General features: G+C 37.8%; 1 protein-coding gene and 1 long non-coding RNA gene across 5 annotated transcripts; one reads left to right on the top strand and one right to left on the bottom strand.

Moving 5' to 3' along the window:
* Nucleotides 1-7,996: 7,996 nt before the first annotated feature.
* LOC134664354 (calcium-activated potassium channel slowpoke) lies at nt 7,997-98,156 on the top strand. 4 transcript variants are annotated; one of them, XM_063520932.1, is made up of 28 exons: nt 7,997-8,425; nt 64,779-64,840; nt 67,397-67,493; nt 68,621-68,732; nt 69,193-69,344; nt 71,202-71,369; nt 72,385-72,476; nt 76,146-76,256; nt 77,153-77,258; nt 78,560-78,712; nt 79,240-79,395; nt 81,042-81,154; nt 82,673-82,828; nt 84,672-84,748; nt 86,090-86,155; nt 86,765-86,815; nt 87,880-87,942; nt 88,620-88,655; nt 88,739-88,868; nt 89,788-89,853; nt 90,992-91,163; nt 91,558-91,782; nt 92,126-92,420; nt 92,686-92,822; nt 92,977-93,113; nt 93,478-93,703; nt 94,392-95,698; nt 96,249-98,156. In XM_063520932.1, exons 1-27 carry the CDS (start codon nt 8,099-8,101, stop codon nt 94,488-94,490), a joined length of 3,585 nt encoding a protein of 1,194 aa, XP_063377002.1. In that variant the 5' UTR covers nt 7,997-8,098; the 3' UTR covers nt 94,491-95,698; nt 96,249-98,156. The 4 variants fall into 4 exon arrangements, with proteins under 4 accessions (XP_063377002.1, XP_063376999.1, XP_063377000.1 ...); XM_063520929.1 differs by lacking the exon at nt 86,765-86,815 and adding an exon at nt 85,106-85,141 and having other exon boundaries at nt 7,998-8,425; XM_063520930.1 differs by lacking the exon at nt 86,090-86,155 and having other exon boundaries at nt 7,999-8,425.
* A 486-nt stretch (nt 98,157-98,642) lies between these two features.
* Nucleotides 98,643-103,809, bottom strand: LOC134664363 (uncharacterized). Its single transcript, XR_010098242.1, has 2 exons — nt 103,205-103,809; nt 98,643-99,919 (listed from the first exon to the last, which is right to left on the bottom strand). It is a non-coding gene; the product is annotated as an uncharacterized LOC134664363 (long non-coding RNA).
* Nucleotides 103,810-104,108: the final 299 nt, after the last annotated feature.

The following is a 104,108-nucleotide window of genomic DNA, read 5'->3' as shown; positions in this document are numbered from 1 at the left end:
TACTATTTTAAACTATGCCAAGTGTGTACGTTAAGGTAGCCAGTACTAACTATTAAGCCACCAATATTTATTACGCATAAAATAATATTTTTGTGAATGATGTGATAATAAAGCCGATTAATTGTTCCGTAAATCTACAATATACTTTTACTTACAATCTGCTTATATAAATATATTACTTAAATAATGTCTACCATTTTTCATATTCTAAACCTTGTAGTTGTCGCTATAATAAATACATTACTTTGAGCAATAATTAACTAGTCTTAATTAAATACTGCCTTACATCCTTATTTCCTATTTTATCAACGATAATACTAAAGTAAATCTGACACATATATAAACAAAAAATTAAAAAAATTACAAGGTCGAAATGTCACGGAGCTTTTGTGAGTTATATGTGAAAAATAAAAACTTTTATGACAAGAAAATCTGGACACAATTTAAGAATTATCCAATTGCGTCGAGGAATCATCAGTATTTTTGCTTGTTTCATTACCTCCTTGCTTCTTTTTTTGTCCTTTGTATTCTGTAGCAATTGGTTAGATCTGAAAATAAAGATAACTTGCGTCGTCACGGATGTCGATTTATAGGTTTTAGGGAGTGCAGAATTCGAAAATGATGACCATTTTATAATCCAAGATGGCGGCTACGCATTTTGTCATAAAAGTCGTCATGAATATCGTTTTATAGGTTTTAGGACGTGACAGGTCCAACAATTGTCTACATCACTGTAATTGACGTCACAGGCCTCCATGGGCTACGGTAATCGCTTACCATCAGACGGGCGGTGTGGTTGTTTGCCACCATCATGTTAATTTAAAAAAAAACTCCACTATATCGCCAGTTAATAAGTACTTATTTTGCGAAGCTAATGACATTTGTCACAAGAAATACGACAAAAATTCCGACACAGAACTCAAGAATTACCGAAAGTTCTTTGAAATCTTGTGACAATTTTCATCATTATCATCATAAACATCGCAAAAGAAATACCTGTTTTTGCCGATATAATAAAGTTTTTAAAAATAATACTATGATGGTGACAAACAGGAATACGGCCCGCCCGATGGTAAGCGATAACCGTAGCCCATGGATGCCTGTGACGTCAGCAACAATGAGACTTGTCGAAATGTCGCACCTGTCACGTTACGTCACATTGTCACGCCAGGGAGTACATCTGAAAATTGTGTGTTCCCATTTGTCCCCATCCCGATAAGGTGGGAAAAAATGGGAAATATTTACATGAAAATCCTATTCCATCTGTTCCCTACGGAGATAAATGGGAATACATCCGAAAGTTGTGTGTTCCCATTTGTCCCCACCCCGATAAGGTGGAAAAAATGGGAAATATTTACATGCAAATCCTATTCCATCTGTTCCCTGCGAGGATAAATGGGATTACATCCGAAAATTGTGTGTTCCCATTTGTCCCCACCCCGATAAGGTGGGAAAAAATGGGAAATATTTACATGCAAATACTATTCCATCTGTTCCCTGCGGGGATAAATGGAATTACATCTGACAATTGTGTGTTCCCATTTGTCCCCACCCCGATAAGGTGGGAAAAATGGGAAATATTTACATGCAAATTCTATTCCATCTGTTCCCTGCGGGGATAAATGGGATTACATCCGAAAATTGTGTGTTCCCATTTGTCCCCACCCCGATAAGGTGGGAAAAAATGGGAAATATTTACTTTCAAATCCTATTCCATCTGTTCCCTGCGGGAATAAATGGGAATACATCCAAAATTTGTCCCCGCCCCGAAAAGGTGGGAAATATTTACATGCAAATCCTATTCCATTTACGTACAAAAATGTCCCCCTGTCAACTTTCAATCGAGATTTAATCGATAATTTATTCGATTAATATTCAGATTAATTCAATTTCAATCTATGTTAGGTCGACTAAACTAATCGCGATTAAAATGTGAGGGTTAACTTTTTTTATTCCATTAATTAGTCGAATAAACAGTTAATCTATTAGTCCCATCTCTGACCACGGCATTTTTACACTTTGAGAATATCTGAAAACAAATGAACACAAGGAGCCATTTTGCAAATCCAGTAACTTTGTTATTACTTTTGACAGCGCGTGTCATGTGTCTACACAGAGTCGACACAAAGTCGAAACATTTGCGACTACTCTGTGACTGCAATATTTCTCAGCCTTAAACCATATTTATACATCATAATTAACAAGTTTCGTAGTATGTAAAGCGTTATTTCTGTTATTTAAGTATACAGGGTGATTCATGAGACGTGAGCAGGACTAATCCTGCATACTCAGTAACTGATAATTGACCGATCACCGTCGTATTTAGGTGAAACAACCACACTTTTTCCTATTTTTTTTACTTTTTGGCGAAGGCAAATTTAATTCTCTACAATCATGGTCACCCTACAAGACCTAATTAATAAACATAAAACCTCTTTAACCGTAATGACAGCATTATGATTACGAAGAAAATAAACTGTCAAACTTGAGTGAGATACGAGTTTTCAAAAGTAACCAGACCGTGATGACATTAAATTTGACACAGAATATCGATAGTTTACTATTCTGATTGTAGGGTGACCATGCATGTCGTAAATAAATTAATAACTTTTTTTTTTCAACACGACTAGAAAATTAACGTTAACCTCACTAATACTGATACGAAACAGTTGGTTATAATTTACGAAATGCGCAGTGTTAGTCCTGCTCACGTCTCCTGAATCACCCTGTAGTATACGCATCGAAGTACTAAAAATGCATCAAATAATATATTTATGAACACAGGCACTGAGAAGTAAACAATTTCATTTCCGGCTAAACTAAAACAATGTGGTGGCGCGTTGATTATATTACACTTAGTTTATCAAATCACTCGAGCAGTTTAATTCCCCATAATAATTTAAGTCCTATTGTAATATAAATGCAAACAATATATAATTACGTCTTGTAATCCGTTTTAGGGATGGCGTATTAATGTCACTTATTTTTAGTTAAGTATTTTTCCATCTGACAGTTTCCATTTGACAAGAACAAAATGAACGAATGAACGAATGATTTTGGCATAAAGTAGTCGCAAACCCGAAACAATGTGTGCACACGGCGACCACACTTTATGTCACTTTGTGTCATGTGTCGACACTTCCCCATTTCTGGTAACTGTGTCGACACGGCGACGACTCTGCGACTGGAATTGTGACCGAAACAGACGGTGTCGACTAGAGATGCAACGGATAGTTGTTTGGCCGGATACCGGATACCGGATATCCGGCCTGGACACTGGCCGAATATCCGGTATCCGGCCGCCGGATATTCGGCCGGCGGAACTATACCTACATTTCGGTTTTTCAGGTGCGCATTCTGCAAGTTTGACCTGTTTTCTAGTAAACGTTCGCGCGGACTCATTTCTAGGTTGGAAATTAGTTCGCGTGCAAGTCAGAGGAATTATTAAATTGATTTAAAATAATAAACAAGTACGATTATGACCGTGTCTGTTTCTTAAATCCAATTTGTTTACTCCGAAATCAAGCAATGTTACTATCCGGTATCCGGCCGGATAGCATGTCACTATCCGGTATCCGGCCGGATAGTAAAATAATGGCCGGATAGGCCGGATACCGGATAGTAACCGGATATCCGGTGCATCTCTAGTGTCGACACAAGATGTGTCTACACCGCGTCGTAACGGCGACTGGAAATGGTTGTATGGGTAAGGGCAGGGGAAAGAAGAATGATTAATAATACGCCATGGGGTAACTTCGAAAGCGGGGTAATTATGAAAATGGAAATATCTAAAAAACCTAAAAGCACTTTCTACTGCAATGCAACAACAGTAAGTGAGATGCCTTGGTAAGCATTGCAGTAGCGTGAATATGAAGTGCTTCTGGTTTTATAGATAAGTATATGTGGCGTCCCACGGGTAAAAGTACCTTATGGCGGCTGGCGCTTACGTCGTATAGCGCCGCAATAATATTGGAGCGGCGTTAATAATAGCGTAAGCGCCAACCGCCATAAGGTACCTTTACCCGTGGGACGCCACATATATGCCATTCCAACCAAACTACCCCGCTACCGATTTTATTCCAGTGCACTTTATTAATCTTCTGTGGGAATGATAATGTTTATTATATTAAAGGAATAAATATCTGCCTTCCAACTAGATCCCGCAATAAAAGCATACCCTATTGAAATTATGCGGTTAATGTGGACGCCCCTACCTACTTGTACATAATATATACCTACACTCGCACGGTGTAAATCAATTGGAAGTTGAATAGGTACCTAGGTAGGGGAGACCGAGGTGAGTTGTGACAGAGGAAATTTGTGACATCGTCGATTTTTTGGAATCTAATAACTCGCAACAGTGTGCGTTTGTTAGCTCGCAACTTGAACTAACAAACGCGCGCTATTGCGACCTATTTTCTAGTTAATAGATTCCAAAAAATCGACAATGTCACAATTCTCCTCTGTCACAACTCACCTCGGTCTCCCCTAAGGTAAACTAACATTATCTTGGCACCGCTCCAATCAAGTATCTTTCACGCACGTTTGACATTGGGGTGTAGTAGGTATTCAGAAAAGCGAACGTAACGTATGATATCAATCGATATTGATTCATATTCGCGCTCTTTAAGACAGTTCTTGACACAAAATATACCTAACTAATAGGTATGGAAATTAATTACAGTTTTATCAATATTAACTTCTAAGCAGTAAGCAAGGATAGCAAATGTCACGTAAACATTTATATGTCTTTCTCATCACGGAACAAGGTATTCTGGATACTTATTTGGGAGGATACCTTTTGACACTAATGAAATGTACCTACTCGTAAGGGGTACAGTACACCGAGCGGATTCTGCCCTTGCGCGTGTCATTGTCGCGGGCTATTGAGAGATCTAGATCTAGGCATCTAAATAGCTGACAGTGATGGACTAAATACTGGGCTATGGGACATAAAACCGGACGCTTGCATAATCAAATGGTATACAATTTTATTCTGACAGACGGTGACTCGCCCCCACAATATGGGCCGCCACAAAAAGCGACATCTAAGGCGGCTCTAGGTCAACGTCGGTGTGAGGGCTGAGGGCCTACCGCGAACCACGTTCGACGTGTTGCCTCTCTGTCGCACTTGTAAATTCGTACGTATGTGTGACAGGGAGACAACACGTCGAACGTGGTTCGCGGTAGACCCTCTGAAGATACAGAGAAAGAGAGAGAGAGGTGTCACTAAACTTTAAACATAATGATAGTCTATTCGACATTTAGGGGTCATCCATTAATTACATCACACGAATTTCTAGGTTTTTTGACCCCTCCCCCCCTCCTTGTCACTTGACTTGGTCATATTTGGCAAACCCCTCCCCCCTAGTGTGACGTCACCTTTTTTCAACGAAATCGCCAAATCGAATTAAGTAAGTACCTAAGTATTATTAATATTTTATCAAAATATTTTTGACGATATAAATATTAGTAATTTTATAACCCAAAACTGCTTAGGAAAGAAAATTAAACAAATAAAAACGATTACCGTTTTAAAAACTTGTTATTTACTTAAATGTACAGCGAATAAAATAATTTAAATAAATTTTCGGTTACTGATGAAGTTAAAGTGACGTCACAAAGTTTGTGTCTCCCCCCTCCCCCATGTCACAATATGTCACATTTTCTTGACCCCCTCCCTCCCCCTAAACGTGTGATGTAATTAATGGATGACCCCTTACCTACATTCCACAAGAACGCAGCTCTCGCGACTCCAGCCTGGACGGCCGGCTAAGGGCCGATACAGACGAACTGACACCCGACTGAAATTTGTATGGGAACTGCACGCTAACTGCAATGTCGGTGTGCAGTTCCCATACACGTTGCAGTCGGGTTGCAGTCCATCTGTGCCGGCCCTAAGGCAAGCCAAATTGTCCCGTAATCGTTTATAAAATTATAATTATTAATATAGTTTTCTGTATGTATCATACGTTCTCCTCATGAAATATAAAACCCAATAAGTGGAAATTGAATGGATATTGGATACGTTTGATATGCTAATGAGGTTTTCCGAAGTTGGTCGGTTACTTCAGTCGCTAGAAGACTCGGAAGGGCTCTTGATTGCATAATGCGATGCATGATAAAACTGGGAGTACCTACTTAATACAACACACACTAATAATACATATGTATGTTAGTCTGTAAGGTATTTGTAATATGGGCCTTGTTGCCTGTATTAAATTTCTAAATAAATAAATAAATAACAATAATTATAAACTGAAATAAATGTCATATACTAAGAAAAAGTGACCAAGGCCTCCAGTGCCCCAGGCTGGAATCGAACCAGCGTCCTATGCCGCTGTGGCCCGGTGGCCGAGTGGTTCAGGCACCTGCCGCGATAGCAGAGGACGCTGGTTCGATTCCAGCCTGGGGCACTGGAGGCCTTGGTCACTTTTTCTTAGTATATGACATTTATTTCAGTTTATAATTTATATAGTAGTGTTTCTACTTGATAAAAACAAATTAAAATATTTTCTGAAAATAATTTAATTTGTTCAAATACTTCATAGTAACAATAATTATAACGAAAATGAACTTGATCGCGTTACTTTTTAGTCCATTTTTAGTGTTCCGTACAAAACTTAGTTCACACTTACGGGATCACTGCGTTTTTTGCAAATTACTTAAATGCGTTTTTCTCAGAGACCGTTTGACGTAGATACCAAAAATTTGGAACAATTGTAGCAATTATTTCTTCATGGGAAATCATTTTAATATTAAATATATAAATAAAATTTTATCGACTTCGCTAATATTTGCTATTGTTTGTAAGAAGTGTGTTTATACAATACGAGTAAAAGTTAGATACAAAAAACAATATTGAATTCTCTTGTTCCGTATCGGATACATGATTGTGTTCCTGAGGGCCTTGCCAAGGTGACAATCGTTGATTGAAAACATAAATAATGTTCATAAGGAAATAGTCGCGTGACTTTTCGTAGCATCCGCGAAGTTGTGAAAATAGAAAATGTATCGGCATGACAGACGTATGAAAACTATGAAAAGTCACGAGTATTTTCACGACCGGTCTACTAGGCCAGACCTCTGGGAGACCGAGCTTTTTTCGGAAAACCGGATAAGACTTAGCTAGATCGATCGCCCCCGAAAACCCCAAATAGCAAACTGAATCGAAATCGTTATGAGCCGTTTCCGAGATCCCTGAAATATATAAATATATACTAATACTTAAAGGAAGGCAACAAAAGGCAGACCCTGCAAAAACTAAATGATAATGATTTTTAATATCACCACTGTTTTCTTAGGACTTTATAATTTCAAACTTTCAAACTAATTTAGAATAAAACCTCCCTCACAAAAATTTATATCGATATCAGTTCAGAAAGGAACCTCAAGTACACAAAGATAGCTACAACCACATTCGAAAGTTGCGTTCGCTTTCCTCCGTCAATCTTTCTGCGTTCTCCAAAGAGTTGTAAATTTTATCGAGTTTCATAATCACATACGGCTTTTCAACTTTGAAAGCCAGGATCGCGGCGTAGCGGCTGTCTACGACCCGTAGCAGTGACGCAGTCTCCGTAGCGCTACGGAGGCTACAGGCTACGGCTCCGGATTCAACGACCTTTGTTTAAACCTCCGCATTCCCCATTGACAAATTTCTATCTTAGATTTTTTTAACGGTTCTTCGTGTGAAACGTTGGAATGAATACGTGTTAATAAAATTATCATAAACAGTCTTAAGTTTAATTTGAATCGTGATATGGCCGTAGTGAACACGAAAACCTCTGCAGTCATAAAAATCTGGCGTAAATCGTGTGGAGGATCGATGAGAATGTTCGTGTGAGTTGCACAACGTGTCACATGGTGTGGTGAGGAGCGTGGAGCGTGGATGATGGCGGGTGTCGGCAGCAGGGCCCGGTAGTGGCGCGCGTGCGCGGATCGATCGCGCGGCATCGACCGACGCAGCGCGTAGGCTCGGCGCGCGACCGGCGCGGCGCGGGCTCGGCGCGCTCTCAGTCGCGCGCGGTCACGGCGTGCGAGCGCGCGCATCTAGACACGTGCATGGCGCGCCGATCCGCATGCCTCGCGCCCTCGGGGAATGGCTTCGTCCGAGGCAGATGCGACTACCGCGTCGATCCTTGAAGTCGAAGTCGAAGATGACTGCCTCAGTGTTCGAAAATGGTGGTGTTTTCTGCTCTCGTCGATATTCACGTTCCTCGCGGGGTTGCTCATCGTGGTGCTATGGCGGGCCTGTGCGTTCGTCTGCTGCCGGAAGGAGCCGGAGCTGGCCCCGAACGATCCGAAGCAGAAGGAGCAGAAGGCGGCGCGGCAGGGCAAGCAGGAGTTCGAGGGCACCTTCATGACCGAGGCCAAGGATTGGGCCGGCGAGCTCATCTCCGGGCAGACCACCACCGGACGAATACTGGTAAGTCTATCTCTCCGTTATCCTGGGCTACGTCTCGTCACCTCCACATTCGCGCATATGAGTCCTTTAAAACGACATCCATAAATAAATAAACCCAGTTCCGCGCCCTAGTTTCGGAGGTTTCCGTTAGCGGGACCGCGGCGGACCTTGTCGATTTTCACAGCCTATCTATCAATTAAAGATGCCCTAGTTCCGAAAAATGAGGGTTGGAGGCATTAAATGGTTAGGTTAGGCTTCATACAGATGGCAGCTCTCGCCATGGGAGTCAATGTCTCGATTAACCACATAACTATGTACTTACCTATATCAGATATCGCGGTATCGAACTTTCCACTTAATGTCATGCAAAATTGAGTTCAATTTGTGGTGCGTTAGGGTGTTGATCAGATAACGAAGGGGTAATTTTCGGAGGATATCCAATAATGATTACCTAACCAAGGCCGGGTAAACATGACGTCAGAGGGTAACTTGACCCAACAACAAGCACAGGTTTGCCAATTTCCTTGCTTTTTGCCATCCATCAGTTATGAAGGCACAGGGCCGTCCGTAGTGGTATATTCTCATTCACACATATTCGTTCCGACCCCCACGCTTGAATTTATTTTCTTCAGCAGTTTGTAAAACGTGGGTAGTATGAATCACATTATATCAAATTATTACGAGGGTACGTTACATTACAGGTCATTATAGTTCGTTTTTTTAGCATTAGAAATAAGGTAAACAATCTTGATGTGTTTTTTAATTGAAAAACACATTTTAAAAATAACTTACGGCAAATATATAACAATTATGAATCTACTTAATACGATCATTTATATTCTTCTGCTTTCATAAGTAATCGCTTTTAATTTTTAAAAAGCGTTTTTCAATTAAAAGACCTGTTAAGATCGTTTACCTTCTTGTAAGTTCTTTCTAATGCTAAAAAAAACGAACTATAGTTCGATACACCAAATCTGTATCATATCAACAAATGAAATAATTAGATATTTTGGATGTGGATATGAATTGAATGAAAAATGAAATAACTAGATATTTTAGATGTAGGTATGCATTGAATGAAAAGTTAATTAAGACACCTTTAATAAATTCCAAATATATCTTGTTATTCCTACTGCGACAACATTTATTTAATAATAAACCGTATGTTATTATTCCTTGTAAGAAATCAAGCCCTAGGTATGTACAATAATAATGTAAATTATGTAACAAACAACACAAAATATTATAACAAAGAACAACCAGAATTATCTTACTACTTTACAAAACTAAATTTTATTAAACTTAAACTAATAAGTCTAAATTAGTTGAAAATTTACTACGATGAATGCTTGGGTTTACGGTCGATTATTATTGAATATTTATTTCAAAATTGGTACCTACGTCGGGGCAAGTTGATAACCTCTTTTATCGTAAAAAATGTTGTTGTTAAATATGTAGCTGCTATTAGTCTATCACAGTTCACAAGGACAGTAATATTTATCATTTTACTTTTATTTATAAACACAAATTGCAATATTGTCACTACCAAGGTCATAGATACGTAGGGTTAGGTACCTACCCAATATCATAATATATCTGGGAGGCCGAGCTTTGCTTGGAAAACAAATAAAAACTCAAAAAATTCGCGTTTTCCCAGAGATAAGACCTAGTTAGATTGATTTATCGCCCCCGAGAACCCATATACAGCAAATTTCATCGAAATCGTTAGAGCCGTGTCTGAGATCCCCGAAATATACAGGGTGATTCAGGAGACGTGAGCAGGACTAACACAGCGCATTTCGTAAATTATAAGCAACTGTTTCGTATCAGTATTTGTGAGATTAACGTTAATTTTCTAGTCGTGTTGAAAAAAAAAGTTATTAATTTATTTACGACATGCATGGTCACCCTAAAATTACAATACTAAACTACCGATACTCTGTGTCAAATTTAATGTCATCACTGTCATCACGGTCTGGTTACTTTTGAAAACTCCTATCTCACTCAAGTTTGACAGTTATTTTCTTCGTAATCAAAGCGCTGTCATTACGGTTAAAGAGGTTTTATGTTTAGTGATTAGGTCTTGTAGGGTGACCATGATTGTAGAGAATTAAACTAGCCCTGACCAAAAAGTTAAAAAATAGGAAAAAGTGTGGTTGTTTCGCCTAAATACGACGGTGATCGATCAATTATCAGTTACTGAGTGTGCAGGATTAGTCCTGCTCACGTCTCATGAATCACCCTGTATACGAGTATATATGAATAATTGAATAAACAAGAATTGCTCGTTTAAATGTATTTGATTAGCAATATGTACAATTATTAAATAGTGACGGCTAAGGTAGCCAAATATATCGAAACACACCCTTATTTATTTGCTAACAAAGGTGTTACGATTTTAATATATATAAATGTTACGATATATTTAGCCACTTTGGCCGTCAGTATATACACGGTGTAACATGAGTAAACCGAATAATTTTAACAGCGTATTCCGGATCATATTTAGAGACAAAAATGTCCTAAGTATAAACTTTTTTGATATTCGCCTAGTTTCAGAGATATTATTAATTTTAAAAAAAAACAAGTTTTTATGGTAACATAGTGTAAAAGGCCTTTTTGATGGTGATGTTGGTGCTATGGGACGTAGTTTAAATATCCTTATTGATAGATGTCAAAAAGTGACAAGTAACACTTTGCAAAAAGTAGGTTCTACGAAAAAAAATGTAAAAATCAATTTAAAGTGACAAGTTTACCAATAACATTATTTTTTTATGTACAAATACATTTAAAAAAATTTAAAAAAACAAAACAAAAAAATTTTTTTTTTTGGCGAGTTTGACCTAAACTCATATTACATTTTTTACTTCTTTTGACCTCAGAAATGCGTGGTTAAAATTATTCGGTTTCCTCATGTTACACCGTGTATTTGATGCTGACCATAGAGTATAGGTAGGTAAGTCCATAAAGTACCTATTGATCTTAGCCAATTCGAAATGTATCCCATACTAAAAGTTGTATCTACGAGTATATTTTCGCGCGATTTTCTTGTATACAGGATGGCCAAAAAACAAGTGCATTCCCGTTGCCAGGAAGGTTTTGGGATTATACTGAGCAACTTTTACTACAGAACCAACCCCGAAATAGCAAAAAAAAATTTAGCCTTCCATAAAAAAAACCAGCCAAAATGTACGAAACAGTAAAATTTTTTTTCGCGATTTCAGTGTCCGTCCCATAGTAAAAGTGGCTCAGTGTAATCCTAAAATCTCCCTGGCAACGGGAATACACTAATTTTTTGACCATCCTGTATATGTAATATAACTAACTACCTACTTTACAAATTTGAGTTGAGAGCCATTGAGAGAAACCAAATATTATCGAAAAATGAACTCCATTTCCCTTCGCCATAGCCTACATTCGGCTATTAGCCGTTAATCCTAACCTTAATAACTTAATTGCGTGCGAGACATAAGACGTCCACTGCTGAACATAGGCCTCCCCCTTCACACACACACACACACAATTCACAGATTATCTAACCTTTACATTTCTTCTCCTCTTCCAGTGCCATCTCCTACCGGAGGTCGGCTATCATGAGGGCTATACGAACTTTAGACACAGCTGCGCGGAAAAATGAGCGTGTGCTCTGCTTGAACCATGTTCGGAGATTTTTGAGCCATGAGTTACGTCTTCGTCCGGATGATCTTTTCCCTTGGATCTTTCCTTGTATAATGAGTTGAAGGAGTTCATACTTCTCGTTTCGCATGATATAACCAAGGTACTGTAGCTTGCGTTTTTTGACGGTCTTTAAAACCTTGACCTCTTTATTTACTAACTGCAGGACTCTTTCGTTAACTATTCTATCCGTCCACGATATTTTCAGGATTCTTCCTTACATTTACAATTTACCAACCTACCCATGACGCCTTAAATATCTGGGAGACCGAAATTTCATCGAAATCGTTAGAGCCGTTTCAGAGTTCCCCGAAATATATAAGTACAAGAATTGCTCATTTAAACGTATAAGATTATAGAATTTATACAAACTCCCTACCCGAACTTTAACGGAATCAATAGAAGCCTGCAATATGAAACCATTTATTATTTAGACATAATAAAGTGTTCCGGGCGGGTTCTGCAATAAACCTATTGTATTCCAGCTAGAATTGTTAGGTTAAGTAGAACACGAATCTACTAACAAATTAGATTCCGAGAGAGTAGGTACTTTAGGTGGAGATTTTATTGGGTTCAGCTGAATATTAGATAGGCACCTAGGTATATTTGAAAGCTACACACTATACCATCACGCTCCGCGATTGTTGACCCATTTAGAGTCTCAGCTAAATTGGTTGTTCAATGCTTACGCTATAGAATTTCCAATTTAGCAAGAACCCTAAATGGCGTAACAATCCCGCGTAGTGACTGTACCTTGTTAACTACTACCTTTATTCTGATTGTACTTGCAGTTTGTGAATTTGATCTGCACGGATATGATGGTGATTTTTGTCTACGTGACAGCGTGATAAAACGCTGGTATCCGTCACTTTCTATCCCGCGGGGCGCAAAGTTATAAAGCGACAGTTATTTTATCACGTGGATAAAGCCATGAATACGCCTGCTAGATAAATTTTGGATATAATCTGTCAGTGTAAAGAGTGACGGTTACTTAACCAGGAACCAACTCTTAATCAGCCTGAATGGAGAAGCACCTTCGCAGAATAAATGCTACTTCTTATATGCATTGTGTTGTTATTTTCTATGAGAACGCCTTTAGCTACTTTTGCAATTTTTAAAAATTGACCAGACGACTGACAAAAGCTGATCCAACGTTTCAGAATGCAATTTTCAAGAGGCACGTTTTCCTTTTCTTTAATTCAATGCCTGTTATGATTTCTTCACGTGCCAGCGAGAAGCTATGTTCTTGAACTAGCACGCCGCAACTGGGTCACGGACGATCCGATTGCTGGCAGATCGAAGCGTGCTAGGGATTCACTTCGAAGGTGTTCTATGGCTTTTACTACTTGCAGTTTGCATTGATAAATATCAAGAGTTGTTGACACTTCTTAGATCGGAATAATGTCGATAATAATGACCACTTTTGCGATAATTGTAAAGAATGCATAGCTAAATTTGGAGTGATATTATCATAGCAGGGAAAATAAATTGAAGGAGAGGGGGGGGGGGGGGGAAAGACTAAGAAAAAGTTACATGAGCTAAGTAAAGGAGCAAGTGTCGTGTCGTGCCAAGACGCTAAAGGGCTGGCTTCGGATCGACCAAGGTGGAGACAACTTCACTACGCTGCACCGACAAGAGCCCAGCTATTACATTGAAAGATGATGATTGCCGGTCAATGGCCAGTGGAGAAAGATCCAGGCGCCAGCCGCTATAGCTGAAGACGACGGTTTCTATCCGGTCTAGACCACTGGAGGGCTTGGTCACTTTCTTCTTTAGTATAATGTGATATATACACCGTGTTTTTTTTGATTTCCGTTAATTTCAAGGGTGCATTCCTGAGCTTAAATTAAGTATCTTTCTCAAAGATACCGATGTTCTAATTAACTCCATTTCGGAGGTAATCAATAATTTATTTTTTGGCTATAAGGCCTCTACAAGCGTGTACACTTGCCTTAGGGCTGGTTTACATATTGGTTAGTGTTAAGAATGAGTTCATACATTTGCTATTAAACTTAAGTAAAATCTCGGTCGATCGATGTTCGAAATGACATTGATATGTCACAGTTTTGAATTGTTTGGTTGAGTTAAATGTAATGCCCGTGTTACAACAACGCTATATGCTACATTTAATTACTTTTTAAACTTCATTTTTTCTTTAAAAAAAAGCAAAAAAAATATTTTTTTTTTGAAAATTAACTATGCCAATTAGTTCACTTAAACGTTCTTAACCATACCCCGAAGTTAACGGAATTCAATAAAAACACGGTGTATACATCTGAGTTTATAATGATGATAAATCTTTCAAAAATTGGGCAGATTATATTAGATTTTTTGCGACTTACCCAAATCTACAATTTTCTGGCATCATAATATAAGCTCAAACCCTCGCCTAGGAAAAACGAGCGAAGCTTGTTTATGACGATAGAATATCGTAGCTCGTTAACGCCAAGGGTAATAAAATAGCACTTCATTAATAAAGGATTTTATCTCGATCCCACAATAGCCGTTAATAGACCGTATAAAGTTCCGCATCTTAAAATTGCAAACGTTGTAAATGCGCAATATATTATGCGGTGCACAAATATACGCAAATATATGGATGCGTATTTTGCATACAAGTAAACTTCTGTGTGGATAGGTCAATGTGATGCTTCTAAAACAATTGCTTATGGTAACATTCAATTTCTAACCGCAGCTGCACTACCAGTACTGAACGCGTCGCTGTCATTGTCAATTTCCATAGTAAAATTGACAGTAGTGCAGTGCAGCTGTCGTTGGAAATGGAATGTTACCCTTATTGTGATGGTTATTCGAAGTTTTACATTCGTAATCGGACTTGTGTATCTAATATATAATATATTCTGTAATATATACATATAATTGTATGTAATATATAATATTTTTTTATAATCACGTCAATCATAATGTATTGAGCGAGTCGGAGTAATAAAACCATTTTTTCTTGAATGAGAGTGTCTTAAATTAGACAAGCTGGTGAAAATTGAGTTCTATGGCGCTCCGCCACTACTATTTACGTAATTTATTCAACACTGTCTACAGTAATTTGAAGCAACCCCATGTATCTTGTAAACTGAAGGCCATTTCACACATACTGTGTCTATTTGCTCCCCTTGTTGTATAAACACCTTACACTTCCATAAACACCGTATGTCATCTAGTACATATTTTTTAATTGTTCCACTGAGAATTGCGTGACTACAGCTCCTAGCTAAAAACGACAAAATTATATTTGCCGATGTCAGACATAGAATTAATGCGGTCGCCGTTGTAGTGTCAAACTTTTGCCCCAGAGGGTATCTTGGGTTAATGTTCTTATATATAAACGAAATACCTAACAGAATATGGTATTAACCACAATAGTAATTTGTTTTACAAGGGGGCAAAATTGTTGTTTAACCTCTCGTGCTAATATCGATACCCGAGCAAGTGAAACATTCCAAAATTGGACCATGAGCGTAGTGAGTGGTTCTAAAAGTGGATTCTTGAGCGTAGCGAGGGTTTCAATGCGCGAGGGTCAAAAAAATATTGCCACTGAGTGAAACACAAAATTTTTCACCACACCAAGGAAAATACTAACTCTAAAATATCGGACAGAATCAATTCATAATGAATGTTTATTAAATATTTATCATTCAAAAACATAGGCATATATTTTGTTATAAGGACTGTATCGTTTATTATAAATACAGATAAAACCTGGTCTAACTGTTGACGTGTGTATTATTTTGTATTACTATGTTCTTAAGGTATAATCTGGGGGTATTTTTAAGACATATCTGATATAAGAATGTTTTACATTTATTTTATTTTAGGGACTTTATGATGATTTTAATACCTTCTAGCAAATGTAATTCGGACAAGCCTATCGAGCTTAATTTGAGACTATTTCACCGATTCCTTAGTACGATTTAAAGAAACAAAAGGTTAATATGCTGCCAAAATATGCCATCTAAGTGTCCTTTTCATGATTGCTCAATTGAACATCCACAGAATAAATGTGGTGTATTTTATCTTTACATGAAAACGACTTTTTATGCAACATTTTGGATTCCCGTCAATTTCTGACGCCAGGGAAATGACGGAAACAGCTAAAAGAATCTACCGAAATCCAAAGCCTAACGGACATTCATGGCGTTGAACCATGGCTAGAACTGGGGGCCTAGCCAAAACGCATTTCGAAAAAAGATATCGCTAACGAATCGATAAAAAATGTATGGGAATGACAGGTACCGTAGATGAGTTTGTCGAAAAATATTAACGAATACAAAAATGTTAGCCAAGTTGCAATGTTGTAACGAAACGCAAAACTTTCGTTACTGGAATTCGATATCTGTCATACATTGCCTAGCCGAGTGACACTTTTGACATGCGAAATCGAATCGTTATCGCCTCCTAGGTGTCGATACGTAGCGAGAGCTATCCCCTTGCAGATAACTTATCGAAGCACAAGAAAATGCCGTATAATAGTGTTTGTAAATTAGAATTTGTAGTAAAAAGCATACTTTAACATTATTGTGGGCGGCGAACAACGCGGAAGTCTCGCTTAGACGCAGGCGCCGTCTGAAAAATCGCTTATTGAAACTGCTTAGGAAAGGACTGCCCTTAGCTGGTGGCTGGTGACTTTATGCTACGGGGTCAGATCAAAGGATAGTGGGCCGTACGCAGCATTTCACCCAAAGGATCCAATGTGACCGAGGCGCTGAATATCTACCTATCTATATTGACAGTGTCATGGAAAAATGGATTATGCACCCACAAATGCAACACGACACAACGTCCCTACAAAGGTAAGAGTGAGCCAATAACTTATCCCCACATACCTAATAAGTATATAAAATATGTAATTGATGCTAAAATAACTTCTTATGTGTTCCTGTTACGTCTTCAAATATAAACCGATGAACGGTGTAGATTAAATTTGGTACCCATATGCACACAGGCAAGCACTTGTTTCTCAATAGGAAAGTGAATTGAATGTGTAAAGGCAAAGGTATATAGGTAAAGGCTTTACAAATATAGATAAAGACTCGGGAACAAATGTTCTTCACACAAATAAATGCCCTTCCCGGGAAGCAAAACCATAACCTACATAGGCAAGGTCACTAACGACTAGCAATATTGTAGTGTCATCCCATTTTCTTAAATTGATTTGAAAGAGACGAGACTACAGTGTTGTAACTTTTTGATTTCTAAAATTTCTTGTCGAACTGTACAGTAAGCTAAAGAAGACTTGTGTTGTGGGTACTTAGGGTACTTAGATAACTATATATAGATGGTCAAACCAATTTGTCACTCAGTAAGAACCAGGAAAACTATACTCATACTTTTGGGTGCTAGTACTAGTATATGACAAAGCTAGTATGATTTGAAATGAGACAGTCCTTTGACAAACTATACTTAAATACATAGACAACACCCATGACTCAGGTACAAAATATCTGTGCTCATTACACAAACAAATTTCCTTACCGGGGATTCAAACTCAGGATTAATATCAGATTAACCGGCAGGGTCACTAGTCACTACCCACTAGGCCAGACCGGCTGTTGTTATGCATATAAATTATCAACCATATTAATGAAACTTTTTCATATTATCAAACATATTGTATATGACTTCTTTTGGCAGGCGCAGGTACAGTCAGCTGCAGAGAAATGGTACCACTCCTGCATACAAACTTCTATGTAGCGGTGGTACCTTTTCTCTGCAGCTGACTGTACCTACACACTATATAAAAATATATGTACTTACACAAAATATTTAGTTTTTTTTGTCATATGACTGGTAGAGAATAGATAAATATTATACCCAAATGTTACAGAGTTTTTTGAAAAACTAAGCATTCATTTTGTTTCAGGTGACTTGGATATTCATTGCAGCCTTGACATATTTATGGTGCTCCAAAGCCAGGGTCAAGGGAAGAAACTATGACACATGTACAACCACAAAAATATATTGAGTGTTGTTTTACTATTTTAAAACACTACATAATATATGTACAAACAAGAAAAGAATGCTTGGCTACTGATTTCATGCTGCCGGCAAAAAATACCTGCTGTATCTTACATTAATAGATTTCCAATAAAATAAATTAACTTTTTAACCCAATCATTGTTTCATTTATTTATGGTGGTTACCACCTTAACCTTTGGTATGCTTAGGAGCAGATCTGCTCCCATGTACTTACCTATATTCAACTTTTTTGACGACCGGTCTGACCTAGTGGGTAGTGACCCTGCCTGCTAAGCCGATGGTCCTGGGTTCGAATCCCAGTAAGGGCATTTATTTGTGTGGTGAACACTAATATTTGTTCCTGAGTCATGGGTGTTTTCTATGTATATAAGTATGTATTTATCTATATAAGTATGTGTCGTTGCCTAGCACCCATAGTACAAGCTTTGCTTAGTTTGGGGCTAGGTTGATCTGTGTAAGATGTCCCCAATATTTATTTATTTATTTTATTTTATTTAATTATGATTGATATATAAATTACAAATTGTTGACAGGAGCATACAAAAGGTTAAATATGAATAGCCAGGAGCTTAGCGGGTGAGATTCCCTTCCCAAATTTCCATTCAAAGCAAAGATGGTAGGTAATTAAAAAATAATATTAAGTAATAATATGATTTATTAGTTTTGGTTTCACAGGCAGCTTTTATCTTATCTAATGCATAACATCTATGTATTCAATGTTCGCTTGACTTTTGTTAATTTCGAAAATGTTTGAAGTCTATGAAGTAAATGAGTTCACTGAGGTTACACTGATTCGGGCAAACCTGTTCACAATTTCACTTCACGGTTTGAATCATTACTAACACTTAAAGTATTGTCTCTTCTGGTCAAGTAAGCCAGCAGTGCACGTCCTTAGCACTGGTAACTGCCATGAAGGCGTCATTGCAGCGGCAGCTTTGACTGTTCGTGCTAACTTGGCGAGGACTTCTCAGCGTGGAAGAAGAGCCCGCGGAGCCCGCTCTTGCCCGCTCTGGCTGCGCCGCCGCCTTGATTGGGGCTGCGGTGACGACGGCTGTCTGAAACTGTTAAACTTAGGTCAAAATTATATGCAATTAACAACGCACTCTTCAAATATTACACTATATAGAGTTATTTTATCACGAAATTGTAATTAACTAAGTTAAACAAATGCCAAAATATTTCATTTGCTTACCGATAAAACAATTATTTTCTCCAAAATTAGATTCGCTGTTCACTTGACACTCTTGACAGCTGACAGATGACGTTTCTTGACGGTTTTGAACGAGAACCACAGACTAAAATTAATTTTTATCGACTTGGCCCGTCGAATATGCGATAACTAAAAAGATTGCCTCTTGGCTAGGTTATTATAAACATTATCGACCAGTCGCTCGCGAACGTAGAGATCGAATCGATACGGAGCGAATGTAATTTGGCTACGGGCCCAGGTCGATAGAAACGCTCCATGATGGTTATATTGTATACCAAAGTCGGGGTTGTCGTAAGTAACATGCCATATTTTCAAAAAGGCCACCAAGCACAGATCCAAAACTTTTTTTCCAACTAAAAGAAATGATTAGACTATGCCCAGATGTTTCGCTTTACGAATCATATGTAATTGCTGTTTACATAGTACGATTTTTTTTGTGTAATACTTATCTTGTTCGCAAACCGTAAATTTTCTTGTAGTATTTGTCCGAAATCGTTGTAGTTACTCGGGAGGATTGGGTAAATATTGTCCAAACCATATGCTTTACGTGATCTCCCAGGACGAAATGTTACTTATTATTAAAGCACTAATTAAATTATATGTGTAATTTTTTAATAAAAACATAATACCAGAAAAAACGGCTAAGTAAAGTTGTATTTATAATAAACGATACAGTCCTTATATTATATATGTAACAAACTATTCGTTTACATTGAACAAGTAAAGTTACTGATAACTAATTTTAAACAGCTGACAATGTTCCCGCCGCGTTGTCGCAATTGTCATCATTTTCTTTTCATTTAGGAAAATGCCTTGCAGTGCTATAAAATAGGGATGTTGTCGACTGCAAACGTAAGTTTGTTCTGGTTCGGCGCTATATTTGCTGTGTGGCGTGTTTACCACACATACCCTAGCTTTTAATTACTTAACCGGTACTAGCACTAAAAGGCGTCAGAATCAAGCGATAGTAGACCCTTTTGCCATGAACTTAGAGTGCAGTTTATATTTACCGTAGCTAACTTGTAAATTACACAATTAAAATACAACAAATACAAACAAACAAACAATTAACCTTCAAATCAAGAGTGAACAGGCACCTTCTGGGCGAGCTCGCTCCATCGTAGGCCACGTCTACGCCTCGGCTAGTCTGTGGCCATGAGTAAACCCATGCATAATAAAAAAAAAAAAAAAAAAATTATACAGTTGATGTATTTACATATAACATAACACGACCACTCTGGCCTAGTGGGTATGAACCCTGCCTATGAAGCCGATGGTCCCGGGTTCGAATCCTGGTAAGGGCATTTATTTGTATGATGATACAGATATTTGTTCCTGAGTCATGGTTGTTTTCTATGTATTTAAGTATTTATATATTATATATATCGTTGTCTGAGTACCCACAACACAAGCCTTTTTGAGCTTACCGTGGGGCTTAGTCAATTTGTGTAAAAAATGTCCTATAATATTTATTTATTTATTTTATGAATAAAGTTATTAGCAGAGCTCGGATAGGGTGAACTATTTGCCTTATAATTTGACATGTCTTATGTCATATATAAGGCAAATAGCTCACCCTATCCGAGCTCTGGTTATTAGACAACATTAGGGCCAGTAACTATGGTATGCAACATTACTTGTTTTTTCACGAATTTACCATTATATATTTTCGCAACCCGACAAAATAGACACATAAATTCACCAATCAAATTTCTGCCGACAGCTGATCCAATATCTGATGCCATTGATACTTTATTAAAATATAAAATGTTGCCTGTTCAACATGTTACCAGCAAACTTGATGTATTTGTATATCGTATGAGTGCTTGTATGTTATGTACCTAACTTATGTATTAACCTGACCATGATATTGCTAGGGCTACGGTATATTTGCACATTTAGGTAGGTATACATTATTATACGAATATTTAACGTGTTTGCAAAAAACACGTCGAAAAATAGGTATAAGTGACAACTATCAGGTGGGTACTTTGATATTGTTTTGTCTTCTTTTTTTACGTCGACTGAAGGTCTAGTTTCATCAAAACAGAAATCTAATAAAAACCGAAATTCTACGGAATACAGTGGGCAAGCTCACTTAAAACGGGCTTAAGTAGTTGACACACGTAAATAATTACATGTTAGGTACAGTCAAGGAATTTAAATTCCGACCCATTTCGTACTTTGTCACAGTGACAACCGTATGAGGTCTCTAGCGGCTTTCATATTGATTGTCACTGTGACAAAGTACGAAATGGGTCGGAATTTAAATTCCTTGACTGTACGTACTGGTAAAAGTGTTCTTACTACAAAACCACAACTGAACAACTAATATGCACGTACAGACCTATATGTACAAGGTATAAAGATCCTGAAAAACAATAAATAAAAATAAATAAGTAGTTTATTGTATCCATAATACATTACTGCAGTAAGGATAGTCTACAGGTGTGGCCTCATTGGAATTTTATACCGCGCCGAGAAACGTGCCGCATTGCATGCATTGTGTTTCCCTACAAAATAAATAGAAAGAAGGAAATAAATATGTCGAGAACTTAGACATGCATAGAGCTCTTGGACTGACGTTTATTTTTCGTGTAAGCTTTATCGCATACCTACATACACAACCGCATACCTACGTACTACCATCTGCCTTTCGCGTCGGTACGTTTACTTGTGCATAGTAGGTTCTGCCATCTTGTGGGCTATATCGGAAGCTAAACGACACATTCACGCGGAATTCTGTGACAGGTTAGGGAGTACAATAACCGTGAGGTCTGTTCTAATTGTACAATCTAATCATATGTTAAACACGAGCTTATTCGCGCTTCAATGTTCTATTTGAGTTTATACGCTCAAAAAACTAGTTTTAAAAGTGGGTAGTATTTATTTTTATTTGCATTGCATATTTATGTACTCATTCAAAAGTAAATTACTGTATAGTTCGTTTTTTTAGCATTAGAAATAAGGTAAACAATCTTGATATGTCTTTTAATTGAAAAACACATTTTAAAAATAAGTTACGGCAAATATGTAACAATTATGAATGTCATACGATCTTTTATAGTCTTCTGCTTTCATAAGTAATAGTTATTGATTTTTTATAAGCGTTTTTCAATTAAAAGACATGTTAAGATCGCTTACCTTCTTTCAAGTTCTTTCTAATGCTAAAAAACTATAGAAAATGTTTCATTCAAATACTTTGAGGGCTCAAATGATACCTAATTGGCTAAATGATAATGAGAGTCATTGTTGAGAAATTCTGTATAATATCTACATTCTCTCTTAGATAATTTCAACCCGTTTCCAAATATAAATCCCTACAATGGAGTATGGAGTGCACTATTAGCCCATTATCTCACTAATGGCATTCTTTGTTTAAACGCATTATGCGCGGTATCCTGTCCTAATTCCTTATGAGACAAACTGCCATAGCGTTTCGACAAACTAAACAAATAAACTCCACAAATTCTAAGACAGGGGCTTAAGAACGCAGTAACATTGGTTTAAATTTGGACTATCGATAGTAAGGTAACTTAGGAAACGGGGTAGTTATGAAAATAATAAATATCTACTATAGGTACAACATCTAGCATTTTCTGCTACACAAACTGTACCTAATCAAAATGCCTTGTGTTGCAGTAGTTTCAAAGTTACCAAAATGCACCTTAGTGCTAAATGGATGTTGTTTACTATATTGACTGGCCGGTCACACAGTTTCAGATTTTCCATTTCACTTCCCTATTAAGGATTAAGATCATGTGGGTATTTATAAGGGTTCCTCCATATATGTCAACGCGGAATCGGCCCAATCCGATAGAAAAAAGGACATAAAGCTTTTTAAAGATATATCTGGGGAGACCCTAATACGAGTAATAAAATAAATACGAGTCTCAATATTTCTTAGGCCCACTTGCACCATTCCACTAACCCGGGGTTAACCGGTTAAACCTGCAGTTACCATGGTTACCAGTACATTTCACACTGGGTTGACGGTTAACCCTGGGTTAGTAGGATAGTGTAAGTGGGCCTTATTATCAGAAGGCCCATGAGATTGCACATTCCATTCCCCCAATCCTCTCCACAGACACCTTTCGACCTATAAACTTTAAAACTATCGACCTCCACATCATATTTATGAATTTGGCCAAAATAGCCGGGTCTGACCTTTCGAACTAGGTCCCGTTATTCCCAAACTGTCGCGCTGGCAACTATTCCGCCGGTGAATATTGGAATGAATAATATATTCAATATTTGGCCCATTAAGTTATTACTAATTCAATAGGCCAAATCAGCTATGATTATGAAACGTTAAAACAATTTGCAAATGTGAATTAAGCAGCACGAAAAAGCTTTTATAGAATAATTATTAATTAAGCATTACTATTTTTTTGAATATTGAAATAATATCTGTTAAACATATAGGTACCTACTTATGCGGGAAACATCTTTCAAAACCCCTTTGTCCACAAATAAACTACATAAATACACTTAATCCAAAATGTTCTAACATCGTGAACCGCGACAGAGTTCAAAGGGGTGACTTAAGAACTATAAAAGCCTAATTCATCGTGAACGTTTACGCAATTCTGTGATGTAATCTCCTAGCACTAAGTGTCAAAATTGTGTGTAGAAATGACAGACTTGAGTCCTTTAGAGGCTAAATACATGTAAGTATTCGGTAGCTATTCCTGTCAAACCAAAATTAGTGGAATAACTTGGTGCTGCCATTTGTCACTGTGGAAAATACCTTCACCAAAATAACTTTTTCTAGAGTCCGGAAATACTTGTAGGTGCATCCTGGTAGAGATTGTTGATGATTTCTCCTCAAAAAAAGAAGATATCTGTTAAACATTATACGTATATGCAGGTAGGTAGGTGTAAAAAAAATCACAGGGTAGAAGGTAATATTTTAATTTATTTAAATACAGTGAACTTAAAGTATACCTATACTTACCTAATTATTGTCTTTTACGTTTGGAAATACGGCTTTTCAACCGTATTTAAAAAAAAAAACCTCGCAAACCATAAATAAGCACACAAGAATTGAGTTACCGAATGGTACCTAATATTGGGATATTATTAATGATACCTAATTTAGGGTAAGGTAGGCCTTACCGACACTTATTCAATTTTTCTAAGGGCGGTATTAGATACCGAAGCCCTAATTCGTAGGCAAATTGCCCTGGCGGCCAAACTCGCAGGCTTTATTAGATTAATGGCGCCGCGGCAGCGAATAAAGATAATAAAGTTTGGCTTCAAATTATACGTCTTGACTTATTTTGCACCTGCAGATTTAATATAATTTTTCCTCGCACTTTTAATGGTGTGTGTTTTTAGAGTAGAGATATTTGTGTGTATACATTACGGACATTTGTACGTATACATGCGGTGACTGCTCTCTTAGTATTTTGGAAAATAAATAAAAATAGAGACTTCAATAACTGGAAAAAACAAATACATTTGTGTTATGTACCTACTTTTCTTCATAACTTATAGTGAGATCACTTATTTTGTGTCACGTTACGAACTTAATTTTCCAAGGTTTCATTACTTATTTAATTTTACTCTATAGCGATCTGCAGATATATGTCAATCGTTGGATGGAAATTAAATGAAAAACTCTTTCCGGCAACTAGTGGCCATAGATAAAATCACGAATAATAATTTAAAATAAATAATCATTGGTCAGAATGGGAGATACGTATTGTTGTTCAATTCCAACTACCTGGAGAGTTGAGGTGAATGATTTGATTATACTCGTACATACAGCTATATATAGTATTAATCGCAGTATTGAATGAACGAAAGTATGATGCGAATTAAACGCACGATATTAAGCAAGAAAAAAATTAAAAACCTTGAATAAACATCTTGCGGTTAGCGGTTCAATTAGCTATCGGTACGAAAAAAGAACACTATTTTCTAAATTTCTACAATGGAGTATTGTTGTGTGCGTGATTTCAACTCTAGTGCCCTTAGGGCTACTTGCACTATCCTAATAACCCTGGAGTTACCATGGTTACCAGTACGATTTGAAATTGGGTTAACGGTTTAACCGCTTTATCCTGGGTTAGTGGGATGGTACAAGTGACGCTTAATTACGCATCTCTATCATTGGACAAATTGCAATATTTATAAATCCCTTAAAATAGCAAGTATGAGTAGTTTCATGTGTCTACACGATGACAGCTGTCAGCGCCATCTTTAATTACCCGGTTCGTTGAAGCGTGTTCAGTGGTTTATAATTAACCCCGCACTGGAAAATAAACGACAGGTACATTTATATTAATAACAGTAAAGTATAATTTAATGAGTACCTATAGATGTAGTGCATAATTATTTCCCATCGTATTTTTACGGAACTTACGAACATGTCTTGCTATTTCAGCCAGTCTCGGTACAAAAAATAGTGAGGGTGACTGAAGTAGCATGACAAATACTAACGTTTCCGAGAAAATACAATGGAACCAATGGAAAACAATTATGCACTACTTACATTTGTATCTACAGTCCAGATGCAAATGTATCTACATAGACAGAATAATCCCAATTCACTAGTGTGACTCAAGGAATTATTGTGTCGGGTATATAAATCAGCTGCAGAGAAAATGTACCCCCTGCATAGAAATTTGTACCTACGCAAAGGAGCTAATAGTATTGTTGAGAGCGGTTTCGCACTACGTCCGATTCGAATCCGATCCGAACCCGTGAAAATATAGTCCGTATTAGCCGTAGAACTATTTATATGGTAAAAGTTACGCACCGCACGCGTTGAATGACGGAAAGAAATCGGATGACGGAGTTCGGATCTAGTCGGATCGGACGTAGTGCGAAACCGCTCTGACTGTACATGATTTTGAACACTTTGATTATTAAACTACTGCTGCCGATATAACTTTATTACGAGATATAAAATAAATGCGCTCTATTTGCCGAAATTTTTTTTGTACAGTCGACGTCAAAGAGAAATTTACAGCCAAAGTAACAAAAAAATGTTTACACGACCTAAATGCTATGACAATAAAGTCGTGTAAATAATTTTTTGTAACGTTAGTCGTAAAGATCTCTTTGACGTCGACTGTACATGATAGAAACGCAGACGTATTTGCGCAAATGACAAAGCAAGGTGTTCTCAGCATTACTTAATAAAATTTTGTAATCCTCCGAAATTCATAAAAAAAAATTATTTCTTTCATTTTATATCAGACACCAGGTATCTAACATATCCATAATTTTTGTCTACAAGACTATTAATAGGTAAAAAAAAGTTGCTTATTTCCAGACATCAAACCATCAACTGAGCTTATTTTAATAGATGTATTATCACGTAATTATCATTTCCGTACACTAGATACTAGCGCGTCGAGGCTCATTAGTTTTTATTTCAACTATAATGGCCGCGAACAGCACGGAGAAATGGGCGGGAACGACCCATTTTACTCTGAAAATGTTAAAAAATAAAATTAATAGGGAAACGTTTACCTATATTTAACACATTTATTTTTGTTAGTATCATAAAATGACTCATTCGTTACTTAAGGTAAAAGTACGCTCCACCGAACGCTCAATATCCGTCCGTATCACCGAATTTCTTCTATTTTAGGCTATAAGTCGATTATTTACAGCTGATATTTACTTGCGTATTTTTTTTCCACGAGTTAAATACCTATCCCTTCAACTATGCCTCAGAGTCGGCCAATTTGTCCCGCAGTTGGGACGTGGCAACTGATCGAAACGGATCGTTGCTCCCGATTGCCACTTTGTATGGGCAACCTTAAAGAAATCGGTAAGAAGTTGCGTATATTTCTTAAGGTCATAAAACCTTTTAAATTTATTTCTGTGTTTCAAAGTATGGTTTTTCAGTGTGACTACTTAATTAGTTTGTGTATTTTAGTAAATTTAATTAATTTAGTGCAGTCATATTATCAGAAATTAAGCTTAATGTGAGTTCGGTGATGAGTACACCGACAATTTGATTGGAAGGTATTATCGAACAGCGTCCGAAATCAGGGAAAGCGTATGTTTTTGAAATTATTTTTTTAATGGTTGATTACGAACTATTTAGATTAACTATGTACCTAATTTCACAAATAACTTAATGTATTTGTAATTTTATGAGCAATTGCCGAACAACAATAACCTATATAGATTATTATAAAACTGCGTTTGAAATGTTCATGTTTTACGACTTTTTGGCATCAAAATAAGGTTTTTGGCAAGACTATTATCAAATAATAATTTTAGATATTTTACGTCAGTATTAACAAGAACTTTATACATGTACGGTTTTGTAATGGATTCAAGTATTAAATTTAATGATAGATTTGTAGTTATACCACATTGATTACGATTAAAATACTATTTTCAAAATCCGTTCGCGAAATAGGTTCCACATATTTTCCATGTTTCGTTCACCGAACGGCCGTTCGGTGAATGGTACCCATGGTCTCTGCTACCGAACTCATGTTTGCGTTGGCCATGTTTCTATTCGACGTTCATGAGAATATCATCCTTATTACGATAACGGCTAGGTCGATATTTATATGTTTATTTTTTGTGACCATTATTTCAATGCCAGCGCTTTTCAAACTTTAGACATACTTATTGGACGCCTAATAATAGTCTTGGAATGTGGACAAAAAAACTGAATAAATTAATAAAAATAATGAAGCAGGATGTTCAAAAAATTTTTTTAGTTTCCTCTCGTCGTGGGCGATTGTGATTTTTTAAACTTTTATCTTTTGTTATGAAATTCCGGGGTTCACATACAGGGTGGCTAAAAATTAACTACATTCCCATTCCCAGGGAGGTTTTGGGATTATACTGAGCAACTTTTACTATGGGACCAACTCCGAAATCGTGAAAAAAAATTTACCCTTCCATAGAAAATGAACCAGCCAAAATTTATGAAACAGCCAAATTATTTTATACATATGCGTACATGTTTTATAATTGTTGCGTACCTTACTTAGTGACTTATTTTTCAAAAGAATTATTTCAATAAAAAAGACACGTCAAGATCGCTTACCATCTTTATAATGCTAAAAAACGAAGCATAGTAGGGATTTAATAGTGAACTACTTAAGTTTGAGCACCACTCAACACCATATTTTCATACAATTATTTCCTAGTTCGGTAATGCGGGCTCCCTATTCGGTATAATGTGCAAATCACGTTTCTTAGTTCGGTAAACGGTACAAACAAGGAAATTGGAAGAAATGACTTTAAAAATGTTTTTAATACACGTCCAATCATTTCAGTAATTTATAGGTATGTTTAAATGAGGACAAATTTATCTATGTTTCTATTTTAGTATTGAACATATTCGTAAGAAAATATCAGAACGAATAAAAAAATTAAACGTAAGTCTAGGGCTTAAGCATTCGGTGAAGCGTACATTTACCTTATCAACGTTTCTAGCGCTACAGATATAGCTTAATCTGTGGTAGTAGTGTAGTCAAAAAATTTCAGAAGCGTAACGACACTGTCGATCGTGATTAGCGCAGAATGTGTTAACAGCTTTAAGCGGCACACGGCACTTTACACTTATCTAATTATAATTATTAGGAGTAAAGAACGTAACAACCGCTTATTAAATACCAGCTAGTGACTGGTATCTAACTGCTGAGAAGTCTATGCCAGCAACGGAACATGTTGTTTTGAGAATAGTTTGCACTAAAAACAAATGAATGCATACATCCATATTCTAACTAAAGGACCCAGTTAGAAAAAGTTGACGATTTTGTTTTTGCGATGTTATTTCTAGTAGTTTTCATTCTGCTTCTCTCTAAAAGGCTACCTACATGATGATATTGACCTACTTTTCAAATATGCTAAATCAAATAAGCGTCACTATAAAACAAATTTAAACTTACACACTTGCACCTAGCACTTAGGACACCTAGGTATAATTTTCTGCAATCTCTAGTTTAAGTTTCAGGCCTTTCCACACTTCATTTACGCGGCCACTTAACACTGGCATTTGATCCACAGCCGACACGCCACAGATACGCATTTCCAAAGCCTGAAACACAAGACGTAAGGCGCCCGCTTCCCTAAATAGGTCAACGGGCGGGTCCGATCGATCGCGCGAGGAGCAGGTCACCGGTGGGAGAACGGCTTAACTGTGGGACTGTTAGTGTGGGCATGTTTGTTTGTTGATCTAGGGCTGGTGTGGAACACACCTAAGTTAAGACTATAATTAAAGCAGCTAAAACTCCTTTAAATATCTTTGTGTTGGCTGTTTTAACCCTTATGTTTTTTCTATAGAAGACATACTTATCTTGGAGAGGAAAACATTTTTTGCCCGATTTCGGGATTAGTTCCATAGTAAAAGTTGCTCAGTACCTATGACCTTTATACCTAGTATGTATATATCGATCTACCAAAATTTGGCTATGAGTTGAATAACCACCCTGTATTAAAACATCTTCTGCGTCTAGTAAGACTATCTCCGTCTTCTGTATTCTGCTCTCACAACTTGTCATGAAAGTCTAATAATTTTCCTTTATTTAAATAAAACCTGGTAAAGGTAAAAACTGTATCTAATCATTCAACTCTCCAAGCATCAATTTCTTACCAGGCTGTGTTATATTATTTCAGGCAAATACATATGTATTTAGTCCATAGTCTTAGCACGGGAATCGGAAATTAGTAAAATTTTGGACTAGATTATATAGATTATACCTATTAAAAATTGCATTGCATTCAGAAGCAAAGGTTGACTGCAGGAGAATTCCTCATGGAACTCATCATCAGAACTGGGCCTAGACAAAAATGTTCCTTAAAATCTTACTTGCTCAACAAACTTGATGGAGGAGACAAATCCCTAAACGTGAAAAACGTGTCGTTGAGGAGTTCCATTCTAGTTTTCATCAGAACTTCCACTTTATGCTAAATATATTTTTTTGTTGTTAGATATATAAATTGCTATATGTTTTGTATTGCTATATGTTTTGGTTTATAAGCCCTTTTAATTCCTTATGGGGGATCATCAGAACTGGATTTTGACAACAATAGGACCAATGTGGAATTATTTACTTTTTACAAAAATTACAAAAAATATTTCCTAAATAATAATTATAAGTAGCTATACTTTCCTGCTTTCTTTTGACCACAGAAGGAGATTTGCACCCATTAAAAAAAAATTAAGCCCTCGTATGTCGGTACGAGAATCCGCGTACGAGCAATCTATTAGAAATAATAGGTTCATTACGATACAAGTGCGAAAAGTAGGGAAATACGCAACGAGTGGCGATAAATTGAAACACGACCAAAGGGAGCGTTTTAAATGGACACGAGTTGCGAATTACCTTTTCGCACGTGTATGGCCCTTTAAATTTTTGACATAGGCACGTATTATCCTTAATCCCGCCCTAGGACGGTAAAGTAGCACCATATGTACGTTAATTCCGGCCCGGCACACGAGAGGTTAAACTTAATTGCTTGCCGTAATTTTATTTTAAGACCTAAACAATCTTTCCAACCCTAACCTCTAAATTTCTTGTCATTGTCTCGTGACATAACTCATTTGCACGGCGATTTGCGAATTGCCGTACAAATGACGGTTTTCCGCCGGCTAGCGGCTGTGAAATGTCACCTGTCTGTCTGGTGACCTTTGGCCTAAAGTTAGCCCTTTGCGCCCTTGAACGCCTTCGGTGCGCCTTGCCAAGTTCTGCACGTGGACAAATATGTAAACGTACATTTTGGATCTTGAGATCTCCTTATTTTTTATTATTAAAATAGACGAAAGACGCCCACTGTTGGATATATAGGTTGACGATGCCCTGCCTTGTGCTGTCCTTTTTCACCGATGCCCTTCGGTCTTGATCACATCAAGTCAATTTGTTCGGGGCTCCAACAACGACTTTTTCAGCTTGTGTTGGCCTCTTATGTCATTCTGCCGCCGCGGCCATCGCTTCTGAGAGCATTGTGCCCCGCCCACCACCACTCGCAAATGGCAACTGACTGAGCTATGTCGATGACTTTAGTTCTCTTATGCATCCCCTTATTGCTTATTCTCTTATAGAAACTCCATAGGTCAATAAACTTTTACTTAACTGTTCGAGAGATTGAAGCTTTATTTTGAACAGTTGCTTGGACATCTTTACAATTGGGGAAACATGTTTAGCCCGAACGGAACAGTCGTTATACCTATATGTTATACAAATGGTAGCAGGTTTACCTAGCGTAGTCTGCGTGTTGCTAAGGCGTGTTGTAATATTCAGGTTTAAATGAGCTCCTGCCGAGTGCCCGCACAATAGGAGTCATCATAGAGAATACAATGGTATGTTTCTTAATGTAGGTTCTGGGTGGAAGTAAGACTCACTTAATGTGGTGGATAAGATATTCTGAAAACATGACAAAGTTTACTAAATTAAAAAGTTTTTAACAAATCCTTTAGAAATTCTTGTAGGTCGGTGAAAACAGAGAACCGGATTTTATCAGATTTAATAGGTGAATAAAAATATGTACCTACCTAAATAGATTAATTGAAATATACATACACCCAGAGAAGTGTAAGATTAGATGTAGACGATACAAAAAGAAAAATCGAGAGTGTAAGCTTATTATGAAATGACATTTTACACAAAATTAACGCATGCGATTAATAAAATCATACGTTGTCCATTAATTTGCTGCATACAAAATTACTCTTCTTGGCCTCTTTGTCAGCAAAACCCGAATTACTTAACTAAAAATATAGGCGTGTTTTGAATATACCTACGGATGTAAAAATATAATTTAAGTAGGATCAAACAGATGTTAGTTCTTATGATGACATTGATGACACTGACAAAACGACTAAATAGTTATTTTGATACTAGTAAGCAGGGGTCGGACAAAAAGTGCGGATGACGTAAAAATGACGTAATCTTGCACACAGGATGATGTTTGAGTTTGTATTTAAACTTCCGTGTCACGTACCTCCAAAAACGGAAAATTGCCACAATATTCGAGTAAAGATGACATTTAGAGCGTTTTCTTATACATTAGTAAATATAAATTTTAGCTAAATATAATCGTGAAGATACAATACCTAAACAATAGCGAAGTCAATTTATTGTTCATCTGATTGACAATGTGTCAGTCAAAAACGTACTTACTCATTTCAAGTGGCGATATCGTTTAATAAAGAGGTTGATAAATGATAATTGTTTATGAAAATCAAAAATACTATTTAAAATCACCTATAAGTGGTTTGACGTCATCCGCACTTTTTGTACGACCCCTGCTAGTAAGGAAATTATTCTTTATATGACCTCTTTGTCCGCAAAACCCGAATGAACGGAAAATATAGGCGTGTTCCTCAATCTACGGATGCAAATAGTAAAATCACCTAGCGTAGTGAAGGTTGGTGACACTCCGGAGTTGGCGGCGCGCCACCTCAGCTGTCCCGTCCTCTCACGATTATTATTACTAGTATTATTTATAAAATTCTGTTTTGTTTTTAATCGAAAACCGCTTGCCAAACACCACGTAATGCTGGAATTGCTATATTTGTTAGGATTTGTCATTTCCAAAGATGATTCAGGTTTAATTTTATTTATACAGGGGTTAATTGCATAAATACTTGAAGTTTTGGTAAGGATTGTATTAGTTCGCGTACGTATTTCTTTGATCTTTGCTTATCATAATTATAAAGCATAAATGACTGTGTGAGCTCAATGCGGTGAAATCGAATTGACTTCAAATGAAATTAGAGAGAATAAGTTGTTTCGAATGCATACCGATTTTGGAAAATATTTATGCCAAAAAGGAGTTCTTTATTTGACATTACTGGTATGCAACTATTTTAGTAGGCACAGTCAACTGTAAAAATATGGGTGTACAAAATCATCTCAAAAATATGCCCCCATAACTCTTGTCAGTGAATTAAGAACTATGGGACATATTTTTGAGTAAGTTGTCTACACCCATATTTTTACAGTTGACTGTACCTAAGTGACATTGTGTGAAATGAAAAAAATCATAAAAAAAACAAAATATAGTTAGGTAAGTACATAAAAATCGCATGTATAAAAATCGGAATCAAGTATTTTTCACTATAATTTGTCTATGACGATGTTACTACGCTACCGTTGTCTGTGCGTTCGTCCGTCAGGCCATACCTACTTACTCGTATACTGGGTGTGGCCTGTAATATGAGCAAAAAATTAAACTGTAGGCTGTACTCCTCATACTGACCAACATTTGTTCAGCGACTTTTAAAAATAACTTGTGGTTTCATTTTTAATACACTTTAAAGTTTATTCTAAGACGCAATGTATTGCGAATTTTGTTATGTTTAAGGCGTAACAAGCAACGTCAATCACAATGATATGGCGTGGCAATGGCGTCCATTGAAGATAATATTTATTTTGTATGAAAAATAGGGAGTCTAAATATTTCATGATTTTTAAAAGTTGTTGAACTAAAGATAACTGTCACCGTTTGGGGAGTACAATCTATGTTTTATTTATTTGCTCGTATTACAGGCCACACCCGGTATATCCACATCTTAAACCGTAAAGCAGGCCACTGACGAGCCTTCCAAATGGATGCCGTTACAATGGATTCATCCAAATGGAAGGCATCCTAATATTAAACATTGTACGTTTTTGACATTCACGGACCGATTTTGGATTGCAGCCACGCTATTTGGACTGTTCCTGGAAGGGTCGTCAGTGGCCACCTTAACAAGTAAATAAACTATTGCATCCATTTTACTAAGAAATACAGTCAACATAACAAGATACGTAAATAACCAGTTAATTTTTTAAAGATTTGCTGTATTTTTACCTCCCTCGTCGTGACACCGTTTGTAAAGAACCGATCTTCCCATATAACCATTCCAGTCGCAGAATCATCAAAGTGGTAACTAAATGTCAGATGTGTCGTAACAGAGTCCACACAATGTGTCTAGAATTGTTTCGAAACAAAGTGTCGTCGCCGTGTGTACACATTTCCGTAACAAGGTGTCGACACATTTGTGTGCACTTTGCGTGCGGTTTGCGACTAAATCTGACAGCAAATTTGTGACAGCAAATGTCAATATAAAATACCTCTTGAAAACCAAGGTTTGTCAAACTACTATTAGTGTCTCGTGTGCTCGTAATTCTAGTAAGTCATCATGGGCGTTGCGAATGATAAAAATCGACCAAAACCATATAAACACCCAACACCCGTCAACCTTTTACAGAAAAGTTTTTAAAGAAATGCAATACGCTACTAGGTCAGGCAACGAATGCTCAAAAAAGTTGTAGAGGGAAATGCTCGGAACACAATTTTTGACTCCGTAACTTGGTTTGGACAAGTTAGGAGGTGAACATATCAAAAGTCCTCGGCCGTAGCCCTTGAGCGGGGGGGGAGAGAAGGGGCTTTGAAGATCCCATTTTCCGGTTTTTCGATTATATCTCGGAAACTATGCATCTTAGCGACATGGCCACTTATACAAAATGAAAGTTAATTTAATTTGTTACAAGTTTAATTAGTAAATTTTTTCCATATATTGAATAGTTTTTGATATATCCGCTCTTGAAACTTTAATTAGGGCTCTCAATTTTATCTTGATCTCTACATCAGTGAAGGTGCTAGGCCGTGTTCCACAAAATTTAAAAACAATTTTTTTAGGGTTCCGTACCTCAAAAGGAAAAAATGGAACCCTTATAGGATCACTCGTGCGACTGTATGTCTGTCCGTCTGTCACAGCCTATTTTCTCGGAAACTACTGGACCAATTAAGTTGAAATTTGGTACATATATGTAAATTAGGGACCCAAAGACGGACATGTAACGTAAACAAATTGATTTTATATCCAAAAAGTGACCATTGCCCCCCCCCCTTTATCTCCGAAACTACTACGTCTTAAATTTTGAAAAAAATACACAAAATAGTCCTTTACCTATCACGATTATTAAGATGACTAGAAAACCTATTAGAAATGTGCAGCCAAGCGCGAGGCGGACTTAATGTACGGAACCCTTAATACGCGAGTCCGGCTCGCACTTGGCCGGTATTTTTTAAACTCCTCTTGACGCTTAACGGCTGAACCGATTTCGTTGAAATTTGGTATAGAAATAGTTTGCGTCCCGGAACAGGACATAGGATAGATCTTATAACCAAAATCATCTTTTGAAGGTGTGAAAAGAGGCGTGAAAATTTGTACGGAAAATCAATAACCGCTGAACCGATTTATATGAAATTTGGGATGGTCTACAATTCTACATCTTTGATTTAGTTGAAAATGATAAAAAACATGACTTCAAACCTAAACTTAAACAGTAAGTATTAACTTCAAGAATTCAATTCTGAATTCCCCCCTGCACCACATTTCACACCTTTAAAGGATGATTTTTAAGATAACTTTAAATTAAAACTGTTCAGCAGTTTAAGCGTGAAGAGGAGTTTAAAAGAAAGTATTTTAATAAGTTTATATGTTTTTACTTCGGAATGGTGTCAATGTGATACCATAACTAAATTTGGTACTGTGAATTTATACGAAAACGATACCAAACATGGCCTCATAGCTTTACTGATGTAGAAGTCAAGATAAAATTGAGAGCCCTAAATTCTTATTACTTGGCCTAACTTGTGTAGAAGGAAAAGGAAAAATATAAAAGTCTTCGGCAGGAATATAAGACACAAATATAATTTTTAGATTTACTATTTCAATCATCAAACATAAACATACCTTGATTATATTATTCTAGTGAGATACGCATAGATAAACAAAAACATTAAAAAAATTACAAGGTCGAAATGTCACGGAGCTTGTGTGAGTTATATGTGAAAAATAAAAACTTTTATGACAAAAAAATCTGGACCTAATTTAAGAATCATCCAATTGCGTCGAGGAATCATCAGTATTTTTGCTTGTTTCATTACCTCCTTGCTTCTTTTTTTGTCCTTTGTATTCTGTAGCAATTGGTTAGATCTGAAAATAAAGATAACTTGCATCGTCACGGATGTCGATTTATAGGTTTTAGGGAGTGCAGAATTCGAAAATGATGACCATTTTATAATCCAAGATGGCGGCTACGCATTTTGTCATAAAAGTCGTCATGAATATCGTTTTATAGGTTTTAGGACGTGACAGGTCCAACAATTGTCTACATCACTGTAATTGACGTCACAGGCCTCCATGGGCTACGGTAATCGCTTACCATCAGACGGGCGGTGTGGTTGTTTGCCACCAACATGTTAATTAAAAAAAAACTCCACTATATCGCCAGTTAATAAGTACTTAGCGAAGCTAATGACATTTGTCAGTTTGTCACAAGAAATACGACAATTGTCACGAAATTCCGACACAGAACTCAAGAATTACCTACCGAAAGTTCTTTGAAATTTTGTGACAATTTTCATCATTATCATCATAAACATCGCAAGAGAAATACCTGTTTTTTGCCGATATAATAAAGTTTAAAAAAATAATACAATGATGGTGACAAACAGGAATACGGCCCGCCCGATGGTAAGCGATAACCGTAGCCCATGGATGCCTGTGACGTCAGCAACAATGACACTTTTCGAAATGTCGCACCTGTCACGTTACGTCACATTGTCACGCCAGGGATTACATCTGAAAATTGTATGTTCCCATTTGTCCCCACCCCGATAAGGTGGGAAAAAATGGGAAATATTTACATGCAAATACTATTCCATCTGTTCCCTGCGCGGATAAAAGGGATTACATCTGAAAATTGTGTGTTCCCATTTGTCCCCACCCCGAAAAGGTGGGAAAATTGGGAAATATTTACATGCAAATCCTATTCCATCTGTTCCCTGCGGAGATAAATGGGATTACATCTGAAAATTGTGTGTTCCCATTTGTCCCCACCCCGAAAAGGTGGGAAAATTGGGAAATATTTACATGCAAATTCTATTCCATCTGTTCCCTACGGGGATAAATGGGAATACATCCGAAAATTGTGTGTTCCCATTTGTCCCCATCCCGATAAGGTGGAAAAAATGGAAAATATTTACATGCAAATCCTATTCCATCTGTTCCCTGCGAGGATAAATGGGATTACATCCGAAAATTGTGTGTTCCCATTTGTCCCCACCCCGATAAGGTGGGAAAAAATGGGAAATATTTACTTTCAAATCCCATTCCGTCTGTTCCCTGCGGGAATAAATAGGAATACATCCAAAAATTGTGTGTTCCCATTTGTCCCCGCCCCGAAAAGGTGGGAAATATTTACATGCAAATCCTATTCCATTTACGTACAAAAATGTCCCCCTGTCAACTTTCAATCGAGATTTAATCGATAATTTATTCGATCAATATTCAGATTAATGCAATTTCAATCTATGTTAGGTCGACTAAACTAATCGCGATTAAAATATGAGGATTAACTTTTTTTATTCCATTAATTAGTCGAATAAACAGTTAGTCGATTAATGCCCTCATCTCTGACCACGGCATGGCTCTTACACTTTGAGAATATCTGAAAACGAATGAACACAAGGAGCCATTTTGCAAATCCAGTAACTTTGTTATTACTTTTGACAGCGCGTGTCATGTGTCAACACAGAGTCGACACAAAGTCGAAACATTGCGACTACTTTGTGACTGCAATATTTCTCAGTCTTAAACCATATTTATACATCATAATTAACAAGTTTCGTAGTATGTAAAGCGTTATTTCTGATATTTAAGTATAGTATACGCATCGAAGTACTAAAAATGCATCGAATAATATAGTTATGAATACAGGCACTGAGAAGTAAAGAATTTCATTTCCGGCTAAACTAAAACAATGTGGTGGCGCGTTGATTATATTACACTTAGTTTATCAAATCACTCGAGCAGTTTAATTCCCCATAATAATTTAAGTCATATTGTAATATAAATGCAAACAATATATAATTACGTCTTGTAATCCGTTTTAGAGATGGCGTATTAATGTCACTTATTTTTATTTAAGTATTTTTCCATCTGACAGTTTCCATTTGACAGGAACAAAATGAACGAATGAACGAATGATTTTGGCATAAAGTAGTCGCAAACCCGAAACAATGTGTGCACACGGCGACCACACTTTATGTCACTTTGTGTCATGTGTCGACCCTTCCCCATTTCTGGTAACTGTGTCGACACGGCGACGACTCTGCGACTGGAATTGTGACCGAAACAGACGGTGTCGACACAAGATGTGTCTACACCGCGTCGTAACGGCGACTGGAAATGGTTGTATGGGTTATCAAAGGCAAATTTTTGTTTTTCAGGTAGTTTACGCAAGTTATTGAAATAGTTTTTGCTCGGGTTATATTCACATGGAAATATGTATTTACATAATATATCGTGTTTCTGTGTTATCGTGAGACGATTATTTAACTTTCTGATTTTTTCGCTGGCCAATATCAACATAACTAGGTACATGGCAACACAAATCGTGATGGCAGACAAAAAAGACGTGCAGAAAGATAATCCTCACAAGATCCGGCCAAAATATGCTATCAAATCTCAACTCTTACTTCATAAAAATAAAGATCAAAATTGCAACAAGCACTAGATAAATTTTACATGTATGTTTAGATGATTGTATACCTACTTAGTTGTGTTCTAATGAAAAGTGACCTTGCAAAGGTTTTTTCTTGAGACTGTTTTTGCGGCCGCCGTCTTCTGTGACTCACGCGGATGACCAAATACGTTGGCGATTAATAAACTCATCATTTCATGAATGTGCGAATAGAGAACTTATTTACAATATTTACAACACCTATAATCTTTATTGCACACCTCACATACTCATAGTTTACAATAAATGTACAGTAATATAATCAAAGACAATAGAGGTAACAACAGGCGATAAGACCTTATCGCTTAAGAGTGATCGACAACCTTTACCAACCTTTTTTTTAAATATTAGTATGTACTAGAATGATACTTATTTTGTATTCATAACCGTTGAGCCATAAAGAACCTTCCGTTTTGGAAGTCTATAAATCTATCTATGGATGTTATGTATGACATTACCTTTAATTATACTTATTTTAAAGAAACAAAGATAATAAACATTGTAGCAGTCATATGACTTAGTCACATGTTCAACAGTAAAGTATGTATTGGAATATTACTAGTTGAGCCAAATACGAATGTTATAACCAATCACTCAAGCTATTAACAATTTTACGACTGAACCACTCTCCACTAGCCAGATTATTGACATTGCAGACTTCAAGATGTGATTGTGTTAATGGATTATAGCTCTTAAGTGATTGCTTTAAGATGCTTCTCATAAATCATCTGTGTGGTATGTTTAATGTGAGAAACACTGGAACGTAAGAGCTATAAACGCGATTGTTGGAAGTTGATCTAATCCAATAAAATTAGGAGTCGGTATAGAAATATCAGCTAACGCATTAAGATTACCTACAAATGCTTGGAATTCCCGGACCCGTTCGCAATGTGTTAACTCACAAATCGTAACCCTTATTGCAAAGAAATAAGATCTACCTTTCAGTTGATCAGTTGAGTGATGATGTTAATACATATAGCAAAGCAACAACTCAAAACCTATACTGCGTAGGTAGGCGCACATACATACTTATTCAAATTAATGTTTGCTTATTTGAGCTCATAATGCATGCTTTTGCACTTAATAATATCAACAATCTAGGTAGATAAATAAAAGTCTAGTCTTGTTTGATATACTAGATAGGTACAGAATAATAATGAACTAGTCCAACCGATCCTGTTTTGTAACTCGTAATCTTAGTTTTCCCATTAAAAAGGCTATTTGAATTCCAAATGAGATTATGAAGACCTTATTTTCTTATTTTAGCAAAAATATTTATCGATACCTACACTAGTAATAAAACCGGACAAGTGCGAATCGGACTCGCCCACCAAGGGTTCCGTACGTTTTAGTATTTGTTTTTATAGCGGCAACTGAAATATATCATCTGTGAAAATTTCAACTGTTGTTCGTGAGATACAGCCTGGTGACAGACGGACGGACGGACAGCGGAGTGTTAGAATAGGGTCTCGTTTTACCCTTTGGGTACGGAACCCTAAAAAGGCACCTTTGACCGCTAGACGTAGACTAAATTATTCCGTATCAACTAGTGCTTATACACTGCTGCTATCGTATTAAGTATTACATTCTTAAACAACAGCGATACAAACATTATTTTAACAACTTATCGGAAGTTTTGTTGTACATGTACAAGCTTTCTTGCAACAGACTGGTACCCGTATACTTACTACTTATAATGATTATACTTTATAAATACATTTTACAACCCTACACATGTACAGTCAAGGAATTTAAATTCCGACCCATTTCGTACTTTGTCACAGTGACAATCAATATGAAAGCCGCTAGAGACCTCATACGGTTGTCACTGTGACAAAGTACGAAATGGGTCGGAATTTAAATTCCTTGACCGTATTAGTTGTGAGCCAACTAAATTGTAGTATTTGGTACCTATCTATACAGAAACCCCTATGAGGCTGCAGGAGATGCTGTTGTTATGGTGATAACCCACTACGGCAGCCATTCTGCTATTCTCATTGCATACCGAGTGTATCACTTCGGGCGACCCAGCATAAATGCGATCACAAGACCCTTAATAATAATGCGTATTCAGAGATCGTAACGTATGCTGGTTGGTTTCCCTATGTCGATGCTTCTAGCGTTACGAATATTGGCTCAGCTACGCCAAAAGTCATTCTATGCCATTTACACTGTCCAAACAGCCCATCTAAGAGTATTTGTGGATAGGCAACGACTGTTGTAATGACATTGTCAGAAAGGTCACCTTAAAAAGGTTGAGTTTAGGATGACCTTTGTCCTACATTTCATTGATGTTGTCGGACAAATACGTAATAACCAACGATTTCATGAAAAATAATTAAAAAATATAAATAGCTTGTGTACAGTCAACAGTAAAAATATGGGTGTAGACAACTTACTCAAAAATATGTCCATAGTGCTTAATTCACTGACATAAGAGTTATGGGACATATTTTTGAAATGATTTGTACACGCATATTTTTACCGTTGACTGTACATGCCATGATGGTAAATGTAATTATCATCAATATATCCGCTGAAAGACGTCTACTGCTACAGCGGTATCATAATCTCATTTATATCACCTGTCATGCCATGCATCACTTTCGCACTTACATATTTGTTAAAACGTGACAGACATGGTGACAAATGATAAAGAGCTGACGATCATAGCCCTACTGGACAAAGGCTAATCCAAATTATATCAGCAACATTCACAGCGATAAATGATAAAACACGACCGTAAGCGAGTTCTCTATAAAGCGGTTTAAATTTAATAATAGCTTCATGGGTTATATAACTAGCTTATTTATAGTCACCGCTTCCGAAGAACATCAAAGTGTCAGAAAAAAGTGCACGGACACCGACGATGCTGGTCGACATGACCGGGTGCCGAAATATAGCCCTTATTATTGAGACGTTAAAGTATTATTTAGTTAAATTCATGAAATGCAAGATCTATAAGAGCGTAGGTTGTCACCAAGTTATATGTGTGAATCACATTTGAATCATTTTAGTCTCGCGAAGTGTGTGTAGAGGTGATTGTGTGCTCGTTTAATGCCTATTCGATATTTCAATCACACTTACGTATAATAACATTTTGTGCAATAACGCGAATAAGGGCGATATGATGATGATGATGATGAACTATTATAATCGTTAAAACGGAAGTTATGTACCTTTAAGATATGTGTGCACAAAATAATAACTTCTTATATAATTATTATAGGTACGGTTTTCTTCCCACAAAGACATAGGTACATTTACCTATTACCTATATTATGAGTGCATAAAAACCTTAAAACCACTTTTCCTACTTGTTAAAACGTTTCAGCCACGGTGACAAACGATAAGTGGCGCCCATTTCAGCCCCTCGAGAGCAAAGTGCTAAAAGTTTGAAAAACTACGCACATGACATGACAGAAGATACTGGCCGGTTGTAAAAACGAGTGTCATCGCTAATGGCGCCGAATTGGCATTGATGGCGTTCACACCCACATTTTTTGCCAATATCGATCCGGGGTCACTCACCCTGCATATGTGCTATTTCGAGACAAGGCTTTTGTCGCTTACAGTATTATACTCGGTATCTTAATGTTTTTAACCGACTTCCAAATCCCAAAGGAGGAGGTTATCAATTCGGTTGTATGTTTTTTATTTTTTTTATTTTTTTTATTTTTATTTTTATTTTTTATGTTTGTTACTCCATATCTCCGTCATTACTGGACCGATTTTGAAAATTCTTTTTTTGATTGAATGTATATGCATACAGATTGGTCCCGTTTTTGTCAAAACCCAGTTCTGATGATGGGATCCATGAGGAATCGAGGGAACTCCTCAAATCTTAAAGGCATACATATAGTGATTTTTGGGTTTTTATCAACAAATCAAGCATATACATCCAAAAAAGTGACATATGATGAAGTGGAACTGCTGATGATGATCAGAACGGAACTCTTCAACGACGCATAGTTCACGTTTGGCGATTTGTCCTCTTCGTTATGTTTGTTAAGCAAGTTAAGTTTTTAAGCCACATTTTTGTCAAGCTCGAGTTCTGATGATGGGATCCATGAGGAATCGAGGGAACTCTTCAAATCTTAAAGGCATGCGTATAGAGATTTTTGTATTTACATCAGAAAATCAAGCATTTTCATTAAAAACTCTCGCATTTGATGAAGTGGAACTGCTGATGATGATCAGAACGGAACTCTTCAACGACGAATAGTTCACGTTTGGCGATTTGTCCTCTTCGTTATGTTTGTTAAGCAAGTTTAGTTTTTAAGCCACATTTCTGTCAAGCTCGAGTTCTGATGATGGGATCCATAAGGAATCGAGGGAACTCCTCATATCTTAAAGGCATACGTATAGAATTTTTTGTATTTTCATCATAAAATCAAGCATTTACATTAAAAACTGTCGCATTTGATGAAGTGGAACTGCTGATGATGATCAGAACAGAACTCTTCAACGACGCATAGTTCACGTTTGGCGATTTGTCCTCTTCGTTATGTTTGTTAAGCAAGTTTAGTTTTTAAGCCACATTTCTGTCAAGCTCGAGTTCTGATGATGGGATCCATGAGAAATCGAGGGAACTCCTCCAATGTTAAAGGCATGCGTATAGAGATTTTTGTATTTTCATCAGAAAATCAAGCATTTTCATTAAAAACTGTCGCATTTGATGAAGTGGAACTGCTGATGATGATCAGAACGGAACTCTTCAACGACGCATAGTTCACGTTTGGCGATTTGTCCTCTTCGTTATGTTTGTTAAGCAAGTTTAGTTTTTAAGCCACATTTCTGTCAAGCTCGAGTTCTGATGTTGGGATCCATAAGGAATCGAGGGAACTCTTCAAATCTTAAAGGCATACGTATAGAATTTTTTGTATTTTCATCATAAAATCAAGCATTTACATTAAAAACTGTCGCATTTGATGAAGTGGAACTACTGATGATGATCAGAACAGAACTCTTCAACGACGCATAGTACATGTTTGGTGATTTCGAATTTCGGTTTTGACTTGGACTGGGACCCGGACTCATACCCGGATCCGGTTCGGACCCGGACTCGGACTCGGACCCGGACTCGGACCCGGACTCGGATCCGGACTCGGACCCGGACTCGGACCCGGACTCGGACCCGGACTCGGACCCGGACTCGGACCCGGACTCGGACCGGGACTCGGACCCGGACTCTGACTCAGAGACCCGGACCTTGACCCGGAAAACCACTATGATACCTAAACTAAATAAACCACTATGATTACCTACCATAAAATGTGGGTATGATGATGCCAAACCCCTCCCGCTCAAACTCCCGTACACCGCACCGCATGCGCCGTTAAGTGGGTTAGGTTAGGTTTGAACTGCGATCCTCACAGAACCGAACAAAAGTGGGTTAGGTTTGGTTAGAACTGCGAGTCTTACAGAAACGAAATGCTACTAGAAAAGTGGGTTTGATTAGGTTCGAACTGCGATCCTCACAGAACCGAACTGCTATCAGAGAAGTGGGTTCGGTTAGGCTAGAACTACGACCCTTACGGAAACGAAATGCTACTAGAAAGTACTCGTTTTACCTCCTTTTCTACATAGTGCACCATCTACCATAATCTTTCACCGGGCCCCATAGAAGTCGGTTTTTTTTTCTTAAAAATTATTCAGTAACTTTTACAGGCAAAGTAACTTACATTATTGCGAAAAGAGATGTTGCTCCGGGGGATCCTACATGGTTCTAATTTGGGCAACTGTACTTACGTACTATTTATTTTGCTAAAGTATGTCATAGTAGATCAACTCCATAACACTATTCCAGCGTTCATTAGTTAGGTACTAATTATTTTGACTATTTTGACAAAATAATCCATGTATAGTGCCCAGAGCAAAACTCTACTCGTAGTTTTTGTAAATATTTAATAAATAAAAATAATGTAAGATTTTTTTATAGCTAAAAACAATTAAGTAAGCTATTAAGGCTAAAGTAGGGCAGCTCGCTAATCTTCTAAGCATGACGCCTTTCACATGACGTCAGTGACTGCCTCATCTAACATCAAAGGATTATCCAAACCTCAGGATTTATCCCCGGCGCATAACGCTTGCCTCAGGCCAACCAGTATATATGTGAACTGAAAATCCGTAATAATAATAACATAACAGAGATCATTATTAAGCTAGTGAGCGTAAGTTTGTCTAAGATGTTAAGAAAATGTGATTCAAAGTCAGATATTACCGGGGATTACTTCCGGGGATCAAGTTATGTGCAGAATGTTCTGGTAGGTGTGTACTAACTTTGGAACGTTAACCGCATATCAATGTCTAAGCAATATTAAACCATATCTCCTTTGCATTCATTCTAAAATTGGCACGTTAGGAAGATGATGTGAGTGTGCTTTCAGCGGGTGCGTAACATGTCATTGTATGAATCTTAAGGCGAAATGGGCCCACCGATTGACCCGACTTTTTTATCGTGCAAACTTTATGCAATCGTGTAGACTTCTTGAGTTCTAACAAGAGAGTTTAAACAATTCTTGAACAATAGTCGAATAGTTAGAAATTTGAAGTTGATGGGTTTTTGTCATCCATATATTTGACTGCGTAAACGGTCCATGTCGTATAAGTTCTACATTGTACAACAGATATCTTTTAAGGTATTTGGCATACCTACTAATCACCAATAGATACTACCCTATAATTTTATTTAATTGCGTACATTGTGAAACCTGTCGCCCAGTTCAAAATCACAGTGTCAGTGTGTTAAATATTATCCATAGTGAGATCAAAAGCAAGTTCCCACTTAACCACATTAGCTATAGTTAGCACGCCATCGACGTAATTGTGGGCCAAGCTATAAACTTTTACTACGCGTGCAATGTGACCGACCATGTAACCATTATTAGCTATTTCCTAATCGGTTATGCTAATTTATGACCTATTTCCGACCTAACCTCAACCTGCCCAGCCGAGCTCAAACTATATGTTTTGACTTGGCTACTTTTGAGCAATTACAAGACAATAATTCGAAATCAGGTAACAAAAAAACAATATTTTAAAAAGTTGTTAAAACTAATTTGAGAAGCTTACTAAATATAAAGTGTCAGAATATTTAACTGATAAAGATGAGAGGGAAATTTACGCGTCTCGCTTTACTTCTACTGCGATTAATGTCAATCAAATCAAGATAAGACTTTGAAAGTTTGAATGCCGCTCCAGACACACGTAAAATATCACGTCTCAATAGCGCTCATGTGCCAAATACTGGCCGCGTATTTGACCGTTCATCTCTACTAGCAGGGTTTTCCGACATGTCACAAAGGAATGCTTACTCTATTGGCAAAGATTAAGAAACTGATTAATGTATAGAGTGTACAAAGATTTGAGATTATTGTTAAAAATACTTCACTGTCAAATTAACTGTAAACACAAACATTTGTTGATTTGTAAATCTATAAATTAAACTATAGGTACAGTCGCCATCAGATATATCGGAGCGGCCAAGGTGCTCACAAATATCTGAACACGCCTCTATTGTCAAGGCGTTAGAGCGCTTGTTCAGATATTGTGAACACCTTGGCCGCTCCGATATATCTGATGGCGACTGTACATTTGTTAGGAATGTTGGGATAGTGCAGAAATAAAGTCTGTAAAACTATGTTAATTGTTAATGTCATTTCGTTGAGGGTAAATTCTGCCAATGAATGGAACACGAAGGAATATTTAAATATAACAATGTTGACCATTTACAATAAGGCTTTCTCTGCGGACTTTTAATTTAATTTAAATCAGAGCACACATTTACAAATAAGTTTTTAAGTAGGTGTAAAGTGTGTTTACAGTTTAACTAACGCTACGTCTTACGTAGGCGAACAACGCGCGAACACGGCGCGGCGCGGCGCGGCGAAATCAATCCTTTGATGCCCATAGAAGTGTCCTACGTAAGCGATCTCGTTGCGAACGCGGTGCGGCGCGATTTGCACGCGAATGTCAGGCGGCGCGGCGCGGCGCGGCGCGGCGGCGGCCGCTTTCGCCGCGCCGCGCCGCGCCGCGTTCGCGCGTTATTCGCCTACGTAAGACGTAGCGTAAGTAAACAGATCTAGGTACTTTAGACATAATATAACCTAGACCTATTGCCAAAATTGTACTCTTTTCTTGCCCACTAGTAAATAAACAACATCGGCCCCATTTCACTGCCTTATGATAACCTCTTCACAAGGACGCTGCTCATTTTACGTGAGATTAATTGGGTCATAGTCCTCACAGCCGCTAGATGAGAGAGATAAGCGTTAATAAAGTAGAGGGTGTTGTTTTGACAAATATTCTGTTTATGCATTCGGTGAAATTTGTGAACACTGTTGCTTTAGAGACAGAAACGGCGCTAGACAGAGAAGCATGGCGTTCCTTTAGCATCAGAGGCCAAGATCCACTTCGGGTCGCTGCGCCACGGCAGTAAGTACTCTTAAGTTGCTTTAGATGCGTTTAGAAATGGGCACCTCTACTTTAGCTCTCGATGCTTTTTTCTGACGAATAATGTACGGTATCAGAGAAATTTTGCTCATGCAAATGCTGTGAAATGAACACTCTAACGAGACTTTTGATGTTTTACCGACCGAAAACTATAGGAGGTTCTTCAAAAAGGAATGTATCTACAGGGTTTTATAGGGGAACGCGCATGTCTCTTTCTTTTGTTGTTTTACATTTGTTTGCATCAAGTCTTAACTTGTTTAAGCTAGGGACACACTTAGCACACGTACGCAACGTAAGAGTATGCATTATGAAATCTGAACCCTGAAATTTGTATGCTTAGGAACATAATTGTCATACATAACGCAATACAAGTACTGTATGTTTCTAACCATATTTAATATTAATTTAATGTACATGATGTCTTATGTCTTTGACCTAACATTAACCGTAAACAGTGTCGCGTCCACATAGTGACTCTGTGTCGTAGCCCGACATGTGAGTGCTCTATATTCGCCGCGCTATATTTACCCGCGCGACATCGGGACGCACGCGGTATAATTAATGCGCTCAAAAACGCCTCTACACGCGCTCTCTAATTTAATTATTACCGGTAAACCGGTACCGGTAAACGCGAATTCTGCGGCTGTTTCGGACTAAAATGAAGCGCAGTTTGCACAGTGAGCAATTTATAACGTATAATGCAATTTTGCGTTTCTACTATATTTTCTTAGCTAGTATGAAAAGATAAATTTTCACTTGTTTTGGTTAGGATAAAATCGTAAATTCCAATATACAATACGTACAATGACTGACTCGCGTTAGACCGGGCCGTGTCCAGGCCGGAGCTTCCGGCGCTTACTTTTCTGTGACATGACAGGCGATCACGTGATGCTTTCCATAGAAAACGATGCGCCGGAAGCTCCGGGTCGGACACGGCCCGGTCTAACTTGAGTCATCCTTAATGCCGACGTTGCTTGTAGTACTTAATGCCCGTGATAGAGGCGGAAAGTTTCTTAAATCAGCAAACGTAACGTAGAAAGTGCCTAAAAATGTGGACGGACGATCTGGTCTAGATTTTAGATCACAAGCTGTCACAAGGGTACCATTGGATGAGAGCAGTGCTTGAACATCATGAATCACATGCAGATTACTCGCATCATGCGGTCCCGAAGGACAATCCTCAAAACCAACTCCAAACAGCTTAACGCATTTCGCTCCCAAAAGCACATAGGCCTTTTGTTACATCAGTAAAAAATGGCCGTTACTTTTTACCGCTGCGTTATTGACCATTGTGCCTTTATAGCGGATGATTACATGGATTACTTTGGCTATAAAGCTTTTAAAAAGGCTTTTGCGTATTCGGAATTCCCAGTGGGATTTAGGAGTGTTGGGAATACGAGGGAATAGGCATTGTGAGACGAACATAAAGACATCCAATTTGACGCCTCCTTCCTAGTTATTAATTTGGCATTCAATATTTTAACAACATATTGTATTATACTCAGTTTAAGAAGGTAGGTATGAAAGTAGGCTTAGAATAAACGGTAGGGGATGGTGTAAAGATTTGTACCTACACTATTTTTAAATAAGCCATTTAAAATAAAATGTAGGTACTTACTTAATGGAATTTCATTAGGTATTGTTAGCAATATTCATTTTACCAAAAGTAATAAATTTATTAATGTCTTTTCTTTTGTTTACAGGTACGTTCAATCGAAATCCAGACATCTAAGTGCTTCTAGCGATATAAATAAACCTACTGGTTTAGGTAAGTTAAAATTATTTTGGAACTATGTTATATTGCCGACTGAATTTGAGCATATAACGCTTTAGCTAGGATAAAACTAGTCGAAGTAAATATTTTCAAAAAAACATAAAATTATACAAATCCTCTATGCAATCCATGCTAATACCTATATGGACAACTGTAAAATGGTTGTAAGTTGAAACTGCTGGTATCGTCAGCGACAAGGGCAAGTTTATAGAAATCTGCAAAGATTAGTAAAACAGTATATTTTGGAAAGATACTTTCTATAGGTATATTTGTCATTATTTAAAAACGCCATGCCAGGTCATTGCCATCACATTTTCTGGTCGTATATTTTTCAAAGGGGCTTTTAAGCCTCTAAGTACCGTAAAACGGGGTGAGTAGGTTTCGCGGGGAGAGTTCTGTTATGAATGGGGAGAGAAGGTTTGAGAGGGGGTGAGAAGGGATTTTAAGGCTACTGCTACAAAAATAATGTACCTATTCCAATTTAAAATGGGGCTATAGTAATACGCCTAATAAAAAAAAATCGATCCAACAATCTTCCAAAATCACCTTTGTATGAAAAACCCTCTCACCCCAAATACGAGGCACTACGGGGTGAGGTGAGTTTTCCTCTTTATCGTCAAAGTTATGAAATAGAACTACCCAAAATAAAATACAAACTAAAATACAAACGTCCGAACCACTTATTATATACACCATTCAGTTTTCACATGTAAAAATAACATTTTAACGAGGTTTGAAAGTCAAATTTCACCCAACTCACCCCATTTTACGGTACCTACCCACAAAGTGCTGGCTCAGTGATTTGAACAGTCATTGTTCAGTGATTTATAAATTATGCTTTGCCGGGCCGATGAAATGTTCCGACGCTCGAGTAGGTTTAAAAAAAAACGATTTTACAAAACAGTATAAACCAAAGGAGGACACCATACTTGCCCTTGTTTCACCACCCTGATAATTGAAACCTAAGGAAAATTCGCCGTACATTGCTTGTACCAGGCGTTCTCACTCTGCGATTTCGTCGCTATGCTACAGGTAGCTAAAAAGTACATCCGTTCGACCCCAATTTTGAGGAAAACCATAAGCCGCGCGTAGCGCTGTCGCCACCTAACGGCCATATCTGTGCTGATCGTAACAGACGCGTTTTGTTAGAGAGTGAGTCTTCTGTACCTAGAACTATTACTTATTCGGTGGTTGTACCTACCTACAAGAAGTACCTAGGTACACATTAGCATTAGGTGCCGTCGTCACCTACCCAGAAATGTACAAGAAATGAAGAAATTGTCATTGCCACGTGATTGAAATAGGCCGCGATCACATTGGATAGAATGACAAATGGGTATTGGTTTGAAAATTCGGCCATGACAAAAAGTAACTGTCACAGTGTGCAGTGATTGATTTGTTTTTCGCCGCCAGACGAAAACAAATTAAGAACTTATTTAGAACTTTCAATTTTAGAGTGGGAAGAGCCGAAGCTTAAACACAAAATTTCTGTACTTACAGAAACTTTGTGTCCATACAGAAAGTAAGTTTTTATTTCCTCTAAATCCGCAACGCAAATGAGTTATGGCAACCAAAACTAAACAAGCCGTCAATCGTGGCCTTCAGTGCATCTGTTTACAATTATACAGTTTCCTCTCGAGGGCAGTAAAACGTTAATGGCGTGGTGTCAACGCCCTTTAACGTCATTATCATCACTCGTGTAACTCACTCGTGAGTTATAGCAATTTTTTAAATTATGTTACTAATTTAAACAAATCAAGTATAGGTGTAAATTAATTATACTTTGAAAATACTGACGTTTATAAATTATTATTTTGTTGTTTAATTTGATTAATTTAACAGTCGTTTAAAATATTTGATGGATTTGAACCTTCGATGCCTACACTGCCAAAAATTTCATTATGACTGACGAATGTTTGAAATTTTTCCCTGTATTTCAGAATGATGTCGCTTAAAATTTCGTTTTTTCTTCGCAAGTGTGCATGAAAAACATTGTGTGGAACTCCGGGGGTAGGAATACTTCACTTACCACGTTGCACAAAGTACCTAGGTATTTACTATGTATTATCATAAGAGTCACGTGACTTTAGTGAAGTCAGTGTGACGGTAATTTCGTTGGAATGTTTATTATCGCGTCTAGGTAATCATATTTTCATGGGTTTAAATTACTTTATTTTAATAATATTGTGCTTGGACGATACGGTTATTATCTGCTTGCATATTCATTTTTAGCTTGGAGCTCTCAGATGGGTAGGTAATATACGTACAAACTTAGTCCCTAACGAGATGTGACCGTAGGTTCGTAGCATATCCTGAATAACATGCATGCATGTTACATAAAAGAATATCTGAGAGACCGAGCTTTGCTCGAAAAACATAATATAAAAACTCAAAAATGCGCGTTTTCTCAGAGATAAGACCTGGCTAGATCGATTTATCGCCCCCGAAAACCCCTATATAGCAAATTTCATCGAAATCGTTAGAGCCGTTTCCGAGATCCATAATATATATAAATAAACAAGGATTGCTCGACGCTCGTTCAAAGGATGACTCACGTTAGACCAGGCCGTGTCCGGGCCGGAGCTTCCGGCGCATCGTTTTCTATGGAAAACATCATGTGATCGTCTGTCATATCTCATAGAAAAGTAAGCTCCGGAAGTTCCGGTACGGATACGGCCCGGTCTAACGTGAGTCGTCCTTAAAGGTATTAGATAGATATGTATTATGACGACTCAATTCACTCCTAAAAGGAAATATTTGGAATTATGATTATTCAAATAATCCTGACAGTTTGTTGTTTGATTCCAAGCATTTTTCATAAGTTTTTCTTAGTAGGTATTCATAAAATAATTATAGCTAGTATAAATAAACATCATGTAGGTAGGTAATATAAACAAATCTACAGCAGATACGTTAATGTCTCTTTTACCTAAAGTTTTATTCCATGTGACTATTAATTTATTAATAGGACAAGTCTGTTTACACTCATGTAGTGGTAGTATTTATATAGTGGTCATATTTATTTCATTGCGCGTGTAATATAATTTGATATTTTAGGTTAACATACCATTTACCACGATGTTGATTTTTTACTACCCTGTTACCTATAGGTGCATTAACCGCGAATTGCCAATAAGTTAATATTTGGTGGGTGTGTATTGAGGTTTTCAAAATAAATAACTTCGACTATATGTAAATACTCGTGTATGATAAATAGTTTTGTGGAAAAAACATGTTGGTTGGGTTCTAAAATTATGAATTCAGATTTTTCAGTTCCGTTTGAAGTAGCTAACCATTTTTTAACCTGAATTTATGGCTGTGGCTTTTAACAGCCACTTCCTTGGCCTTTTTAAGTTTACGAGCGGAACTAGCCCTGAATCGAGACACTGCCATGGGCGTGCTTTGCATGGTTGTTATTCCTATTGCTTATATTTTTAGGTAAAATTTACTGAGCTACTATTAAGAGCCAGTATATTATGGGCACTGGAGTCTCATCTGACAGCTGATGATGATTTAATTATTTTTGGGGTTGTTAAAAATGTCTCGTGAGTATTAGTCATTTGTGGAAATAAAAGTACAGAACTTGTATTTAAAAATAATAAAAAATAAAAATGATTTATTCAGTAACTTAAAAGCTTAACAATATGCAGCTTGGTGTCTCATTTTAAGTATATAAGATACCTGTATTTACCAAAAATGATTTTTTTGCCAAACTCTATATTTTTGGATACTTACTTAATATTCGCGTTTCCCTTACAAACTCCAGTTACACTGGTTCGCTAACGCTGAAAGCTCTCGAAAAGGTACTTCACAAGCGCTGATAATACTTATGTTAAATTTTGCAGTACCTAATCTATTCACGGCTACTGCCTCGCCGGCGCGATTGTCATGGCGAAGGCTTTGCGGCTCTATTTCGGGACACCTCAAATATTTAGAGACCGGCACGTGGAATTGTAAAAGCTGTATTAGCGACTAAGACATCGTTTCAACGTCCTCAACATCCTAAGTATTCTAGTCTACCTTAAAAAAAGTCCATTGAGCACGATCCTCAACAAATTTTATTCAATTTATCGTCATATTATTGTACACAGTAAGTTAGGCTATATCCTAAACTAAAAAATGTATAGGCGCATCCATACCGTTGATAACTTTGTTATCGTTGCTCCACAAAGTTAACTGCGTGTGGATGCACCTTATCGGGCTGACAGATGGAAACGAAAATGGTAATTTACATATTTCTATACGATTGTTAATTTTTTTGAAGTCAAGTCATTTAAAAAATATCATGAGCTCTCTCTAAAGTTTTAGGGCGATTCTTACTACCACTACGTCAGCCAACTAAGTTTCAACGAACATATTAATTAGGTTTAGGTGCAGAAAGCTCGTAAACTCTGAAGTATTAAATAAAACGTAAGAACAAGCACAAATATGCCTTGTTCAAACCAACTAGAGTACACACACACACATTCACATACACAAAAAGAACGAAAAGTAAGGGAAATGTAATGTATAAATGTAACCTACCTATCACAAACGTTAACAATTGGATATAAAAGTCATTCATCATCATCATCATCATCTCAGCCATAAGACGTCCACTGCTGAACATAGGCCTCCCCCTTCATTCATAAAAGTCATTAATCACCGCTTATTCGCGACAATATCGGTTTCCTACATTGCAGTAAAATCAAAGGGAAAATTCAGACACACGTATAAGTACAGTCGCCATCAGATATATCGGAGCGGCCAAGGTGTTCACAATATCTGAACGCGCACTCTAACGCCCTGACAATAGAGGCGTGTTCAGATATTTGTGAGCGCCTTAGCCGCTCTGATATATCTAATGGCGACTGTACGTATGCATGAAAAGTCGAGTCAGCGCGACGCGGCAGATAAGTGTTCAGATCATATTCACAAAGCGCGATGACTTTATCTACAAGTGAACCAGTGCAAGGATAAAATCTGAATGCTATGAATCTAGGGGTCAGATTTCACTAGACATTGGACAAAAGTATGAGTGCAAAACCTATTGTGAACAGTCTATTGCGAAGTGGCCATCTTGTGAAGCTTTTTCTCAAAGCTGGGATGGAGCTAACTGCTCTCAGCCGACACTTGTCATGGAGGCTTATTGATTTAGTTCCCAAGATCTGGAAATGGATTTAGATTTAAATTATTTCACATTACTGGGAAAATAGTCGTGATCCTTGACGACTTCTATATACCTTTTTTATTTTATTTGGGTTCAATAACGATTAGATAATTAAAAAAAACCGGGCAAGTGCGAGTCGGACTCGCGCACGAAGGGTTCCGTACCATAATGAAAAAAAAATGCAAAAAATAACGGTCACCCATCCAAGTACTGACCACGCCCGACGTTGCTTAACTTTGGTCAAAAATTACGTTTGTTGTATGGGAGCCCCATTTAAATCTTTATTTTATTCTGTTTTTAGTATTTGTTGTTATAGCGGCAACAGAAATACATCATCTGTGAAAATTTCAACTGTCTAGCTATCACGGTTCGTGAGATACAGCCTGGTGACAGACAGACGGACGGACGGACGGACAGCGAAGTCTTAGTAATAGGGTCCCGTTTTACCTTTTGGGTACGGAACCCTAAAAACGCAACTTGTATTGTAAGAAATTAACAAGACACAAACGGCCAGCGGCGGCAAACGTACGTAAGTAAACGTATTTATCTAGCACAAAAAAATTATGAGTGTGCGATGTAGAAATTGGAGTGTCCCCGACTGGAGTGTCGTTTAGAGTTATACGAGTATAAAACAACTTCACTTTCGATTGTTTTGTAGATTGGGTCATTTTTGTTTAACTACGCCCAATTAAATCAGTTTGAGTTGGCCATTCTTTATTCATAGTCAAGAGAAATCACCGAGTTTCAGAAAATTAACTTTACCGTAAAGATAATAATTCTTTGCCACGTTGACTGCTTTTCTATTATTGCGCTCCGTTCGGGTAAATATTTTGCGATATTAATGGTATGGTTCTATGAAATGCCTTTGTTAATATTATATGTTCGTGACATTGATTACATTTATAATGTTATCAATAAATATCGCTTGGAGATAAAATGCGAGAATGTTATGTTTCGATAATTTATCAACAACAGTACCTACCTACTTTTTATTACTAGGTATTGCATTGTCGCCGAAGTTTAATTTCAATATTATAGCCGTAATCGGACATCGGGAGCGTTTAAATCTTCATACATCTTTTTTGTCTTAAGTAACCAATCAAGCTAAAAAAATATTACCTAAGAGTTAAACAAAGTCTTGTAGATATATCTCATTAAAGTGATTTCGATTTAAAACGAAATGTTTACAAACACAGCTGTCTGTAGGTACCCTACTCAAATAATTTTCACATTAATTCAATTATTAATTGCAACTCCCTTTAACGTCCTCTACTAGAACACTATACCTCTAAATAAATAAATAACTATATTTACTAACATCGTTTATTTGCCTAACGTTTAAGTTTATTAATATGGCTGCACGCATGTTTATTTTCAAGGCATAAAAACGACACATAAATAACATTCGCAGTAGTGGTGAAATATATTAACAGCATGTGATTTAGTACCGAATGTGTAATGAAGTTAAATACACTCAAGAGCAATGGAAACGCGCGACCCGATCAAAGAGACCCGTTTTTATTAGGTAGGTATATCATTCTAATAACGTTGACAAACCTGATAGAAAACGTTACTTGAAACCGTAGAGTAATATAAGTAAAGAAAGAGTCCAGTTTTCATCAGTTTTCTTAGCAAAACGCGCGTTATTTCGAAGTCGACATCTAGCGTCATGTAGCGGAATTTATCAGTAGGCTGCTAATGTGGGACTAGATTGATCTGTGTAAGATTTTGTCCTATGATATTTACATATTTATTTACGTCTTCGACTCGTTGCCGTCGATGATTACGTACTTAAAAGGGTAAATTGATTGTAATACATTTTAATATAATATATGCTATTGTGTGTGCAACCGGACCAAAGAACATAATATATCTGGGCCTAACTAAACCGTGACGTACTACCTACACTAACAATTAAATCAAACAAATGTCAAACATTTTAAAGCTTAACCTTGGACTTCTAACTATAGGTACCTAAGTTTTACATGTCAGTCGAGGTTTCCCGGACGCTTTTAGGTTATCTCCTCCGACAGGCCTTTAGTATCAAATAAAAACGTCCTCGACCTTTCTGACGGCTGATATCGTCTGCCGACTGAAGTATTCTCAATTTCTCAGATATCGTTCCAGCCTTTTTACGACTTCAACACTCATTGTGGAAGTAGTCTTACCTTTCATTATATATGTAGGATGTTTATTCTCGTTTTTTTCCTCGTTATAAAACAAATCTTAGCAATTTATTTTCTTCGGCATGAACAAACAAAGGCAGTAGGTACATCAACAATATCAACATCCATGCATACGAAGCAGGAGGTCCCGGGTTCATATCCTGGTAAGGGCATTTATATGTAATTCATTCATCATAAATAATTTGTTATGAAGTACTTAAAGAAATCTTCTAAGTATTTTTCTATATCGGTCTACTACATTTGGTTGAGTTTATTTTAAACGCGCACCAATTGCATTTAATTCCATTGTTAATATGACCCTATCCAATTAATTGTTAAGTATATAATTACATTTTCCATTAGATATGAAAATGGGAAGTACAATTAGTATGTTAACAACTAATATAACATATTCATTATAACAATATGTCTATTTTTTGTATGTACCTATACTAAAAAATAATATATCTTAGCAAGATTTTGGATCTCAAGGAAGGTCATAAAATAGAGATATTCAGGCCTATTCGGATTTCGAGATAATCACAAGATCTTGAGACGATTTGGAGATCAACTAGATCTACATTAGATATCGACTAGATGTGACTTGAATATCTAAGTAATAACTTGTCGAAATCGTTCAAGAGGACCTCCAGAATCGCGGAAACGTCAAATTTGACATATCCATCTTACAAATATCTTTAAATTATCCGTATCGTAACTTGTTGGAGTCTAGTAGAAATCTGATTCATTTTCCGAATCGAACCGTTTGACTCTATTTTATGACCTTCCTTGAGATCCTAAATCTTGCTTCAGTCCCATAATTTTTCAGAACATTTTCCAGAAAGCAGAGACCTCATACATTCTCTAATTAAGTTCAACTATCCCTCTGATGTGAATGTTAAGGGCTGTCATTTGTTTATTTTTATTTATATTCCAAGTGAAACATCAAACGGGCTCACACATGGCGGACCGAGCTTTGATCCATCGACTGATTGGAGTGAAACTGGGTCGAATCGGAAAAACTCAAACCAACTAAATGGGATAACTGTGTTTTGGAGAGTGCTGTTGGCTCACTAGGCCGGGCTTGTTATGTGCCCACTGTTTAAAATCGCTGAGAATAAAATAAAATATACTCTCATATAATGTAACGATTGTAACGGATCAGACTACGCGTCAAAGGTATCTACGATCCTCTAGACTGTGACAGGTAGGTCTACCTAGTATCTACTTTAGATCGCGAGTTGTAGAGATACTCGCCTCGTTTATCTTCTACTTGGAAAAAAAATCCAGGGTGGCAGGACTTTTGGAGCGTTGTTTCATCCGCTACTACTATTTACGAATACATAAGTAAGTATATTATTTTATTTAAATCTCAGCCATTTATTTTAAACAAGTTAGGCCTAGAGGCCTGTAGTGAATAATAAGGCAACACTTAGGAGTTCGCGATTTTTACACTTTCAAATATTTGGTCGTAATGTTGCGCGGGTAGTTATTAAATATTCCGACTTCTGCTTATGATTATAAAATAAATATAATAAAAAGGACTTTAATTTCTCAAACACAAAATAATAAATTAATAATACACATTCGAAAAGATTAACAATAAGAAAGAATGTATGATAACCCCGGCCTTTTTATTGGGTATAACTAGACCAAGGTCTTCCAGAGCTCTGTCCGAAGCTGTCGTTAGGTATCCTTTCCGTTAAGCTTATAATTATTGAGTTTCAAATATCCAAAGTATTGTTGAGTTGACTCATTCTGTGTTTTTACTATCAACAATCAACGTACAGTCGCCATCAGATATATCGGAGCGGCCAAGGTGTTCACATTATCTGAACGCCCACTCCAACGCCTTGACAATAGAGGCGTGTTCAGATATTTGTGAACACCTTGGCCGCTCCGATATATCTGATGGCGACTGTACTATGTAAATTAAAGCCACAATCAAACATTTTCGTTAGGTTCCTATAGCTAGCTCCAAAATTCATCGCATGTCGAACCTCGTTCGACCCGTTCCTTGCACGAAACTCCCTCCATTCCTTATTTATACACTCGTTCCGTACACCTTTTAAAAATATGGCTCGTCTTTAATATTTCATAGGCTTTTTTTCTCGGAATAAGGAAATACGACGAGGATGAATTGCCAGTTTCTTTGTAAGGATTACGCTGTTTTGAATAGAAGCCTTCTTTCTGACATATCGATTCGTAAGCTTTGACTTATGGCATGCTCGGATAACGGCTTATTGTTATGCGAAGTACTTGACGGCACGAATATGATACTTTTCAATTTTATGCACGATTTGGTGAAAAATATTGTCAACTGTACATTGTGATGTTATCTGCGGTAAATTATGCGTCTTTTTCATTGTGTATGGTGTTATTTATGGCTTTGCTATGAAGTAGAGATTCTTTTTAGCGATAAGACTCTCTGTTGTCTACCATGCCAGTGAGTCTGTAATTGTGTTTTTTTTTTGTATCGGTATTTTTTGGTGTGCCTTAAATTTGTATTTCCAATAGAACACGCTATCTTCCAAGGGAAAACCATTACGTATTCAACAATACTATCCTACCTACTGTGCCATTACTATTATATAACTCATTTTCGCCAAAATGTCCTTTACGCCAATTGAACCCAAAGGTATCGATATACTAATTAGGTAATACTAAAATCTTGATATGAAAATATTGATGATGATTAGCGTTGAATGGGTAGGTATATGATTTGAAGAATTCCTTTTAAATAATAACTGAAAGGTAAATTTGAATGATGGTAGTAAATACTGTTATAATTTTTCTTCCGCACCTTCCATTGACGAAATTACAGAAGCCGTTACTATTTCGATCCCCCAACTCACGCAACTCTAACCGCTTATAAGTTTCAAGCCTTTGTCCAACCGTGTCTGTCTGTACCATTGTAGCTCCACAATAGATAAACTTATTGTCTCCCGCCATGGTTCATGTTCCTGAGTTTTAAGCGCAAGTTTTCTCTTTGTTCTGGCCTTAAGCAGTTGATCATTTTGGTTAGCGGTGACACTAGCTGATCTCCAGCCTATAGGATTCCAGCTTCTTTGTTACTTTTCTCGCTTTTTTTTATCACCGAGAATGAGGATGACATATGTATCTTCTGAGCTGACAAATTGTTGTAGAGTCGATCAAAGCTGTAACGATTTCAAATTTTTTTGCATTAAAATTGTGTAAAGTACAAATTGCTATACGGAACAACTTCAGCATCTGACCAACGCGTTTAGTGTCTACTCGAATCGTTAAAGCAACTAGGTTTATTTATTTAGTTATTTATTACACAAGAAGTTACAACTTTTTTGTTAAGGACAATGCTCCACAAAACGAGGTACCTTTTCTTTGACTGTGGAGTCTCACTATACTTTTTCACTTGTCACTTTTTATCTTCGTGTTTCTATTTCTGTACCTAGAAAACTTTTCCTCAGTGCTAGTGACAATCAATCAGACCTAGCTCTGACGTCATAACACTTCAATCTATTCTAGACGATTGACCTTGTTATAGACTGGCAAAGGCTTTATTTCTTTTTCTTTGTCCTACATTGTTCCCCGCATTTCATCTTGGAAGCTAAAACGTACGAAGTATGTATGAGGACCGAACAGGCATGCTACGTTTTTCTCAGGGTATTTGCATACCGCTCGTCATTAAGGAACTAGGGCGTAAGAATGTGCTTAGTTTTTACATAAAGCTATGCTAAGTTGTACCGCAGTAATTAAAGCGGTACTGGCGGTACAAAATACGACTTGACTGAAAATGCCAGTACTATGAGGAATTTTAAGTTGTTTTTTTTGTAGTCTGCATATAGTTATCATTTTACTGCGTCAAAAAGATCAATCGGTTTCTACTTATAAAACGTTGTTTTCTATTTATTTAAATTTTATTTGGCTAATAAAATTGAAACTAGGTTGGCGAAGAACCTTTACCAGTCAACTAAACTTTTGCTAAATGTTTCACTGTGCAAATGATTGGATTAGTTGATACATTTCAATAACTTATCCTGATCCACGATAACTCAGTCTGTTCATGACTTAGGAGGTCGCAAGTTTAAATTCTGTTCAGACTTCAATTATCTTAACAAACCTACATCACATTATCTTACATACAGCGTGTGAATCCAATACGGGCAATTAATACATCAGGTAGTTATATAATTTATCCGAGTAATCATTAATTAAGTAGTTTTTTTAAGTGACACCTAGTAATTAATTTTTGAAAATTTACTGAGCAACAATGCGAGCATTAAAACACCAACCCAGCCCGTAAGCAATGATTGCATAAATATCATATATTATAGTATGTTAGAAGAAATCAACCAATTAACTACACCACTACGGAAACATTACATTAACAGATGTTAAATTACTCTGAGAAGAAGTTAGAAATACTAGGCAAATACTCGTACCTACAGTAAAATGTACTCGTACTTTGGTATATGGGAGATATACAAAAGAACATTCTGAAAAAGCACTCGAGGCGTACGACACACATTTCAAATTTTATTATCTTTTCCATATTCGTTTCTATAACCCATCCAATATATCACATTACATCGGAACAAACTGCACAAACGTGTCACATAAAACGTTCCGTAAATGAAAATTCCAAACCCACATAACTTCTAAACGACGTAACTTCGTTGCATTTCCTTTGACTACCCTTAAATAACGATTTGAACCTTAATACAAAGGATGTAAGATCGAATATACCTACATCACTTGAATGTGTCTCCTTCGCAATATTTTAACCCCTTACCGAGCGCAGACAAGTGTAATTGTACAAGGGAACCAGTATAGTGATCAAAAGAGAGGTAGGGCACATCGAAATGTGATCTCGCTTATATCTGGAGCAACTCAACTCGAGAAGACCCTTTACAGAAGACGACAACATTCATAATATTGCTGCTTAGCTTAGTAAGTACGTAGGGTTTTATTATTAATGGCAGTTAAGGTAACCAGAGCTCCCAAGGATACACTGTGTTGGTCGTGATAGTCCAGCATTTTTCGCAAACCTAGTCAACGGTAGGTAATTCGTTTTTTAATTTATTAGGGAGATACAAACGCCTGGGATAGGTTCGCTTACTATCCCCATAACACGGGCCGTACGCTTTGCCATGTGGTGGTATACGTACAAAAATGCAATTTATGCATAGTTCTTACGAATCTCAAAGTTACACTGACTCTTTCCAATCTCTTTGGAACACTTGGGCGAACCTACTAACCTTCTACTGCTACAATAAGGTTTGCTTAGTCGAAGAGCACACTTATACTGGTTCAAATTTGACTCGCCCATGCTCGGATAGCAATAGCAATGCCATCCCTGTTATTAAATCCTTGCATGGCGACCTTGCGGAGTCATGACAGCCTCCGCAGTAATTGGATGCCCCTAACTGGATTAGTCTACGTGCACCCCGTAATCTAATAACGGAGCCATTTGCCTATTTTAAGCGCGGGAGATGCTCTAGTTGAGAATGGTGACAATATATGTATAGTAACGAAAGAAGAGGCCAGCCAAACGAGAATATACATCGTGTATATACATAATGTACGATAGAATTTCCTAGATGGAGAGATATCCGTATTTTTCAAATCGTCATTTGTTAATATGATTGAGACCTCGAGTATATTCAGATATTTGGTTACGTTCGTGGTTCGTGGGTGGTACTTTTACATAGTAAGAAAGCTTGTCATATGGAGAATAAGCACTTATCTGATTAGAGCCTATAAATACTCATTACCCACCTAATAACGATGCTACATATATCAACTGGCAATAAACGTCACAACTAATTACGTCTCACACTTAGCAAACGCTTATTTACTTAGGAAAGTTATACATTCGCGACAATTTAAGCGCAGTCTGAACGTCTAGGTTGTCCCATTAGCGAGTTGGATCGGAGTGTGCCAAGACGGAAACTACTTAAGTAACAAGAAGCAATTCCTAACTTTGTCTTCTTATGATTTAAACTCTAGTGAGGCCGCGTTCGATACATTTTCTCGTTCGTTTTTGAACTTTCGAGCCAGTAATTAAAGCTCAAATTTGAAAATTAAGAAGGTTGAGTGGAACTTTAGATGCTATTTTATATGAGGTAAAAAATGTGATTCCAGTATGTTAGTCCCAAAACTTAGTTTTTGACAAATTCGTACGAAAACAATGCCAAATTCAAGCGGGAATAGTAACCTACACGGGGATACTTGGAATTACCTGGCTTGTGTCCAGCTTACGCCGCTTTTAAGTGAATGAATTTCTACAAAATAGGTACTCTAAGCTTATCGCTGCCGTACTATTCGTAAACAATTCGTTTACACAACATGTTCTTTAAGGTGCATCCACACGAGAGTAAACTTTTGTGGAGCAAGATCAGTGACATTGATGATAATTTATTTGATAGATGACAATGTAATAAAAAAAATCAGCCTATATATGTCCCGCTGCTGGGCACAGGCCTCCTTTCATGCGCGATAGTCCCCACGCTAGCCTAATGCGGATTGGGGACTTCACATACACCTTTGAATTTTTTCGCAGATGACTGTATGCAGGTTTCCTCACGATCTTTTCCTTCACCGAAAAGCCAGTGGTAAATATCAAACATAAGTTCCGTAAAAAACTCATTGGTACGAGCCAGGATTTGAACCCGCGACCTCCGGATTGAAAGTCGGGCGTCATATCCACTCGGCCACCACCGCTTCCTGTGACAATGTATTCGTAAATGGCCTAAAAACCATTATGTCATTCGAAACAGCTAGAAGCAGGACGACTCATAATTAAATTAAAGACGTGACTGAATAACAAATGGACGAGTCATGCAATCTGCAAATATTAACACCTAGTATGCGCGCGGTGAAGTCATTAAGTTCCATTCAAATGACTAGAATGCTTAATATTCCATTCCATTAATGTTGTATGCTAATCGAGACGTGGTTTACATCCTGAGACAAATTACAGATTGAATTAAAAATTGATACTGACATTTCGTTGTAAAATATTTTTTTGGCATAAAGTATCCTTGCAATGTGATTTAAAAAAACATGGTTAGTAACATGGTTGGCATAACAGTAAAAGTATTATCTATTTTTAAAAATATACGTACCACTGACTACGAGTAGTCGTAGGTACTGATGATATTTTCTTGTTAATTAGGTAGCGTTAATTCCGAATTTAGTATCTAGCTCGAAATTAGCCCTCGTATAAAACTAGGTATACCTACAGCTACGCCTGATATGAGGTAAAGTAACCTGTAGGTACTAAAATATGTAACTGCAGAATTCATTTATATTTAGACTTGTCCTTTTAATGGAGCACATCCATCAAGATGTCTATAGCCAAAACAAAAGATCAACTCTTTACAGATAGCTCTCTACTAATTGACATTAGAACAGATTAATTGATTTGCGTTAAGACATGGTTAAGATAATAAACAAGTCGGTAGACGTAGTTAAACAAGTTCTGCTTAATTAGTATGTACCTATCTTATCTTATGGATGGTACCTATACCGCAATTCGGCTTTGCAAGCCATATTTCAGCTCACGCTCGTAATTAGCTAGCTCGATTAACGAGATTAGCTCGTAAGGTCGCCGTGGCCGATCACGGATGTATAGATATACTTATCCTACCTAAACTCACACATCACAAATCTGGGTCAGAATCATAGATGGGGATTATTGCTGATTCATGTTTGTGCTAATTGACTGCCTAATTCTCCTGACCTATTGAACCGGTCTGATTTATTTGGCACACACTGGCTGGACTGTATCCTAATATATCAAACTAAGTGTGTCAAATCATTTTATATTATTCAAGATGTTTCATAAATAACAATAGATTGGCCTATCCCATTACGGATTAAGGTAGGTACCTATAATTCAACATTATTGGCAGGGCCGGATTTCCGCCTAGGCCCACAAGGCTCGGGCCTAGGAGCCCAGGCAACCTAGCAATGGTTTTGGGATGGAGAAGTGGGCAGCCTAAATTCTTAGTGCCATACCAAGCCCCTAGGTCTCAAAATACGGGCCTGTTTGATTATTGGATAGAGCTAGTAATACGGTATTTACCACACAAAAGAATCGATTGGCAAATTGCTTATTTCGAATGGCTTAACCTACTTATTAAAATAACGATACCCGACAACGGTTGCACACCCACCACATACCGTGAGAATCCAAGTCGAGAGTTAAAGTTTAAACTTTTTAGGCTCTAATAAGGGTCTTAAGGTTGAGGGTCTTAAAGAAAACCAGCCTCAATCCGATAATCTACAATCTCTTTGTCTGTATGTTTTACTGTGGTTCTTGCTATAGACATAGATATATATATATACTACTCTAGCTACTCGGTGCTGGATGCCAAAACTGTAGTATGGAGTGAGCAATCTATGTATTTTTTTTTCCCATGCTATAGATGCATAACTGATTCCAATGTTTTCCCTTTCCAGGTAGTGTTGGTGTTCATTCTGAGTATAGCATCGCTCATCATCTACTTCATTGACGCATCAAGGTAACTATCTCTCCTATTACTAAAATTAATTATTTAATTTCGCTGCATTATTAATTCGTTAAATCTTGATAATGCTGAATTAAGGAATATGTGAGTTAAATACATAAAATAAATGTGATCCAATATGTCTGCTTAGTTAAATGTTAGCTTTTGTTCTGGCTGGATCGCGGACCAAATTACTATCGGATTCCAATACAATAGGGCTTCACGAAACACATCTATAGCCAATTCACTGTACCATCGAGCTCCATTGGCCTAGTTATCGGTTTAATCCATGTCTGTCTATCTTGAGATTTACATTCTACTGCACAATCTGACGATATGATCACAAATACATGTTGAGTTAAAATTACTTTTTCATACTTACACCTGGCCTTACACATTGGCCTTCACGAAATTTTGTGCAGCATACAAAATTACACTAAATGTTAGAGTCACTTGACGAATCTTGGATAGACGTGACGTCGATCGATCCTGAGAATAGGCTAGTTTCCTTTTGATATTTCAACAAAATTTCATAGTAATCAAAATAAACTTATTCTAAACTCTAAAGAATAAAGTCATATAAGCTTTTTCTTTCAAAGATTATTAGCCAATAACTAAAATCTAATTCGATAATTACAAAAAGAGAATTTAATATACCTACTTACAATCTTCATAGTAGCAAATCATATTCCCCAATCTTTCTTTAAATCTGTAGCTGATTTGATTTTAGGAAACTAGCCTATTTGACATCTTGGTACTCGTATTGTATGAAATATCGCATGTAACTGTTTAGAATTCTGTAAAAATATATGTTGGGTCTCAATGGCACCGTGGATTGGACCTCTTTACCTTTATTTGGACCTGTAAAGTGATAGAATTGTGATATCACTGCCGACGGGCATAGCACTTAAAGGGGCCCACTGATTAACAGTCCGCCGGACGGTATCGACCTGTCAGTTAGAACAAAATTTTTACAGTTCCGAACAACTGACAGGCCGATACCGTCCGGCGGACTGTTAATCAGTGGGCCCCTTAAGATATATCATCAGTGTTACCACAATGTTACCATTGCTTTGCAAATCTCAAATAGAGATTTCGAATGCACAAAGAACACTTACTTATCAACTAGTATCACTATATTCACTGAATCACTCTTGACTGTACAGTAAATGTTTTTTACCTATTTTGTCTAATATAACAAAGATAACTAATTTTCTTTCTACCACTTGACATCGGCAAATGGCCTAGATATAACATAGAGCTTTTAAACTACGTGGTTTATTCTATCCCGTTTACCTATTAGGTGAACTGAACTATTTGGCACTCCTCCAATTTATGTTATAGACATGCAACTGTAACTTGTGCAAATAAAGTAAAGGTGTTCGTATATTTTTACCTTCTACCTTTAAGTTTCTGCAAATCCTTTCTCGACCCTGTAGTTTCATTACTAAGAATCTAAATAGTTTAATAACCTAAAAAAAATAACTTGGAAAAACTGTAACATTTCATTAGGTACTAAGAATCTAAATAGTTTAATAACCTAAAAAAAGTTTTAACTTGGAAAAACTGTAACATTTCATTAGGTACTAAAAATCTAAATAGTATAATAACCTAAAAAAAGTATTAACGTGGAAAAACTGTATAATTGCCGAACTGTCAAGTGATAGATTGAAAATCATGAATAATGATATTTATTTTCACTTTTCCATAATACTTATATATTACTTGATGGAAACTGAATTAAAAAACCATATTTAAATAAAAATCGCCGCATCAAGCATATTTCAAAAGCATTCATACTCGTAACCATGTACAAACATGTGGCTGGCGTCTATGGCCTAGCGTGGATTTTTTTGACACACTAATGAACATTAATGTCATAAAAAAAATTACATAAATTTTCTGAGAAGTATCTTCACAAAAAAAAGATTAATAAAATTATTTTTTATAAAAACGAAAATGAATGAAACAATGTACATACCTACAAGAAAATTAATATGTGGTACAAAAAACAGCAAATGGATGTACCTACCTATAATACGTAGGTTGCCTACTAGTAAAACTGGTTTTTACAATTAATTTGTTGATTTACAAGGGTTATTAAATGAAGACAAGCCAAAGATAAGATAAGAATCTGGCAAAGATAAGAAATAGATTTTAAAAAATGTATTGTAAAATCTGTTTTCGCTCAGCATAAAAAAAAAATTCATTTGATGAAAGGTTTTCTACTCTACCTACACGAGATTGCCGGCCACCCAATTATTCTTACAATGCTTCTCGTTCACTGAGATGCAAAGAAACAATCATGAGTATGACGTTGAATGGCATCTAAAGATGCAGCAGCATCTTACATGTTGTCATTGCAATTACGACCGTAACTTTAAAAACATAAGGTTCATTGTTACGTCTCTGAAAAAATCCATACGAACGCCAGTTCCAAATCTCCGTTGTTCTTTGGTCCGCGCCCGCCATACCTTGCATTTGGCTTCTCCGTATGACGTCACACTATGTGTTGTCGATGTCAACCCGTGTGTCTCGCCGTCCATTACCGTTTTTATTTACGCTTTTCAGTGAAGAGGTGGAGCGATGCCAGAAATGGAGTGACAATATTACTCAGCAGATCGACCTTGCCTTTAACATATTTTTTATGGTCTACTTTTTTATACGAGTAAGTAAAATATTTCTTATGATTTTGAAAATATGAATACAAAAATAAACTCTCGCAGATATTTTTGTACATACCTTTTCGTAAATTAGAAAAAATTAATTAGTTAATTATTTACAAATTAATGATCGAAAATATGTTTTACTCAATAAATTTGCTATCGGTAAAACCACGGATGCCAATTCAAACATAGGTACGATTTGATATCAACATGTAAGGTTTAATTGGTCTCACGGTCATTACATTACATATATGGACTTTAATCTTAACAAGCTACGGGCTACGGCGTAGCGCTACGAGAACGTGACTTTCTAGGTAGTAATAACTTCCTAATTCAAGCGATGTAACTAAATGAATAGCATATCTATAAATAGGAACAAACTTGTATGACGGTGAACGCACATATGCGTCGGTGGCATTGAATGTGTTAAGTTTCAATGAGGTAACTTGGAAAGCGGGATAATTGTGGAAATTGCTGATATCTATTAAACTAGAAGTACTTTCTCTATTATAGCAACAGTAAGCAAGACGTTTGAGTTTAGCTAAAATATTTTAGTGAATTGCAAAAAAATTGTACATAGTTAAGCACCTGTTATTAGTCTAAGTTAATTGATTCCATTGTGTTACGACAGTTAAGCCATTTCTAATAAGTTAGATGCATGAAAGTGTGTTAGCGTATGCTATAGACTTATATGTGTACGAATTAAGTACAATACAATACAATTTACATAGTTAATTTATCGTAACACAAATGAATCAATTAAGTTAAGGCTAATCACAGCTTCTTAACTGCGGTTAATCACGTACAATTTTTTGCAATTCATTCATGAAGTGCTTTTAACCCTTTGTGGCACAATTTTTTATTAATTATACAATTTTTAGTAATAAAAGCGTGCAGTAGTGTATGGCTTATGATTACTAAAATAAGGGAAAAAAAACTTTTTAGTCAATTTTGAAGGGGATGTATGTAAATAGGTGGTTGGTATAGATGACCACCAGGACGAAAAGAGTTAATAAATATTTACCATTTTCAAAATCATGCCGCGTTCGAAGTTACCCCAAGGCACCTTACATATTATAAGAACACTGTATGGAATGTGTTCTCAATTAAACCAAAATATTTGTTTCAGTTTATAGCAGCTAGTGACAAACTGTGGTTCATGCTCGAGATGTATTCATTTGTAGATTATTTCACGATACCACCATCCTTTGTATCAATATACCTGGATAGAACGTGGATAGGTGAGCTTTCCTTTTTTAATCTATTTTATATGTATATTTATGTTCCTAAATCTATTTTTGGTGCCTTATATGCAGTCTGAACTTCTACTTGGATGGCAATAATGGCATTAGATGTGTTTTAATTCGGACACTGAAATTAACGTTAATTTAAATACATCGTACTTTGAGGGATAAATAAAAATCCAATTTCTGACGATCTTATAAATACCTACGTCTTTAAAGTTGACGCATTTTTCTTCCAATTAAGGAGGAAAAACTTCATACGATCACTGTGATCTGCTGCTTTAATTAGCACTTTAAACTCTCGCGTTTTATACCTACACATAATTAATGTCATAACCTGGCTAATCGCGTTAGACCCGTTAATGGCATAAATAATGATTATTTAATTTACAAAACTTGGGACTATTTTATTGCTCTGCAAAAACACCCGTATAACTTGAAATTTTTCTGTTTCCAGGGCTAAGGTTTCTAAGAGCTCTACGCTTAATGACCGTGCCTGATATTTTGCAGTACCTCAATATATTAAAGACATCGAGCTCCATTCGGTTGGCGCAATTGGTTTCTATATTTATATCTGTGTGGTTAACAGCGGCCGGAATTATTCATTTGGTAAGTTCTATGTTAAAAGATGATTAGTAGAAACTGTAGTTAGAAAAATACCCTGTTTGCGTAGCGAACATGCCAATCGCTTACGCTCCGTAGCGATCGAAACGCAACTGTCACTGTCGCACTAATATGGAAGAGTGATAGAGAGACACAAAAGCGTTTCGTTGTCGTAGTGATAGCGATTGTCACCTTGGCTAGGCCGGCTGATTCTTGGTCTTTTAGGATCAGTTCAGTCAGTCGCAGAATATGAAATTTACCCTAATTATACAGGTTGTACCATAAATAGCACGTTGCATATGCATTGAACCTTATGTACCCGGTACATAAGGTTCATTGCATTTTGGGTCTGACAGTCGAGAAAACATTCGTCTCTCTTGCGTTAACATTTGCCGAAATTAAATGAATAGTTTATATAACATTTTTACTTAGGTACTTACCACCTCTGTCTGAAGGTTACCTAGATGTTTCCTTTGATGTCTGACGGAGTATGAAAAATATAGGATTATTAAATTTATATGTATATACGTGCGTACCAGGAGCATTCCATGAAATTGTCTACCGTTGTCCCGTACAAACGCGAAGTTTCTGAAGATTTAAAGGTGTAAGAGTTTCCTTTTCTATGACAAATGGTCAAAAATATGCACAGAAAAATAATCGCCTGCTTTAAATGCCGAGAAAAAAGTCGCAACACAGGAAATAAAATGCGTTTGTACGGGACAGCCCATGGAATGCTCCACCAGTGATACTTATTTAAGTAAATCAAATCCGATAACGTCAAAATCTAGCCGAACCTGTCTGTTTTTCATTTAAATTTATTTCTTGACAATTTCTTTTTGCGTAGTAAATTACTTATTTACGAGCTTTTTAGAGCATTTAGTAACTGGAGATATCATATGGCTGTCATTTTCTGTACAAAACAGTCTGCCGATTTTTGCGGGGGACGGGACGTCAAATGTATTTGCCCTGAAAACCAGCGCCATGACTATCATATCAAGTATCTTAAAGCGCGATTCGGGAAATGACTTAGACATTCACTAGATATGAAATAGTAACCTACCTACCCGATACCTTTTGCCGTGGAACGTCTCATATCGTTACTATTTTATATCTAGTGAATGTCTAATTCATTTACCGAATTCCGCCGTTAGTCATCGGCATATGCTGAGTGGCATCCATTTTTGATTTTGGTGTTAGAATATATTAGAATAAGATGTACCTATTATAAGTTAAGTTTTATGCTTTACACCAAATAAAGTATTTCTATTTCTATTAACCATGTCAGTCCATACAAAGGTTTGCACAATTGTGCAAAGTTTTCAGCAGAGGGGTACCTAAGCTTTAAGAGCTTTTTTAGGCGACTCCAAATATTAAATGCTCTAAGACGAACTTAGATCACAATAAACAGATTCTAATTTCATAAAAGCTCAATATTTTCGTACAAGGAAATCCGTGGTGTAACTTTATCTCTTAATGTAGACGGTAAACACATTATCACTTCACGTCTATCAAGTTTCTCGTGTTTCTCGTCAACCCAAAATATACACATTAGAATTATTACGTGAAAGCATTCTTTGTAATACATTATGTTATTAATAAAACCCTGTCCCACATAGCCAGCATATAAAATTCATGTACAGTCGACGTCAAAGATATGTTTTCACTTTTCGCCTTATTACAAATGAGTAAGGTGCAAAAGTGAGACGTCGACTGTAGTACATGAATTTTCGTTGTCGAATATCATTGAAATCTAGTGACCGCCCTCATTCATAACCGTTACATGATGCGTAATTGCGTGTATACATATATGCAGTCCAATGTAGAACTAAAGTCATGAAAATGAAATATGTATTCCTCTTTCAGCTGGAAAACTCCGGTGATCCGTTGGACTTTACCAATTCGCAGCAATTGTCGTACTGGACTTGCGTATACTTTCTAATAGTCACCATGTCTACAGTAGGTTACGGTGATGTGTTCTGCCACACAGTTCTTGGCAGAACATTTTTGGTTTTTTTTCTTCTCGTCGGCTTGGTAAGTTTCACTTTCAATTACTTATTTCTTATATAATAATTAAATTGAATCAAAATTTAAAATCAGTATATATACGAAATGTTTTAAAGTTTATCATTGCAAGGAGAGGCAAGTTTTAGTTTATCGTAGTTCTAATGGCATTGAAGTAACGTCGACCTTCATTATTTTGCCTACATTCTAGTTTACGGCTCGGTCAAAGTTTGCCACGCTTGCGATTCCTTGCATATATAGCTAAATGAATAACAAAGCAAAAGGAAATTATCTATACGATAACCTGTACCTATAAAATGTTACTATACTAGTTGAGATGGGACTTGTTTGACAAGTTGCGGATTAACGCACAGCTCGTGAATGGTTGTAAGCCTGCCTAGTGCACTCTAGCGAGCATGGTTCTGTACTGTGGGAGGCGCCCCCGCGCCCCGGGCGCAGGCCCCGCCCGCGCCCGGGTGCCACGCGGCCGCATCGCCTCGCTGCGTCAGTGTGCAATCTTCTAACTTCTGCCGCTTCGACTAAGAGCATCACTCGATTACCGCATCATGAAATGAGCTTCGAGCGATGATTTTCAACTGCATGGGTGTATTTTGTTTTTTCTTTTGCTTTGTTATGTGATACTTACCACGTATGCTGCCGGAGGATCTCTCTTCCCGTGCTTAAATATTGGAAATGTGTAATATGGGGACAGTGGTACGAGACGAGTATCGTAGTCGTCCGGAGTGGAGGCGTCCCGGCCTGCCGGCCCGCCGCCAGCCGGCACTCCCGCGCCGCGTCCCACCCCTCCCACCTCGCGATCTCTGCATGCCGCACCTGTGCCTGGCTGTGTTCAGTTGCTCACCTCACCGGTAGACACACACTCGTTCCTTTTATTTTTTTATTTCGCTCCGCTACCGGCTACACTTTACGATTACGTCACCATAGTGATACTGAGACTCGAGGTGGACATTGTCGTGCACCACGCGATGGTGTCCGCGGCACCTGTGTAGACTTTATACTCGATCGACACCATGGTCTGTTGCAGGCAATGTTCGCTAGTAGCATTCCTGAAATTATAGAGCTGGTAGGAAGTAGGTCCAAGTACAGTGGCGAGCTGAAGCGTGAACATGGAAAAAGGTATCAGTTTAACATATCAATTGACCGTCGAAAGTGAGGGCGATTCATTCCGCCGTGCGCGCAATCGGCCTCGCGGCCTGACTCGCCCGAGCTCTCGGAGACGATGTTAAATCATCACCTACAAAAGCTTGCTCAGTGCCGTCAGATGTATTGTGTCATCTACTCGCTCGCACTCGCCGGCCCCCCGCACGCCGGCGGGCAGCGCTTCGCTCGTCACTACCCGCGTCGCGCCCGTAGCGCCCGAGCGAGCCGCCGCCCAAGTCGCCGCGCGGGACGGCCCGCCTGTGCCCGCGCCTCTACCAAGCGTCTATATCGAATGCCCATCGTCTTAGTTTAGGAACCGGCTAAACCGATTTCTTTTTAAGTTCTGTTCATCGATTAGTTAGCGTATGTATCCTTAGGCTTTGCATGCACCCGGTCACGAGTCCCGTCACGGCTTGCGCCGGTCACGTAGCTCCCGCCGCTAGCGTAGCTCGGCACGGCACCCAAGTCCCGCACATCCACACCCTCAGCCACAGCCACCACGCAGACAGACGACACTCAAGCCACACAGCCTTGTGCGAGCGCGAGGGTACGCGGCCGCGGGTCGGGCGGGGCGGGCGGCGGGCGCGCGGGGTTGGCGAGGTCACTCACCTCACGGTGTTTGCTGTGTATCGTAGGCTGTGTTCGCCAGCTGGATCCCCGAGATCACGGAGCTGGCGGCGCAGCGCAACAAATACGGCGGCCGGTACAACAAGGACGTCCGCCGCAGGTACCCGCTCACACGCCCCCGCTCCACACGGCTTCCTGCCTTCTTACCTCTCACGGTTTCGATCTGACTTGGTTGAATGAATGCGGAGTTTGCTAATGAAATTTATTAATCCTTCACTAGAATCGGTCTCTCGGTGCCGTGGCGCATGCTCGAAGAGTTAGCTCCCGGCGGCCGCGCTCCTCTCCCCGCCCTCGGGAGACAGGCGCGCGGTCGACCGACGCATTACTACATGCCTTTTTTCGTAAATTTTACTCGAGATACCATTAAGCTTTTTAATCCTTCTAACGAGACTAGATCTGGAGAGAGCCGATGTAAAGTATTGTAATGCTGTCGATGAAGTAGTGTTTGGTTTGTTCGCTTGCACACGATGCCTGTCGCCACGCTGTAGCGCTAGCTCCGGCACCTCGCCACGAGTCCCGACGATCACACACAGCCAGTGCCCGTGCCGCGCCCGGTCCGCCCCGCCGACCCCGGCCCGCGCCGGTCGCCGCGCCACAGAGAGCTGTCGGAGAGAGCCGCCCGCCGCCCCCCGCACCAGACTGCAGGCGGAGGCGGCGGGCGGCTCTTCTCCGCCGCCGCCTCGACTCACTCCTCGACTTGAATGTGAATGTCTTGTTTTGTCTGTCGGCGTCTAGGCGATATTTGCCAGTTGTATCCCAGAGATAATTGACTTAATCGGCACTAGACCCAAGTATGGCGGCACCCTCAAGAATGAGCGGGGACGCAGGTGAGCCGCTGTCTTCACTCCGTTCCGTTGAATGTGTTCCGTGTTGTGACATCTATATCTTCCTTTTCCTCTCTTAGCACGCTTCTGTGTTCTCACTTTATCTCGGGACGCGAGTCCCGCGAGTTGTCTTTGTTTTTATGAATCGATATTCATGTAAAATACCTTTGAATTTGAGTTCAGTTGAATAGTGAAAAGCAGATAGTGGCTAGTGTTATCGCTCGTCATTATAGGTTTCATGATTATGTTCTGTTAGTTATCGTACGTATTTAAGGAATGTTAATGGTAAAGCTTAGTTAGGAAGAGTTAAATGTTGAGTGGTACCGTAGTGTGTTGTTGGAGTCGCTCGTGTGCCAGGCGTCGACAGCTCCTCTCTGTGGGCGCCAGCGGCCGCGCAGCCCGGCGCTCGGCGGCGGCGCCCGGCGCTTGCCCACGGCCGTCGAGCGGCGGGCTGGCGCGCCCCGGGGGGCTGTTGATACCGCCCCACTGTACCGTACCGTACCGTACCTAGTGAGTGCCATCCGCTCGCCTCCTTCTGTACTCCCTGCCTGCACGACATCTGTAATTGTACTGTACCTACTCTTATTCTTAATGTTGACCCTCTTTACTGTTTTGCAATCTGTAATGTACTTTTAAATCGAGCCCCTCGGTTACTTTAGTTTAATGTATTTACGTAAATTCATAGAGCGTGGCAAGGCTGTGTGCATTGAGGACATTTTTAATTAACGCAAATTTAGATTAGTTGTCGACTTACCATTGACATGAGACATCATCTTAGCAGCGACACACAAATCATTTGTTCCAAATTTTTGGATTTATTAATTTGGAGATTGTTTACGTTGTTTGCAAAAAAAACAAGGTAGAACATTGTTATATAATTGATTAAAAATAAATCAGTTCCTTTGCCACACCTTAGATGAATAATACCTAGTTTGCATGTGAATTGTGAGCATATTCTATTCTATGTAACTTTCTGTATTGTTGAGTTTACTTTTGGTGTGATCTTAACCGACACTTGTAATAGTTTGGTTTTTGAATTGCAATCTAACCCATTTTCTGCTACCATTTTGGCACTGTGAACTGTTTACACGTTCCGGATGTATTTTATTTTCCTATATTAACTCTTGCATTTCCCGAGACGAACTTATAAAGAATTGATACCATGTCCTAAACAGATCTGAGTTTCCGAGTCACAGACCTTATGAGCATTCAAAAGTCTTTACACAGGACTGTACTGAGACGCAAGCTTTTATCACTAGAATATGATAATCATAATTAATGTCAGTCTTGTTCAAACACACTTAATATGACTATGCCGCAACCCCTTGTAATTGTCAAATTTTACACTTTGTCATGGCAAGAAATCCCCACACATTTCCAAAAGTCCCTGTTGTTAATGTGGTTATTATTTTCTTATCATTTATTAGTTTATTAGATAGTGTCACAGAATCCTGAACGAAACTGAGCTTTCTAGTGAACCATTGTTCTATTTTTGTTGTGGATGTTGTACTATGACGTTTGTTTGTCAGTTGGTAAAACTGGTAACTATCGAGACTGCCATATCTAGTTCAGATCGACCACAAACTGATGAACAATTTCATTGTGATCATTTAGAGTAACAGATGCAACGCCTTTATTTTCGTTTTCTAAATTACAAATTCTCTGAAACTTAATCTTTCAAATTCTCTAAAGTTGAGAGTAGCTATTCTTATGCTAATTCAAACTCTGTAGCAAAATGAAGACGTTGCTAGCTTCGTAGTAGTTCGTGCTTCTATCACTTGTTTCATTTAACCCTGTTGCGACCTTTATCCATTCTTTCTAAATATTTTTTTCTATATTAATGTAATGTGGTCCCAGGTGTTAAATGTAACGTCAAATTGCTGTACTTCTATCTTTCTGTCCTCTTTTCTGAATTAATTAAGGCTTCTTTTGAAATTTTGCTGTTTTAAAGCGACTCTGCGCTCTGCAAAAGTTTTGATCAAGAGCTGCACAGCTTCTTTCGATTTCTCTGCAAAATGTCACTTAATTGGAATTGTATTGTTTATTAAAAATTGCAAATATAAATTAAAAAATTAAAATTTTCTATAAACTCGCTTGAGCTTATTTCGTTTCTTTCACTCGCAATTCTGTTGTAGCAGCAAAATATTAAAACCCTTCCGAGGACCGATGTTATAATATGTGCGTACGTTTTCAGGCATATTGTTGTTTGCGGGCACATAACATACGAATCAGTGAGCCATTTTTTAAAAGACTTCCTACATGAAGACAGAGAAGATGTGGACGTCGAAGTTGTTTTTTTACACAGGTCAGTATTCTTCAATTGATCCTTTACTTAGTCTATGTAGACTACTATAGTAAGAATATGATATCTATAAATAATATAAATAAAGTGTGTATGCCTAATATTTATGACACTGATCATAAGCACACTGATAATATTTGCAAGCGAAGTTATAATGATATTCAAAAATGTTTTCTAAACTGTTTTCCATACTAAAGTAAAGCACAAAAAATGGAAGGTTGACAAATACGTGGCAAAACAGTATAAAAATTAACTTGAATGAAAATCTTTGGCACATTGCGAAGTTTTTCTATTTTCATAATTTCAAAGACAACTATCAGCGAACTATCGCAAAGAAATTTAATATGGAAAATAGTATAAGTATAAGAGTGTGTACAAAAGCGCTGGCATTGATTGCAACGTACCTGATGGTGTGTCCGCGACGACGCTTTCAGAAAAGAGCCCGACCTTGAGCTGGAAGGTCTGCTGAAGCGTCACTACACCACCGTCGAGTTTTTTCAGGGTACAATGATGAATGCCGTCGACCTTGAGCGAGTCAAGGTTAGAACACGACTAGCAGGCATTAGTTACCGCACGGCCACGTTACCATTCAGAGCGTACTACGTGAACCAGTATTTTATTTGTTTATGTGCATAAGACAGATCTTTTTTCTTCTGTAACAAAGGTGCTGTTTCATAGTCACAGTAGGATTTTATCACCTTGGTAAATTTATCTTGTGATTCTTTTGATGCAATCATGGCTTCTCACGGCGGAACGGTCGCGCCTCCGCTCCCGGCGCAGGCGCCTCCGTTCCCCCCACGACTGCGTATTTTGTACTACATAGAATGCATGGTAAGGTCGGCCCACGACAGGCGGCGGACTGTCCCTGGTCCGTAGTGTTAACTGAGCGTTGATGACAGGAAACCGCCCGACCTGGAGCTCGAAGGCCTGTTCAAGAGACACTTTACCACTGTGGAATTCTTTCAAGGCACCATTATGAATCCAATCGACCTACAGAGGGTAAAAGTAAGTAGAAATGCGCGATGTGTTCTTTGGGCGTGGTGTCGGTTTGAAGATGTACAGACTCTTTCCATAGACGTAGAGCGATGCTCGTTCACTAACCTCATTGGAGACGTTGTTCTGTTGGAGCGGTGTACCCACAGATCCCTTCTAATGTCATGAGCGCTGTCTGTGCGTGCCTATCGCTAGCTGGTGTGCGTGCCGGATCCCGGCTCTCGCATGATCGCAAGGAGTGTTAACAGTGAGTCGGCTTCGCTGACCTTGCTCTTAAGGCTCCTGTCCCCCGGCGGCCTCCCGCGCCCCGGCCCGGCTCCATGTGTCTCACTGTCTGTACCAATAATGGGTGTTGTATGCGATGCTGGCCCGTGTATTCATAAACTAACAATCGATATCGCCGACTTCTCTAACTCAACAACTTTAGTCTCGCCCTCGCGCCACTCCCCGAATCAGTGCAGCACTGACGGATTGACAGCGCGATCTCTCCCGCGTCTTTTATCATTGTCGGTTTACACCGATTGCTTCCAAACATCGGTAAACAATTGGCATTAATGGCTGCTGAAGAAAGGATTTCCGTTTCAAAATTAAATTTCTTTTGTAGTTGCGAGTAAAGTTGTCGATAATCGATACTGTTGAATGTTTACGGTAAGTCTAGATGTCGATGCACGGCTTGTTCGTACAACTGCATGGTAATGTTTGTTTTGTTTAGACGTAGTCCTTCACATCTAACAGCCACCTGCTTCTTCCTTTACGAAGTGAACATTACGAATCTTAGAACAAACAACAAACAAATTAGAATATTAAATTAGGTATAAAACCTAATGTGAAAACCGCAATGTTCGTTTCTGCCTGTTTTTGTTTTGCATGCTCTTTCATGCTTGTAAATCTTCACAGTATGTTACAATTAAGATAATTAAACACACAAACTTTAACTGAAACTGATCACAATAATTGAAACAGCTCACTTCGTATCGTATTCTCAGTTGAATGATTAACTTCAAGCATTATTTAAAATAATCTTCAAAATTACCCGTATTTATACAATTTTACATCGATATCCAAGAATCAGGCCATTCAGGCCTTGTACCCAAAGTACAAAGACTGAATTGACAGTGCATCAGCTTTATATAACCGTGCTTAGAGGTTAAACTGGTACATGCGCACCAACACCTTGTGTGACAAGCCGTAGGTGGCCGTGCCCTAGGCCGTGCGAATGTGACAGTAAAATCTCTCAGCACGCTTGTATAAAGCTGCTTCTCTGGCAGTTCTCTCTGCCCAGTGTGCCGTGTATTAAACAGTGTGGTGTGTAGGTTCATGAAGCGGATGCTTGCCTGGTGCTGGCCAATAAGTACTGCCAGGACCCGGACGCCGAGGACGCCGCCAACATCATGAGGGTCATCTCTATCAAGAACTACTCTGATGACATAAGGGTCATCATTCAGCTGATGCAGTATCATAATAAGGTACATTTTGTGTCTTTTCCTAATTATATTACGCCAAGCAAGATTAAAGTAATCTAATATACGTTCTTGACCTCTCTGCGTTTAAAATCCTAATTATTAATTAGTTTACAATGTCATCACCATCAGTCAATACCTACTGATTAGTGATCATAGAGACTTGCATACAGATGTAGTGCATAATGTTTCCCATCGTACTTTCTCGGAAACGTTCGTATTTGTCATGCTACTTCAGTAAACTTTAGTACTTTTTGTAGCGAGACTGACTGAAATAGCAAGACACGTTCGTACGTTTCAGTGAAAATACGATGGATAATAATTACTTTACAGTTGATAAACACAATTCTTACAAAACATGTCTATCGAATTAGGATAAGACATTAAGTATTTATTTCGAGATCTACATTTTAAGTAGGTATATCATTTACTGTTCATGCAGTTCAAGCACCAATATCATTGTTTTTCCGTAAAGAAAATGACAATGGGTCTCAAGCTCAATACAATTCAAAGATGTGTATTGTAAATTGCAGGCTTACCTTCTGAACATTCCATCGTGGGACTGGAAGCAGGGCGACGACGTGATCTGCCTGGCGGAGCTGAAGCTGGGCTTCATCGCGCAGAGCTGCCTCGCGCCCGGCTTTTCCACAATGATGGCCAACCTCTTCGCCATGAGGAGCTTCAAGACGGTCAGCCCCCTTCATGAATACCACTGTTAATAACCAAAGAGAATTATCAAAAAAAAAATATATGTGGATAAATAATTTTATTACTTTTATATAATTTTGACCCATGTTCATTCACTGATATCTATGTATTAAAATTGTTAAATATGAAACGGTGTCGTCACGCCATCTAGCCGGCCATAGGCCAAAGGTGTGTGCGCCATCTATCCGAGAATGGCTTTTTCTTGATTTCCGAGGCACGTTTTTTCCTTAGACTTTATTCATCTTATACGAAGTTACATATGTCTTTGATATAGCTTTGTTAAGACTAAAGTTTACTTCGTGTAATTATGTAGTTTCAATAAACACCTGGTGTTGTTCCGGTATTTTTGGCGTAGCGATATTAACAAAACACTGGTGTTACTGTCACGCGATAAATATTCAATTATTCAGCTCTGTTTATTTAAGAGAGTAAAAAAGGCAGCGTGTGATGTGAAGTTCCAATTACAGAACTCATGCAGACTGTAAGACGGGCTGTGTGCAGCAAGCATTTCCTAAGAAACAGTTTATAAATGATATATATTTGATGGTACTGCTTCAGTAATTCTCTTCTATGATGTTACGGGATCTACCCACTCATGTCAAAAACTCCCTGATTATTTTTTATTTTTTTAATATTTATTTCCAAATTAAAGTATCATAGCACGAAGCTAATCTCTTAATACATACATGTTAAAGGTGATTAACATGTCAGTTGATTCGAACATCAGCGTAATTTGCCTAGTATCACGTATACCAGGATTCCCGTGTCGTTGTAGCTCAGTAAAGCTGTCAACGGCACCTTTGATCAGCATTTTGTCACTATTTATACGACGATGATGTCACAGTTGCAACATTCTTATTAGCGTGATCAGCGGCGATACCCTATGGCTAAAATAAATAGAAAAAATAACGTCTCTAGAAGATTCGAAGACGATAACCGTTTGGTTAACTGCGGATATTATTGTAACTAAAGTGTAGGTAATGTGACAGAATTGATAACATACATAAATATGATGAATTAAGTTGTGATGGTTATATACGACATGCCCTTTTATCGCGGAACTGCATGTCGTCGGGCTATATTTTAATCAGTCTTTTGCGGCAATTCCACAGTGCCCAGACATGTCTAAATGGACTTATTACTACATGCGAGGTACCGGCATGGAGATGTACACCCAGATGCTAAGCACGACGTTTGTCGGGATGCCATTCAAACTGGCCGCAGAGTAAGTGGGCAACCGAGGCCAATGTGACACGTACAGTCACACACTCAACTATCCTATACTGTACATTGTGTTGAGCTCCACATTCCATCCCCAGGTCTTTGCCCGAGGACGTCACTAACTAACTACGAACGCATAGCTTTTTCAATCATTTTAGTGTTGTTTGAATTTAGTTTGCAAGCTTCAAACATTTTAATCGATGTCTTACCTAAATGTCACAGAAATTTCTCAGCACTGAAGTCAATAATATAGACGGTAACATCTCCAGCCTGAATAGAGAGAGTGACTAATGTATGTTGATTAGGTCTAATATAGATGGATGGGATTGTAGAGCGGTGATGTCGCTCGGGAGCCGCTGTGACTAACATAGCACGAGTTTGAGCGTCTCCTATTGGTTGATTGCAGTCCCCCGACACACAAGCTTGGCAGAATGATTACCTGCAGGGTACGGGCTGCGAGATGTACACGGAGACTCTATCCACCTCATTCACTGGAATGAGCTTCCCTTCCGCGAGCGAGTAAGAGACCACCTCGTCCCTCCCTCACTGCACTGTAGACTATGTCTGCCCACGTAATACCTTGCTAATGAATGTGCACTTTTCCTGTTGATAACCCTCGTAGGTATCCGAAACTAGAACTAAACAGTGTGATTTCCTTTCAGTCTATATTGTGCATGTTGAATGGGTAAATAACATTAGAAGTATATTGGTATGTATAGCATAGCTACAACATATTTCGTTTATTGGCAGCTCTTGATTTACATATATAGTATTTTGTTTATTATCCGTTTCATTTTAACTTTTCTTGTATCTGATTAATTTTCTAGTTTGGATTTTTGCTAATAGATCTATAATAAAAAAAACTAAGTTTTCACTTATAAGTAACGTGCCTTCAATGACGTAGGTAAGTAATTAGAAGAGTAAATTTATAGTGTGTAATTATTTGTTTTAAACAACAGTCTACATTATCTGCATTATAAAATATACTTCATTAAGTACATATCTAAAATGAGCTAAGTACATACTTACAATCTACAATCATTCTTTACTGCCCATCATGCACAGACACATTCATTTTGATCGAGCTGAAAAATTCTAAAGAGAAAAATTATGTACATTATCTATCAGATATATTACTCGTAAAAAGCTCCGTATGATAAAGTCGATCTAGTTAGACTTAGTCGGTAATTTCATGAGAACTGGTTACAAGAATGTAATAAATATTTTAGCAGTCTCCGAAAAAAATATGTTTTCTGTCCCTTTCATATTAACTCATAATTAAAAACGGTGCATAACATTCGGGTGGTTAGCTTATAACAAACACTATAAGCACGCCACGCTTTTAAAACACGGTAGTAAATGCTTTGTCCTACTCGCTTTATATGTTCGATGTCGTGCACTTGCTTTACAACACACACTGCACATACACTATACACTACATATAAACTGTTTATTTTATTTTCTATTAATTCTGATTCGGAGTTTAAGACCTATCTATTTGTGTTGAAGTATATCAAACTCGCATGGCTCTCAATAAATTAGAGGCTAAACCTATATATATTTTGGTATGCATCGACACGTTTGTAGTGCATGAGTAAACAAAAAACTCGATTGCATCGATGCATGGAACATATTAATTTTCCTGCCTGAATTTAGAATTCAATTTGATATCTCTTTATAATCCGAAGGCACACAGTCATACATATATTACTAAACTTAAAACAGGGTTTTATGTTTAGAATGTTAGCCACTCTCCAATTTCCCAAAAAATACATAAAGTCATCAGTAACCAGTATTATGTTATATACCTAATAATCGATTAAATTAAATTCTTAGTAATTGTAATTGGTGTAGGTAATTAAACGGATTTTATTACGCCGGCTCTTCTTTAGGCAGAGGTTTTACTTTACGAAGAGCTGGCAATTTTCTGTGCCTTAATAATAGAGTAACGATCTCTGACCTTGGGTTTCTTGGAAAGTGGTTATTCTGAACATAAGCCTAGCTGTAAAACGGTGACGTCACAAGCCTGTTTGGCAGGTTGTGCTTCACGAAGCTGAAGCTGCTGTTGCTGGCCATCGAGATAAAGGGCGAGGAGGGCGCGGACAGCAAGATCTCCATCAACCCCCGCAGTGCCAAGATCCACGCCAACACGCAGGGCTTCTTTATTGCGCAGTCCGCTGATGAGGTTAAAAGGTAATAATAATAAATAAAATTAAGGTAAAAAAGTTTTAAGTTAAACGGTTTTATTTTAATAGATGTGTACCAAAAACTAGAAAATAAAAATTATTATACTAATCGGAGTTCTATATATGTACTACCTATGTTTCTTTTCTGGGCAGTATTCATGCAAGACGTGTAGCAAAATGTAGTTTTCTCGAGTCTGATTCTAAACGCCACTTTTCGACACTATGTCAGTGGATTAAGTATTGATCGGATTTTTTTCTCAGACTAAAATAAAAACGTGGAGCGTTAGTATTTAAAAATGTTGAGTAAGATCTATAAAAGTAAAAATATACAATGAAATGTGGACCTTTCTGAGCTAGGTATGACGTAGAAAAAGGTAAAATTGTGTTATAATTTCTAGTTATGTTTACTAATATTTATTTTCCAAATATATGAATGTATTATATTTCCCAACGTAACACATTCGCCAACCTGTCGGTTATGGTAGGCAGTAACCTTGCATCATCACGATCGAGGAGTTGGAGGTCATTATTAAATGCAAGTGCCCCTGTCCAATACTTTAAATCCTACTATGAAATCAGAACTTTATTAATCTTGGTGGTTAAGGCAGGCAGTAACCCTGCACCATCAGAACTGATGACTTGGGAGGACAATATTAAACGTAAATGCCTCTTCCTAAAACATAGAGCACTACTTTAAAATTGACACATTCTCCAACCTGTCGGTTATAGCAGGCAGTAACCTTGCATCATCACGATCGAGGAGTTGGAGGCCATTATTAAATGCAAGTGCCCCTGCCTAATACTTAAAATCCTATTCTAGTATCAGAACTGTATCAATCCTGGTGGTTAAGGCAGGCAGTAACCGTGCAGCATCAGAACTGAAGAGTTGGAAGTCAGTAATAAGTCACTAAGGATTTGTTTCATAGCAACAATAATATAGTTAAACTAGCAAGTCTGTAATGTTCTCGGTTAAGGTAAGCAGTATCTCTGCAGCATCAGGATTTGAAGATCCAAGATTGAAAATATTATAAAAAGTCATTGTCACGGGGACCTGATACGGATGCCAAATTTCATCGAAATCGGTTAAGTAGAAGTGGCCGAAAATTTGATTGCAAAATTTGAAGCACATATATGTATGTATATACAAAGAAGATACGGGGTCAAGCTAAATAAAACCGTTTAAAAATAGCCTATATACGTCCCACTGCACTGCTGGCCACAGGCCTCCTCTCAAGCATTTGGTGTGCCACAGGGCCCACAGGCCTCCTCTCAAGCATTTTGCGTTAGGGCTATAGTCCCCACGCTGGCCCAATGCGGGTTGAGGACTTCACATACACCTTTGAGTATTACAGATGAATGCAGTTTTTCTCACGATGTTTTCATTCACTGAAAAGCTAGTGGTAAATATGAAATGATATTCCATCTTATGTACAAAAGTTCCGAAAAACTCATTGGTACAAGCCAGGATTTGAACGCAGGTTAAAAGGTAATTCATCATAATTTGTCTCGGAGAGAACCTTCTTTGTTAAACTCGCTTCATAGTTGCCAGGACAATTAGTTATGGAAACTGGCAGAGTTTCGCGGTCTTATCGACTGATAAGACCGCGAAACTCTGTCTAAAAACCTAAACTGACTGATTAGTCAGTTTAGGTTTTTAGATATTTAAACACTGTAGTGTGCAAAATTAGGTAGGTACCTTTGAATTTAAATGAAAGCTAAGTGTCATAAAACAAAAAGCGTAAAACATCCTACGACATTGTAGAAAATTGGTAGAGAATAAGAAACAAACTATGATAAAAGATAAAACTTAGTGCAATTAATAAATTCAGTAATTGTTTTTTTCTTTTCAGGGCTTGGTTTTACTGTAAGGCTTGCCACGATGACATCAAAGATGAAACTCTCATCAAGAAATGCAAATGCAAAAACTGTAAGATCATTTTCTTTACACTTAAACAAATTGAAATTTCTTGTAACGAGTATAAATAGCTTAGTCTACTGTGAAAAGTGTAGGTTCAGACATAATACGCAATGACAATGACTAATAAAATAAAATTCATAGCTAACAATAATTCTGTGACATTCTTTCTGGGAAACAATAAATGTTCACGGACTGTGTCTTGTAGAATTGATCACGAAAGAACACCTCTGTTGACTCTTCCGATGATTGTCACATTGTCTAACACTGTACCACGGACACGTTGACACAGCAGACTTGCTATCGACCTCACACTGTTTACCTTTGTTTCTGTGAGATTAATGGAATCTTGTCCGGCTAAACTTTTAGTGACCGCCCACCAGCGGAAGGTTGGAGCCGACCTAGGTAACTTGCACCACACCTAACCTCACAAATTGACGTTTTCCGATTATTTTTCGTGTCTATATAATTTTTGAGTTGCTTTAGTGGTGTTGCGTCCTGTACCTCACAGACTGGATCGGCTGCAAAGCATCTCTTGACCCGTGCTCGTTCACCACCCTATATTTAGCGATCATTGTGTTTGTCCGCCGCTCGAGAATGGATAATGCCACGATAGGATCAAGCACTCTGACACTTTACCATTTTTCTATGCCTTTTGAGAATCTCGCTATGTACTGATTTGTATCAATATTGAGAGGATTTAGTGCATCATACAATACAACCGACTACTGCCAATTGATTGTCAAATAATTCGGAGCAGGGACTGGCTGGACCAACTTAGCAGTGATCTAAATTACAAATTTCTCAAAGGATGAAACTGAACAGTTCGGTGCAAATTTTAAATTAAAAGAATTGATATGATGCACTTCAAAGCCCAGAGCAAAAAGTATATTGCATGTAAATAGGAACATTAAATATATGTAGAGTTTATATCACATGCGGCAAACTTGCACCGTCATTTGTCCCAAAACACTTAGTTTATTGTGTCTGTTAATCCACGAAAGCATGTCTCAGAAAAGTCAGAGTGTGAAGAGAATCATAAGTGCTAAAATAAATTATCTCATCGAGATTGAGCTAAATAAAAAAACAAAAGACTTTCCAGAGCAGTTCCGGCTTGTCTGTGCTAATGACAGTGACTAACGCCAGGTCAACGGAAACCTAACGACGTCGCTATCTCATTACCTCATCAGACATTTTGGTAGGATCGAATTCATGCTGCAATGCGCAGATAAGTTGATATAACCTAAAACTATGCAAAGTGAACACGCTCCTACCAAATGCTTAACCGATTGATCCTACAACAGAAGAGACAGGAGCGTACCTTCGTATGTGTCAGTTTTTGCATTTTTACAGATGTTGGAATGATGATGATGCAGACTGGGATGGTGAAACAGATTAATTCATATCGGGGTTTAGACGGTACGGAGCTGAAACAAAAGCTATTACCTATTACCGTACCTCACAACACGTTTAGTTTGTTTGCATCAACTAACCATGCTCATGATCGACATAATTTACCTACCCGGAGAACAGTAAAACGCTAATCTCACGATTAAACGACACACGCAGCGCTCTAGACTAGTGCAGCAAAGCTATTGTCACAATGTATTAACTATGAACTCGCTTACAGTACTAGGGCTTGGTCCGGACGAACTTCCTACTTCTAAACACAGCTCACGGTGACGGTCGAGTTGTAGGCTATAGGCTAAGGTGCTATATTATATATATTGACTTCATTTTGATTACCTGCAAAGTCTAACGATCTGCCAGTATTTAAATGCTCTTCTTCCATTAAAGTAATCTTAGAAACAAGGCAGATAGTTCTGGTGTCGGTAATCAAACTGTAACAGAGGCAACTCTCATCTAATTCCTTTTCATTCTTAAACTCTACAAGAAGAAGACTCCTCAGCTTTGCATTTCTGTCTGCATAAGTGCCTATGATTTGCAATCATTGTGTAATGCCCACGAAAATCAATGATTAGTACCTATTAATACATGATCGCTTAAACGTGTTGTTTCTCGGTTCAGTGGCTACGTTCAGGAAGGGCGTACGAGCCGTCCAGATGGTTGGCCGGGCAAGTACGTAACCCAAATGTGTTTAACATTCAGTGTACATGTCAATGTGATGTTCTATCGCGACGCGCGGGCCTGTCGCGGCGGCGGTTCTATATAGCAATCTCGTGTCCTGTATCATTGTCTTGTCTGATTCGTTACTCTATGTGCATTATTCAGCAGTTAGATGTTTGCCTCTCTATTAGCGGAACTAAAACATGAGAAGACATTTGTGATGTCATTTGTTTATTTTGGTGTTGTTGTTATTATAATTATATCAATCTCTAAATTTCCTAGGAGTATTTAAAACCCTGATTATTGCATCGAAATAGCCCCTCTGATATTGATGTTGTAAAGTGTAATCTGCTTTCAAAATTAAAGATTAATGTAAAGACCCTGCATAGGGAATGTTTAATTTAGTTAGATGGCCCTGCCTCGATAGCTCCAGGACCGGGGGTCAACGGTGGCAGGTCTGCCAGACTGGTATATCATCTCCAGAGTAATTATCTTTGCCTTTATCGTTGAGACGTTGAGAATCGTTAATTGCTTTAGCCTTTTAAGTAATTACAACGTTAGTACGCTCGGTGCCATCTCCTGATAATTTACGTCCCTTAGCCATTTTATCATTTCCTCTTACATTAGCTTTAAACTCATTTATAATTAGGATTATATATTCATCAAGTATTAATGCGTTTTATGAGATACTTATATAGTTTAGAGCTTGTCTAATAGATTTTATTTATTGTGTGTTAGCTTGGAAGCATGCTGCATGTGGACGTTGTAGTTATTGACGTGTTGTGTTGTGTTATTGTTTTCATAATACTATAATATATCATTAACAGATTGTTTAATAATATTTTGTGTAACTCGATTCGGTTTCATATTTGAACTGGATGTTGCATATATTTATTCAAGTCGTCAGCTTAAATTTTGCACAAACGCTTATAAAGTGAAACTGAATTGGTTACTTTTAAGACGGACTCTGTACGACGAGTGTTTGTCGCTCGCTGTCTATAATCGCGACGAGCCAGTAGGTGATGTCGTTGACTGATTGGTGTATTGGAATGCGAATTTGTGCTGATGTTTTGCAGATGACCACCATCCTCCCCCCACCTTCACGCCGCCAGAGTTGCCCAAGAAGGTGCATCATCGAGGTACATCTCAGGATGAAAGACTGAGTGTTTTATTTTAATTTGTTTTTCTCATCGGCCCACTTCCATTGAACGACCAGCAATGTGCTTCCACCGGTGACCGAAAGGTGCCCCGCACTTAGTTGCTTTATCACGCATTTTCATAGCGAGCACTAAAGGAATTTCGATAACGATTCGCGGATGAGGCTTTCATCAAGCATGATCCCAGCTGAAACAGTAGACAAGAAGATGCGTACCTTCTAAAGGACAGTTACATGATCCACATTTTTAGTTGTGATTTTTTTCTACACGAAAAACGTTACGTTTTTGTTTTTGCATCACGTTAAGAGATTTAAAATTGCAAACCCCATCGACCTGCGCTTCTTGGTTAACTCTAAAGCGGATGTTTCATTGGTTTGTACTCCCGCCAGGCATTGCGACCCATTGCATCCGTCCGTTTAATACATATTGTACCCTTGAATGCTTTGTCAATACGCTTTTGTTGTAGACATTAAATAAGTTCTTAAATTGCCTTGAACCCTATTGAATGGAATTAATGTAAATATCAAATATTTTACTAAGTACTGTTAATTTTGAACAACAACTTGTTTAAACCAAAGTAAAGTAAAGCACCGCACTAGACACCTATTTTTAAGGCACGCCATATTTTTTTTTATAATAATTTAATTACAATATTCCAGGTGAAATCGCGAGAGAACGAGGTGAAGACATTAGTTGTAAGTACTAATTATCGAATATTTGTAATTCCTCTAATAGTTTAAAGATCAATAGATTTAACCTATATGACGTTTGTTTCCAGTAATAAACAGAAACCATAGAAGTGCGCCGAATGCTCTCCTGTCTCCAAACGCGAACCAGCTGATGAACACAACGACGACGAGGCAGGTCAACAAGGTCAAGCCAAACGTAAACAGAGCTCCACCTGACACGTAAGTTATAAAACCATTAAAAACATTAACTTGAATTGTAGTCTGTGGCAGCCCTGAACCATGATTGACTGTGCTTTGAATGTGTGTGTATTCAACGCGCTTTCGATTGGTTGTGGCCATGTGTGAATGAACCTAGGGCTGCCCCATATCCATTGCTTCACATTTAAAAGATATTTTCGTTAAAAAGATGTTGCGTATATATGCCTTAAATGTAAAACAATGACTGCATAACATTATAAACTTAACACATAAAGAAGATTATTAATAATCACATAAAAAAAAAAACTTGTGTTTATCGCATTTTCTTTCTTACTTTTGAACTAAACAGCTTGATTAGATCCCGAAACTTAGCAATGCCTTCGACCCTATTTCTTTGACACGAGATTTATGTTTGGCACTGTGTGCACTGCGTACACAATATATAAATGTCTATATATTATATAAATACAGTGAAAATCAGTTTTTATACAATTTAAAGTTTTCATGTCTTTTGCTAAAAGTGGCCCACGATTTCTGATCTCATCCAAACATTTTGATCTTTCATCGCGTGGTGACCAGCAAGGAACTATTTCTTAGTCGATCCTTAAGATATTTTTCTAGCAATGAGCATCATTACCTTTTATATGATTATACCTGCTCAATTTATACTCTCGCTGACTTGAAGTCAATTTTTTCCATATAAAATATACCTCGTCTCTCGACTATGAAATGAATAAGAAAGAAATACGGATAAGGAAAAGCCACAATGGAATTTGAAGTGTCAAATGAGCAATTAGCTGAAGATAATTGAATACTGTCGATCTGTGTTCTAAGACTGCTTGTACATACATATGAACTGATTTTCACGGTATCTCCCCATTCTCCCCAACCCGCACTGATTGTCAAGACATGAAGCTACGGAGCTGTTTGGGTGTTACAGGAACCCTCCGGAACAGGACACGAATTACCAAGCGTACCACCTAGCCTACGAAGTGAAAAAGCTCATGTAACTCAACTTATATATCAGCTAGAATTTTTCAGTAGTTTGACTTTACTATTGTATGATACCGTTGTTGAGACTTATATAGATGCTTGCTTATGGTTACTTTAGTTTATGTAGGTAGAACTCGTATGTATTTGTGAACATAAGTTATTTGGAAAATAATACTTAATTTTAAATGCATGGACAATAATCGGAAAAGCGTCAAAACCAACAATTTTCTCATGTCTGGTACATCTTAATATTATCAAATTCAAATATTGTTATAGTATTTTTTAAATAATATTCTTAATACAGGACCACTGCACTCAACGAAGCTATTTTGTGAATTGCAACTAGAAATATTCGTAATAAGAATTGGTTCATAAAGCTCATAAATATAATAATTTATGTATTTACAGACTGTAACAGTATAAGCTTTCTCGGCTATATAAATATGTGTTCTGTACGAAAATTTTCTAGTGACGATTCACATTATTTCCTATATTTTTCGTATATTATAGCACCTGTAAACAGCACGGCACTATTAGTCTTGAGACGACCTAGCATGTCTTATCGGTTGTATAAAAAAATCGATCCACGAAATGTATGCGTATTTAGTGTATTTATTAGAGTTGCTTACTTTAAATATTTGTTATTTCAGTAATTATCAATTACTGACGTATAAGATTAGTTTTCATAAATACTCGCCTTTTGTTATCAGTTTTTAATTTAAGAATAATACAAAGAAAAACTTTAAATCTTGTACGCCGGTGAAATAATTAAAATTTCCTTACACTTTTTTAAACTGTGTAATAATAAATTAGCGTAAAAACAACATCAGCTTCTAGTAATTTTCTTAAATTTTAACATTACCTACTTTTATACAATTTTTTTTGTTAAACATTACTTAAGTGTCATTTCCTGTAATTACAAATATGGCGACACTAATTTGAGCTTGTAGCTTCTTACTCAACCAATTTTTATCCAAAATAACATAATTTACCTAAATACATTATAAATATAACATAAAACACCAACGCACTGATTGCCGCCGTTTTTTTAAACTTTCTGCACAACGGCAACACTTACACTACATAGCCTAACGCCCGTTATTTATGAAACGTTGACGTTCGAAATTTAAAAGTATTTTGTATCCTTTCAGGCCGACGAGTAGGAGCAGCGGCGGCAACCAGAACAGTAACGGCGTGAGTCTGCCAGCAGGCCTGGCCGACGACCAGTCGAAAGACTTCGACTTCGAAAAGACTGAAATGAAATACGACTCCACTGGCATGTTCCATTGGAGCCCCGCCAAGAATCTGGAGGATTGTATATTAGTACGTAATTTTCTGTGTGCGTCCGTCGATTTGCTTAAACAATTATTGTTTACCATCATTAAATCGATATACTTATATACGATAGATTCTAATTTAGCCCTCTCAGAATGTTCGCCACAATAGTCTGTCCTTTGCCAGTAGTCCTGCCACGCTCATTTAGCACACCCTCAATCTTTGCTAGATGACAGCAGTTATAAAAAGTTGAATTTGCTTTTGTGTACTCTTCAACTGTTCCCACGCCTATTCACAAGAACGTTTGCTAGAATTTTACCAAGTGCTGAGATCTAAAAAGATCCCGAATGAAAAACGTTATTAATATATAATGGAATAAATACGTCTCCAACTACAATTATGTGTTCTTTCTATGAACTAATTTATGAATTTGATGCAACAGGACAGAAACCAAGCGGCGATGACCGTCCTAAACGGCCACGTGGTGGTCTGCCTGTTCGCGGACCCCGACTCGCCGCTCATAGGGCTGCGGAACCTCGTGATGCCGCTGCGGGCATCCAACTTCCACTACCACGAGTTGAAGCACGTGGTGATTGTTGGGAGCGTAGACTACATCAGAAGGGAATGGAAGATGTTGCAGAATCTGCCAAAGATTTCTGTTTTGAATGTAAGTTTTTTTTATTCTTCCTCTCATTTCCATAGGCGACTCTCCTTGCGAAATCATCCTTACTAAAGAGTCGTGAATCCTCTGTTGAGTCCATTTGCAGATTTGTTGACTATATTTCGGTATTTATAGGTAGATATGTATTTTTTATGATTGCCTTCTCTCAGCTTAGCCCACACACACAGCCCAGTTTAATATTACAAGTCCTTTATGCTGAAGAATCTAAGTCAATCAGTCAGCCAGAAGCTTGTTCAAATTATTTTAACGTTTCTTTTTCCCAAAAATTCGATTCGATTTTGCCATCACCTTTCATGACATTACACTTAAGCTAAACTATGCTCGACAGGGTTCACCGCTAAGCCGAGCCGACTTGCGTGCAGTGAACGTTAACCTTTGCGACATGTGCTGCATACTGTCCGCAAAGGTGCCGTCCAACGACGACCCGACGCTGGCCGACAAGGAAGCTATCCTGGCTTCGTTGAACATCAAGGCGATGACCTTCGATGACACGATAGGCGTGTTGAGTGGGGGCGCGACGAACGGGAGCGCGGCGGCGCAGCCCCCGCCCGGCGCGCCGCCCGCGCCCGTGCTGCTGCAGCGCAGAGGCTCGGTGTACGGTGCCAATGTGCCTATGATTACTGGTGAGTGGAAAATTCCAACACTGAAAGTTCATCCGGCTCTTTATCTTGGCGTCGTCCCGGTTGCGTCTTAAATGAGCTCGTGATCCAGTTGGCTACTTACTTAAAGTCAACAGATAATAGTTATTATCTTCTCCAATCATTGTCGGTTCAACAATCATCAATCCGATATGAGAATACGTTATGATACTTATGATCCTCTCAGTTCTAAAAGAAAATATCTGTTTTTCGTTCTGTGACATTTCTAATTATTTTCAATGTCATGCAGAGCTGGTGAATGACAGCAACGTGCAGTTCTTGGACCAGGACGACGACGACGATCCTGACACGGAGCTGTACCTCACGCAACCGTTCGCCTGCGGCACCGCCTTCGCCGTCAGCGTGCTCGACTCCCTCATGTCCACTGTGAGTTCCCCAATGTTATACAAGGCTGCATTCAATCCAAAGTGCAGTTCTTGGACCGTGACGATGACAATCCTGACATCCGTGTCAGGATTATCATCGTCACGCAACCATTCGCCATTCGGAAATTATAATATCATTTATTCCATTGTTCCAGACGTATTTCAACCAGAATGCCTTAACCCTGATCCGGTCGCTGATCACGGGCGGTGCCACGCCCGAGTTGGAGCTGATCCTCGCGGAAGGAGCTGGTCTCCGAGGAGGGTACTCCACGCCAGAAAGTTTAGCGAACCGGTAAGTTGTTTCCAATCGGCAATCTTCCTCGGGAAACTCCACAGCACTCTGTCATTTTGTATCGCGTAAATTCTTTTTTTGTTGCGCTATTAAAACACTATCAATTTGGAGAACTTTAGTGAAGAGAGCATTGGGCTACCAATAAATGACTACCTATTCTAGTTTCAATAAACAGAATGAAGAAATCTTAAAGATATCCTTAGGTCTCGCTTTCTGATTAAAGCGGTTCGAAATCAGTTATTTTTGACATCGCTTACCGTTTGAGCATCATACACAATCATACACATCTTTAGCGGAATACTGAATAAGGCCAAAATTTCGAGACATAGCTTATACATTGAAACTAGTAACTGCTATATTTCAGGGACCGGTGTAGAGTAGGTCAGATCTCCCTGTACGACGGGCCGCTGGCCCAGTTCGGGGAGGCCGGCAAGTACGGCGACCTGTTCGTGGCGGCGCTGCGCGCCTACGGCATGCTCTGTATCGGCCTCTACCGGTTTCGGGATACTTCGTCCTCGTGCGATGCGAGCAGCAAGAGATACGTCATTACCAATCCGCCGGATGACTTCATCTTGCTGCCCACTGATCAGGTATGGCATTTTTATTGGATTGTATCACTTTGTTATGTGACGCGAGCAGCAAGCGATTCACTATCACGAATCCGTTGAATGGCTTTGATTTTGTTGTCTAAATACTGATCAGGTGTGTTGCGCAAACAGCAAACAATGCGTTGACCAATCCGTCAGACGATTTCATCCACCCTACTGGTGATCCTATGGTATCATACATGATGTCTAAGATGCAATTCAGTCTTGTGTAAGGGCCAGTTGCACCAACCACATTTGACAGACTGATCAACGTCTGCCGGCGCGCCCCGGGACTTTACTATGAAACTTTCCATACATAAAAATTTAGCGAACTCTTTAACGATACGAACAGTTTGGTGCAACCGACCCTTAATCTAGCAACAACGATTGCTATCTTAACGAGGAGAATTCGAGCCTAATCTTAATGTATGAGGTTGTATGCAGTATAAACGTTGAAGAGGCATCTTCGTCATATAGATCACAAGAATAGCCAAGTTTTTTGGAATGACTATCATTTTCATTGATTTAGTATGTCCTTTATGTACCACAATTAAATTCATAAAAATGTTAAGCTTGCTTTCTATAATATGGATGGACTCATATTAGTTAAATCGTCGTCGTCATTAGTCATTTCCATATTTTCACGGATGACAAATAGCTGTTCCATCATACAAAGTAAACGTTTGCGCAGGTATTCGTCCTCATGCAGTTCGACCCCGGCGTGGAGTACCGGTCGTCGCGGCGCGCGGGCTCGGCCACGGGCAGCGGCGGCAAAGACGACGCCTCCTGACTGCTGCTGTGCAGCGCCCTTACCGACGGACCCTACTCCTACATATAAGCCTCCGGGCTCATAGGCGGTAGGGCCCGACGCCACTCCACAAGCCCCCCAAACAATTCAATTTTGAGTTATACTATTTTATCTAGGTTGCGCAAACTCTTTGGTTTTATCTTCACGATTCTTTCCATTCGAAGCCAAAATTCAAAGTTTTTGTGGTGATACCTTTTTCAAATTATTATAACTCGTACCCGATTTTGTTTCTTCTTGCGTTTTAATTATTATTTGGAATTGGCTAGCTAAGTACAAGTTATGTTACACTTTCACTGACACGGCACAGCAATCTTCACCATACTCTTGTAATGCACCTTTTAAAGATGTATAGGGAAAGCCATGTTCAGGTTCCTATGTATCTTTTGCACAGCGAGCACTGCCTTCTATCTGTCTTGACACTATTTTCTTTGTATTGGTACACAGAGAAAACATTAAGAGGTTTTGTGACTGTTCAAATAATAACACTGTAATTCCATCGAGTCCAGTAAATCATTTAAACCACGTAACTTATTTCGCCTGAAAAAGGCTAATGAATATTTTGGCAGTCATAGGACTATTATCAAACAACTTATGGCAATCATGAATAAAATGCATAAACAAACGCTTCTAATGCTGAGTCTAATGAGTAATGTAACATCAAATATTGTACCGATTGATACCACACTAATGTTGAAGACCAAATTACTGAAAAATAATTCAACATTTAATTCAGTGCAACACTTCGACACTTTTTCATTTGAAACACTACACAGTCCATTCTGAAAAGTGATGGTCGACATACGACTTTATCTACGGTTTTGACAATTGAATTAAAGTAAGTCTGTATAATTGTGTAAGTAAATATAACCATTATTTGTAGCGATATAATGCTCAATATTAAATGAACCTTTAAAACTTTTAATTGCACTACCGTGTAATTTCAGAACGAATTAAGTATAGGTAATGCATGCTTTATTTACTATTTCTTCTATTAGTGTAGGTTTATTTCTTTCTCTGTAGTTTTTACTATTTTTCTCGCATCTTTTGACTCATTCGGGACGCTTTCTCGGGGCTAAAGTATAACTTTTAAGCATTTATATTATCATCGACTGATCGAATACTCTTAAGCAGAACACTTCATACATCATGACACAAATGTGTTATATAAGTTACTCGACACTACGTTAATAGTACATTATTGTCGAGGCTCGGAAGTAGCTACTTGCAGGCTGAGGATTCGTTTTAAACGGACGACCTTGGGAGTCCGTTTAATTGAATCCGAAGCCAGCAAGTAGCCTTCCAGCCGAGTCATATATAGTGCTTTTCTCAAAAATGGTGCAAGAAATATAAATATCATAGAATTATTTTACAAAAGCAACGTTGTTACGAATATATTTTCACAGAAAAAAGCCCTTGCCGCCTTTTTATTTTTTTAATAAAAAAATAGAAGTGTATTTTTCTGCCGAAAATACGCCAACCTATTTGAGACAACTAAATAGTCGCGGTACTAATCATCTGTTTGGCTGTTTAATGGGCCTGTGCCTTCATTTGATATGGCCATTTCAACTTTTAAAAAGTTTGGAACTCGACAAATAATGGAATTTGTATGCAACATTGCAGTCCCAAAATCGAGACTGCAATGTTTTTAACTTTTTAATTTTTGACTGACCATAAACTACGCGCTTCGCGACCTATTTTTTAAACGGCAAAGTCTACTTTGCCGTCCATTTTTGAGAAAAGTTATTGTTTTAGTTTATATTGTTTTATATGGATTCACATTGAATCCATCATTTATACTTATATTTATATACTTAGTTTTAAGACACAACTGTTCAAAACTTGAAATGCACCTGTGGTAGTAGTATGCATACAGTTCCATCGCTTAGCTTACGTTTTATTTTATCGAACTTCAATATACTTTCATGTAAAATGTCCACTAGTTAAGGCAGTTTAGTTATTCTTTTCGACGGCTTGAGACAGACGCGATTTAAATACACATCTTGGAACTTATCAGCGAGGGTAACTACAAGTGTTGGCTGCTCCAGCGCTGTTGTTGTCTTCGGCTAAATTCACAGACGTGTCCATCTTTGCATCTGTTTCTCGTCGTCAAATTATTTTCAACTTCATCTAGCACCGCATTTTGTTTATTTTTTTAATAAATCTCTATTGAATGATCGTTTTCTTTTGGTTTTATTTTGTTTTCCTATTGGGCGGGGGTTCGGTGGACGTGGATGGCGGCGCTGCACACACAGAACTCGCTCGCGACGACGCGTCGCTCGCGCGGCGCGGGGACGTCAGTGCAAAGTGTAATTTTGCTGTAAATGTGTGATATTATTTTCGAATCGTCGTTGTTACTGGCTTGTAAAGCCTGCGATGTATTTAGTGTTAACTCCGGGTGCTTTGACGATTGTGGACTCTTCATAGTTTAATGCCCTTTATTGTATTAGATAACTAAGGCTCAACTTTAATCGACTCCACGTGCAGACATACAATCGACTCGAACACCGGTGCAGTTGATTAGAGTTCCTTTTTAGAACTTTCTAGGTAATACGTGTAGTTACATTCGCCTCGCCAATATTAGTGTCATTTCTCAGATCTGTCGGTGACGTCGAGCCGAACAAACTGACAAGATGTTTGATGAACCTTATGATGTAGATAGATAATGTGAACCCTTAAGTCCGCCACGGCGTCGCCCGCACGCAAATAGCACTTATTATAATAATAATTAAAAATACCTCAATTACCTGATAGTAAGTTAGTTGAAATATTGTATTAATTTTCATCAAACATCCTGTGTATAGTTGCCCACCGTCACGTCATAGCATAGTGCCACTGACTTGCCTGCAATAGGCGGCCTCATTGCTCACTTCATCTAGAAAACCATATTAATGCAACGACTGTTGCTCGCTACGCGGGCATACGAAGTCAAAGTTCGCGCTCAACAAAATGACTGGATACTTCAATAACAGCCCCATTGCCTGGTAAGTCGGTGGCAGTATAGACATCATTTCATTCTTCAAATAGAATAGGCAAAGCCGGCCTTATTGCTATTAGATAGTGGGTGTAACGTGACGAGAGAATCCAAGTGTGAACGATCCCGACAACTCGTACAACTGATCCTAGTTCGTAAAGGAATTGAATGCAAACATACTGCCATATATTTTGTAATTCCGCTACATAATCCCATGGAAAAATACACATCAATAAAGTACAAAAAAATATCCGTGAGACACAGAACGTCAAACAAAAGTCCTAGATAAATGATTAAAAACTATAAAGCACCATTGGTACGCCAAGTTAAAATTGGACAATTAAATATCAGAAATGTGTTCCATATATTCGATAAACAAAAAGGAAGTTATATACCCTAGAGGAAGAATTAGAGGTCCAGTCGTGGGGTACTCAAGCTTCCGATATACCCTAAGATTTCAAGTTAGGTACCCTGTGTACCAACATTATACATATGTGGGCAGGAAACCACCAGTGAGCCAATTGTCTAGTTGTATTCGAGATTCCATAGAAGTGATTACATTATTTGAATAATTGAGATGATCGAACGACCGGAGAATAGTTCACAGCACGCATCGACAACAGAATGAAGATTTTAGATAAAGTCTTGAAAAGGTTGTGCACGTTATATTATTAAAATTATACTAAATTCGTCCGTCTGTTCTGTACTTAAATATAGTCGGGGCAGTGTCTTGGCTTGGGAGGCACTCGGGCGGCTGTTAGTTCGTATATGATCAGATGGTAGATGTATTCAGAGCTTGGTATCCGGTCGGTAGTGTCCATGCATGCAAGGAGCCCTCCTAGACGCCAAACTAGGGTAATGAGTAGAGTACCTGCAGCGTGCTACATTCAAAACATTTTTAAACGATTTAGCTAGAATGTTGTATATAGTCAAATGTAATTTTGTATGTTACGTAAGAATTTTTCAAAGTACATCTCCTTTGCATTAAAATAGAAGGCTATGACTACATTAAAAAGTTTATATTCAATACTATCGTGTGTAGATTGTTGTAAATTAGGCTTTATGTCTATGTCATTTAGGAATAGTGTTCGGACGTCTCAATGTAAAAATGTAAAATACACGCTATTATTTTGGATTAATATGAATGTTAAATAAGATTAATATTAACATGACGATTTTTCCTTTAATATTTTTATACAGCATTACGAATATTTATCGCAATTAAAAGTTTATAGAGGTGGGTCAGTGTGCAATTTAACATAGTGTTTAAATTTGTATAATCGCCTTAACGAGAGAGAATATAGCCGTGTCCGTGCGTATGCGCATTGTAGTCCCGTGTGCATGAGCGGCTCCCGTTTGCTAGGTGATGTCTAAGATAGCCGGCGTCGCTACTACCTACCTCGCCGCTACCATACAATACAACTTTGTACTTGTTGAGTTTTGCATTCTGCTGTCTAGAGTGGTTTCTAACTCGCGCGATGTAGTCTAACTTCTGATGTCTAAATAATGTGTGCATTGGAACTTGGAACTTCCCAACGGCAGACCTTTGATGATTCCATACAAACTCGAATGCGTTCAACAAGTTTGTATTAATCCACCGAAGAACCGCGGTTTGGAACGCCAGGGTGCACAGTCTCTAAAGCATTACGCCCCTCGCGCTTTTTGCTTTAAGTATGAAATAATCGTCAGCGTGCTAGAAGGACTGATCACATAAAAAGGCGGTTTCGGCTTGTCTGGACTGCACAATGCAGAACACATCCTAGAAACAAAGTGCTTATGACTTTTATTATCATTTTCATCTTTAAATATCTTGTGTCATCTTCATCCATAAGAATATACAGGGGAGGTAGCGCGACGCCATTTAGAAATGTATAATCCGCGGGCTTTGCCTGTCCCGATAGTTATAAGTACGTCACGTGGTTCAGTTTTGTCAAAATATGCGCATATACCCGTATATATTTACTGTCTCGATGTGTTTTCATTATAATTAAAGCGATGGAACTATGACATGGCATTTATCATCGAGTATATGCGCCATATGGTACGGATGATGCTTCTATTCATCACTGATGCTGAATAAACTATATTGAGCTATTAAGCGGAAATAAAATTATGGAAACGCGTCATTGAAATACCTAACGTCATTAAAAGCTTATGACGCATTCCACCACCAGTAAATGTTGTGAAGTGACGCGAGTACACGTGAAATGAGTTATAAGCGACACTTGGTATCGCAAACTATCCGCCTGGTAACGAGATACAGAAAGACACAATTTTCTATACCAAATGCATATGTGTATCAGGCTGTATCTATGTTTATACGAGCAGTTCATTAGTGTCAAATAGAAGCATTCTGGTTTACCTAGAGTATTGAATGAATAGTTTAAGAGCATGCCGGGTCCTACTGTGACGGACACTACATATATTACAGTGCCTACTACTAATTGGGTAGGTAAAGTTTTTTGAAGATAGGCAAATTATATTTTTTTCCGATAGTATTCATTACAGCAATCACGGAAATGCAGCTCTTTTATTTTTATTATATTTTATTGATTAAATATAATTTTTTAAATGATCGATATGACGTTTGTGAGGTGGAATGGCAGATCCCAATAATTCCTTTGCGCGTCGTAAATGGTACGAGATAGAAAAAAAAACGATGTCAACTGTCAGTGTCACTTAGCTCTCATTCCCGAAAAATAACGGACAAGCCTCATGTTACCTTGCGAATTGCTATTAATGTTATCATTGAGATTTTCGACGACCTCAGCACGACCCACGGACTTCTGATTCCCCACGACATTGCGCGTATTTGGACAAAGATTGAATTTACTTTCGATAACTTGGCACTGCATAATTATTGGACAACGTTTTCTTCCCCACCCCTACACGACGGCCCCTGCGCTGACCCTTGGACAGAGTTTTGCAAGAAAAATAAGCGAGTTCATACGAGATTGCGAGCAGATTCTACAAATTTAAAATTATTATCATAACAGTGATAAGCACAATGCCGTTGAATTAGAGGAGCAATGGCCGTACAGGAGTACGTATCCGTGAAATACATAGGTACATAAAACTATCTTCACTTGTGTTTTGATTTTTATTATTAAATTGCCATGAGCTGTTAAGTTCGTAAACAAGAAATCGGTCTAATTTTTTCTAACAATTTCAACCATCTGTTAGTTTTGTGTGGTTATCCTCATTTTATGAATGTTGTTCTTATTTTCAGGTGGATGTAAACATTCATTGGCGGTATTATACTGATGGCTAATTAGAACCATTGAGCCATGACATACTTCCTTGCAGTGTTATTCGGCTAAGCCTCGAGCATCCTGTGAATCTGAAGGATATAATTATTTCCATAAAAAAGAGCAATCGAATTAGGACCAAGATATCCCGAGAATCTAAAGACATTTTATAAAAAATGCAATAAAATGAAAATGGGAGACTCTCTTATTTTAACAATGTTACAAGATCATGACAATGTTATGGTCTATACTTATTAAAATTTTAAAACCAACATGTCTTTATCTTTGACTTGAAAATGTACAAATGATTTGGGTTAAGTTTTATGAAATGCAACTTATGCTAAAAATCTATTATTATTATATGTCAAATTATCGTGAACTCGATGTTGCTTAAGGCGTATCCAGATTAGTCAATTTTTCGCCAATCTGATTAAATTGCCCGATCGAATACGGACGCAAACGCCAATTTGGCTCGCCGAATTCAACCGCCGATAATGACCGATAAAATGAGGTGCGGACACAAGAACACCAATTTGTGAGGCTAGTATTTTCGTTATGGGGCATTTTTTCAATTTAAATGTCTCTAATATCACCATAAATCTAAAATTGGAGATTGACGCCAATTTCATTTCTGATCAAATCGACCGATTTTATCAGTCCCGTCTGGATACCGCTTTAGCACCGCGAAAGGGCGCTGCGCGGTGCGCGCGGATTGACGCATGCGCGTACCGTATGCTTAGTATCTATGGTAATATAATTTAAAAAAATATGCAAATAAAAGGCGGCAAAGTTTATTCGTTGTGCAATACTCAATAAGTTACCGCTTGTTATTTTAATACTCGTAATAAACAAAATGAGTTCAAGTGACGAAAACGACCTGGAATAGACGGCACACCGCCTCATTTGAAAGCAGAAGCAAACTTAATAATGAATAACTAGCTTCCTGCTAAGTCCAGGGACAAATACAACAGGACTTACGACATGCTCATGCTGTGGAAGGACACAAGAAGGACAGCCAAAACGCAAGAAACACCTACTCTGAAAGTGGTTTTTAGCGTATTTCTGTGACCAAGTGAAAACTAAAAAGCCATCTACATTTAATATAAACTAAGAATATGCGTTGTTTTTTTAATTGTATTCGCGTCACTTCTGCGTCACCCCTATTAAATACGCTTTACTAAATTGAATTTGTTTTATTTCCTCACATAATTTGAGAATAGTGCTTACTATGTATACCTCAATGGAAGCAAAAATGTAGTATTTTTGCGAGTTTATTCACTTGCTACTTGTGTATAGTGGCAAATGTATTAAACCCGCAATCAACACTAATCAATATGTAAACAGGCCCCAACGTGAAGCACATTTACCCTACAGACATACTTATCCATATTGACCATATTTGAACCTTTCAACTCTCTTCAAGGGCACGCCACACAGCGTGATCCTATATCTTACTGTTGTAATGTTAATGCTTAAGGATAATAATTTGTGGATTTATAAAATAAAACGAAACGGAATTTACTGGATTTATATTATATTATTTTGGATTTATATTATAAGTTTTCTAAAGTACAGTCGCCATCAGATATATTGGTGCAGCTAGGGTGCTCATAAATATCTGAACACGCCTCTATTATCAGGGCGTGCGTGTTCAGATATTGTGAACACCTTGCCGAGCCCATATATAATAGCCAATAACGACCTAGTTATAAGACTATTACAATCTTAATCATCATGTATGTATAATACAACAATCACGTTTATATAGTCCTCACAAACGTATAAGTTACCATTTTGGCCAATATATCTTCAAAGTTTGGCACCGAATCGCTGTTAAAGACTTTAGTGTGCTCAAATACGCTGAATTTGGAAAGTAACGTCTGTACTTCCTACAAGACGGTACGACGCACTTTTGAGTTCATCTCTGTAATATTCTATTTCCATTCGAACGTTTCCGGGATCGTCTCCATCTATTGTGTTGATACTGAGATCCAAAGTGACTCGTGTAGCAGTCCAAGAGTCGTGGTGAAGGCGTTAATGAAAATGTTCTCCAAGAAGCAGTGCCAAGTAGTCGAAAGCAATCGTTATCATTATCAAAATATCCGTGTTGATCGTGCTAGGGACGTTAAAAATACTTATTCTAGAAATCACACCGACATCCAATTACAAGAAAACACAAATGTTTCGTCCGTGGTTTCGTCCGACCATTATTTTCCAATTATTTGCAAGTTATTTTCCAAGAATGACACTGACAGTTGACATCGATTTTTTTTCTATCTCGGCCCATTTACTGCGCGCAAAGGAATTAATTACTCGAGTCTGCCATTTCACCTCACAAACGTCATATCGATCATTTAAAAAATTATATTTAATCAATAAAATGATATAAAAATAAAAGAGCTGCATTTCCGTGATCGCTATAATGAATACTATCGGGAAAAAATATAATTTGCCTATCTTCAAAAAACTTTACCTACCCAATTCCTTTTTGTTACACGCAAAAAGGTCGAAAATAGATACCCGATTACGTTCGGCAACACAAAATCCCAAAGAATTTCGCAAATCCCTGAAGTTTTTAATAGATCCAAATTAATCTATTTCAATGTTCTATTTCTAACGGTGAACAGTTTGTGATTGGTCCAGATCTGCCAATCAGAACACAAACCTTTGGATCAAGTCTGGTCGAACTTATTGGGATTCTGAGATTGCCTATTAAGACGCGTATCGATCAGTTTAGACTGTTATAAGAAATGTCAGAGAGTAGACAGGTATAACTTATAAATAGTGCTTACACTGAATACCCAGTTTCAGAATCATCTACGCTTTAGTAATAAATATCTGTATCGAATGTACGAGAAGAAGATATCGTAATTTCGACTTTGACCATAAGTCCTGGATCTGATAGTCTATGCTGCCACATAATATTATAACTTTCTACTCTCTGAACACAGTAAAATCGCGATTCAGATATGATTACGCAATTTTACGATAATTTAAATATAATCTTATTTCGCAAGTTCTGCACCATTAGTTCATTATACGAGTATGTTGCAGGCGCACAAACTATCACTGACGTTACTTTAAATATTACGTCCGTAAATCATTGGATATCTGTTAGTTCGCGCGTATTTTCATTTCCTATGAGTATCTCCTTATCTTACTAAATATGACAGATCTTAGTGGGGTTAGGATGGAGAGTGCATATTGTCACATATCACTTTTAAGGTATATTCTTAGAGAACGATAGCTGTCATCGGCTAATTCTAATTGAATACATACACTTGATGTACTTATCGTTAGTCTGATGCAAGATCTTTCTAATATCGGTACATTATTGCAATTTTTCGACACGTCCCTTACCTATATTTTAAAAATATATGG

Source organism: Cydia fagiglandana, chromosome 5 (assembly GCF_963556715.1).
Source record: "Cydia fagiglandana chromosome 5, ilCydFagi1.1, whole genome shotgun sequence".
Lineage (NCBI taxonomy): Eukaryota > Metazoa > Arthropoda > Insecta > Lepidoptera > Tortricidae > Cydia > Cydia fagiglandana.
This window is presented reverse-complemented; position numbering and strand designations above follow the sequence as displayed.

What these genes read in the sequence shown, in the direction of transcription:
- LOC134664354 (XM_063520932.1), top strand. Translation starts at nt 8,099, where the DNA reads ATGGCTTCGTCCGAGGCAGATGCGACTACCGCGTCGATCCTTGAAGTC. An exon ending in CCTGGATAGAACGTGGATAG is followed by an intron (nt 68,733 to 69,192) that starts GTGAGCTTTCCT and finishes TTCTGTTTCCAG; the next exon opens with GGCTAAGGTTTCTAAGAGCT. An exon ending in CCATGAGGAGCTTCAAGACG is followed by an intron (nt 79,396 to 81,041) that starts GTCAGCCCCCTT and finishes GGTTGATTGCAG; the next exon opens with TCCCCCGACACACAAGCTTG.